Raw genomic sequence first — 119,624 nt, forward strand, 5'->3', positions numbered from 1 at the left:
TAGTCATGGCCGAGACGATGAAATGCCAGCAACGTCGTCTGCCAAGGCCGATGCCCAATGTCATAGTACAGAGCATGTCAAATCCAAAACACCAAATATCAGAAAAAAAAGGACTCCAAAACCTAAAATAAAATTGTCGGAGGAGAAGCGTAAACTTGCCAATATGCCATTTACCACACGGAGTGGCAAGGAACGGCTGAGGCCCTGGCCTATGTTCATGGCTAGTGGTTCAGCTTCACATGAGGATGGAAGCACTCAGCCTCTCGCTAGAAAACTGAAAAGACTCAAGCTGGCAAAAGCACCGCAAAGAACTGTGCGTTCTTCGAAATCCCAAATCCACAAGGAGAGTCCAATTGTGTCGGTTGCGATGCCTGACCTTCCCAACACTGGAGGTGAAGAGCATGCGCCTTCCACCATTTGCACGCCCCCTGCAAGTGCTGGAAGGAGCACCCGCAGTCCAGTTCCTGATAGTCAGATTGAAGATGTCAGTGTTGAAGTACACCAGGATGAGGAGGATATGGGTGTTGCTGGCGCTGGGGAGGAAATTGACCAGGAGGATTCTGATGGTGAGGTGGTTTGTTTAAGTCAGGCACCCGGGGAGACACCTGTTGTCCGTGGGAGGAATATGGCCGTTGACATGCCAGGTGAAAATACCAAAAAAATCAGCTCTTCGGTGTGGAGGTATTTCACCAGAAATGCGGACAACAGGTGTCAAGCCGTGTGTTCCCTTTGTCAAGCTGTAATAAGTAGGGGTAAGGACGTTAACCACCTCGGAACATCCTCCCTTATACGTCACCTGCAGCGCATTCATAATAAGTCAGTGACAAGTTAAAAAACTTTGGGTGACAGCGGAAGCAGTCCACTGACCAGTAAATCCCTTCCTCTTGTAACCAAGCTCACGCAAACCACCCCACCAACTCCCTCAGTGTCAATTTCCTCCTTCCCCAGGAATGCCAATAGTCCTGCAGGCCATGTCACTGGCAAGTCTGACGAGTCCTCTCCTGCCTGGGATTCCTCCGATGCATCCTTGCGTGTAACGCCTACTGCTGCTGGCGCTGCTGTTGTTGCCGCTGGGAGTCGATGGTCATCCCAGAGGGGAAGTCGTAAGCCCACTTGTACTACTTCCAGTAAGCAATTGACTGTTCAACAGTCCTTTGCGAGGAAGATGAAATATCACAGCAGTCATCCTACTGCAAAGCGGATAACTGAGGCCTTGGCATCCTGGGTGGTGAGAAACGTGGTTCCGGTATCCATCATTACTGCAGAGCCAACTAGAGACTTGTTGGAGGTACTGTGTCCCCGGTACCAAATACCATCTAGGTTCCATTTCTCTAGGCAGGCGATACCGAAAATGTACACAGACCTCAGAAAAAGAGTCACCAGTGTCCTAAAAAATGCAGCTGTACCCAATGTCCACTTAACCACGGACATGTGGACAAGTGGAGCAGGGCAGGGTCAGGACTATATGACTGTGACAGCCCACTGGGTAGATGTATGGACTCCCGCCGCAAGAACAGCAGCGGCGGCACCAGTAGCAGCATCTCGCAAACGCCAACTCTTTCCTAGGCAGGCTACGCTTTGTATCACCGCTTTCCAGAATACGCACACAGCTGAAAACCTCTTACGGCAACTGAGGAAGATCATCGCGGAATGGCTTACCCCAATTGGACTCTCCTGTGGATTTGTGGCATCGGACAACGCCAGCAATATTGTGTGTGCATTAAATCTGGGCCAATTCCAGCACGTCCCATGTTTTGCACATACCTTGAATTTGGTGGTGCAGAATTTTTTAAAAAACGACAGGGGCGTGCAAGAGATGCTGTCGGTGGCCAGAAGAATTGCGGGACACTTTCGGCGTACAGGCACCACGTACAGAAAACTGGAGCACCACCAAAAACTACTGAACCTGCCCTGCCATCATCTGAAGCAAGAAGTGGTAACGAGGTGGAATTCAACCCTCTATATGCTTCAGAGGTTGGAGGAGCAGCAAAAGGCCATTCAAGCCTATACAATTGAGCACGATATAGTAGGTGGAATGCACCTGTCTCAAGTGCAGTGGAGAATGATTTCAACGTTGTGCAAGGTTCTGATGCCCTTTGAACTTGCCACACGTGAAGTCAGTTCAGACACTGCCAGCCTGAGTCAGGTCATTCCCCTCATCAGGCTTTTGCAGAAGAAGCTGGAGGCATTGAAGAAGGAGCTAACACGGAGCGATTCCGCTAGGCATGTGGGACTTGTGGATGCAGCCCTTAATTCGCTTAACAAGGATTCACGGGTGGTCAATCTGTTGAAATCAGAGCACTACATTTTGGCCACCGTGCTCGATCCTAGATTTAAAGCCTACCTTGGATCTCTCTTTCCGGCAGACACAGGTCTGCTGGGGTTGAAAGACCTGCTGGTGACAAAATTGTCAAGTCAAGCGGAACGCGACCTGTCAACATCTCCTCCTTCACATTCTCCCGCAACTGGGGGTGCGAGGAAAAGGCTCAGAATTCCGAGCCCACCCGCTGGCGGTGATGCAGGGCAGTCTGGAGCGACTGCTGATGCTGACATCTGGTCCGGACTGAAGGACCTGACAACGATTACGGACATGTCGTCTACTGTCACTGCATATGATTCTCTCAACATTGATAGAATGGTGGAGGATTATATGAGTGACCGCATCCAAGTAGGCACGTCACACAGTCCGTACTTATACTGGCAGGAAAAAGAGGCAATTTGGAGGCCCTTGCACAAACTGGCTTTATTCTACCTAAGTTGCCCTCCCACAAGTGTGTACTCCGAAAGAGTGTTTAGTGCCGCCGCTCACCTTGTCAGCAATCGGCGTACGAGGTTACATCCAGAAAATGTGGAGAAGATGATGTTCATTAAAATGAATTATAATCAATTCCTCCGCGGAGACATTGACCAGCAGCAATTGCCTCCACAAAGTACACAGGGAGCTGAGATGGTGGATTCCAGTGGGGACGAATTGATAATCTGTGAGGAGGGGGATGTACACGGTGATATATCGGAGGGTGAAGATGAGGTGGACATCTTGCCTCTGTAGAGCCAGTTTGTGCAAGGAGAGATTAATTGCTTCTTTTTTGGGGGGGGTCCAAACCAACCCGTCATATCAGTCACAGTCGTGTGGCAGACCCTGTCACTGAAATGATGGGTTGGTTAAAGTGTGCATGTCCTGTTTTGTTTATACAACATAAGGGTGGGTGGGAGGGCCCAAGGATAATTCCATCTTGCACCTCTTTTTTCTTTTCTTTTTCTTTGCATCATGTGCTGATTGGGGAGGGTTTTTTGGAAGGGACATCCTGCGTGACACTGCAGTGCCACTCCTAGATGGGCCCGGTGTTTGTGTCGGCCACTAGGGTCGCTAATCTTACTCACACAGCTACCTCATTGCGCCTCTTTTTTTCTTTGCGTCATGTGCTGTTTGGGGAGGGTTTTTTGGAAGGGACATCCTGCGTGACACTGCAGTGCCACTCCTAGATGTGCCCGGTGTTTGTGTCGGCCACTAGGGTCGCTAATCTTACTCACACAGTCAGCTACCTCATTGCGCCTCTTTTTTTCTTTGCGTCATGTGCTGTTTGGGGAGGGTTTTTTGGAAGGGCCATCCTGCGTGACACTGCAGTGCCACTCCTAGATGGGCCCGGTGTTTGTGTCGGCCACTAGGGTCGCTTATCTTTCTCACACAGTCAGCTACCTCATTGCGCCTCTTTTTTTCTTTGCGTCATGTGCTGTTTGGGGAGGGTTTTTTGGAAGGGACATCCTGCGTGACACTGCAGTGCCACTCCTAGATGGGCCCGGTGTTTGTGTCGGCCACTAGGGTCGCTAATCTTACTCACACAGCTACCTCATTGCGCCTCTTTTTTTCTTTGCGTCATGTGCTGTTTGGGGAGGGTTTTTTGGAAGGGACAGCCTGCGTGACACTGCAGTGCCACTCCTAGATGGGCCCGGTGTTTGTGTCGGCCACTAGGGTCGCTTATCTTACTCACACAGCGACCTCGGTGCAAATTTTAGGACTAAAAATAATATTGTGAGGTGTGATGTGTTCAGAATAGGCTGAAAATGAGTGTAAATTATGTTTTTTGAGGTTAATAATACTTTGGGATCAAAATTACCCCCAAATTCTATGATTTAAGCTGTTTTTTAGGGTTTTTTGAAAAAAACACCCGAATCCAAAACACACCCGAATCCGACAAAAATAATTCGGTGAGGTTTTGCCAAAACACGTTCGAACCCAAAACACGGCCGCGGAACCGAACCCAAAACCAAAACACAAAACCCGAAAAATTTCAGGCGCTCATCTCTAGTAAATATACCATCTATGCCATGTGAGTGGGACCAGTAACGAATAAAAGAAACACCACCTGATTTAATTGGATTACACTATGTTCTGTGTCCTTTTATTATCTTTTTAGTGTCCATATGTATGGAAGGTGTATCGTTATCTACCGCACTTAAAACTACCAGTGTGTAAGCAATTCTTATTTACGTCTCTAGAAGTGTCTAGTTGCGCAACTTTCTCTCACACTTTCTGTGTTTTTGTGATATGTTGAAACCACGGTGAAGGTTTCTTTATGTGGGATTAAAGGCTGCTATCTAGTATAAGCGCAAGAAAGATCATCTGTTCTGTTTGAATTTTCACCAATTGTTTTAGATCAGATGGATACGGAGTGTTTGTTAGAGTTGGAAAATCTGTGGGAGGAGAATCATGAAACTATAGATCAGACTATGAAACTGTTTGATATAGGTAGTAGTTTGATCGAGAAAAAAGAAAGTACTCCCTTTAAGAGAAAATCTTCCTTTAACCCAGTAAATCATAAATCCAATGCAATTTTGTATTTTTATAAGAAAACCATGCATGATTTTCAGAAAATCTGTGCTAAAAAACCTCGACAACCTCAACCCTCTAATTTAAGTAGGAAAAAACATTTATCATTAAAGGAGTTGGAAAGCGACCAATCATTAGTTATTAGAAGTGCTGATAAAGGGGGGGGGGTTGTATTACTTAAAAGAGACATTTACTTATCTGAGGCCTATAACCAATTACAGAATATTAGATTTTATAAGAAAATTTAATAGGATCCCAATTTGGATTTTCAAATGCAATTTAAAGTGTTGCTGGATGATGTCCTCAGGGGAGAAGTCATTTCTGAAGAGGAATACACTTTTTTATTTATAGAGCACCCAGTTATTCCTATATTTTATCACATTCCCAAAATATACAAATCCCTCACAGCACCCCCTGGTCGTCCTATTATTTCTTGTATAGGTTCCCTCACGTCTAATTTATCACAGTATATTGATTATTATTTACAAAGATTTGTGGTTTCTCTGAGGTCCCACATCCGAGATACAACTGGATTATTGAATTCGATAAATGGCTAAGAATGGAAATCTAATTATGCTTTTTTATTGATGGATGTTCAAGCCCTGTATACAGATATACCCCATGAAAAGGGAGTAAGGTCTGTAGAAATGTCTTACTCGGGATCTCAAAAAACCTCAAAACATTTCTACTTCCTTATATCATGTTTTTTTGTAAAACACAATAATTTTTTGTTTGAGGGTGATTATTTTCTTCAAATATTGGGGACGGCCATGGGTACTAGGTTCAAAGCCGAGTTTTGCCAATTTGTATATGGGCATGTTTGGAGATCATTATTTTTGGGATTGACCATTTGGCACGAACCTAGTATTCGATGGCCGTTACATAGATGATTTGATTTTTTGTTTAGGATGGGGATGACAATTTTGCACTGAGATTTGTCACACACCTTAATAATAATGATTATAATTTAAAATTGACACATTTCTTTAGTAAAAGTACAGTTAACTATTTGGACTTGACTATCTCCTCTGAGGGAGGGCAGATTACCACTAATTTTGCATTATTCCAGCAATCACTATAAACCGTGGCTACGAAATGTACCATATAGTCAATTCGGTAGATTACCTAGGAATTTTTCCTCAATTAGGGATTTGTTAGGAATGTCTGTGTTTGTTTTGCCTTGCATTATCTCATTCCTGCCTCTAGGGGTCTCACTTGCTGCCTCAGGTCCGAATGGCAGTTGCACACTGTCTCTGCAGGGTAATTACCTGATTGTGAGCACCTGGGGCCCAACACCTGGTGCTGCTATTTAACTCCAGCTCACCAGCATCTAGGTGCAGATCATTGTGGTTCCGTCTGGAGTGTGACTGGGCTCTCTCCAGTAATCCTGTCCTGATTCTGCCTTATCTACATCTTGGAGACATTCCCTGCAGTTTGCCGCTACATATGCCTTGCTTCAAGACTTCTAATCCTGCCGGTTCAGCATCTGCATTTCTGGACTTTTATTTGCAGTCTGTTTCCACCCCTGCCTGATTACTACGTTTTGCCATTACTTTTATTTGGAAATATCCTGTTCGGTTCCATGTAAACCAAGGACCCAGTTTCTGTTTGTATATATTTTTGCTACTTTTTCCATAATAAACCTTACTTAATTTTTACCTGGCTTCAGCAGACCTCATTTCAAGTATGCACACACAGAGAACCCTAGTAATCGTTACAGGATTATAGAAACCAAGCAGATGTTATGGCTGAGTATTTTGTCAATAGGGGTTATCCAAAGGCTATAGTGAAGTTAGCCAATAAGAAGGTAGAAACCACTAAGAGGAGTCAATATATAAGAATTAAAAATAAAACACGGATGATTCCGATAGATGAAAGTGAAATGGTGACTCAAATGTGTTTTGTGTCAAAATTTAATAGTCAATCCCATGAGATTAAGAAAGTGGTGAAAATAATTTTAACATTTTACAACAGGACACAATATTACAATCTGCAATTACCATGACCCCTAAAATTATTTTTAAGAAAAACAAGAGTCTTAAAAATATATTAGCATCTAGTATGTTGAAGAAAGAAATTTGCACAACTGTTTGTGGTAAGACTAATATTTCATGGCTTGCAGCCCCTACGGTGGGATGCTTTAGATGTGGGAAGGTGCGTTGCATCACTTGTGGTTTTATAACCAATAGGACATTGAAAATTGAGTCATTTGTCACGAAAAAGAAATTGGAGATCTGTGAGTTTATAAATTGTGTATACGTGCTGCAGTGCCCATGTGGCCTGCAGTACATGGGCAGAACAACTCGTTCTTTAAAGAGTAGATTTAGGGAGCATAGATTGAATATCCTTAAGATATTTCCTAAACACAGTGTGTCTCAACACTTCTCAAATGTCCATCATGGAAAAATTGATGGATTATGTATGGTAGGGGCACATCATGTGAAAAGAACAAGTCATGGGGGGATAGATTCCGAAATTTATGTGCTAAAGAAGCATTATGGATATTCCAACTCAAAACTCTCTTTCCTTTAGGGTTAAATGATTAAATTGATTTTTAATCATTTGCATAAGAAGAATGGGGGTATTCGTCGTTAAATATATTTTATTTGCAATTGGATTTTTTAGGGGGAGGGTGTGTTTGCAGGGGGTGGTGATCCAGCAGCTACCGTCCATTCCCACTTAGTTTGGTAAGGGGAAGTGGTGGGTGGAGGTAAAAAGAGGGGGGAGTATGTGATTACTGAGTATATTGTATAAATGATACATTAATGTATCAATATATTTGTGATAAAAAAATATATATATAGAATATGAAAAGGTGTTATGGGTCTATCGGTTGTGAATGGAATCAGGTATAAATGAATGCATTGTTATATCTATAGAGAATCTGGACGCTAGAGTTTATATTATTAAAGTTTACTCTCTCTATATAGATATATATATATATGTAGTAAATATATTAGATTTAATGCGCAACATGTTATTGTGGAGTATTGTGCATTCGCATATGTTATAATGTGAGATCATTAAGGTGCCAATATATGAGAATAGTAAACGGAATAGAGTAATGGTAGAGATAGGTTAGAGGTAGAGCACCAGACTATGATAGTTAAGGCCGTGGGTTCGAATCCTGGAAAAGTACGTGACTGGCAGTGGTCCGCTCCGTTAATGTTTGTTTGTCTACAATTTAGTAGACCATCCTTTCTGGTAGGAGTCCAAGATTATTACCCTCCTGCACTTTAATATTTTAACAGTACCATCTACACTATATTTTGTATCTGTTTTATGTTTAAGGATATACGTTGTGATTAACAAAGGAACTACCAAGTACAACTGGTTTGTCAATAAGCGCCCATACATACAGTGGTATATTTTTTGTCTGAATAGAGTAATGGTAGAGATAGGTTAGAATTAGAGCACTGGACTATGATAGTTAGGGCCGTGGGTTCGGATCTTGGATCATAGAATTATTTATCGAATTGTAATATATTTTTATGTATATACATATATCTATATATTTTTTTATCTTTTTTGATATCATTGTGGCAGATTTTATGGTGAGGACCTTATCTAGAGATATGTGTACATAAAGGTATATGGTTAGATAGTCTGGACAAGCAAGCGCATTGTGGCCCTCAATCCGAGTCGTTCGCTCGTTCTTTTTCATCGCATCGCAATGAAAATCCGCTTAGTACGCATGCGCAATGTTCGCACTGCGACTGCACCAAGTAATTTTGCTATGCAGAAAGGATTTTTACTCACGGCTTTTTCTTCGCTCCGGCGATCGTAGTGTGATTGACAGGAAATGGGTGTTACTGGGCGGAAACACTGCGTTTTATGGGCGTGTGGATGAAAACGCTACCGTTTCCGGAAAAAACGCAGGAGTGGCCGGAGAAACGGGGGAGTGTCTGGGCGAACGCTGGGTGTGTTTATGACGTCAAACCAGGAACGACAAGCACTGAACTGATCGCACAGGCAGAGTAAGGTTGAAGTTACTCAGAAACTGCTAAGTAGTTTGTAATCGCAATATTGCGAATACATCGGTCGCAATTTTAAGAAGCTAAGATACACTCCCAGTAGGCGTAGGCTTAGCGTGTGTAACTCTGCTAAATTCGCCTTGCGACCGATCAACTCGGAATGAGGGCCTGTATATTAAGTGTTTATTTTAGAGTAATTATTTAACTATATGGGCATGTGTTGCAGGGAGGTGGATCAGGAGGTGGATCTAGGACAGGTGCATTTAATTTCTAAAAACTGTTGCACCAATGATTTATGATGCTGGTATTTAAAAGGACTATGGTTTGCACCTTTTTTTATTCTACGAGGAAGCTCCAGTTAGGAGCGAAATGCGTCAGTGGGAAGCTGCCCATTGGGAACTCAGTGGACCTTTACCTGCCGCTGTCATTCATTGCGAGGATGTGTGCACCTGTATTGAGAGGTTGATTGCAGGGATACAGAGGACGCTACATGTGCCTGCTTTGAGACGGGAGCACATTCTGCTACAGGCACCTGCGGTGTGTTGAGTGCCGGACTATATCCTCCGAGGTTGAAAGGATACCTCTCTTACACCCTCAGAACTAACTAACTTGCTGGTAACACACGTAAAATACCTGCACTGCTAAAAAGTAATTCATTTTTCATTGCACACTAGTGCTGGTTTCACTTACGGGACAATACCTAGAAAGGTATATGAGATCTTTATTTATAGGAACTTGGAAACTGTTTTTTTATTACAACTGGCAGAAACGTCCACTGTGGATAATGTTTTTTAGAATTGAATTATATGATTCACCTCTTTGCAATTATCGTATATTGTGTATGTATTTTGATTATATTTTATTGTTTTATATGACACTAGTCATCAGAAATGAAAATTAACTATAAATGTTATAGAGTTGTATATCAAGGTTATTCATGTCCTTTTGCTTCATTCTAATTAAATAGTGCAGGGAGAGAAAAAAGTTGCTATATCCAAGTATATCTAGTATAACTGGAATTGTTCTACACCCAAGTATATTCTGTCTTATTAAAACTGTTGTGCATTTTACTGTAAATTTCTAGTACTATTCTTTGTGACATCAGGTATCATATTCTTTACTATATATCTACCAGTCAGTGTATACATGAGAAGGAACTATATTGTACCTTCTCGTCTTACTCAAACCATTAGTGAATCTTCCAATGCTTCTCCCACCTCGTCGGTAACAGAAATTCAACAAGATCTGACAGGTTGTACTCCTTGAGGAAAAGCAACTATTAGTCACCATGGTAATTTACTCACAAGTAGTTTAAAGAGAGGATTTACAATAATGGTTGAATTTTTTTTTTTTTTACTTATTTCATATATACCCTCAGAATACATTTAGTTACGTATATTTTATTTGCGAAAAGAATAAAGCAATATGTATATGATAAAGATACTTTGTGTTTAATAAAGGTTTATGATTACTGAATAACCTTTCATTTTATGGTAGTAAAACAGTAACCACCTACTGTACTATTTATTGTTTTCTTCTGTAACCAAGTTCTGCCTCCTTTATAATATAAAACAACAGCAAACAGAATGGTCAAAATCACACTGGTTCTTATTTTGTTAGTGAAGCAATGCAAACATCTTGTACTTGAGTGTCATTATATTAGGGATGGTCAATGGTGGGTTATCTCCCATTGATAGCCACATCTTTAGCGATGGCGTAAAACCATTGATGAGAAACCACAGATGGTTTACACTCATCGATTGTTATGCACACCAGTGCCTGCAGGAATGTACTGGTGTCTGAACAGAGAGGGATGCAAAACAAATGAACTAACAGACAGACTGGGAAATATGACATCACGTACACAGAAAGTGATAGGGTAACAAAACCAACACAAAGTGAACAGATAAACCCAGAGGCTAAGAAACTGGGTGTCTCCCTAGTATTACAAATGCTCAGATGGAAAAAGCAAGATGTTGTGTTTTAATACGTAGAGAACACGAAATGCTGTTGCTAAGGGCAACAGCAAAACCCTAAAGGGTTACCAACGGGTGTGGCAGCAAACTCCTTGGTCAGAGATGGAATAGTAGACACAAGGAGAGTCTCCACAATCCTATTTCTCACTTGCAGGGCACAGGTTCAGCTTCCTGCCACTAAACTGACACATGGACGCCCTGCACAGTGAGAGAGGATTAAGCATGCAGGTCTGAAAGTACAGCCACAAACCTGCTGGGTTCACAGAATAGCAAAAGAACTTCAGCAGGCTAAACGACTGACTCCAGTCTTACTGCTAGGTCTGGATTGGCAGAGTGTAGTACCAAATCTCCAGGCCTATTTGCAGTAAGCAATAACAAATTTCAAAGCTACACAGTACTGGCTAATTTTCAGGAACTGACTAACCAACAAAGATTCAGCAGCATCTGCTTAATCTGAGAAGAGGCCTTATAAAGCAGGTGCTGTCCACGCCCCACTCAGACCTCACAGACTGTGAGCACAAAAACCAGCACCGGATCCCCTGCCTGTAACCACTGCACAGCAAAAGACCCGAACTGGAGTATCAGCTGCGCTCAGGTTACTCCGCTAGCACTTGTCTCCCGGTTGCCATGACGACGTGGCAGCACAGGGCAGGAGACCCTAACAGTACCCCCCCTCTGACGAGGGGTCAAAGAACCCCTACCACCGGGTTTATCGGGGAACTGCGAGAAGAAAGAGCGTATCAGTCTGGGGGCATGAAGATCACAACTGCGCACCCACGACCGCTCCTCCGGGCCATACCCCTTCCAGTGCACCAAAAATGACAGCCGTCCCCGAACCATCTTGGAGTCAAGAATCCTTTCAACAACAAACTCCCTCTGGCCACGTATCAGAAGAGGGGAAGGTCTTCCTCTGGAAGAAGGATTACTAATCGCCCGTTTTAAAAGGGAACAATGAAATGTTTTATTGATACCCAAAGAACGGGGCAGATCTAACTGAAATGCCACTGGATTGATAACCCTGGTGATCTTATAAGGGCCGATGAACCGGGGGCCTAACTTATGAGATGGCTGTCTCAACTTCAAATTCTTGGTAGACAACCAGACGAAGTCTCCTAATTTGAAGCTGCAGGGTCTTTTCCGCTTATCAAAAACCCTTTTGGTCACTAATGACACAGACACAAGGGCTTTCTTCACTTTCCTCCAAATACCTCTAAGGACCGAAACGACAGAGGAACCACCAGGCGTGGAGTCCAGGGGGTCAAAAGAATTGGCCTTAGGATGATGCCCATACACACAAAGGAAAGGAGAGATCCCTGTAGCAGAGTGAGCCGCGTTGTTATAGGCAAACTCCGCCATGGACAGATGAGCAACCCAGTCAGTCTGACACTTGGAGACATAACACCTGAGGAACTGCTCCAAGGACTGGTTCACCCTTTCAGTCTGCCCATTAGACTGCGGATGGTAGCCTGACGACAAGCTGACAGAAATCTGGAGATCGGAACAAAATGCCCTCCAGAATTTGGCCACAAACTGGGATCCGCGGTCAGAGACCACATCAAGTGGCAACCCGTGGAGACGCACAACATGCAGCATAAATAATTCAGACAGGCGTCTGGCCGATGGCAGCCCAACCAGTGGAACGAAGTGCGCCATCTTCGAAAACCTGTCAACGACAACCCAGATGGCTGTCATCCCCGAGGATTTGGGCAAGTCCACCACAAAATCCATTGAAATGTGGGTCCATGGCTTAGATGGAATAGAGAGTGGATGCAATGGGCCAACAGGAACCCCTCTAGGAGTCTTATTTCGGGCACAGATGTCACATGCCCGAACCCACTGATCCACATCCTTAGCCACCGAGGGCCACCACACCGCCCTAGATAGCAACTCCCGAGTTCTGGCAATACCCGGGTGACCTGCCGACTTCTTGGCATGGAATTCCAGGAACACTCGCTGTCTTAACCTAGGAGGCACAAACAAAAGACCTACCGGAAGGTCTGGAGGAGCCTGCTCCTGTGCTCTAAGGACTAATGACAAGAGGTCCTGGGTAATGCCCACTTTAATACATGAGGGGGACACAATGGGCAACGGCTCCTCGGTGGTCTCTTGGATTGGAGCAAAACTCCGCGAGAGCGCATCAGCCTTGATGTTTTTTGACCCAGGGCGATATGTTATCAAAAAATTAAAGCGAGCAAAAAACAAAGCCCATCGTGCCTGCCTGGCATTGAGACGCTTTGCTGACTCTAAATATGCCAAATTCTTATGATCGGTGAGAATTGAGACCACAAACTTAGCCCCCTCAAGCCAGTGTCTCCACTCCTCGAGTGCATCCTTAATAGCCAACAATTCCCGGTTACCCACGTCATAATTCATCTCGGCAGGCGAAAATTTACGGGAATAGTAAGCACAGGGATGAAGGCGATTATCAGACACTCCCATCTGAGAGAGCACTGCCCCAATACCCATCTCAGAGGCATCCACCTCCACCACAAAAGGACGCTCTGGATCTGGGTGTCGCAGCACTTTGGCCGAGACAAATGCCCTTTTGAGACGGGCAAAAGCCGATTTGGCCTCACGAGACCAGTGAGCAACATCCGCCCCTTTCTTAGTGAGTGCCACCAAGGGCGCCACTATAGACGAAAATCCAGCGATAAATCGTCTATAAAAATTTGCAAAGCCCAGGAAACGCTGAAGCGCCTTCAAACTAGTGGGCTGCACCCAATCCAGGACTGCCTGTACCTTGGAACCCTCCATTTGGAAACCTTCTGGGGAGATAATATATCCTAGAAATGCGATTTGCTGAACTTCAAATTCGCACTTCTCCAGCTTCGCCCCAAGCCGGTGGTCTCTGAGTTTCTGGAGGACTAAGCGTACATGCTTCCGATGTTCCTCCAGGGAATGGGAGAAGATTAGGATGTCATCTAAGTATACGACCAAGAATCTATCCAAATATTCCCTGAGCACATCGTTCATGAAATCCTGGAAGACTGCCGGGGCATTACAGAGCCCAAAAGGCATCACCAAATATTCATAATGCCCTGAGTGAGTATTAAAGGCAGTCTTCCATTCATCCCCCTCTCTTATTCGGATTAGATTGTACGCACCGCGTAGGTCAATCTTAGAAAAAATGGTGGCAGTACGAAGCTGGTCAAACAAGACCGAAATGAGAGGCAGTGGGTATGAGTTTTTAATCGTGATACGGTTCAATTCCCTGAAGTCGATGCAGGGTCGCAATGAACCATCCTTTTTACCCACGAAGAAGAACCCCGACCCAACTGGAGACTGTGAAGGTCTGATAAATCCTTTAGCCAAGTTCTCCTGAATGTACTCTGCCATAGCCTGAGCCTCAGGACGTGACAGGGAGTACAACCTGCTCTTGGGAAGCTTAGCATTCGGCAACAAATTAATGGCACAGTCATAGGGGCGATGGGGAGGTAGTACCTCTGCAACTTTTTTGGAGAACACGTCCGCAAAATCTGCATAACACCCTGGCAATCCTGGCAAACTTAGCTGCGAGAGCCTGACTGGAAGGCTCAAGCAACTCCTGAAACAATCAGTACCCCAACTAAGAATCTCCCCAGAGACCCAGTCAAATTGAGGATTGTGGGCCCTTAACCAGGGTAACCCCAACACCATTGGGGCAAAAGTACAGACAGTCACATAAAAGGACAATTTTTCAGAGTGTGTGGCTCCAATAAACAAAGAAATCTGGCTAGTGCAAGAGGTAATTTTACCCTGGGATAATGGTTCCCCGTTTAACCCACAAATTTCAATTTCCGACGCCAAGGGTACTAAGGAAACAGAGTGTTTCAGGGCGAATTGGCGGTCCATAAAAACCCCGTCGGCCCCACTGTCCACAAAGGCCTCAGTCTTGACAGTTTGACCGAGGATCTTCAAGGTCACCGGAATGATAAAAGTCTTCTTGGGAAATTCTGACTTCTGGCCTGACAGGATATTTCCCATCACCCTCAGGCCCTGAAGTTTTCCGGCTTTTCTGGGCATGATACTACCACATGACCCTTATTCCCACAGTACAAACACAACCCCTGCTGTCTCCTCCGCGTCTTCTCACGCGAGGAGAGGCGGGTAGCCCCAATCTGCATAGGCTCCTCGGAAAATTCCTCAGAGTCTGAGGCTCCCTTGGGAAAGAAGGAAACCTCGGTCTCCCTTTCAAGCCTACGCTCTCTCAGCCGTCTATCAACCCGGATGGATAACTGCATGAGCTGATCCAAGCTATCAGGCAAGGGATATTGTACCAGTTGGTCTTTTATCTGGTTAGAAAGACCTCTTCGGTACTGGTGTCTCAGGGCTGGGTCATTCCACTGGGTATCATGGGCCAACCTCCGAAACTCCGTACAGTAAACCTCAACTGGCCTTCGCCCTTGCTTAAGGATCGAAATCTGAGCCTCGGCTGAGGCCGTCTTGTCAGGGTCATCATACAACATGCCCATTGCCGTAAAAAAAGCATCAACACTATTAAGCGACGGACAGTCAGGCTGCAACCCATATGCCCAGACCTGTGGGTCTCCTTGTAGCAAGGAAATCACTATGCCCACCCGCTGAATTTCTGACCCAGAAGACTGAGGCCTAAGCTGGAAATATAGCTTGCAGCTCTCCTTGAAACAAAAGAACTGCGAGCGATCTCCAGAAAAACGATCCGGAAGATTTACTTTCGGCTCCTTAACCCCTGAAGGTGCTGCTGCTGCGGGAGCTCCGCCAGCGGCCTGGGAGGTGTGCATTTTAATGGACAAATCACTAAATTGACGAGTCAGGACCTGCACCTGATCGACCACCTGTTGCAACGTATTTTGAGGGGTATGCTCCATATTCCCACAAAATTTCAACAGGAGTATTGGGCTGCTGAATATGTTATGCACACCAGTGCCTGCAGGAATGTACTGGTGTCTGAACAGAGAGGGATGCAAAACAAATGAACTAACAGACAGACTGGGAAATATGACATCACGTACACAGAAAGTGATAGGGTAACAAAACCAACACAAAGTGAACAGATAAGCCCAGAGGCTAAGAAACTGGGTGTCTCCCTAGTATTACAAATGCTCAGATGGAAAAAGCAAGATGTTGTGTTTTAATACGTAGAGAACCCGAAATGCTGTTGCTAAGGGCAACAGCAAAACCCTAAAGGGTTACCAACGGGTGTGGCAGCAAACTCCTTGGTCAGAGATGGAATAGTAGACACAAGGAGAGTCTCCACAATCCTATTTCTCACTTGCAGGGCACAGGTTCAGCTTCCTGCCACTAAACTGACACATGGACGCCCTGCACAGTGAGAGAGGATTAAGCATGCAGGTCTGAAAGTACAGCCACAAACCTGCTGGGTTCACAGAATAGCAAAAGAACTTCAGCAGGCTAAACGACTGACTCCAGTCTTACTGCTAGGTCTGGATTGGCAGAGTGTAGTACCAAATCTCCAGGCCTATTTGCAGTAAGCAATAACAAATACAAAGCTACACAGTACTGGCTAATTTTCAGGAACTGACTAACCAACAAAGATTCAGCAGCATCTGCTTAATCTGAGAAGAGGCCTTATAAAGCAGGTGCTGTCCACGCCCCACTCAGACCTCACAGACTGTGAGCACAAAAACCAGCACCGGATCCCCTGCCTGTAACCACTGCACAGCAAAAGACCCGAACTGGAGTATCAGCTGCGCTCAGGTTACTCCGCTAGCACTTGTCTCCCGGTTGCCATGACGACGTGGCAGCACAGGGCAGGAGACCCTAACATCGATGGACATAACTGCTGCGGGTAATTGCTGGTGGCAGGCCAATCAGGGTAGAGGAAAGGGCTTACTGGCACTTTCAGGGTTGGGCTAAGCTTTGTGAAAAAGGACAAAAACATAACGGTATTTCAACTATTAAAGGTGGATAACAATTGGTCAATGCCATTAATAGCTAAATCATTGACCATTGGTCACCATCACTAGATTATATTTTAGAGTACAGTGTGTCTATTAGCAACCTTACTAATTTAATATATCAACTAGCACTTCCTTACATCCCTTTACATTGCTTTGCAAGATGCACCCAAACATCTTCTGAAATAATCAGTACTGCTTTAATTTTCAAATGAACAAATAGGTTTGATATTATTAGTTCCCATTAACACTTCATAAATATATAAATATGGAATAAAGATGTTCTACCCGTTATTCGCATGGGAGTTTCTGATTTTCATAGTTGGAAATATAAATGAGTGTTAAAAATTTGGTAAATCTATAAAGCTCCATGGTTCTTGGTGTTACCTGAGGAGCACCTGTAGCAGATACAGTAAAATGTGACAGGACCATTTTTGTTGTTTATTAAATTGTACACACTGGATGTGCAATCCAAATTTTGATCTGATTGTCCGTTTGGCCATTATCGTTCATGCAACTCAAGCCACGCATCGGTAATGATGTCATTACGACAATCCCTTTTTCATCCCCTCAGGGGAGGTTTATTAAAATTTGAATTACATAGGTTTCCTATTTCCCACCTGAAGACTTCCTATGTTAACTTTCAGCTTCCTAACATATTGGGAAGTAAGAGATTTAGTGATGAGTCATTGAGTGAGTGAGTGAGTGAGTGAGTGTGTAAGTGGGTGAGTGAGTAAGTGAGTGATGGCTTTCACATTTACATATATAGATAGGACAAGCAAGGGTTCCAATGATAATACCAATGTGCTGCAGCCCTAGTGAAAAACATACAATACAAATAGCAGCGCGAGTGTTTGATTGATTCTAAAAACGGATGGGATGAAAAAATGCTGAAATTTAATAAAAATGAGACATATTACAATGGTTAAAACAATATTTCCACCAACATAGGCTGCCTTAATTAGGTGTGTCCATTCCTTTAGAAAATTACTGGACTACAGATAGGTGTAGGAATCTGTATTAAAGGCTGATGGCACAGTCCAATCTTTGCAATACTGCACAAGCACCGCTGGAGGCAGAGTCCCTTGAAGGAATTCCGTGGAATATTGGTTGGTACCAGGGTCCTGAATCCTCAACAGAATGCGGAGCCTTGTTTGCGGAATAGGCATAGAAGATGGCCTAGAAGCGGATTTGTTCACCAAACAATGATACTGCAGTGGTTGGTCCAAGGTCCAGTATGGTCCGGGCTCACAATAGGCTGCACATGGTCGGTGGGGAATGTAAAAAAGTAGCAACTGACGCGTTTTGCTGCAGGTCCTGCAGCTTTTTCAAAGGTGATCTGTCTTCTGTGCAAGCAGGGTATTTATACCCTTAATGACACTCCCTTAGTCCACACCTGTTCATCCTATCCATCTCAATTAAACTAAATAGTAAGTAAAACCCATATAACTATATATGTTTCAAACCCCATGAAGGTACAGCACAGACTCAATAACAAAAAAAATAACTATTTGGTGTCTTATTTAGATTATAAACATTTATTTCATAGTAATAATACCGGAAATACTTCCAGGTTAGACAGAGTGACATGTTCATGTGACTTTTCTCCTTTCAATTTACTTATTGGCTTTATAACTACTTCCGGGTTAAGAAAACCACATATATCAGAATTTCTGAACAATAAAGTGCGGTCACGTGATTTAATCATATTGAACCGCTTCATCACCTTTATTTATACCTGTATATTACCTATTTCCAAAATGTATCTGAATCGAGGGATATGTATATGGCGGCGTTGCTTAGCAATGGGATGCGATCATGTGACAGTCTCATTGTGATGCGCATCCTTGTTTACTTCCGCCCAAAGCAGCGCATAGTAGTGCTGATGTTACATGGACTCCCCAGTATACAGTCACATGATCAAGTCTGAAATACGTGCAGAGGCATTGCTTAGCAACAAGACAAGGTCACTTGATAATCTAACCGTAACATGCATCAATGTTTATTTCCGCACTGTGGAACACATAATAGTACAGATATTTCATAACATATGAAATCGATAGTCACATAATTATACATACAGTTTTATGTCTATAATTGAAAAGATTTAACCCTTTGATTTAAAAGCCACATATAGCAAACAACATATACACAGAATACCAGGTCTCATCATGTAGAATAGTATCTATGAAAGTCCCAGCAGTACAACATCCTTATATTAAGTGGTACCCCCCGTAACCCCCCCTTAAGGACCACAAGAGTCCTGCCCACAATTATTTAATAATCAGTAGGTTTGATTAATCTGAGTACACAGACAAAATGTTTGCTGATCTGTTAACATTCCTATCCAATTCTAGGGTCCTAGTAGGAGAGTAAGGTGAAAGCAGTTTGGGAAAAGAAGTGAGAAGGTCCAGAAAAATCTCAAAGGGAACCTCCTTTTGCCCACGTAATTATATCAGGGAAAGGATGCCACAAAACTGTCATTTATCAATAAATGACAGGAAAAATGCTATTCATCCTAAATATCCATAGGACTTCTTGCTTACATAGTTTTCTGAACCTATCCCCCCCCCCCCCCCGTAGGGTCCTGGGGATAGACTCGAGGCCCACCAATTTGAGACACGTTGGGTCTCCTTGGTGGCACTCACTGTAATGTTTAGACACACTATGGGGGTGATTCAAATGTTTGAAAAGTCGGTTGGGTGTCTGTTTTTTCCTGTCTATTAGATAGGAAAAAACAGGCACCCAAATGACTTTTCAAACATTTGAATCTCCCCATATGTGTTTAAATGTTTTTAAGTATATTCCTGCGGTGTTCTAGAATCGTGTTTTTAGAGTTCCGTTGGTTCGACCTACAAACTTCTTTGAACATCCACATATCAAAAGATATATTACATATGTAGTTTCACAATTTATGAAACTTTTAATTTCATCTATCGTTTCATGAGAACCATCTATCGGGATTCTTTGAGTTTTGTTCTGAATGAAATTACACGCTATGCATCTACTTTTACCACATTTGTAGAGAAGGGGAGAGCTTTATTATGGGGCAATCTGGTCAAAGGGGAGAGCTGTATGGAATTTTATGTGAGTCCTTGTTAACTGTTAAGACTCAGACACGGAGAGCATTCACCAGTGTCGGTCTGGGGCATGAAGAGCCCACCGGGAGAATGCAGTGATAGGGGCCTATACTTAGGGGTGTGGCCAGCCTACAAAGGGGGTGTGGTCAGCTTCAACATAAATACACAATAGTTTAGTGCAGTTTAATGCAACATATCTACCATGTATAATACCAGTGCACAGTCTGGAACCTGATCCCTAGAGGAAGGAGTGGGCCCTCAGGCACTGGGGCCTACCGGTGGGTACCCTGGTACCCCTGTGGGCCAGTCCAACCCTGGCATTCACATTCCAACACTTTGGGTCAAGTCATAAATCAGATTTCAAATGTTCTAAGTCTGCTTAGAAATAGACTGAAATAGCTACTCATTATGTTTTGCTCTACATACATAATCTAGCAATTACTGTAATTTATTAGACCATACAGGTTAATACTTATTAGAGTATTACTGCCATCTACTGTAAAAAATTGGTATTAGACTCATAGGTGTGCGCAGGGGGGGTGCCTGGTGCGCACAGGCACCCCCTAATGTCTGGCACCCCGATCTCGCATGCCTGATACAGCAATCACCGAGCAGGCTGATTACTGTCCCCTCTGCGCTGCACCCTGTCAGGACTGCATTACTGACCAAACGCCTGGGTTAATCAAGGGTGCCACTGCCACCGGCTTTCAAACTCCCAGCTCTACCTCCACGTACAAAAACAGTTTGATGTGACGTGATTACGTCATGCTGCTCGCATGCCCACCCGTCACATGCCCACCTTTCTCTTTCTATGCTATGCCAATGCCAGCCACTGATGAGGAACAGCATGCAGCCAGCATTCCTCTTAGGAAGACAAGTTCAATACTGGCAGGCAGTCTGCAGCAGCATTGACACGTCACTCGTTTTTTCCAGCAGCAGCAGTAACTAGTCTGCGACTGTCATTGTCAGTTTAGTTACCGACTTGTAAGTAAGCTGCTGCAGCTTGCAGGGGAAAGAGAGGGGGAGCCAGACCAGGCTGAGGAGTCGAAGTGTAATTGCAGTGAGTGCCATCAGGGGTGTTTGTTTGGTGCACACCACAACATCTGACAATGTATCTGCTTTATTAGGATTGGTACAAGGGTGTATATTTTATATGCGTTGACCATCAATAGATGGTGCTTGACATGCCCAAAATGCGGTGCTAGACACACCCCTCAGACAGTGCACCCTATAATAAAATGTGCTGCACACGCTAGTGATTAGACTATGAGACAACACTGACCAATCATTTATTTCAACAGAAGAAAGTTTGCAAAGATAAAGGTTCAAAATACATTTTAATCTCTTTGGTGGGTGAAGAAAAGCTGTGTCAGTCACCTCCATCCACTTCCACGTCTAGAATATGTGATTGATCCTGAGGACAGTAAAATCTATGAAAAACACATGCTATATATACTGTATGCTACACTATACCTAGAGGGAATTATTTGTTTGTGTCAACATTATTATTTTTTTGTTAGGAGCGCCACATTTCTATTTCACCCTATTTTTGTTCCATATTGTATTGTTTTGTGGGGGTGAGGGAGACGCCCCTATTGTGTGATTTTAGATTGAGGCTGCACCTTTTGTTGCGCACCATTTAGAAATCAGTTCCTTTCTGTATTGATTATTATTTTTAAGTTAATACTTTTTTGCTTTATTATTTACTAGTATTTGTGCTAATATAACAGTCTTGTGATCAATAGCTTCCTTTTGGTCTCAGGTTCCTAGGCTGCAGATCTTTGATTAAGAAGCATTTGCAGCCTGAGTGGGGTCCACATTGCACAGGCATGGCCCTAAGAGGCAGCTGCACAGGGGCCCGACTGATGCTAGGCAACCGGGACTCTTGTCAGCCACGTTCATGTTGTTCCCGGCTGTTTCTAAACAGCCAGGATGCTTCAATAAGATGTGTGGCCGCTCAGCTGCACTGTGTTATTATTAGAGGGGGTTTGCCTTTGTTGAAGCCTGCGATTGGTCCCTCATCTTGGTAAAAAGCTGGTAGGGCTTAGCCTCCCTGTTGGTCATAGCGTCTGTCTGTCAGAAATCACCTGCCCTGCTGAGCTTCTGGTGGCTTTTCTGCCATTTACTGCAAGCACTCTGCCCTGAAACTTGCCTTGTTGGTTATTGCATCCCTGCCTGTCCCTAGTCTTTGCCTGGTCCTGGGTTTGTTTTCTTTGTCTCTATCAGTACCTCCCTAATAGTTGCCTCTCTCCTGATCTTGCTCCCTGTCTTTGCTTTCTGCAGCTTATTTATACACTTCTGTTCACTCCTATGTTCACCTAGTTCCATGCTATCTACTTGTTCCTGCATCAAGTCCTGGCGACAGCCTAGTACCTACCATCCTAGTACCTGGTGAATTTACAGTACTTCACCCAGGAAATGATTGCTTTTAAGAGTGAAGCCAAGGAGTAGTGTGGTTATTAGATGAATGTAACACTCAGAAGCTCTGTTGACATGTAAACTATGATTGACATTACACAGGCAGTGGTTTTCAATGACTATTTCCCCACAAAAGAATATTGTTAAACAGATTAAAAGCAGGCATGGTTTTGTTTAAATGTACACATTTCATCTACAGTAGGCATGTCCAAAGTCCGGTCAATTGCGGCCTGTGCTCACATTTCCACCAGCCCGCACCCGCTGTGCAGCCCTCAGGCACACTGTTTTTGCAGATCGCTAAACCCCGCCACACTGTCAGCCGCGTTACACGTTGACTAACAGCTACAGATGGAGCCTCCGTTATCATTGCCTCGCAGATGTGCACTCCCGGCGTGACTAGGTGATCCGTCCACCTACGTACGCCGGGAATGCACAGAGATGCTTCCCATTGTAAGCATCTCTGTTTGGGCGCACGCGCCCGCCCGGATGGAGACACTCTTTTTTGGGGGGGATTTGATTTTGATTTTTGGCTGTAACTAGTTTTGGTTTGGGATTTTTTTTTATCCAAAAAAACTAAAATCACATAATTTGGGCCTTTTTTGTTCCTACAGTATTCTTAACCTCAATTACATCGACTTCCACTAACTTCCAGTAAATTTTGACCACCTCACAGCTCCGAATGTTGTTTTTATCTGTTGAAGGCCAAAGGCTGCAGCAAGCTGGATGGCATGTCCAGATTAAAGGAAGGGTAACAGGGGCAGCCATCCTAGGGTCCCCACACATTGCATACCTCCCAGCTTTCCTGATGTCCCACCTGCGGGCTGCAGTGTCCCGTGGGCAGGGGGGAGGTTAGGGAACACTGCTATGAGCAAAAAATGGATGACTGGCGCATAAACCCAACACACCCAGAGATACACTTTAAACCTTTGATTAATAATGCAATACAGTGATATTATACTTTACACCTTATGCAGCGCTGACAGTACAAAGTACCCGCAGTGCGTACACACCTTATTAATACACTTTTGAACCTTACATAGTTAGGCAATGTAATACACTTTAAACCCTAGCAGGGAAAAGAGGATACAACACCGATTTGTAGTTAAACACTGGGTTCCGACACCACAGAGTAATATATCTGAAAAGGGGTTTAACAATACAAATTATGCACTACAATACAACCACATGGCTACAGTCAATGTACATACGTGAGAATATTCGCATGCGCTTCCTGGTCCAGTCCTCCGCTAATCAGGTAGATAGCGTTAAGAGTCTTGTCCCTGGCCGGCCTGCAGCAGGCTTTATTTATATAAGTCTTCCAAAAGCAATGCAATGGATATTGTAATCCCTTTGTCCATTGGACACAGGGATGCATCTTTACAGTACAGGAAAGGTCATAGGTTGATTTGAAAAGGTGGGCGATGTCTTTCTCAACTGCTTTTGTCAGTGGTCTTCTCTGGATTCACGCCGCATACATAATATACAGTAAATACAGTTTATATCTATATTCTGCTTCTGCACATAACTATCCACAGGAACATGAGATCTTCCGCAAACCAACACCGGAATGTTACCCTTAAAATACCCTACAGCAGGATACCAGACACCACCTTATAACCTTAGTCTGTCCCCTCCTATCATGCAAAGGTGAATCCCTTTGTTCTGAAATCATTTAAACTGTTGATACTTGCTGATGTGGTGCAGGGGGGCTATGTGTACAATGTGCACTATTTGGATTAAATATGTAATGTTTTGATAGCCCTCCATGCGCTCACAAACTCTGCCGTAAATACCCACACCACACGCAGGGCCGCGGGAGCGGCCATACGCAAATTGCGGATATGTGCACGCACGGTGGAACAAGTGCACGCGCAGCGGGCATGTGTGGGTTGTTAGTACGTATTGTGTGTACTGGAATATTTTTTGACTTTGACATCTCCTACGCTGTATTATTTTTAGGACAAATTTTGTCTGTAGCTAATGTCGGTCATTGTGTTTATTCCTCTTTTTTTTTAATAACTATAGTGCGTGACTATGCACCATAACCCTGCATATCCTTATCCATTAGGTACTTATCTATCCCATTCTTAAAGGTGTTGACCGAGTCCGCCATTACAACTCTCTCAGGCAGGGAATTCCAAACACGTATTGTCTTTACTGTGAAGAAACCTTTACATCTCTGTGTGCAAAATCTCCTCACCTCCAAACTAAGCAAAAACAGGTCCCCCGCAAGCTCTGTGTATTGTCCCCTTATATATTTGTAAATGTTGATCATATTCCCTCTTAGTTTCCTCTTTTCCAGTGTAAACATGCCTAGTCTTGCAAGCCTTTCCTCATATTCCAGTGTCTCCATCCCCTTAATCAGTTTGATCACCCGCCTCTAAACCTTTTCTAGTTCCATGATATCCGTTTTGTAGTATGGTGCCTAAAATTGTGCATAGTATTCAAGATGTTGCCTCACTAGGGATTTATGTAATGGGAGTATAACACTCTCATCCCTTGTGTCAATTCCCCGCTTTATACATGCTAATACCTTGTTAGCTTTCTTTGCTGCAACCTTACTTTGGGTACTGCTGCTTAGTTTGCTATCTATGTGAACATCTAAGTCTTTTTCTATTACAGAATCCCCTCAGGTTACCAAATTTAGTATGTAGGAGTTATTTTGGTTCTTGCTACCAAAGTGCATTACCTTCTGTATTGTAGCTCATTCTCCATTTTGCTGCCTATAATTCCAGTTTCACTAAGTCGTTCTGAAGAAACTCTGCATCTCCCTCCGTATTTATAACCTTACACAATTTGGTATGGTCTGCAAAAATTTACACTATGCTCTCTAGATCTACTGCTATATGGTTAATTAAAATGCTGAACAATATTGGTCCAAATACAGACCCTTCTGGCACACCACAGTCCAATTTGAAAAAATTCCATTTACTACAATGCGCTGCTCCCTATTATCTATCCAATTTCTGTCCCAAGTGCATATTGAGCTCGCTAGCCCTAGTTCTTCTAATTTATAGATAAGTCTCATGTGTGGTACTGTGTTGAAAGCTTTAGCAAAGTCTAAAAAGATTACATGTCCCTCCTTACCCTGATCAAGGTTCGCACTAACCATTTCATAAAAGCCTAGTAAGTTTTTTGACATGATCGGTCCTTCACAAATCCATTATGGTTCCTATTAATAACCTTATTGGCTTCAAGGAACTTCTGAATATTATCCCTTAGAATACCTTCCAGTACTTACCCCACTACAGATGTAAGACTAACTGGTCTATAATTACCCGGTTCAGGTTTACTTCCCTTTTTGAATATCAGCACTACTTATGCTATATGCCAGTATTTGAGATCCATGCCTGATGCAAGTGAGTCATTGAAGATCAAAAATAGTGGTCTTGCTAGTTCAGAGTGAAGCTCCATGAGAACCCTTAGGTTAATTCCGTTGGGACCAGGTGATTTATTAATCTAATTTTATTTTAATCTGTCACATACTACCTCCTCACTTAAATAAGCATTTAGCAGTAAGACATTATCTTTGTTGAGATTGTGTGTTAATCCCTGCATCTGGTCCTCTCTTGTGAATACCGATGATAAAAACTCATTTAATTTATCCGCAATGTCATTATTGTTTTTGATTAAAACTCCCAGCTTGTCCTTTAAAGGGCCTATACTCTCCTTCTTTAATCTTTTGCTGTTGATATATTTAAAAAAAAATTGGGGTTTGATTTTCTTTCCTTTGCTACTAGCTTCTCAGTTTCTACTTTATCCGCTCTAATTTCTTTTTTGCTTATTTTGTTACAATCCTTATAGTCCTGGAATGACTCTGCATTCCCGTCTGATGTGTATTTTTTTAATGATCACCTTTTTTTGACAATTAGTTCCCTAATCTTTTTGTTAAGCCACATTGGTTTGGTTTGGAATTTTTTGTCCTTTGTTTGCTGCCCATGGGAATACATTTGCAAGTATTACTAATGAGCAGTGATTTTAATACCTCCCATTTCTCTGTAGTATGTTTTCCTTGAAACAAAATTTCCCATTCAATGTCCCTTAAAGCTTCCCTCATCATGTCGAAGTTGGCTTTGCTAAAGTTTAGAGTCCTAGTTGAGCCAATATAGGACTGCCTATGAAAACTGATTTTAAATGTGACCATATTGTGGTCGTTGTTTCCTATGGGCTCCCCTACTATAATATTTTATATAAATTCCCCATTGTTAGTTAATATCAGGTCTAAGGTTGCATTGTACCTAGTTGGTTCCTTGGTTAATTAAAGTAAGTAGTTGTCATTTAGTGTGTTTAAAAACATTTTACCTCTGTCAGAATCACATGAATCATTTGTCCAATTTATCTCCCGATAGTTAAAACCTCCCATTACTATTACGTCACCTACTCCTGCTGCTTTTTCAATTTGCTTCAGTAACATTTTCTCATCAGACACATTAATACCATGTGGCATGTAGCACAGCCCCAATACTATCTTTTTTGTTCCCTTTTCCCCACATGTAGTTTCTACCCATAATGTCTCAGCAGTATTTCCAGTCTCCTCGTGGACATCTTCCCGTATAGCAGGTTCTAAAAATGGCTTTACATAAAGACATACCCCTCCACCACATTTACTTAATCTATCGCTCCTGAATAGCGTATAACCCTCTAGATTGACTGTCCAGTCAGGAGATTCATCCCACCAAGTATCAGTAATGCCTATAATATCATACTGTTTGCGTGCTGCAAGGACTTCTGGTTCCCCCTTTTTGCCTGTAAGTCTTCTAGCGTTTACATACATACAATTAAGATAAGTATTTCCCCTTGTGCTGGGGACATCACTTTCTATATGCAGTGATGATGACCCATAATCATCGTTAGTTAGTGTTTTGGCAATACCTTTAAGTAATACCCTTGTTAGCACCCATGTATATGCCCTTGCCGACTGCTCTTTCCCTCCCTCCTTCTCCAACCACATTTCGTTCACTACCTCCATCTTCACTATTCTCACCCATAGTTTCTAGCTAAACCTTCCCCTCAGGCATCTAGTTTAAAAACTCCTCCATCCTTCCAACCATCCTTCCCCCCAGCACTGCTGCCCCCTCCTCATTCAGCTGCAATCCATCGTGACAAAAAAATATGGCACCTGACTGAGAAGTCTGCCTGGTGTTCTAGGAACACAAACCCCACTCTTCAACACCAGTTTATAAGACACACATTTACCTCTCTAATCTCCCTCTGCCTCCCTGGGCCAGCAGGTGGCATGGTTAATATTTCAGAGAAAATTAGCTTAGATGTGCTTGCCTCTAGTTTCTGGCCTAAGTCCCTATAATCTTTCTTAAGGACATCCCACCTACCACTAACTTTGTCATTGGTGCCAACATGCACCAAGACTGCCGGGACTTGTCCAGCCCCTCCCAACAATCCTTCTACCTAGTCCGCGATGTGCCATACCTGAGCACACGGGAGACAACAGACTGTACGGCGATCATGGTCCCGGTTGCAGATTCCCCCATATGTCTTCCTGATAATAGAATCCCCTACCACACAGTCTGACTAGGTGCCTCGCTTTCTTTTCTCCCATATGTGCCAAAGGGACCGCTCCTCTGGTTGCTATAGGGAACAGTCTCCACCAGCTTCATCATTTCCTCACTACCATCCTCCGAATCTTGGTCCAAACGGGTGAATTTATTGGGATTTGTTAGTTCAGAGATGTCGTGCCTCCGCCTCTTTTTCTTCCTTCTAACTGTGATCCAGCTGGCTACCTGGTTGTCCTCGGCTACCGATGTCCCCCCCCCCTGCAACTCCTCAGCCGTTCTATCTAATCTCTGCTCGAGATTATGAAAATACCTCAGTCGTGTAGCGGTTTGCTCTAGATCAGTTACCTGGGCTTCCATGGCAGCTGTTTGCACACACCCCACGCAGATATATGCACACTGGCACGGTTGCTGAACAGAACAGTAATTGATAAAACAATACAATAAAGGACAAGTGGAGATACAGAAGGTCAGGGAAAAAAAAGCCACTTATACAGTAATATAGTTAAGTTTATACTTATCTATCCGTGTGCACCCCCGGATCTTTTTCTTTTTTGCAGCAGTCCCCGGCTCTCTGCATCAAGCTCCTCAAGTACTAGCAGCAGCAACGGCAGCAGTCTCTGGCCCACCCTGTCACGCTCCCCTGATAGTTGCCGCAGCAATCTCCGGCCCCCTTGTGCAGCTCCTTCTGACAGGAGCAGTAGGCTATGATCCCTCAAGCAGGCTGTGTGGACAGCAATTTCCAAACCAAGACTGGTGATTACTCCAGCAACAGTAGATATGTCAAAGGACAACTTCATGGTAACAGCTTAAAACTCTTTACTACTGTATTTTACACTAAAGGTAATTTTTATCTTTATACCAAATATATAATTTCACCAAACTGTTAAACAATGTTTTCCTAGGGTACATGAAGCAGAAATTACTTTTAAACACAGAGGACAGGAGCGTAGTGTACAGTAAGAGAAAGGCCAAGTTGTCAAAACCGTGGCCCTGATTCAGTATCAATTGCAGATATCCAAAATTAGCAAACGGGTAATTTTCGGACATCTGTGCATGCGCAGACTTTCACCTTGCCATCGCTTCCGGGTAGAATCCGATCAAAATTTGATTGACAGCAGTGGGCGGTGGAGGGGCAGCAACGCGGCATTAGGGGGTGTGTTCGCACCATTAAAGGGGCGTCCACGTGATGACACGCGTGGCCGCTGTGAGGTAAAACAGAGTGCTGGTGCGCCTGCATATGCCGCCATGTTGCATTTGCAGGGGTTCTACCGGTAATACGCTGCCTGTACTGCAATTACCTTTTTAAGTGCCGTCGTATGGCAGGGTGGCACTTCTACTTCTCAGTAGCATATTTTGCAATTTAGCAATGTCTGCTACTGATGCTAAATTAGCTCCAGTATTCATTGTAACATACTTAAGAAAACAAAGCAACACCACAATAATTTTATAGTGTTGTGTATTTTTATTTTTCAAGTTATTCCATTTTTAAGGTGATATGTGCTCATGAAAATGGGAACTGGAAATACATTTTGTTATTAAAATAAGAGCTTCACGCGAGAGGGATAGCAAGGCAGTTGTGTTGTGTCAATGGATCTAATATACATTAAGTACTTGATCAGCGAGGGACCACAAACATCTTATAGGGCATAGGTCGAGAACTATTGGTCTTTGGTTCTGGTGTTATTTTTATGTTGTTGTTGTCCAATGTAGTCTTCAGTGTAAACCTTTGCAGTATAGTGGTGAGGAAGAGGAAGAGTTCCATCCGAGCCAGACCCTCCCCCATACACATGCGTTTCCCTGGGGAGACAGAATGAAACATAAATTGTTCAGTAATACGGATTCAGATTATGTAAATGGTATTTACCTGAAACTATTTAAAAGATGACTTTTCGGATTATTTTTATGAAACTTAATAAATAATTGGTAATTCTGTACAAATGTATATATTTTATATAAATCACTTGCTTTTCTAAGGTAAACAGCAACAGTAAAACAATTTATAACAATTTATAACACTAAAAGAATGTCCCACTGGATACTAACTGCTAGTAAACATGCCTGTGTACTTGCCTATGATGCTCATAAATGTCCTGGGTCAAATATGCCAGTTGTAAACAGTTTTTTTAATTGCCTAACCATCGGTATGGGTGTAACTGCATTGCTCTAGGTGGCATATTTATCATCTGATACCTCCATGCACTATGCACACCCAGGGCTGCCATCAGAAGGTCACAGTCAGTTTCGGACTGGGTCATCTGGGGCCCACCGGGGTAATGCAGTGGTAGGGCCCCATGCTTACGGGTGTGGCCAGCCTCCGGGAGGGGGGGAGTGGCCAGCCAACAAAGAGGCTTGGCTAACCATTGGAGAATTTATGGTCTGGGCCCCTTTATAAATATATTTCATGCCTGATAAATTACCAGAATAATGCACTAAAGAAAATACACCACAGTGCTGCGCATTATAATGTAACATATGCAGTGCTATTCAGCAGGATCCAGCAGGAGCTCAGTTCCGGAACTTCTCATTAAATATGACCTAATCAGGAACCCTGGTCACAGTTGGTACTAATGTAAGGAACTCAGACTGACATGTGGATCCATTATCCCTGATGATCCAAGCCACAAACTGTTTCTTATTCTTAGGCAGACATCTGTATTTGGTTTATAATGCAGTTCACTGATAAGAACATTGATGCAGGCTGCTCCCTGTTAGATTATAATGAGCATCACCAGCAGAGCTGGATTGATATGGGGGCATGTGCTTCACCTGCCCTGGACTCCTCTATCTCAGAGGCTTCAGTCTAGCCCATATACATTCATCTTCCCTCTCTCTGTCCCCACCCCAAGCTCTCCTCCTTAATTTTTCTCCTCCCCCATTTCCATCTGGCTGGACAACTTACATAGTAATGTACAGTAATAGAGCTACTCTTAATTTCCGCAGTTGTGCTGATGTCACCTCAGGTATGCCTTTACCTACTTGATAGTTGTACCTGTGCCCCCTTATCTGTGCCTCTTCCCCTTTCCCCATTTGTCCCTCTGCCTTCTGTACAAGCATTGTACGCCAAATAATTTGTATATATTTTTTTAATTCTTAATAATCGGTGCACAATATATTTAATATAATATATTTGAACTGTCATGATACGTCAAAATCAGTAATTCCAAAATATAATCACAATTTCACTTTAACTAGTTATAACTCAAATAGTATAACATGTTTGTACCTGTAGAAAATGGCATGAATGCATCACTCTTCTTAAAGCCACCATTCTCATCAAGAAAGTGCCCAGGATCAAATTTTGTTGGGTTCTTGAACTGTTTGGGGTCTTTCAGGACAGAGGTCAGGATTGGAAACACCAAGGTACCCTGAAAAAAAAAATATTAATATTATTTTTCCACCTTAGTCATAGATACAACACATGAAATATGTAGGCATGCTAGGTCTTTGAAGGTTCAGGGCTTTGGTGGTGACCAGAAAAAAAAATATCAAAGAAAAACATGAAAATTGTTTAGATATGGGAAAAAAAGAACGAAGAGAAGATACATATTCTTATGGATAAAGTAAATATTATTATTAATATTATTATTATTATTACTTTTATTTATTTATTTATTTATTTGTGTATTTAGCACTTTCCTCCAATAGAACTGAAGGTGTTTAACAGATAGTGTGTGTAACATAATAGGTTTAGGTTTAAAATAAATAAATAAATACAGAAACCATGAACATAATACTAAGGTGTGACAATTATTTTGGGTCATCAATTCCAAGAATTATTTATCCTACACACAGGGCTGGCCTGAAGCTTTTGCGGGGTATGCGGCCCACATAGAGTGACAAACAGTAGAGGGCGCTGCTGCAGACAGTGAGTTACCGTTACTCACTGTCTGCAGCACCGCTCACCCCGGACACAGGCTGCTTTCTTACAAAGGCCCAGCTGTGTGGAAACAGGGAAAGGGAACAGTGCAGCATGTGGTGACAATGGAGAGCTGGAGCTGCCCTATGATAGAGGTGAGAAGGTACTGTATGTGCCTCTGCATGGCTGCCAGCTTTCCCTACCCAATATATGTGTGTGTGTGTGTGTGTGTGTGTGTGTGTGTGTGTGTGTGTGTCAGTGTCCCTCTGGTCCCTGTACAATGTCCCTGGTCACTATCTCCCTGTCACCCCTGCCTTACCAATCACCCACTAACTCCCCATCACCCCTGCCTCACCAGTTACCTACTATCTCCCTGTCACCCATTATTGCCCTGTACCGTTGGGGGTACAATTGTATGGCCATGTTTTCTTGAGGGACCACATCCCATTTTGTTGCACATGCCAAAAGTTTAACCAATCAAGGGGCGCCAAAATGTATTTCTGCTTACTAAAAAAATAAGCTTGGGCGGCTCTGCCTACACATGAAGGATCCAGGTGAGGCACACCACATAGAAATACACCAGGCAGAATAACCTGGAATTGAGACACATAATGGGGAGTTAAAAATGCTGAGTGCGATCCTTGCAAAATCATCAGAACCATTCATGTTCATTCTTTACAGCAGAGTACCAGACAGGGCAGAAACGTTGTGCGCACTATAATGGTTGCAAATTGTGATAATCAATACATGGAAATAACGCATACAATGATAAAATGAACAGTCACAGGGCCTAATTCAGATCTGATCGTAGATGTGTGAAAAAACGCACATCTATGATCTAGAACTTTGACATGTGGAGGGACGCCCAGCACAGGGCAATTCCGCCCCACATGCCGGGTCCTGTACACCCCCCCCTCCCCTTCACCCTACTCACAGACATGCAAAAGCATTGCACATCGGCGATGCTTTCACACCTGCCGATTAGCTACCCGCCATGTTTCTGGCCACGGTGGCTGCGTGATGTCACACACAGTCACTGCGGCAAACGGTCCAGACATGCCTGTGTATTCCAGACTGCACCCTGAAAACGCTGCCATAACACCATCGATATGCACAAGTAAGATGTCGTCACATCTCACTGTGTGCGCACGTGCAGTGTGGCTGCTGTGTGTGTGCAAACGTCACTGGGTTTCAGCCTGCGTACACTGCCACTGCAGCACCTAGGTCTGAATAAGGCCCACTAACAAGATTCCTTCTGCATAAATAGTTCAAAGGGTTGTTCATCCTGACCATGAAAGTTCTGGTAGAGGCAGCCATCTAGGGTGGCAGGATGATCAGTTCATAGAAGTTTAACACACAGTGGTAAATTACAGAGAAATTAGAAAGAACAGTAGGTTGAAGCAGTGCCGCAACTAGACATTCTAGCGCTGTGTGCAAAAAACGGCAGCGCCCCCCCCCCCCCCCCCATATATACAAAACAGGGCCAATGAACGCCGTAGACGTGTGACAAAAATAGAGTGGTGGGCTTCACGGGGAAGGAGCGTGGCCACAGAGCTCCCTTTTACACAGTATAGCAGGTAGAGTCCCCTTTAAACATTAGGCTGGTAGAGTCCCCCTTTCACACATTATGGCAGCAGAGTCCCCTTTTTACACATTACAGCAGCAGAGTCCCCCTTTTTTACACATTAGTTAGCCAGAGTCCCCCTTTTTTACACATTAGGCAGGGTCCCCTTTTTACACATTATGGAAGCAGGGTACCCCTTTTTACACATTACGGCAGCAGAGTCCCCCTTTTTACACATTACGGCAGCAGAGTCCCCTTTACACATTACGGCAGCAGAGTCCCCTCTACTCATTACGGCAGGCAGAGTGTGTGTATGTGTGTGTCAGTGCAGTGGCGTAACTTCATCCCAGTTGCCCGGAGGCAAGATCAATCTTGGTGTTCCCCCCAAGCACCATGATACATTTGAAGAACAAGATAAGCTGGGTACACACTAGACCCAGGGATGTCATCACGGCAGCAGGTCCTGGCGGCCGGGCAGGCATCAGCAAGTGCATACACACTTGTCAATGCTGCCAGTGACAAGCAATAGTGGGTTTGGTTCAGCGGGGATGGGGTTAAAGTAAGAATGTGGGGGATGGGGTTAGGGTAATACTGCAGGGGAGAGGTTAGGGAAAGGCTGCGAGGGATGGAGTTAGGGTGAGGGGTTAGGGTAAGGCACTGGGAGGGGCTAGGGTAAGGCTGTGGGTGAGGGGTTAGGTTAAGGCACTGGGAGGGTTTAGGCTGCGAGAGGAGAGGGTTAGTGTTAGGCTGCGGGATAGGAGGGTTAGGGTCAGATACTAGGGGAGGGTTAGGGTTAGTCTGCAGGATGTGAGGGTTAGGATTAGGCTGCAGGAGGGAGGGTTAAGCACTAAGAAGAGGGTTAGTGTTAGTATGTGGGACACGAGGGTTAGGCACTAAGGAGAGGGTTAGGCTGCAGGGAAGGGGAGGGTTAGGCTGCGGGACTGGGGGGTTAGGGAAAGACGTTAGGGGCAGGGTTAGAGTTTGGATGCGGGACGGGGGGGTTAGGGTTAGTATTATGGCTCTATATATTAATATGAGGACCAGGACTGTATATGTGAGAATTGGCAAGACATGTTTGCAGTCCTCAAATCCAGCTCTGTAGTCTAGTTCAGGCACAGCAGGTGGTGGGCTCCCTTCTCTGCTGACTGCCTTTGATCAGGCTTCTTCATGTTGCTGGGCACCACCCACTGGGAAGGATCACTGGCTCAGTCCAACTCCTAATCAGGATCCCGGTGCCTCATCAGATTTAGGTGTCAGCGCTGAGATCTCCCTCACTACAAACAGCCTCTCCCGACACCCTACGTCTGACTCAACAGCAGGCACCCTCACATGTGCCGCCGCTGCCCTCAAGATAGCACCGCTCCCTCTCCTCACCCTGGCCGCCACTGCATCCCCTAACAGACCAGAGGCACCTCTGTCTGTCCTCAAGCCGACTTTCTCCCGGCGAGGTCACGTGTTACTCAGCAGCCAGTGCCCTCTTCCGTTGTCTCACTCCTGCAGTTCCACCCATATCAGTCTCACCTGAACTGGGATGGGAGGCCATCCGGCATCCAGGGATTCCACAGACACTTATGTCCAGGAGCTACAGCCTGCCTCTCTCACTACCTTCCAAAGGCGGCGGCGGGTCTCAGTAACGGAATAACGGGACGGGACAGGGAGTGCTGCCACATAGCGGCTGCCACACTGCTCCCAATCCCTTGCAGAGGCAGCAGCTGGAGACAGGCGGTGGGGCTTTCAGTACTGACTCACTGGACATGATGGCAGTACACAGTGCATTTGCGATGTGGGCAAGACACCATCAGCACACACCTAGTTACGGCCCTGGGTTGAAGTAGGCAGAGATACCATGTAAGTGGGATTGGGAAGAAGGGGGAGAGGGGAACTATGGTGCATGAGAGGGAGTGCATTATGTAACAATATGGAGAAACATGCAAGGCAGTCATTATATTGCACATAGGAATACAATGGGTTAATAACATAGATGCCATTGAATTATCCAACCATTTCTTCACATTGTTTCTGACAAAACTACCTTTGGTAAATGATGTCCCCTGAAGGTTGTGTCTTTACTGGTTGCATGAGCCACTCCGGCAGGGACGATATCACCAAATCTCTGGAACTCATGTATGACAGCGTCTGTGTACGGCATTTTACTCCTGTCCTCCACTGATGGGCAGCGATCTCTGCCTATTACATTGTCTATTTCCTCATGGATCTTCTCTGAAATATACATTCACATTTATGGAACATTGATACTTTAAGTACAGTAAGACTTTTATGTCTTGTTATTTTGTGTTATTTTGTTTGGTCTCCTTCAGCATTTCTAGTGTTTTGTTCTTTAAAGCCATTTTATAGTTTTAGGCATTGCACCTGAAACAGTCAATGGATGTGAAGATGAAATAATTAATCTGAGCAAACTAAAAAATCTCTATATTTAAAAATGAAAACTTCTGTAAGCACTAACAGACTGGGTTGCCCTGGGCACATACCTACAATCTATATTCAAGAGAAAAAATTGTATAAATACTAGTAGTTCAATTATTGAATCTGAAATATTGGCAATATGCTCCACAAATATTACGTAGTAACATATGTATATAAAAAAGCATACATTTTAAGAGTCACAGCTCATTTAAGCCCTCAGGCTAACAAGCAGCAACGTAGCATGACTTTCGAAAGGCAAGACAGCGTGTTATAGCATGTATAAAATATTAGGTAGACCACTTAGAGAAAAGTACAGTACAATTACCAAAAGATCCATGCAATGTATTAGGCTTTCGGACAATTAAAAGATGGGAAATTCTATAAAAGAATACCCTTCAGTCCAAATGACAACTGCAGCATCATGGTCACCAGACTCACAGCGGGACGTACTGAGAGAAAAATGCAGTAAAAAAAACTGTTTTCAGGGTTTTTTCATGTACTAACCATGGTCCACCCACTTTTCGATGCAGAGGGTATCGCCCCCTTTTTATGGTGATACCTTATAGAAGTCTATGGACTACTTACCGCATTGCCCCACCCCCGCTGCCCAGCACCGCTGACACCGACCCCCTCATAACTGTATGCAGGCAGCTCCCGTCACAGTCCTGGATCACTGCCTCCTCCTCATATAACACAGACATCGCTTCTTCTGGCTGCAGGGAGGAAGAGGAGGAGCCCAGGACTGACTGCCAACGTCACCACCAGTGACTGGGAGGTGGCAGAGACCCCTGGAGACCATCGCACACCCTCTCCTCCAGGCCACCAGGTACGACCGGGGGTCTCTGGCATCGCATTGCGATACTACTCGTATATATTAGTACATATGTGATTAGCATTGTTGAGATGGCTGACGATGGCCCCCATTGCATATTAGTACACAGTGACATAAGTACGTAATGATTAAAATCCAAAAACCCTTACATTCAACCTACTAAGGTTTACAAGAACACTACAGATCCCCCAGGAATACCAATAGTCTTAAGCAGGGGCACTGAAATGTTGTGATGTTGGAGGGGGGGGGGGGTAGTGAAAATGACATTTTGGCGCTCCATCCCCTAACCTTCCACTCCTCCCCCCCCCCCACCCCCAGTATGGGTGAGTGGCGCTTACCTCCAAGCGACTCCTGCTGTAAAATCAATGTGCTGCCGCTTCCTGCTATGCCCCATGACCCCCTAGCCGGCTCTTCACTGATGCATTACTGGGAGGAGGCAGGGATGTCCCAGCAGGCTCAGCATGGCCACGCCTCCCTCCCAGTAATGCATCAGTGAAGAGCCGGCTAGGAGGACATGAGACACAGCAGGCAGTGGCAGCACATTGATTTTACAGAAGGAGTCGCCTGCGGGGATACGGGTTTAAGCACTCCATCTCACCCCCACCTGCGCCTCTATCTCATTGGGGGGGGGCATGCTGCCCCATTGCCCACCCCACTCCAACGCCTATGGTCTTAAGGATAGGAGGGTTGCAAGAATGAGCGGCACTTTCCATGGTTACACCTAGGCCATAACATCCTATGTCTACCGTACTACCTAAATGATACCTCAGTTATCTTGGGAGTTGCTTTAGATGGATGTAAAGAAAAAGAGGATTCCTTTGTGGGGGCACCTCTACTTATTAGCAGTGCCAGATTAAGGTCCACATGGGCCTGGAGCTGAAATTTATGAAGGGCCTATTGTGTGCCTTGTTAGGAGGTGTGACAAGTGATGTGGAGATGTGACCAGTGTGGTGTGGGTGTGGTTTACTTAGTGGGTGTTGCCTGTGCTGTGTGTGTCGATATTCCCATGGAGCTCATAGCTAGTGCCTACTTTCAACTACTTAAGTGAAGCTATAACAACAAAAAGTTTGTGACCATATATACAGAACCATCAATGACCGCCATATGATACAGATAGCATCAGAGTGACCACCATATAATACAGAGACCATTGCAGCGACCGCCACATGATACAGAAAGCATTGCAGTGAACACCATATAATACCGAGAGCATCGCAATGACTGCCACATAAAAAAGATAGAGTTACAGTGTCCAAATTAGAGAGCATCACAGTGACTAACATATAATACACAAAGTATCCAAATTACATCAATACACTAAAGAACATTGCAATAAATGCCACACTGAGAGCTCCAAACACCACCATAAAATACAAAGGACAACAAACCCAGGGGGTGTGACACAGGGCAATGTGGGGTAACACTGAGAGGAGATGACTCTGAGGAGACAGGAGTGTGAGGATAGGAATGGAGGTCTGAAGCATAGGTAGTCTAAGAGATTGCTAGACTGGGTGTTGTTATGGGTGTGAACAGGTCTCTGGATTAAAGGACACTGTGTAGAGGTGAGTGTCTCTGGATGAAAGGATAGAGTGTACCTGGATGCACGGACAGGGTGAAAGGGTAATGGTTTCTGTATGCAGGGACCGGGTGTAGGGGTGAGGGTACCTGGATGCAAGAACAGGGTATGGGTACTGGGATGCAGAGGGGGTGTATGGGTGAGGTTATCGGGATGCAGAGAGAGGGTGTAAGGGTGAGGGTATCGGGATACAGGGACAGGTTGTAGGGGTAATGGTACCTGGATTGAGGGACAAGGTGTAGGAGTTATGGTATCTGGATGCATGAACAGTGTGTAGGGGTGACGGTACCTAGATGCAGGGACAGGGTGTAGAGGTGACAGTACCTGGATGTAGGGAAAGGGTGTAGGTGTGAGGCTATCAGGACATAGGGACAGGGTGCAGGGGTGATGGGACCGGAATGCAGGGACTTGATGCAGGGGTGACGGTAGCTGGAAGCAGGGACAGGGTATAGGGGTGAAATAAATGGAGGGACAATACAAAGCTCCTATAGATCACCCTGATAAGTGCCATAGGCTGCATGTGCTCAGCTGCGTGTAGTGGTCTGAATCAGACCAGATTCATGTTAGAGGATCCCTGGACAAATGACATGGGGGGGGGGGGGGGGCTGAAGCACCTCCAATAATTGGGCTCTTACCCACTCTCCCGGCAGCAGGTGGTCTTTGCAAGAGCTCGGGATTTCCTTTCCTGGGAAGATATCTCAATTCTCAGGAGGCATATTGGGTTGCCCAGGGTTGCTCCAGGGTTATCCACAGAGGTCAGTGTAAGACTGTGGCATCAAGGGCCCAAAGAGGAATGCAATGGCAGGGGTCCACTGTAGGGACATAACCAGCCTTAGGTAAGTGTGGCCATCAATTGGAGGGGTGTGGTCAACCCACATTATAATATAAATAATCTGTTCCCCTTTATATTAGATTAGCATTAATCCATGTCCCTTTTACTAAAATATAATTAATCTGTTCCCCTTTAAAAAAAATACATCAATAATCGGTGCCCCTTTTAATAGATACACGAGGAAGGATGTAATGTAGTCCGAGTTCGCTGGACGTGCGAGTTGACGGCTGAACTCTGACATTTTTCTGAAGGGTCAATCACTTACAAGGCATGGCTTTGCCTTGTAAATGAATGCCCCTTTAAAAAAAGTCCAAGTTCGGCCGGCAACTCGCACGTCCAGCGAACTCGGACGGCATTACATCCCTCTCATAGTTTACACAAAAAGGGAAGAATACAATTGCAGGTGAAATTCTCATCCCCGCAAATTAGTACTATGTCAGCTCCGAGTTGTACAATTTTGTAAGCAGCTTTATGGGTCTGCGTACAAAATTGTTCAAATTCGCGTCACACCCAGCATTTTGGTTTTATGTGCCTAAACCTAGCCTGTCTGGGCGAGATTAGTGTGCTAAAAAAAGAAAACTATTTAATTGCGCCCTGCAATCTCCCATCACTTTAGACGGGAGAACGGGTGTGCAAAACACTTGAAACTCCTCCATAGTGTATATGTACAGTATACATACGTGCATATACACAGTATGGGATGCGGTCATGTGACCGGTGCTCGGGATCCCAGCAGCCAGTCACACAACCCCAACCCCACAGTATACATGTACAGTATATATACTGCAGGGATAGGCAATGTCCAGCACGCCAGATGTTGTGGAATTAAATATCTCAGCGTATCCTTCCACAGTTATAGTTTGCCCTAACAGCAAATCTATGGCAATGCATGCTGGGATTGTAAACTGTAGCTGGAGTGCTGAACATTGCCTACCCGATACACAGTGTACATATATATATATATATATATATATATATATACCTATATATTATGCATATGTATACATAGTAGTGTATGGGGATACGTTCAGCATGCCAGTGGTCGGGACGCCGCCAGTCAAAATCCTGGTGGCCGGAACTCTGACATGACTTAAAATGCTGACGCCGGAATCCCGATCGTAAGTATGCTGGGAACTCTTAGGGTTAGGTCATGGGTGGAGGGGTTAGGTTTAGGAGCCACTGGGGAGGGTTAGGTTCAGGCTGCGGGAAGGGGGGGTTACGTTTACGCACCACCGGGGAGGGTTAGGGTTAGGCTGTGGGGAGGGAGGGTTAGGGTTAGGGGGGTTGTTGGGAAAGGTAGGTATAGTTACCGAACCCCTGTCGGCATCTTCTCCATCGGGATACCGCTGTCAGTCTTATGACTGCCAGCATCCCAAACGCCGGTAAAATGTATCACACCCAGCATATGTATGCAGTGTACATAAACATACCTAGACCTACATACCAAGTATACATAGAATGCATGTTTACATTTACATAGCATAAATACCAATACAAAAAATACATATACATAGTACAGTATACATACACACATATAGTATACACACCTATAAATAGACTATATATACTGTACATACTGTAGTGTGCACGCAGATATAGTGTACATATATGTAGTATGTATATATGTGTGTATGTATATATATATATATATATTTCTATATGTGGCACTTGATATGCCGGCTGTCGGGATCCCGGTGCTCAGTATACCGGGTGTCCACGACATTCCTGGAGGGAGAATAAATCCACCGTGCCTGCAGCATGGCAAGCACAGCGAGCCCGCAAGGGGCTCTTTTGCGCTCGCCCCGCTGCGGGTATACCGTTGCTCGGTATCCCGGCGCCAGTATGCTGGGCGCCGGGATCACGAGTGCCGGCATACCATAGTACATATATATATAGATATATATATAGATATATAATCCCAGGGTCAGTATGCTGACCACCAGGATCCTGGCAGCCGGCTACACATCCCCAACCCATATGTTAAAAAATATATTTATGCATGAAAGTGTGGCGGCACTCAATTCCACAACTCTCCAATGTTGTCCATTTTTCCACAGCTCTCCCACATATTGCTCAATGAATAAAAACATATAAACCGGCTGACTTGTTTATATATACATTTACACATACAGTATAACTTACATATAAATAGCATACACGTACAATGAATACACATACAATACAAATATACATAGTATATATATATATATATATATATATATATATATATATATATACAGTAGAAAAGGCAGCTGGGAGGGAGGGAGGGGGTTACAGAAGAGGCTGCTACATCCATGGGGATAAGGATATAAGGAACATGTAGGCTTTGGGGGAAAAAGGGAGGGGGAGGGGCCAGGCTTATTACAGTGATTACTCTGTGCAGTGCTATACACATACAGTACATAGTATGTGACACACTGACACTACACTTACCATTTGTTCTGTGTAGTGTTGAACTGTTCAGCCTGCAATTTCATCACCATGAAGCCCCCTGTCTGGGAATGGTGTGGGGGTGTCTGTGCTCCGATTGGCTGACTGACAGTGAGTGATGTGTCACTCTGCCAATCGGAGCACAGCAGACACTGCTGGGGAGTTCCTGCCCTGAGCAGGAATCTTCTCAGCGTTACAGCAGGCAATCCACCATGTACACTGCACAGCAGATGAAGTAGTGAAGTGACTGCTCACTGCTGTATAAAGCTTCTCCCTGCCCGGTCACCAGCTGACCCTGCATTAGCCACGCCCCCCGATGATAGTGAGAGGGGTTACACAGCAGGGGAGTACACGGGGATTTACCACCCATCTGCACAGTCCGAGTCTGAGGTAAGCAGTAACTTCAGACGGCCGAGGGAGCGGGGATTCGGACGGGTCTGGGGGCGGACTTTCAGGTTGATTCATTTCGGGAGTCGGGGGAGACTTGGCAGAGTTACAGTTAGGCGTTCGGGTTAGGGTCCTGTGGGCCTATTTTCAATGGGGGGCCTGGAGCTGCAGCTCCATCCGCCCCATTGTTAATCCGGCCCTGCTTATTAGTATATTTTACATAATAGAATAATTGTTTAATATTTAATGTTTAATAATAAAAATACAATTTCAGAATACCGGTAGCTACAAATTATTTTCACCTAAAATCAAAATATGTGGTCACACTCCAAAATTGCATATGATCTATAAAGGAGTTAGATCCTGATATAATCTCTAAATATCCAGATTTGTTAGATCAAGGTGCAATATGTCAGTACGCCATGGGTGGTCTTCAGTATGCCGGCTCTTGGGATCCCGGCGCACAGTATACCGGCGCCGTAATCCCGACAGCCGGCATACCGACACTTATTCTCTCTCGTGGGGGTCCACGACCCTCCTGGAGGGAGAATAAAATAGCGTGGCGCACGTAGCGCGCCACTGTGCCCGCAGCGTGGCGAGCACAGCGACCCCGCAAGGGGCTCATTTGCGCTCACCACACTGTCGGTATGCCGGCGGTCGGCCTCCCGGTGCTGGTATGCTGGTCGCCGGGAGCTCGACCGCCGGCATACCATACTACACCCGTACGCCATTGCTATCGGTTGCATAGAGGGTGCAATACCTCCAGTTTGCTCAGAAACACAGGAATTCTATAGTAAATGATTGGAACTGAGTTATGTGTTCTGACACATTGGGGTCAATTTATTAAAATGGGAGTTCTATTTAAGATGGGATGTTGCCCATAGCAACCAATCAGATTCCAGGTATTATCTTCTACAAGGTGCTAGATAAGTAGAGATGAGCGCCTGAAATTTTTCGGGTTTTGTGTTTTGGTTTTGGGTTCGGTTCCGCGGCCGTGTTTTGGGTTCGAACGCGTTTTGGCAAAACCTCACCGAATTATTTTTGTCGGATTCGGGTGTGTTTTGGATTCGGGTGTTTTTTTCCAAAAACACTAAAAAACAGCTTAAATCATAGAATTTGGGGGTCATTTTGATCCCAAAGTATTATTAACCTCAAAAACCATAATTTACACTCATTTTCAGTCTATTCTGAATACCTCACACCTCACAATATTATTTTTAGTCCTAAAATTTGCACCGAGGTCGCTGTGTGAGTAAGATAAGCGACCCTAGTGGCCGACACAAACACCGGGCCCATCTAGGAGTAGCACTGCAGTGTCACGCAGGATGTCCCTTCCAAAAAACCCTCCCCAAACAGCACATGACGCAAAGAAAAAAAGAGGCGCAATGAGGTAGCTGTGTGAGTAAGATTAGCGACCCTAGTGGCCGACACAAACACCGGGCCCATCTAGGAGTGGCACTGCAGTGTCACGCAGGATGGCCCTTCCAAAAAACCCTCCCCAAACAGCACATGACGCAAAGAAAAAAAGAGGCGCAATGAGGTAGCTGACTGTGTGAGTAAGATTAGCGACCCTAGTGGCCGACACAAACACCGGGCCCATCTAGGAGTGGCACTGCAGTGTCACGCAGGATGGCCCTTCCAAAAAACCCTCCCCAAACAGCACATGACGCAAAGAAAAAAAGAGGCGCAATGAGGTAGCTGACTGTGTGAGTAAGATTAGTGACCCTAGTGGCTGACACAAACACCGGGCCCATCTAGGAGTGGCACTGCAGTGTCACGCAGGATGTCCCTTCCAAAAAACCCTCCCCAAACAGCACATGACGCAAAGAAAAAAAGAGGCGCAATGAGGTAGCTGTGTGAGTAAGATTAGCGACCCTAGTGGCCGACACAAACACCGGGCCCATCTAGGAGTGGCACTGCAGTGTCACGCAGGATGTCCCTTCCAAAAAACCCTCCCCAAACAGCACATGACGCAAAGAAAAAAAGAGGCGCAATGAGGTAGCTGTGTGAGTAAGATTAGCGACCCTAGTGGCCGACACAAACACCGGGCCCATCTAGGAGTGGCACTGCAGTGTCACGCAGGATGTCCCTTCCAAAAAACCCTCCCCAAACAGCACATGACGCAAAGAAAAAAAGAGGCGCAATGAGGTAGCTGACTGTGTGAGTAAGATTAGCGACCCTAGTGGCCGACACAAACACCGGGCCCATTTAGGAGTGGCACTGCAGTGTCACGCAGGATGTCCCTTCCAAAAAACCCTCCCCAATCAGCACATGATGCAAAGAAAAAGAAAAGAAAAAAGAGGTGCAAGATGGAATTATCCTTGGGCCCTCCCACCCACCCTTATGTTGTATAAACAAAACAGGACATGCACACTTTAACCAACCCATCATTTCAGTGACAGGGTCTGCCACACGACTGTGACTGATATGACGGGTTGGTTTGGACCCCCCCCAAAAAAGAAGCAATTAATCTCTCCTTGCACAAACTGGCTCTACAGAGGCAAGATGTCCACCTCATCTTCACCCTCCGATATATCACCGTGTACATCCCCCTCCTCACAGATTATCAATTCGTCCCCACTGGAATCCACCATCTCAGCTCCCTGTGTACTTTGTGGAGGCAATTGCTGCTGGTCAATGTCTCCGCGGAGGAATTGATTATAATTCATTTTAATGAACATCATCTTCTCCACATTTTCTGGATGTAACCTCGTACGCCGATTGCTGACAAGGTGAGCGGCGGCACTAAACACTCTTTCGGAGTACACACTTGTGGGAGGGCAACTTAGGTAGAATAAAGCCAGTTTGTGCAAGGGCCTCCAAATTGCCTCTTTTTCCTGCCAGTATAAGTACGGACTGTGTGACGTGCCTACTTGGATGCGGTCACTCATATAATCCTCCACCATTCTATCAATGTTGAGAGAATCATATGCAGTGACAGTAGACGACATGTCCGTAATCGTTGTCAGGTCCTTCAGTCCGGACCAGATGTCAGCATCAGCAGTCGCTCCAGACAGCCCTGCATCACCGCCAGCGGGTGGGCTCGGAATTCTGAGCCTTTTCCTCGCACCCCCAGTTGCGGGAGAATGTGAAGGAGGAGATGTTGACAGGTCGCGTTCCGCTTGACTTGACAATTTTGTCACCAGCAGGTCTTTCAACCCCAGCAGACCTGTGTCTGCCGGAAAGAGAGATCCAAGGTAGGCTTTAAATCTAGGATCGAGCACGGTGGCCAAAATGTAGTGCTCTGATTTCAACAGATTGACCACCCGTGAATCCTTGTTAAGCGAATTAAGGGCTGCATCCACAAGTCCCACATGCCTAGCGGAATCGCTCCCTTTTAGCTCCTTCTTCAATGCCTCCAGCTTCTTCTGCAAAAGCCTGATGAGGGGAATGACCTGACTCAGGCTGGCAGTGTCTGAACTGACTTCACGTGTGGCAAGTTCAAAGGGCATCAGAACCTTGCACAACGTTGAAATCATTCTCCACTGCACTTGAGACAGGTGCATTCCATCTCCTATATCGTGCTCAATTGTATAGGCTTGAATGGCCTTTTGCTGCTCCTCCAACCTCTGAAGCATATAGAGGGTTGAATTCCACCTCGTTACCACTTCTTGCTTCAGATGATGGCAGGGCAGGTTCAGTAGTTTTTGGTGGTGCTCCAGTCTTCTGTACGTGGTGCCTGTACGCCGAAAGTGTCCCGCAATTTTTCTGGCCACCGACAGCATCTCTTGCACGCCCCTGTCGTTTTTTAAAAAATTCTGCACCACCAAATTCAAGGTATGTGCAAAACATGGGACGTGCTGGAATTTGCCCATATTTAATGCACACACAATATTGCTGGCGTTGTCCGATGCCACAAATCCACAGGAGAGTCCAATTGGGGTAAGCTATTCCGCGATGATCTTCCTCAGTTGCCGTAAGAGGTTTTCAGCTGTGTGCGTATTCTGGAAAGCGGTGATACAAAGCGTAGCCTGCCTAGGAAAGAGTTGGCGTTTGCGAGATGCTGCTACTGGTGCCGCCGCTGCTGTTCTTGCGGCGGGAGTCCATACATCTACCCAGTGGGCTGTCACAGTCATATAGTCCTGACCCTGCCCTGCTCCACTTGTCCACATGTCCGTGGTTAAGTGGACATTGGGTACAACTGCATTTTTTAGGAGACTGGTGAGTCTTTTTCTGACGTCCGTGTACATTCTCGGTATCGCCTGCCTAGAGAAGTGGAACCTAGATGGTATTTGGTAACGGGGGCACACTGCCTCAATAAATTGTCTAGTTCCCTGTGAACTAACGGCGGATACCGGACGCACGTCTAACACCAACATAGTTGTCAAGGACTCAGTTATCTGCTTTGCAGTAGGATGACTGCTGTGATATTTCATCTTCCTCGCAAAGGACTGTTGAACAGTCAATTGCTTACTGGAAGTAGTACAAGTGGGCTTACGACTTCCCCTCTGGGATGACCATCGACTCCCAGCGGCAACAACAGCAGCGCCAGCAGCAGTAGGCGTTACACGCAAGGATGCATCGGAGGAATCCCAGGCAGGAGAGGACTCGTCAGACTTGCCAGTGACATGGCCTGCAGGACTATTGGCATTCCTGGGGAAGGAGGAAATTGACACTGAGGGAGTTGGTGGGGTGGTTTGCGTGAGCTTGGTTACAAGAGGAAGGGATTTACTGGTCAGTGGACTGCTTCCGCTGTCACCCAAAGTTTTTTAACTTGTCACTGACTTATTATGAATGCGCTGCAGGTGACGTATAAGGGAGGATGTTCCGAGGTGGTTAACGTCCTTACCCCTACTTATTACAGCTTGACAAAGGGAACACACGGCTTGACACCTGTTGTCCGCATTTCTGGTGAAATACCTCCACACCGAAGAGCTGATTTTTTTGGTATTTTCACCTGGCATGTCAACGGCCATATTCCTCCCACGGACAACAGGTGTCTCCCCGGGTGCCTGACTTAAACAAACCACCTCACCATCAGAATCCTCCTGGTCAATTTCCTCCCCAGCGCCAGCAACACCCATATCCTCCTCATCCTGGTGTACTTCAACACTGACATCTTCAATCTGACTATCAGGAACTGGACTGCGGGTGCTCCTTCCAGCACTTGCAGGGGGCGTGCAAATGGTGGAAGGCGCATGCTCTTCACGTCCAGTGTTGGGAAGGTCAGGCATCGCAACCGACACAATTGGACTCTCCTTGTGGATTTGGGATTTCAAAGAACGCACAGTTCTTTGCGGTGCTTTTGCCAGCTTGAGTCTTTTCAGTTTTCTAGCGAGAGGCTGAGTGCTTCCATCCTCATGTGAAGCTGAACCACTAGCCATGAACATAGGCCAGGGCCTCAGCCGTTCCTTGCCACTCCGTGTGGTAAATGGCATATTGGCAAGTTTACGCTTCTCCTCCGACAATTTTATTTTAGGTTTTGGAGTCCTTTTTTTACTGATATTTGGTGTTTTGGTTTTGACATGCTCTGTACTATGCCATTGGGCATCGGCCTTGGCAGACGACGTTGCTGGCATTTCATCGTCTCGGCCATGACTAGTGGCAGCAGCTTCAGCACGAGGTGGAAGTGGATCTTGATCTTTCCCTAATTTTGGAACCTCAACATTTTTGTTCTCCATATTTTAATAGGCACAACTAAAAGGCACCTCAGGTAAACAATGCAGATGGATGGATTGGATACTAGTATACAATTATGGACGGGCTGCCGAGTGCCGACACAGAGGTAGCCACAGCCGTGAACTACCGCACTGTACTGTGTCTGCTGCTAATATATAGACTGGTTGATAAAGAGATAGTATACTCGTAACTAGTATGTATGTATAAAGAAAGAAAAAAAAACCACGGTTAGGTCACTGGTATATACAATTATGGACGGGCTGCCGAGTGCCGACACAGAGGTAGCCACAGCCGTGAACTACCGCACTGTACTGTGTCTGCTGCTAATATATAGACTGGTTGATAAAGAGATAGTATACTCGTAACTAGTATGTATGTATAAAGAAAGAAAAAAAAACCACGGTTAGGTGGTATATACAATTATGGACGGGCTGCCGAGTGCCGACACAGAGGTAGCCACAGCCGTGAACTACCGCACTGTACTGTGTCTGCTGCTAATATATAGACTGGTTGATAAAGAGATAGTATACTCGTAACTAGTATGTATGTATAAAGAAAGAAAAAAAAACCACGGTTAGGTCACTGGTATATACAATTATGGACGGGCTGCCGAGTGCCGACACAGAGGTAGCCACAGCCGTGAACTACCGCACTGTACACTGGTTGATAAAGAGATAGTAGTATACTCGTAACAACTAGTATGACGACGGTATAAAGAATGAAAAAAAAAACACGGTTAGGTGGTATATAATACAATTATGGTTGGACGGACTGCCTGCCGAGTGCCGACACAGAGGTAGCCACAGCCGTGAACTACCGCACTGTACTGTGTCTGCTGCTAATATATAGACTGGTTGATAAAGAGATAGTATACTCGTAACTAGTATGTATGTATAAAGAAAGAAAAAAAAACCACAGTTAGGTCACTGGTATATACAATTATGGACGGGCTGCCGAGTGCCGACACAGAGGTAGCCACAGCCGTGAACTACCGCACTGTACTGTGTCTGCTGCTAATATATAGACTGGTTGATAAAGAGATAGTATACTCGTAACTAGTATGTATGTATAAAGAAAGAAAAAAAAACCACGGTTAGGTCACTGGTATATACAATTATGGACGGGCTGCGGAGTGCCGACACAGAGGTAGCCACAGCCGTGAACTACCGCACTGTACTGTGTCTGCTGCTAATATATAGACTGGTTGATAAAGAGATAGTATACTCGTAACTAGTATGTATGTATAAAGAAAGAAAAAAAAACCACGGTTAGGTGGTATATACAATTATGGACGGGCTGCCGAGTGCCGACACAGAGGTAGCCACAGCCGTGAACTACCGCACTGTACTGTGTTTGCTGCTAATATATAGACTGGTTGATAAAGAGATAGTATACTCGTAACTAGTATGTATGTATAAAGAAAGAAAAAAAAACCACGGTTAGGTCACTGGTATATACAATTATGGACGGGCTGCCGAGTGCCGACACAGAGGTAGCCACAGCCATGAACTACCGCACTGTACACTGGTTGATAAAGAGATAGTAGTATACTCGTAACAACTAGTATGACGACGGTATAAAGAATGAAAAAAAAACCACGGTTAGGTGGTATATAATACAATTATGGTTGGACGGACTGCCTGCCGAGTGCCGACACAGAGGTAGCCACAGCCGTGAACTACCGCACTGTACACTGGTTGATAAAGAGATAGTAGTATACTCGTAACAACTAGTATGACGACGGTATAAAGAATGAAAAAAAAACCACGGTTAGGTGGTATATAATACAATTATGGTTGGACGGACTGCCTGCCGAGTGCCGACACAGAGGTAGCCACAGCCGTGAACTACCGCACTGTACACTGGTTGATAAAGAGATAGTAGTATACTCGTAACAACTAGTATGACGACGGTATAAAGAACGAAAAAAAAACCACGGTTAGGTGGTATATATTATAATACAATTATGGATGGACGGACTGCCTGCCGAGTTCCGACACAGAGGTAGCCACAGCCGTGAACTACCGCACTGTACACTGGTTGATAAAGAGATAGTAGTATACTCGTAACAACTAGTATGACGACGGTATAAAGAACGAAAAAAAAACCACGGTTAGGTGGTATATATTATAATACAATTATGGATGGACGGACTGCCTGCCGAGTGCCGACACAGAGGTAGCCACAGCCGTGAACTACCGCACTGTACTGTGTCTGCTGCTAATATAGACTGGTTGATAAAGAGATAGTATACAATACTACTAATATACTGGTGGTCAGGCACTGGTCACCACTAGTCACACTGGCAGTGGCACTCCTGCAGCAAAAGTGTGCACTGTTTAATTTTAATATAATATTATTTATCATGTACTCCTGGCTCCTGCTATAACAACCTGCAGTGCTCCCCAGTCTCCCCCACAATTATAAGCTTTATATACAATACATTGATGTGCAGCACACTGGGCTGAGCAGTGCACACAGACTGAGTCACTGTGTGACTGTGTATCGTTTTTTTCAGGCAGAGAACGGATATATTAAATAAAACAAACAACTGCACTGTCTCTGGTGGTCACTGGTCACTGTGGTCGTCAGTCACTAAACTCTGTCTGCACTCTGCACTCTCTTCTAATCTACAGTATCACAGCAATCTCTCTCTCTCTCTCTCTTCTAAATCTAATCTAAATGGAGAGGACGCCAGCCACGTCCTCTCCCTATCAATCTCAATGCACGTGTGAAAATGGCGGCGACGCGCGGCTCCTTATATAGAATCCGAGTCTCGCGAGAATCCGACAGCGTCATGATGACGTTCGGGCGCGCTCGGGTTAACCGAGCAAGTCGGGAAGATCCGAGTCGCTCGGACCCGTGAAAAAAAAAGTGAAGTTCGTGCGGGTTCGGATTCATAGAAACCGAACCCGCTCATCTCTAGATAAATGAGAAGTAGAATCTGATTGATTGCTATGAGCAACATCCCATCTTAAATAGAACCTCCAACTTGGTAAATTTACCCCATTGGGTTTTCATTTACACCATGCGGATGGTAGTGTAGGATATGGAGATAGCGCCATGAAAGCATGGATCCTTCTAGCACAACTCTTCAGGGAGTCAGAGACAACATTATAGAGATGCAATTGATGTTATTTGGGATACCATTCCCCACAAAACATACCAATATCAGAAGCCATACCCAGAAAAATTCAAGCTGTATTAAGAGCAAAAGGTGGACCAACAAAGGCCCTAATTCCGAGTTGATCGCTCGCTAGCTGTACAAATGCATAGTCACCGCCCACGGGGGAGTGTATTTTCGCTTTGCAAGTGTGTGTGCGCTAGTGCAGCCAAGCTCTGCAAAAACAGTTTGTGTAGTTTCTGAGTAGATCTAGACTTACTCAGCCCTTGCGATCACTTCAGTCTTTTTGGTGTCGGAATTGACATCAGACACCCGCCCTCCAATCACCCGCACATGCCTGCGTTTTCCCTACCGCTCCCAGAAAACGATCAGTGACACGAATAAACTCCCTCTTTCTGTCAATCTTCTTGCGATCGGCTGTGCGTATGGATTCTTTGTTAAATCCATAGCTCAGCAACGATCCACATTGTACCCGTAGGATGCACGTGCGCATTGCAAGCATACGCATGCGTAGTAGAGACCTGATCGCAGCGCAGTGAAAATCGGCAGCATGCGATCAACTCAGAATGACCCCCAAAGTACTAACCTGATGGTGATAATAAATTGGTCACTCAGTGTACAATTTAGTACATGACAGATCTATGGCAGTAATTCCAAGTTGATCGCAGCAGGAAATTTTTTAGCAGTTGGGCAAAACCACGTGCACTGCAGGGGAGGCAGATATAACATTTGCAGAGAGAGTTAGATTTGGGTGGGTTATTTTGTTTCTGTGCAGGGTAAATACTGGCTGCTTTATTTTTACACTGCAAATTAGATTGCAGATTGAACACACCCCACCCAAATCTAACTCTCTCTGCACATGTTATATCTGACCCCCCTGCAGTGCACATGGTTTTGCCCAGTTGCTAACAGAATTCCTGCTGCGATCAACTTGGAATTACCCCCCATATGACTTCTTATGATTTTCTACACTATGGCCCTCATTCCGAGTTGATCGGTCGCAAGGCGAATTTAGCAGAGTTACACACGCTAAGCCGCCGCCTACTGGGAATGAATCTTAGCTTCTTAAAATTGCGACCGATGTATTCGCAATATTGCGATTACTAACTACTTAGCAGTTTCAGAGTAGCTCCAGACTTACTCTGCCTGTGCGATCAGTTCAGTGCTTGTCGTTCCTGGTTGACGTCACAAACACACCCAGCGTTCGCCCAGGCACTCCCACCGTTTCCCCGGCCACTCCTGCGTTTTTTCCGGAAACGGTAGCGTTTTCAGCCACACGCCCCTGAAACGCCGTGTTTCCGCCCAGTAACACCCATTTCCTGTCAATCACATTACGATCGCCGGAGCGAAGAAAAAGCCGTGAGTAAAAATACTTTCTTCATAGTAAAGTTACTTGGCACAGTCGCAGTGCGAACATTGCGCATGCGTACTAAGCGGATTTTCACTGCGATGCGATGAAAAATACCGAGCGAACAACTCGGAATGAGGGCCAATAGCACAAGTTTATCTTGCTGATATAAATAAATTATATAAAATCTCTTTCACATTTGTTACTTTGTTTTCTTCTAACTAATCACTGTTTGAAAATGAACAGTTTTGTTTAATCTGTTATTGATCTATCTGTGTTTTGTTTATACCTCATGCTACACCTAGCAATTATGGGGATTCTGACATTTTATGGGATTATACATAATACACTGCAGTAATAAACCTAAATAAATGAACAAATATTAATTAAAAGTTTTTAGGCTCTGCTTTTGTGCCCCAACCCAAGATGTTGACAAGGATTATAAGGCTTTCAACAATAAGTGCCAGTGTAGGTATTTTTTACACAGTAGCAAGTTTATTGTAGTGTATTATCCACATTGACCAATTTATTGGTTATTTCCCCATTTTTTGTCCATAACCAGTACACATTTCTACAGAATATCTGACTAATTTAGGAAACATGAAGAAATGTTACCTTGTATCTCAGGGTATTTAAGCAGAATCAGGAATCCATATCTCAATGTTAAACTTGTAGTTTCTGTCCCAGCAAAAAACAGGTCAGTTACTGCCGACTGCAAATTCTCATCATGAAATTCTGTGTTTGGGTTATTTTTTTCCTAGAAGATATTTAAATTATTTTGTTAGTTTAGTTAAACAAAACATAAAGGGTTTCCATTCTTTTCAGAAGCAGTGTGTTATTATACTTTATCCATTTCTAATACAAACAATTTCCCCAAATTCACCTCTTCCATCCTTATGAGGAAACAGTCTATGTAGTCCCGTGGGCAGTCCATATCCAGTGTGTTTTTGTGAGTCCTCACCATGTCTTTTACAAAGTCCTTCATTTTTTGGAAAGTTGGGAAAAGTTTCTGGTGAGGGCCAGGGACATATGTCATCAAGGTTGGGAAGATATTAAGAAGCTGAAATAAAAAGTAAAATTAGAAAATAAAATCTAACATTTATATTTTTCTAGGGTCCCAACTTAATACAGCCCATAGCTAAAAGTTTCCAAAAGCTCACTAGTTTTTTAATTATTCATGAATGTTGTACCCAACATCTTAGTTAACTAGTGCTCCCAGACACTTATCTATGACAGAATTGGACCCATTGAGCTTACTTTGTGGCAATATTAGATACTTTTATTATAAGGGTACCTTTAATACATTTATGGCTTGATGCTGCATTAAAAAAATGAAATAAAAATGTAATAGTGTAAATTTATGACCATAAGCTTTTTCAGATGGATCTCTTGATAGGTATTCAAACAGAAGGTCGACAGTAACATTGTCAACATTCATACTGTTGGCACCACAATGTTAACATTAGAATGATTTAAACTGTCATAGGCGCCAGGTCAACATACTCAAACTGTTTACATGTTCACAATGTGACCATGTAAAATGTTGACATTCTGAATATGCAGCATGAAGGGTCAGGCATGTAGTAAGGAGTGGGGGAGGGAGAGGAGTTTATGCATTAGGTGAAGTTTAGGGTTAGGGATTAGGAATAGGGGACAGTTTATAATCAGACCACCACCCCTCAATTGCTTGTGCCGTAACTGGTGCTCACATGATCACCACCAAAAAAAGATGCAAGAGACACTGTAGCCACTGGGACAATGTAAGACACATCTAGACTACAAGGGAATGTTTGGCAGCAGTTCATCACGTCAACATATTATCCATGAAAAATGCTGACATGGTGCTGTAATGGTCAACTATTTGTACCCAAACCCGCTAGGAACACCCATCTCTATATCAGTAGCATATGCATCAGGTTTCTGTCTGTCAATCATGTGTAACAGAGTGCCGAATCCCAGCACTCACTAACCAGGGCCGGTTCTACATCTTGTGGCGCCCAGTACAAAAGTTTCCACTGTTGCCCCCCCCCCCCCCCACATGCAGGAAAACTGTTAGTGCGTGCCGGAGGCGCGTGACAAAAAATAGGGGCATGGCTTCATAGGGGAGGGGCATGGCCACAGTTATGCCCCCAGTAGCTGTGCCCCCAGATTTTCCCCAAGTAGTTGTGCCCCCCAGTTGATTTGCCCCCAGTAGATTTGCCCCCTGTAGATGTGCCCCCTGTAGCTATGCATCCAGTAGATTTGCCTCTGTAGTTGTGCCCCGATAGCTATGCCCCCAGTAGATTTATCCCAGTAGTTGTGCCCTGTCGCTGTGCACCCTGTTGCTTTGCCCCCAGTAATTTTGCCCCTGTCGCTGTGCCCCCAGTAGTTGTGCCCCCTGTAACTATGCCCCCAGTAGATTTGCCCCAGTAGATGTGCCCCCTGTTGCTTTGCCCCCAGTAGTTGTGCCCTCTGTTGCTGTGCCCCCTGTTGCTTTGCCCCCAGTAGTTGTGCCCCTTAGTAGCCTCTTACAAACACACACAAAAATAAAAAAACAATACTTAACACTGCCCCGCTCCTGCTTGCCGACCGCTGCTGCTGCTGCTGCTGCTCCGTCTGGCCTCCCGCGACTCCTCTCTATAGGAGAGACGTCATGACATCTCTCTCATAGCAGCGCCGCACAGACACTAGAGGTGAATAATGACCTCTAGTGTCTGTCACTGGAGCCGGCTGCAGCGGACTCCCACACAGCCCACGGCGTCTGCTTCAGCCGGGGAACGGGGTGTGGATAGGTGGCAGTGCCTGTGGGGTGACTGTGGCCGTGCCCTCCAGGCTGCAGCGCTCTGGGCGCAGGCACTGCTTGCGCAGGCACTGGCAGCACAGGTTTCCGGCGGCTCCTGCACTTCTTCCCTTCCAGCTGTACATGCAGCTGTCGCTCTGTACTAGATTTAAAGGATCAGGTGCATCGAAACTGGCTTCCAAGTTTGAACTCAACCTTCTGTACAGTGTATAAGGAAGTTTCTGGCAATACTCCTGTACCAGAGTATAGGCCTCCAAACCCTACTCCAGCATCAGCCTTTGTGCTATTGAGTTCTTCATGATTATTACATTCCTGATTCCTTTTTCCTGGTGCTGTTCCGGATTCCAGTCTGTTGTGCTCCTTTACTGTTCCTGCTCTGCTTCTGGTATCTGTCTCTCCATGTTACTGCCAACCAGCTTACTGCAGTTTGTCCATCCAGTGTCTGCATGCCATTCAGTGTACTCCAGTGTTTGCTCCTGCATACCAGACTGTGACTGAGGGCCATGATCTACATGTCGGGTGCAGCTAAGTACAAACCTCCTTGTGGGGGTCCCTAGTGAATACTGTTAGACTCTATTCAGGGTCTCTGCCAATCCCACGGTATGGGTTTGCATCCACTATCCATCCATCACTTTGTTACATCATTTTTTTCCCCTATACAGTAGATTGTAGGCTTCTGAGCAGGGCCCTCTCAACAGTATTGTGCTAAAATACTTAGCGCATGCGCACTGCGTGCCATGCGCATGCACATTTTCGCATTAATTGCTCCGTTACGAAAATTGGCAACGAGCGAACAACTCGGAATGACCCCATATATGTATATATATATATAGATATATATAAGCCCACAAAGTAATGTAATGTAATCCATGCAGAAAGCACTGCCAGCTTCATGTGGTGAATCTGCAATCATCCAACCAGAAATGCCCTCTAATTCTGATAACTGTCATATCTTCTAGACCTCAGATAACCACTCCTTATTTGGCTACTAACAGGCGGTTCTCCCTCTGTCACAATTACACAAACATGCCCTTATTGTACTTGGTCTGGTTTCAGCCCCTCCCTCCCCTCTACGGTTACTCTACTCAAACCATAGAGGGGCACAAGTGGCAGATCTGCATATAGACGTAGGAAGGTATACACATTTGTTATGGGCATGCACAGTATAAATTCAGACAGGCTGCATACACCAAACTCTGTATCATCCCCTTAATGTGTACATGTTTTAATTACTCTACTATATTATTCATTACTAAAGGATGTTTTGTGAGACAAAAGTAAAGTGATTACAATTATTATCTGGTTTCTACCAAAATCTGTACACATTAGAAGTGATTCATTAAATTTGTGGAAATTTTTTTTAATTCTACGGGAATAATATTTGGGGATTAGTTGGTAATGTGACTTAAAAAATGGATGCCAACATTTTTTTTATAAATTCACAGGGGTATATTTACAAAGATTCGTGTTCTGGCCATTTTGAAGGGTGTTTGAACTCGAATGGTATCGGGTGCATTTTACTGCAACTTTTTGAATCCTGATACGATCATTCACTAAGCTGCCGAGTTTTGCACAATCGTTTTTTCCGATGTTGATGTGATTCGTAATATCAGGCAGTGTTTTACAGGAGTGATGAGTAAAACACTGCCTGACAAAACACAAGGAATCCCTGCCGGATCTGTGAGATCCGTGCAGGGCTTCATTGTGTACCTTAAAAAGTTGATTAAAGTCTTAAAAATTCTGAAAAAAATAGCGTGGGGTCCCCCCTCCTAAGCACAACCAGCCTCGGCTCTTTGAGCCGGTCCTGATAGAAAAAATATGGGGGGGAAAATGACAGGTTCCCCCATATTTAATCAACCAGCACTGGGCTCTGTGCCTGGTCCTGGTTCCAATAATATGGGGAACAAAAAGCGTAGGGGTCCCCCGTATCTTTGAAACCAGCACCGGGCTCCACTAGCCAGGTACATAATGCCACAGCCGGGGGGACACTTTTATACTGGTCCCTGCGGCACTGGCATTACATACCCAACTAGTCACCCCTGGCCGGGGTACCCTGGAGGAGTGGGAACCCCTTAAATCAAGGGGTCCCCCCCTCCAGCCACTCAAGGGACAGGGGTGAAGCCCGAGGCTGTCCCCTCCATCCAAGGGCGGCGGATGGGGGGCTGATAGCCTTGTGAAAAAATGAGAATATTGTATTTAGTAGCAGTACTACATGTCCCAGCAAGCATCCCCCGCAAGCTGGTACTTGGAGAACCACAAGTACCAGCATGCGGTGGAAAACCAGGCCCCCTGGTACCTGTAGTACTACTACTAAAAAAATACCCCCAAAAAAACAGGACACACACACCGTGAAAGTATAAGTTTATTACATACATACATACTTACCTACAGTATGTTCCCACGAGGCTCGGTCCTCTTCTCCATGTAGAATCCTTGGGGTACCTGTGAAAAAAATTATACTCATATAATCCAGTGTAGAATCAGACCTGTATAATCCACGTACTTGGCAAAATAATAAAACGGAAACCCGACCACGCACTGAAAGGGGCCCCATGTTTACACATGGGACCCCTTTCCCTGACTCCTGTCAAAGAGGGTCCCTTCAGCCAATCAGGGAAAGCCACGTCGTGGCACTCTCCTGATTGGCTTTGTGCTCCTGTAGTGTCTGTCAGGCAGCACACGGCACAGATACAATGTAGCTCCCATGCGCTCCGTTTTAGCCAATGGTGGGAACTTTGCGGTCAGCGGTTGACCGAAAGTAACCTCACCGCTGACAGCAAAGTTCCCACCATTGGCTACAAGTGTTGGTCCCCTAGATAAATAGATACAGTAAATACTGTAGTGCACACATGATAATGTACTAGATTAGTAACAGTACAGTCTGAAACCTGATCCCTAGAGGAGGGGGTGGGCCCCCAGGCAGTAGGGCCCACTGGTGGTTTCCCCTGTACCCCTGTAGGCAAGTCCAACCCTGAGCTCATTAAGAAACTTCTGGCTTAGGGGTGCCGTGAAAAAGCCACTGCACAAAACCCTTTAATCTCCATTTTAAAATACAACATCACACACATTACAGTACACCATTTTTTGTTGCTGCTCTTTTTATACTAGAATGTGCAAAATGTATTTATGTATTTTTATTCTTTTTAGTTCATGATGGCACACCATTTGTTAGGTTGGGACCCAGTCATAGATTTGGCACTTTTAGAAATAAGTATTTTCCTGCGTATACACTTGTTTTGATACATTATAACTTTGATGTGAAATTCTGTTGCATTGATCCAAACTACAGAAATGTAAATCTTGAATGTTCATTATCTAACACACAGTATGCTTCCATCAACTTCTCAATTGTTTCTTAATATTTACAGTACCTGACCCGAGGCAGTGTTTATTAGCTGGACAAAATCCATAATGTAAGACAGGAGGGTTATGAATTTCTTGTCCTCATAGTCAAATCTTTCACCAAATACAACGGAGCAAATAACATTGGATACAGCCTGTCTCAGTAGATATTCTGGGTCAAATGGGGTGCCTGTTTTATTGTAAAAGAAGACCAGTGTTTAATTTCACTCTAGAAAGTAATAGCAACATTATAAATAGCATAAAGAAATAAATGCTCATAACATTTCTTCCACATAGAAAGTGTTCCTTTCTGAATAGCAGTAATAGAAAATTTACACACAGTGCTGAATGTATATAGTCTATGCCAGAGGTTCTCAAACTCGGTCCTCAGGACCCCACATGGTTCATATTTTGCAGGTCACCTGTAGATTTTTAAAATGTGACAGTTGGTGATACACAGTGCTCCCGCTGGGTGACATGGAAAACATGAACTGAGTGGGGTCCTGAGGACTGAATTTGAGAACCACTGGCATAGACTATATACATTCAGCACTGTGTGTAATTTTTCTATTACTGCTTTTCAGACAAGGAACACGTAAAACTAAAAAGAAAAAATGTATGAGTGTATTACCGTTAAACTTGTATTAAGAAAAACACCTCTGTGTAAAACAACAAAGGTTTAAAAAGGTTTAAAATTGTGAAGACAATTCTTTCCAGAGATATACTGTACAATATATCCAAGAATCTGGCTACTGTATATAAATTGAATGCTCAATACAAAATATGAAGCCTTTCAGCATGTGTTTCTTCTTTCAGATATTTTACTGAACTAAATTCTCATTTTTCAGAGGCTTTTGATAAAGAAATAATATTGTCGAAATGCGTCAAGTCACGTGATGAGTGATGCTGCTGATGGGACTAGATTATGCTTTGTTAGTGATGTGCCTTCTGTTTCCTTTCTATGGTAGGTGATCAAAGCATGGGAATGTTTTATTTGTGATATGCAGTTCATTTGCATTTACTGGTGTGAGCTCATTCCAGGATCCTCATGATTAACGCTGAGGGACGGCACCCAAAAAACTCTAAAAAGTTTAATTCATATAGTTGGACTTTTTCAGGGGTACAACTCATAAAAACTATATGAGCTGATATATACAAATTCAGAAAGTTAGTTGTTCACTGGTTGTTCAAGGACGCTAATTAGCTTAATGTATATACTATTATGCTAATTTGATGGACTTTTGGATATTAAATTCTCTATTGGTATATATATCTATTTAGTGTTTCTGAACAACCAGTGGAAAAAGTAACCTTTCGAATTGGTGTATACCTACCAACATTTTTGGTATATACAAGAGATGTGCGCTGACCCGTGTTTTGGTTTTAGTGTTGGATCTGTATCTTCTTTGTGTTTTGGATCTGTATTTTTTTTTACCAAAACCGCCCTTATGTGTTTTGGTTTTGGATCTGTATTTTTTTATTATCATAAAAAAACAGCTAAAATCACATAAATCGTGCCTGTTTTTGTTCCTACTGTATTATTAACCTCAATAACATTAATATACAGTAATTTACAGTCACTTTTGACCACCTCGCATCTCACAATATTGTTTTCTTCCATTTTAGGCCAAAGGCCTACAGTGAGCTGACTGGTTACTAACCGACAGAGCAGTGGCACAAGCATGCGGCAGTTTATAGCACATCTATGAAACATTGCTGCACAACAGTGACAGACATGAAAAGTGGTGCAAGATGGAATTGTCATTGGGTCATATAACAAACCAAGCACATCAATGACAGTGAATTACACTTTTGTGGCTGAAGTGCTTGCTTTGTTTGGCCCCCACAAAACAATTTTTTGGAAGGACTTTCTCTGATCACTAATAAGAAGGTTGATGATGAGAGTGTTAATTACATTATAATCTTGTAAAATAAAGTTCATGAACTCACCGCAAATGATGTAACATGGAGTAGGTGTCTAGATGTCTAATGTCCCTACCTCTATTAACTTTGTCTTCACAAATGGAGCAGATGACTACACAAGCATTGTCATGATTTGGGTAAAAATAATCCCACACCCAACAGGTGACTTATTTGGTTTTATGCCCAGGCATCACAATGGTTTTCTTTTTATCACGGGCAAGAACTGCAGCCACTGGTGGCTGACTTACACAAACATCATAATAATCCAGATCTTCAGTGTCAGATAGTAGTAGTACACACATATCCTTCTCCTCATGTTCCACTTCCACGGAAGCACCCTTCATTTCTATTATGTCCTCATCATCATCTTTAATTATACTGCTCCCCACATGTGCAGATGGTGCAGAAATAGTGGAAGGAGGACAGTGTGAGAAATTTCAGACTCACACATAGCAATCGTGGACACCCCTAAATGTTCCTCAGGAATGTGAGACAGTTCTGAATGCACAGTTTGTTCTACTGCCTTAGTGGTTTTCATTCTTTTGACACCTGTTCTAGACTCTGAGTGAAAAATTCTTGCATCATCATGAGCTGAAGAAGATGCCTCACTGACAGTTGCAGAATCACCACTTGAGTCCTTCGTTTTCTTGTGTGGTGAATGGCATATTACCAATTTCATGTTTCTCTGCAGCTAACTTTCGTTTTTATGTTCTTTTCTTTACCAGTGTAAAATTAAATTGCTTCTTTGAATTTACATGCTATGACTTAACCCTCTATGCAGTTGGGAATCGGCCTTAGTAGATGATGTTTACGAACTTGTATCATCATGACTGGTGGAAGCACCTGCGCTGCTAGTATGTGTATCTCAATTATGGCAGATTAGTCAGTGCTGACCTATATTTTATTCTATATGCTTGTAAATGAACTGTACTGATATTCCCTTTGTCAGATATTTATATTGTTGTCATCGCACTGACTAATCTGCCATATTTGAGATCCACCTTTAAGCATAGAGGGATAGTTCCGCAACAGGTTGTAATATCAGACAGAACCTCTGATGGGTAATAGTCTGTTACCGACCATATATATAATCGTAGTCCAGGAGAGGCGCACCGTGGGTGACGTGCACTCCTGGCAACATTGCGGCTTCATTTGGACTGTCAATCCCTTGTTTACCCCTGTCATAACATACTAATAGCCGTTGGTGCGCATCACGGAAGACACGTACCTCTGGCAATGCGATAGCCCTGCTTGGGACACTCGTTATCAAGCATATACTATTACAATGCATTTTTGCCTACTATCTCGCTCCGGAAGTGACCTAACATCGGAAATGCACGTTAATGATGACGCGCACTCCTGGGAACCCTACAGTCCTCATCCGGCATGTCCATCAACGCATCCCTACCAAATGAGACATCTGGTAGTGCACATCATGGATGATGCACACCTCCGATCCAACATGAGCACTATACACACATCATGGTAACTTTCCATGCTTAGTTTGTAATTTTGAAAATGATTCAATACCGAAAGTGATGCAAAATATGTGTATCTTGCACTGTGGGGCATATGTAAAAAGATACATTTACTAAACATTGTCTTTATACCTAAATAATGTACACATAACATATTATTAACACACTAGGTCATTCATTGTACCCTGCATCTGCTCTTCACGCCAGTTGCAAGGGCCTATGCCCCCCTGACCATGGCACGCCCTTTGGCCGTAAAATATTTAACCACTAACAACATAATGCTTGAAGGTAATACTCCTTATAATACAAATACTGCCCGCCCAAAGGATGCACAGGGGTTAAGGGGGCATAGCCCCTTGTGATGGTGTGACGAGTGGGGCACGATAGATCACCTTATATATATATATATATATATTTTTTTTTTTTTTTTTTTTTTTGGTGACATGTATTAATTGCTTTATATACAGTATCTGCTTAATTCAGGTAGTGTAAAAGTGTAAGTGAAGATTGGGCTTATATGGCCCTCCAGGAAGCACTGCTCCTCAGCACTTTCCTGCACTCCTGATATTTGTGCTAATTGAGACATTGAAATTTGTACCACTCTGTACTTTATACATTTCCTGCCACCCATAGTAATGAGGCAATCCAGAAGGTGTGGCACAATATGATCTGTTAAGAATGCTTTGTGCCTTGCCAGGAATTGTGTCATACTGAAACGAGAGTAGATGTCAATCCAGGACAATGACAGGCTGGTCCACAGCCAGCTAAGGGACTATTCCTCTATTTACAGTACCGAGGAAGATGTTGACTTAACCCCTCTCATTCTCCCTATTTGTGTCTGTACTTACAGAGAGCTTTAGGCATGTACTGTAAGTCCCCCTCCCTTACCCTGATCCCCTAATCACACTGTTGATATGTTGTCCTACTTAAGCATATACAACATATATTATCTGTCTGTCAGTAAAGCTTGGGGCCTGTGATTCACCTGATTCTTCTTTTCCTCCATCACACTTATTGACCTTTGTTGTAAATGTTGTCTTGTTGAATATGACTCTGGAGTCTGGACTCCTCCAACAAGCACTACTCGCTATTTCCAGATATTGAACAATTCCTATTAACCTGGTCATGTTTACTAACTCTTTCACCATTCCCTGATTCTGGTCTGACTCTTGACTCTAAACTGCTAAACTAAATATCAAGTACCCTACTGCATTATTCTTGTTCCATATGAAATTGTGCAATATATACTATATATATATATATATATATATATATATATATATATATATATATAAGTGATGTGCACCGGACATTTTTCGTGTTTTGTGCTTTGGTTTTGGATTCGGTTCCGCGGCCGTGTTTTGGATTCGGACGCGTTTTGGCAAAACCTCCCTGAAATTTATTTGTCGGATTCGGGTGTGTTTTGGATTCGTTTTTTTTTTTTACAAAAAACCCTCAAAAACAGGTTAAATCATAGAATTTGGGGGTCATTTTGATCCCATAGTATTATTAACCTCAATAACCATAATTTCCACTCATTTCCAGTCTATTCTGAACACCTCACACCTCACAATATTATTTTTAGTACTAAAATTTGCACAGAGGTCGCTGGATGGCTAAGCTAAGCGACCCAAGTGGCCGACACAAACACCTGGCCCATCTAGGAGTGGCACTGCAGTGTCAGACAGGATGGCAGATTTAAAAAATAGTCCCCAAACAGCACATGATAAAGAAAAAAAGAGGTGCACCAAGGTCGCTGGATGGCTAAGCTAAGCGACACAAGTGGCCGACACAAACACCTGGCCCATCTAGGAGTGGCACTGCAGTGTCAGACAGGATGGCACTTCAAAAAAATAGTCCCCAAACAGCACATGATGCAAAGAAAAAAGAGGCACAATGAGGTAGCTGTGTGACTAAGCTAAGCGACCCAAGTGGCCGACACAAGCACCTGGCCCATCTAGGAGTGGCACTGCAGTTTTCTAGCGAGAGGATGAGTGCTTCCATCCTCATGTGAAGCTGAACGACTAGCAATGAACATCGGCCAGGCCCTCAGCCGTTCCTTGCCACTCCGTGTCGTAAATGGCATATTGGCAAGTTTACGCTTCTCCTCAGACGCTTTTAATTTAGATTGTTGGGTCATTTTACTGATCTTTAGTGTTTTGGTTTTTACATGCTCTCTACTATGACATTGGGCATCGGCCTTGGCAGACGACGTTGATGGCATTTCATCATCTCGGCCATGACTAGTGGCAGCAGCTTCAGCACGAGGTGGAAGTGGATCTTGATCTTTCCCTATTTTACCCTCCACATTTTTGTTCTCCATTTTTTAATGTGTGGAATTATATGCCAGTATCAATAGCAGTGGCCTACTACTATATATACTGTGCAAAACTGAAATGCACCACAGGTATGGATGGATAGTATACTTGACGACACAGAGGTAGGTAGAGCAGTGGCCTGCTGTACCGTACTGCTATATATTATATACTGGTGGTCAGCAAACTGTGCAAAACTGAAATCCACCACAGGTATGGATGGATAGTATACTTGACGACACAGAGGTAGGTAGAGCATTGGCCTACTGTACCGTACTGCTATAAATTATATACTGGTGGTCAGCAAAATTATGCACTGTACTCCTACTATATACTACAATGCAGCACAGATATGGAGCGTTTTTCAGGCAGAGAACGTATAATACTGGTGGTCACTGGTCACTGGTCAGCAAAACTCTGCACTGTACTCCTCCTATATAATACTGCTGGTCCCCAGTTCCCACAATAAAGCAGTGTGAGCACAGATATATGCAGCACACTGAGCACAGATATGGAGCGTTTTTCAGGCAGAGAACGTATAATACTGGTGGTCACTGGTCACTGGTCAGCAAAACTCTCCACTGTACTCCTCCTATATAATACTGGTGGTCCCCAGTCCCCACAATAAAGCAGTGTGAGCACAGATATATGCAGCACACTGAGCACAGATATGGAGCGTTTTTCAGGCAGAGAACGTATAATACTGGTGGTCACTGGTCAGCAAAACTCTGCACTGTACTCCTCCTATATAATACTGCTGGTCCCCAGTCCCCACAATAAAGCAGTGTGAGCACAGATATATGCAGCACACTGAGCACTGATATGGAGCGTTTTTCATGCAGAGAACGTATAATACTGGTGGTCACTGGTCAGCAAAACTCTGCACTGTACTCCTCCTATATAATACTGCTGGTCCCCAGTCCCCACAATAAAGCAGTGAGCACAGAAATTTGCAGCCACCTGAATAAAACTGAGAGGACGTCAGCCACGTCCTCTCACTATCATTTCCAATGCACGAGTTAAAAATGGCGGCGACACGCGGCTCCTTATATAGAATCCGAATCTCGCGAGAATCCGACAGCGGGATGATGACGTTTCGGGCGCGCTCGGGTTAACCGAGCAAGGCGGGAAGATTAGAATCTGCCTCGGAACCGTGTAAAATGGGTGAAGTTCGGGGGGGGTTTGGATTCCGAGGAACTGAACCCGCTCATCATTAATATATATATATATATATATAGCTGCTGCAAACGGATCGGCACTCACCTAGATGGTGATATCGTGCTCCGGTGCCATCTGGAAAACCATTTTTACCAACAACTCTGATACATACAGCGGCACTCGGAGGCTTGTTAAAATTGCAAAAGGTGCTTTTACTGGATCATGGTTACAATTTGCATTCCAACGTTTCGGGGCATAAACCACCCCTTTGTCAAGGTGAGCAAACAAAAGTTATTTGCTCACCTTGACAAAGGGGTGGTTTATGCCCCGAAACGTTGGAATGCAAATTGTAACCATGATCCAGTAAAAGCACCTTTTGCAATTTTAACAAGCCTCCGAGTGCCGCTGTATGTATCAGAGTTGTTGGTATATATATATATATATACATACATACACACACACACACACACACACACACACACACACACACACACAGATAGAGTGTGAGCACAGTTCCATCTTCCTGTGAGATGGATTGTAGCATAATGATTACAATAATTTGCATAGGGAGTTTAATCCAGTAGTTGTGCGGCTAGCTAGGTTGAAACAAGGCCAATATGATTTAGGAGTGTGGAATTGTCAAATAAAATATGTGGTTATAAGAATTATTAGTGTCGTTCAGATGTGGGGGTAACATATATTACACATGGCAGGGCTAACTTGGCAGGGTTTATCGACTGCAAATACCTCAGATATCACAAAATAACATAATAACGTAATATCTATGCAGTTGCCCGATATGACCATGTTTAAAGGAGGAATTCCTGATTGTGCCGTAACTTCTCCTATACAAAACTATTGCTCATTATATATGAATGATATGGATTTAATATAAGTTTAATAATACTTTCACCTTGTAGACAGTGGGTTATGAGGTGCTATAATACATCCATAGACAACATATTTTTTAGGAATACATTTTAAGTATTGTTAATAATAATAATATATAATATATTAAATCATACCCTTAGGGAATTTCTTATAGCCTCTTTCGAAATAATGAGTGTGGCTTGGGGGAAGTTTGAGAATTTAGAAAAAATTATGCTGAAATATTTTTTATGCATAATTTTGTTTCATCAGTCTATACAGTATATTTACCTACCTTTGTTCTTCATAAATGTCTCCCCAAGACATCGAGCCTCCTCCTGGATCCTCTCCTCAATGCTTCTCTTTCCCATTCCAAAATTCCTCATAGTCATGAGAGAGAAGCGACGCATTGTCTTCCACCTTTCCCCATTGCTCATGATGACCCCTAAAAATTCAAGCATTGTGTTCTGTTACTTCCAATGAAAGTATTTGCCAAGATTAATTGTATATCATAAGATAATCAAAAACAGGGCAAGTCCTTCTTTTAGATGTACATGAAAAGAAGCACTGTGTATTTGAATGTTGCCACTCTACTATAGATAATATCCATTGTATGATACAAATGCCTTTTCCTCAATGAAGAAATGAGTCAGATGACTACCACCTTTTGCCAGGATCACAGCTTTGTGAAAACTAAATGTATTACAATCATGGCTGAGTGATACTGAAAGCTCCACTTATGCCAGGATAAAGGAACACATGTATGTGTAATGAATGCAACTGACGTTCTTTGCCGGACTGCATGAATACAACTGAGGTTCCTTGCAGGAGTTGAGATTGTTGATCGTCTTCTGGGCAATGACCCCTGTACACCCGGGGTTGAGACTCATAGAACGCATCAGCATGTCTTCTAGCCTATAAGAGCTGCTTTTTCCATAAGGCTTTATGCACCATGGGTACTGGGATGCCCACCAGGACTTATACCACTGGCGGTTGTATGAGCTTAACCCTCAAGTGACCTAAATCAATGCCGGTAGAAAAGACAACAAAGACAATACCAAGAATAGAAGAAGACAAGAACAAGACAAGAGAAGGGTGAATTAATAACAAATAATAGTAACGAGATACCTGGGTATTGAGAGATGTCAATAACCAACTGGCAGGTTAATCTAACTAAAGAGACAGGCAAGGAACATAAATCTACTGGTATATACAGTAAATAACAAGAAATGCTCTGAACCAGCAGTAGTAGCTACTGGCAACAACAGAAGTTCATGACAATAGAGTTCAGACAGGGAAAGCAGAACAGATACACTAATAACACAGATTGTTCCAAGCCAGTAAATGTTAATCCTGGCAACCGCAGTAATCAACACATAGGAACAATACTACAGCTAGGAGATGATTAGACAAGGACAGACAGAGAAAGACTGAGACCAGGAATTGGTCTAAGGACAGACTAATAGGGCTGTGACTATGTACACAGTTAATGAGGCCTGAGAGAAAGACTGTAGTGGAATGGGACTGTGGTAAGAGACAAATGTTGTGGTTATGTGTGAAGCAGCTGTATGCAATTAAAATGATAATGTTTAGCAAGCAGAAAGACCGAAGATATGGACAAGACAAAGAAACAAGTATTGTGTGGAAGAATCCACACTGCACCTGATGCTAAGGCAAACAGGATCTAGACAGGACTGGGTCTGGCAAAGATATTTTAGCATGAGAGCTCACTGGACTGGCAGTTTCTCACAAGAAGCAGGGACTATACCATGAACTCCTACAAACAGCACATAAAACAGGGACACAAAAGAAGGATTGGTAGCAGGGACAAACAAACAGGGATACTGCAGAGCTATAGCTATGAAAGAGAGGAAGCACTGTTCCAACAGGACGGGGATTTGACACAGAGAGACAAAGGCTTCCGCTGCAACCCGACTCTATGACCAGCAAGCAGTGCAAGGCAGTTTCAGGAGCCAATCAACAGCCTCCTGCAGCCAAGCCCCCAAAGATCACTAATCCCATGCAGCTGCTACAGCAATTAAGCAGACAGAACAGAGCTGCAGCAGCACATGTACATGTAACAGTATGACAACAAGCACACTATAGGAGAGCTATCACTATCATTGCAGGAACCCTGATTAATCAAGGACTCTTTAAGTGTTAACTATAATCAAGTCAGCTTATATCACTTGGATAAACTCCAAATAAGTAGTAGATACGCGTGGACTCTAAACTTTGGCCACACTAATACAGTGTGTTCACTTATTATAACCTATGTTCCCATTTAACTTGAATCATTTGTGCTATATCTGGTAATTGGACCCTAATTAGCTTGAACTAATATCATGAGATACTGTTAGGGCTATTTTATACAATCTGTTTATGTTTCATTTTAAAAGTGTTGTTATTTAAGTGTTATACAGTAAAGCAATTGTGATCATGGTGTACATTTATTATATTAAAATATATATTATTTTGTTTAAATACATAGCCAAAACAAACTACAGTAACTTCAGCCGCAGAAATTGAATTGGCAAAAATAGTGATGACATGTAGTTTCAGGGAAAGACCTTGGAGGTACTCCCTTTTAAGGGAGACATCTTGTTTGGGGTAGACTTAAATAAAATTGTGTTTGAACTGGTGGCTGCTAAAACTGCCTTTCTCCCAAATACTAATCCATCTGTATAGATGGCAAAAGGTACCACTTTTCTTTCCTTTCGACCTCAAGGGAAAGCAAAAGGTCAGGTATACCCGAGACAATCTCGTGCTTCCAAAACCAATAAGCCCAAGACCCCGACTGGGTCCTGCTGACTATGGATGCCAGTCTGCGGGGATGGGGTGCAGTGATGGAGCAACACTCTTTCCCGGGGCGTTGGACCAAGTAGGAGTCCCTCCTCCTGATAAACATTCTGGAACTGCGGGCGGTTCAATGCATTAACTCTCACCCTGCCTCTAGTACAGAACAGGCATGTTCAGTTATGGTCAGACAATGCGACCATGGTGGCATACATCAACCATCAAGGTGGCACTTGAAGCCGCGTGGCAATGTTGGAAGTGTCAAAAATCCTTCAATGGGCAACGCCATCTGCCAGCAATATCGGCAGTGTTCATTTCGGGGGTCCTAAACTGGGAAGCGGACATCCTCAGTTGCCAGGACGTACACGCCGGAGAGTGGAGCCTTCATCCGGAAGGCTTTCAACTCCTAGTGGACATGTGTGGCCTACCAGATGTAGAACTGATGGCATCTCGACACAATCACAAAGATCCGGTCTTCAGATCAAGACTTCAAGCAAATCTTCAATCAGCATTCGTGGATGCACTAGCCATTCCATGGAACTTTCGGCTGCCTTATGTGTTCCCTCCAGTGTCATTCCTGCCCAGGGGCCTGCGGAAGTTCAATCATGAAGGAGGAATACTACTTCTAGTCGCTCCCACGTGGCCCAGATGGCATTGGTTCTCAGACCTGCAGGGTTTATCGACAGAGCGCCCTCTTCCACTTCCTCAATGACCAGACCTCCTCGTAGAGGGCCCTTGTCTCTATCCAGACTTGGCCAGAATGGCTTTGATGACATGGCTCTTGAAGCATCACTCCTAAGAGACAAAGGATTCTCTGAGGCAGTCATTCAAACTATGTTGAAAGGCCGTAAGCCGACGTCTGCTCGGATCTATTATAGGGTCTGGAATTCTTACATCACCTTATGTCCTGATAAGAACTATGATGCGTACATCCAAAATCCTGGCTTTCCTGCAACAAGGCCTGGATTTAGGCCTTTCGTCTGGCCTTCCTCAAGGTTCACTTATCTGCCTTGTCGGTGTGGTTTCAGAAAAAAATTGCATCTATGCCTGATGTTCATACATTCACTCAGAGTGTGTTACGGATTCAGCCTCCCTATGTCCCTCCTGTGGCTCCATGGGATCTATCTGTTTTCCTGATTGCCCTCCAAAAGTCTCCATTTGAACCTCTTGAGTCAGTGGACCTTAAATGGCTCACAGCCATGGTCCTGTTTCAGCTGGCTATTGCCTCTGCTAGAAGGGTGTCGGACTTAGGCGCTTTGTCCTGTTGTCTTCCCTTTCTAATATTCCACCGTGACTGGTCAGTTCTGAGAACTCTCCCTGGTTACTTATCTAAAGTGGTGTCATCTTTTCACCTTAACCAAGAGATTGTGGTTACAACCTTTATCTCTTCTGACTTGTCACCCAAAGAACAGTCTTTGGATGTGGTAAGGGCTCTCCGTATATATATGTGGAGAGGACTACCTCTATCAGGAGTACTGTCTGGTTTCCACAATGTGGCTGCGAATAAGCAAACCTTGGCCAGATGGTGATTGCACAAGCATATGCGCAGGCTGGACTCCCAGCTCCTGCTGCTAATAAAGCCCATTCTACTCAGTCTGTTGGACCTTTTTGGGTTGCCTGCCGTGGCGCGTCCGCAGAACAATTGTGCAAGGCGGATACGTGGTCCTCAGTGAACACGTTCATTAGGTTCTATGCCTTTGATACTTCCGCCTCCCAGGATGCTTCCTTTGGATGTCAGGTTCTCATACCCGCTAAGACGCGTCCCCTTCCTTGAGGAACTGCTTTAGGACATCACCCGATGTTTTCCCTGTGGAACACAGTATACCCTGCTGCAGAAAAGGAGCGTTATGGTAAACTTACCATGGTTAACTCTTTCTGTGAGGTACACTGGGTTCCACAGGGTGCCCACTCTGATGCACCTAGCTTCTGTGGGTTTGTATGGAATTAGCCACTGGTCCCTTCTCCTGTGAGGAGAATGTGGTTCTATGTGACTAACATCTGCCTTCTCTCTGACCTGCTCCTACATTGGACTGGTTAACGAAACTGAGCTCACAGTGCCTGGAGGCAGAGTTACAGAGGAGGCCCCAATGCATCCTGGGACAGCCTAAAGCTTTAGCCTGTTGGTGCCTCTGGATCAAGATCCACTCTACACCTGATGTTTGCCCTGTGGAACCCATTGTACCTTGCAGAAAGAGTGTTAACCATGGTAAGTCTACCAGAACTCTACTAATTGTCTCTTGCTGTGGAACTACACGTCCCAGCAAGCCATCCCCGCTTGCTGGTACTTGGAGAACCACAAGTACAAGAATGCGGTGAATAATGGGCCCGCTGGTACCTGTAGTTCTGCAGCAAAAGAAATACATGTACACGTACACACTCATACATACTGACCTACATCCCATGTTGCCATTCACGTCCCCTTCTCCAGTAGAATCCAATAGGGGTACGTGTAAAAAAATAATAAATATACTTACAAACAGTCCAGTGAAGCTCGGTTCTCTTCATTCCATGTAGTAATACACGGGTTAAAAAATAAAAAAATGTAAGACTCAGTCCAACGAACTAAAGGGGTTCCCTGTTTACACAAGGAACCCCTTTCCCCGAATGCTGGGATCCCCCGTGACTCCTGTCACTAGGGGACCCGGCAGCCAATTAGGGAGCGCCACTGTCAATCAGGCGGAGCGCATGGCTAGAATGGAGCTTCGCGATGCTCCATTTTAGCCTATGATGGGAAAATTGCCGTCCGCGGCTAACCACGAGGTTAATTGGGGTCACTCTTGTGGGTGTTTTGTGCTTGCTGTGTACTTTAATAATATTAGTTTTAGGGATCTATTCATGAAGCAGTGAAAAGTGAAGAGAAGTGAGCCAGTAGAGAAGTTGGCCATGGAAACCAGTCAGCTGCTACGTATAATTTTATAGCATGCACTTTATAAATGTTACCTCAACACTGATTGGTTGCCATGGGAAACTTCTCCACTGGCTCACTTCTCCACTCGTTTCACTGCTTCATGAATAGACCCCTAAATGTGGCCTAGACTAATCAATAGAAACAGTCAGTGATTTACAAGATACATAATATTGAACAAGGGACAGTTGTTAATATGTGGCAGACCATATTAATACATTATGAGAATTTTTATTAACGGATTCTGTTAATTCTCAAATAATATGGTCTGCCACATATTAACTGACTGTCCAAACATACTACATTTGCCACTGTCCAAACATACTACATTTGCCTCCCCTCTCGTACAAGCCCTACACAGGCTCCACTTCCTCTTCAGAACCAAATTCAAGTTTTTCACACTCACTCCCAAAAGCCCTCACCGAATCCTCTCCCATTTATATCTCTGATCTCATCCCCCTTCATACTCCCACCCATTACCACAAATGAATGGCAACTGATTTCTACCTCTAATTACCACATCCAAGATTTTGCCTGTGCTGCTCCTTACCTCTGGATTTCACTCATTCTCCCTATCAGACTATCCACCTTTTTACAAAACTTCAAAAAAGGCTCTCAAAACCCAATTATTCATAAAACCCATCAATCTCTCATCCTAACCCTCTGTGCCATGTTCACCATTTATCCCATCTGTGTCACCTGTTTCTCCCTCCCCTTAAGAAAGTAACCTCTCATGAGCTCTTATGTGCTTTGGCTTCCTTTGCTTACAGTATATTACAGTATCTTCTACTCCATAATCCCTCCAGCTGCACCTCACCCTTGGTTTCCACTGCTGTGCTGTATATTTAAGTGCTACGACAAGTTATGCAGAAATGTTTATTTCCCATGTACTTGCCTTGTATTATAAGGCACTGTGGGGCAGATGTATTAAGCCTGGAGAAGTGGTAAAGCAGTTATAAAGCAGTGATAAGTGCAAGGTGATAATGCACCAGCCAATCAGCTCCAATTTGTGAAATTACTGTTAGGAGCTGATTGGCTGGTGCATTATCACCTTGTACTTATCATTGCTTTATCACTTCTCCAGGCTTAATATATCTGCTAGAGATGTGCACTGGAAATTTTTTGGGTTTTGTGTTTTGGTTTTGGATTCGGTTCCGCAGCCGTGTTTTGGATTCGGACGCATTTTAGCAAAACCTCCCTGAAAAATATTTGTCGGATTCGGGTGTGTTTTGGATTCGGGTGTTTTTTTTCCAAGAACCCCTCAAAAACATCTTAAATCATAGAATTTGGGGGTAATTTTGATCCCATAGTATTATTAACCTCAATAACCATAATTTCCACTCATTTCCAGTCTATTCTGAACACCTCACACCTCACAATATTATTTTTAGTCCTAAAATTTGCACCGAGGTCGCTGGATGACTAAGCTAAGCGACCCAAGTGGGCGGCACAAACACCTGGCCCATCTAGGAGTGGCATTGCAGTGTCAGACAGGATGGCACTTAAAAAAATAGTCCCCAAACAGCACATGATGCAGAGATAAATAGATAAAAAAAAGAGGTGCAAGATGGAATTGTCCTTGGGCCCTCCCACCCACCCTTACGTTGTATAAACAGGACTTGCACACTTTAACAAACCTATCATTTCAGCCACAGGGTCTGCCACACGACTTTGGCTGAAATTACTAGTTGGTTTGGGCCCCCACCAAAAAAGAAGCAATCAATCTCTCCTTGCACAAACTGGCTCTACAAAAGCAAGATGTCCACCTCCTCCTCATCGTTCGATTCATCACCCCTTTCACTGTGTACATCCACCTCCTCACAGAGTATTAATTCGTCCCCACTGGAATCCACCATCTCAGGTCCCTGTGTACTTTCTGGAGGCAATTGCTGGTGAATGTCTCCACGGAGGAATTGATTATAATTCATTTTGATGAACATCATCTTTACCACATTTTCTGGAAGTAACCTTGTATGCCAATTGCTGACAAGGTGACCGGCTGCACTAAACACTCTTTCGGAGTACACACTGGAGGGGGGGCAACTTAGGTAAAATAAAGCCAGTTTGTGCAAGGGCCTCCAAATTGCCTCTTTTTCCTGCCAGTATATGTACGGACTGTCTAACGTGCCTCCACCATTCTTTCAATGGTGACAGAATCATATGCAGTGACAGTAGACGACATGTCAGTAATCAATGGCATGTCCTTCAGTCCGGACCAGATGTCTGCACTCGCTCCAGACTGCCTTGCATCACCGCCAGCGGATGGGCTCGGAATTCTTATCCTTTTCCTTGCAGCCCCAGTGGCGGAAGAATGTGAAGAAGAAGCTGTTGATGGGTCACGTTCCGCTTGACTTGACAAGTGTCTCACCAGCAGGTGTTTGAATATGTGCAGACTTGTGTCTGCCGGAAAGAGAGATACAACGTAGGGTATAAACCTTGGATCGAGCACGGTGGCCAAAATGTAGTGCTTTGATTTCAACAGATTGACCACCCGTGAATCCTGGTTAAGCGAATTAAGGGCTCCATCCACAATTCCAACATGCCTAGCGGAATCGCTCCATTTTAGCTCCTCCTTCAATCTCTCCAGCTGCTTCTGCAAAAGCCTGATGAGGGGAATGACCTGACTCAGGCTGGCAGTATCTGAACTGACTTCACGTATGGAAAGTTCAAAGGGTTGCAGAACCTTGCACAACATTGAAATCATTCTCCACTGCGCTTGAGTCAGGTGCATTCCCCCTCCTTTGCCTATATTGTAGGCAGATGTATAGGCTTGAATGGCCTTTTGCTGCTCCTCCATCCTCTGAAGCATATAGAGGGTTGAAATCCACCTCATTACCACCTCATGCTTCAGATGATGGCGGGGCAGGTTCCGGTGTATTTGCTGGTGCTCCAGTCTTCAGCACGCGGTGGCTGAATGCCGAAAGTGGCCCGCAATTTTTCAGGACACCAACAGCATCTCTTTCACACCCCTGTCGTTTTAAAAAAAATTCTGCACCACCAAATTCAATGTATGTGCAAAACATGGGACGTGCTGGAATTTTCCCACATGTAATGCACGCACAAAATTGTTGGCGTTGTCCGATGTCACAAATCCCCAGGAGAGTCCAATTGGGGTAAGCCATTCTGTGATGATGTTCCTCAGTTTCCGTAAGAGATTGTCAGCTGTGTGCCTCTTATGGAAAGCAGTGATACAAAGCGTAGCCTGCCTAGGAATGAGTTTGCGAGATGCTGCTGCTGGTGCCGCTGCTGCTGTTGTTGCTGCGGGAGGCAATACATCTACCCAGTGGGCTGTTACAGTCATATAGTCCTGAGTCTGCTCTGCTCCACTTGTCCACATGTCCGTGGTTAAGTGAACATTGGATACAACTGCATTTTTTAAGACACTGGTGATTCTTTTTCTGACGTCTGTGTACATTAACGTATCGCCTGCCTAGAAAAGTGGAACCTAGATGGTATTTGGTACCAGGGACACAGTACCTTAAGCAATTCTCTAATTCGCTGTGAATTAACGGTGGATACCGGACACACGTTTAACATCAATACAGCTGCCAAGCCCTGAGTTATCCGCTTTGCAGCAGGATGACTGCTGTGATATTTCATCTTCCTCGCAAAGGACTGTTGGACAGTCAATTGCTAACTGGAAGTAGTACAAGTGGTCTTCCGACTTCCCCTCTGGGATGACAATCGACTCCCAGCAGCAACAACAGCAGTGCCAGCAGCAGTAGGCGTAACACTCAAGTATCCATCGGAGGAATCCCAGATAGAAGAGGACTCGTCAGACTTGCCAGTGACATGGCCTGCAGGACTATTGGCATTCGTGTCTAAGGAGGAAATTGGCACTGAGGGAGTTGGTGGTGTGGTTTGCAGGAGCTTGGGTACAAGAGGAAGGGATTTAGTTGTCAGTGGACTGATTCGGCTGTCACCCAAAGTTTTTGAACTTGTCAATGACTTCTGAGGAATGCGCTCCAGGTGACGTATAAGGGAGGATGTTCCTAGGTGGTTAACATCCTTACCCCTACTTATTACAGCTTGACAAAGGCAACACACGGCTTGACACATGTTGTTCGCATTTCTGTTAAAATAATTCCCCACCGAAGAGGTGATTTTTTTTGTAATTTGACCAGGCATGTCAATGGCCATATTCATCCCACGGACAACAGGTGTCTCCTCGGGTGCCTTACTTAAACAAACCACCTCAACATCAGAATCCTCCTTATCAATTTCCTCCTCAGCACCAGCAACACCCATATCCTCATCCTGGTGTACTTCAACAGTGACATCTTCAATTTGACTATCAGGAACTGGACTGTGGGTGCTCCTTCCAGCACTTGCAGGGGGCGTGCAAATGGTGGAAGGCGCCACCTCTTCCCGTCCAGTGTTGGGAAGGTCAGGCATCGCAACCGTCACAATTGGACTTTCCTTGGGGATTTGTGATTTAGAAGAACGCACAGTTCTTTGCTGTGCTTTTGCCAGCTTAAGTCTTTTCATTTTTCTAGCAGGAGGATGAGTGCTTCCATCCTCATGTGAAGCTGAACCACTAGCCATGAACATAGGCCAGGGCCTCAGCCGTTCCTTGCCACTCTGTGTCGTAAATGGCATATTGGCAAGTTTACGCTTCTCCTCAGACGCTTTTAATTTAGATTTTTGGGTCATTTTACTGAACTTTTGTTTTTTGGATTTTACATGCTCTCTACTATGACATTAGGCATTGGCCTTGGCAGACGACGTTGATGGCATTTCATTGTCTCGGCCATGACTAGTGGCAGCAGCTTCAGCACAAGGTGGAAGTGGATCTTGATCTTTCCCTATTTTACCCTCCACATTTTTGTTCTCCATTTTTAAATTTGTGGAATTATATGCCAGTAATATATCAATAGCAATGGCCTACTGTACTGTACTATATATGTATACTGCTGGTCACCAAAATGCTGCACTGTCCTACTATCTACTGCTCACAATAATGAAACACAGAGATAGCATATTTGACACGGAGCTTCAAGATACAGCAATGGCCTACTGTACTGTACTGTACTGTACTATAAATATGTATATTGCTGGTCACCAAAATGTTGCACTGTCCTACTATTTACTGCTCCCAATAATGCAGCACAGAGATAGTATACTTGACACAGAGCTGCAAGATACAGCAATGGCTTACTATACTGTATTATATATATGTATACTGCTGGTCACCAAAATGCTGCACTGTCCTACTATATACTGCTCAAAATAATGCAGCACAGAGATAGTATACTTGACACAGAGCTGCAAGATACAGCAATGGCCTACTGTACTGTACTATATATGTATACTGCTGGTCACCAAAATGCTGCACTGTCCTACTATATACTGCTCACAATAATGCAGCACAGAGATAGTATACTTGACACAGAGCTGCAAGATACAGCAATGGCCTACTATACTGTAATATATATGTATACTGCTGGTCACCAAAATGCTGCACTGTCCTACTATATACTGCTCACAATAATGCAGCACAGAGACAGTATACTTGACACAGAGCTGCAAGATACAGCAATAGCCTACTGTATTGTACTGTATGTGTATACTGCTGGTTACCAAAATGCTGCACTGTCCTACTATATACTGCTCACAATAATGCAGCACAGAGATAGTATACTTAACACAGAGCTGCAAGATACAGCAATGGGCTACTGTACTGAACTACTATAATTATATACTGGTGGTCCCCAGTCCCCACAATGCAGTACACTGAGCACAGATATTTGCAGCACACTGAGCACAGATATGGAGCGTTTTCAGGCAGAGAACGTAGATATTTTCAGCACACTGAGCACAAATATTTGCAGCACAGTGAGCACAGATATTTGCAGCACACTGAGGGGACAGAACACAGCCACGTCCTCTCCATTCAATCTCTAATGCACGAGTGAAGATGGCGGCGACGCGCGGCTCTTTATATAGAATATGAATCTTGCGATAATCCGACAGCGGGATGATGACGTTCGGCCAAGTTCGTGTTAACCGAGCAAGGCGGGAAGATCAGAGGCTGCCTCGGAATCGTGTAAAATAGGTGAAGTTTGGGGGGGTTCGGATCTCGGAGAACCGAACCCGCTTATCTCTAATATCTGCCCTAATATTCTTGTGTGCTAATTGTTTATGTACTTTGTTAGGGGCTGCGGATCCCTTGTGGCACCATATAAAGCAGGGATGGAGAACCTTCGGCCCTCCAGCTGTTGTTGAACTACACATCCCAGCATGCCCTGCAACAGTTTTAGCATGGCCAAATAGCAAAACTGTAGCAAGGCATACTGATATGTGTAGCTCAACAACAGCTGGAGGGCCAAAGGTTCCAGTGGCGGAAGTCTGGAAGGCAATAGAGTCGGATGCCGTCGGGCTCCAGCAATGAAGGGGGCACCTTCTTCATTGCCTCCGACAGTGTGGTTATCCAGTTGTGGCTCCCGTCTCCCGAATGACACCCCGGCTCCCGCCCCCTGAGAAGTGCGGTTGCCCGGCTCCAGGATGATGATACAGCGATGCTTCAGCTCCTGCCGCCCATAGCGCAGCTACCCAGCTCCAGGTTCAGCCTGATGACATCACGGCTGGCCAGCTCCACAGTGCCGATACCCGGCTTCGGCTCCTGCACCACCACAGCACAGCTTCCCGGCTTCAGCTCCTGCCGCACAACGCCGCTGCCCAGCTCCTGCATGCTTACACTGAGGCAGGTGAGAAGAGGTATCTTATGGAGGAAAGTGTCAGGGTGGGGGACAGTGTGTGTGTGTGTCAATGTGTGTGTTTATATATGTATGTGTGTATTTGTATAGATGTGTATGTGACTGAGTATGTATATATGTGGCTATGTGTGTGTATATATATGTGTGGTATAGTGTGTGTGTGTGTGTGTGTGTGTGTGTGTGTGTGTGTGTGTGTAAATATGCTGTGTGTATACTGTGTGTATATGTATATATGTGAGTGCGTGTATGTGTGTACATGTGGCTGTGAGTTTATACCTTAACTGGGCTGCAGCAGGCAATATAAACTTTTTCGCCTTATAATAACTTATGCCCCTGAAAGGTTCCCCACCCCTGATATGAAGGATAATAATAATAATAATAATAATAATAATAAAAATAATAATAATAATAATATTTTACAGCACAGTTCATGATATGTTATTAAATGATATCTTATATGAATAAAACATAACCTTAAAACTGTGTTACTCTTTGTGAATGACTAGGTCTTTTCCTTTCCAAGATCTCTGGGGCTGCTCAGTGTAATAACCAGGGGGCAGATGTATAAACCTTGAGAAGTGATAAAGCAGTGATAAGTGGAAGGTCATAATGCACCAGCCAATCAGCTCCTAACTGCAATTTACATATTGGAGCTGATTGGCTGGTGCGTTATACCTTGCACTTATCACTGCTTTATCACTGCTTTATCACTTCTCCAGGCTTAATACATCTGCCCCCAGATGACTCAGTTGCAGCTATTGCAGCATCTAAGTGGCCTAATCATTCTCATCTTCACACCTCCCAACTGTCCCGATTTTCGCCGGACAGTCCCGTTTTTTGTGACTGTCACGCTGTCCCACCAGCGGGCCACAGTGTCCTGCGTGGGGGTAGGGGCAGTTGGGAGGGTCCTGCTTGCGCACAGCGTCTATTCAGGAGACAGGAGGAAAGGGGCATGCCAGCAGCTCACAGAACGCTGGGCATGCCCCCTTGGTGATGAAAATGGGGGCATGGCTCACGATAGCGTGCCCTCCCGTGAAGATGTAATTTTATGGACCCTACATTCTAATTAGATTTGAAAATTACGAATGAATGTATTTCTCTTGTACCTTTTAAAAATAAAAAATTAACTGTGTACAATGGGGGTCATTCCGAGTTGATCACTAGCTGCCGTTGTTCACAGCGCAGCGATCAGGCTTAAAATTGGCATTTCTGCGCATGCATATGCACCGCAATGTGCATGCGCGACGTTCGGGGACAAAGGCATTTGTTGTTTTGCACAGGTTCTAGCAAAGTTTTCAGTTGCACTGACGGCCGCAAGAAGATTGACATGAAGGGGGCGTTTCTGGGTGTCAACTGACCATTTTCAGGGAGTGTTTGCAAAAACGCAGGCGTGTCTGGGCGTTCGCTGGGCTGGTTTATGACGTTAAATCCGGACATGAATAGCCTGAAGTGATTGCAAGCGCTGAGTAGGTTCAGAGCTACTCTGAAACGACACAAACTGTTTTTGCAGAACTCGGCTGCACAAGCGGCTGCACAAGCTAAGCTAAAATACACTCCCCAGTGGGCGGCGGCATAGCGTTTGCATGGCTGCTAAAACTAGCTAGCGAGCGATCAACTCGGAATGACCCCCAATATTCTTATATGTAAAGGATTTGACAGAATACTATCAGATGATATTTATACCTGTATAAGCCCTTTATTAATTTTAGCACCAATATATTACGTGATAAGAAGCGCTGGGAGGTCTTTCCCCTTTCTACCATTTACATCTCCTCTCTGTAGCAGTTTAAAACTTTGGACTTAATGTTCAGCCGCTTAGGTAGTAGTTCAGCAATAAGTACTATTGTTATATTTTTAATACCATACCGTAAGGCTTAAAGAACAGATCTGCGGATTCCAATTCCCCTCTGTCACTAAACGCATCACTGCAATCAACAAGCGCCTCCTTCACAGCATCGTAGCCAGTCAGCATGACTACAGGATTGTTGGCGATGTAGAGGGTGTACACAGGTCCGTACTTCTCACTTAGCTTTAGAGAGACAGATACAATGCATTATAGTGGTTGAACTGTATGTTGCTTGGATACTGTTTTATAGCTAAACATTTTGAAAAAAATATCTACATTATATACCATTCACATAGGCAAATGCAGTGGGGCGGGGGTTCCAGTTGCCTGGAAACCCCCCTTCTGTTGGAAAGTGGTTCAAATTATGACAACAATAGTAATTATTTAATCCGAATTCTAGAGCTGCTGCCACATTATGCAGTTTAAGGGACAGAGCAGAGCTGCTGCACATGGCCAGTGGTATCAGCTTCTTCTACCATGTTTGCCGTGTGTGTGGATCTGAGACCTCACACTGTGCACTGGACCAGAGAGTAGCTACTAGGAAGAAGAGACAGGAGCCTTACCATGATGTGGAAGAAGGTGTGCTTGGACAGTACAGTACTGGTTCTATTTTGTTTGTGTATTTATTTATTATGGTATGTTTAACATTTTCCTGACCACGTATTTATATTATTTTAATTATTTACATGTTTGATACAGCCTACACTAGAGACCATCTATAGTTAAGGACCATAGATAGTTATATATTAATACTGTGTTCCATACAGTATCCAGTGCATAAAAAGACGAATGTTCACATTAATGTTCATAGTCATACTAGGTTCTTCTACCGCTCCTCCAGACTCCCGCACTAATGTTCTGCAAAGTGGGAGATTGTGGACTTCATTTGGAAACCCCCCTCTAGAAAACCTGCGTTTGCCACTGATTTACAGTTTTATATAGGCTTACTAAAATTCTATTTTTTATTTGACTAAATACTGTATGATGTATCTGGTCATTATATCTTTAATGAGCAGTTATAGTGAATATCTAATACTACAGTATCTACCGATGAAGTTTGTTTTAGACACTCCAGCGCTTGTCTACTTATCATAAATGCACTGACACTTCAACCATTTCTCTCTGTCTATGACTGTATTTAAATCACACTGCACATACTGTACTTTTAGAACATATTGGAATGTTGAGAGATATCTGTTGTATTATAAAAATAGTGAAGCTACTGTACACGGTTGAGGCACATTATAATGAACACCAGCTGATAGCCAGAGTAACCGCTGTGTGCAGCACAGACACCGGCTAAATGGGCTAAACTGTCATTTTAGACATACGTCTGTAAGCCACGAGGCTCATTTTGACTGCTCCACTATACGTGTCGGTCCTCACGCACCTTCGTTGCCGATGTTCAAATCTCACATCAATGGATCATGGTGCTCCGCAGTTTCCACGCTGGTTATTCGCAATGGTGCCACTTGTTCAGTCACAATACACCTTCGCCACAGCAGGTCACAAACTGCGTTGTTTCAGAAATACTGCCACCCTTGGCCTGAAAGCCGATAATCATCCCTTTTTGCAACTCTGATAAATGACCCCTTTTACGCATGACTGCAACGAGTGATATGTGTGCAAACAGCTAATTTTACATCTTATACAGTATACCCCCCGGGATGCAGTCAAGATCCCGCCGGACGGGATCCCGGCAGTCGGAATACCAACACCGGGATCCCGACCGGCACAATCTCAACATATTCTCCCTCCGTGGGTGTCCACGACACCCATAGAGGGAGAATAAACTAGTTTGCCCGCAAGGGGCTGCGTTGCGTCCGCCCCCCTGTCGGGATTGTGCCAGTCGGGATCCCGGTGTCGGTATTCCGACCGCCGGGATACCTTCTGGCGGGATCTCGTACTGATCCCTACCCACCAAGCCAGAGCACGGCATGTGACATACTTCATGGGCTACGCAAAGCCAACGTCAAATGTAGGAGGTGGTCATAATAATGTGACTCCACCGTGTATAAATGCCACAGCTTACCTTAACCAAAGATCTTGGAAATTCTGTGGTGCTGATCTGCATGATATTCCCCAGCAGGGGCAGAGGTGTGGGCCCCGGGGGCAGGTTCTTCCGAGTTATCCTATTCCACCATTTAGCAAGGTAAATCAGGAGAGTGACCCCAGTAGCCAGGAGAAGGGTCCCTGCTATATTTAGTGCCATTATGGGCACAGCAGAATTACAGCAGGTTCTCTGAGCTATGTCCCACTTTGCTTCTGATAAGAAAAAGCTTTGACACTGAACTATATTCCAAACAGCATGTAATCATTAATGACAGGTTAGGTGAGATTAAGACTGGTGCAGAGTTACATTTATATTGCATAAGGAATTGTATATGCTGAATAACCCTAATACGGTTTTAAATGCCCTTTGAGGTACACAAGGTATTTTCTGTATAGAATTTACTTTAAAAGCAATATGGGAAAGGAAAGTTATCAAGAAGACCTTGGGGAAGACTTTAGTATGTTCTTAAGGGGTATAATATGTTCCTGCAATGACGTTGAGTGGCAGACACAAACAGGTCACCCTAAACCAAGCCCAACTATTGTCTTGCTCTGTTTTGTGACAGACAGTTTACATTTAATATTAAAATAGCTAAAGGTTTTTGTTTATTTGTTAGTTGTAAAATCTCCAAGGGAACCAAATACAGGGGCGGGGAGGGGGGAGGGGGGGGGGTCACACTGCCTCACCTGCCATAGACTTTTCACCCCAGCGTTTTGATTATAACATTTATTACAATAATACAAAGAAGGTAGTTCTAATATATTTTTGTATTTTTCATATACTTTATAGAGACAGGAAAGGCTCTGCCTCACCTCACCACATGTCACTGGTTGACTGCTATAGTACCTTACCCTCACTTATGGACCCACATGGGGTTACAAAAGTGAAATTGGCAATGTTGTAGAATTAGTAATTGATAACCGATATACAGCTGTGTCTTCATACACCATGGCCATACTTGTGCCAGACAGTGTTTCCTAGAATACACTGAACTGTAGCATTTCGTATGCAGATTCAGCAACAGTAGCACACACACTATAGGTATGCCACCTATTATTTTATCAGCAGAGTCTGCTTGTGCATCTTATTCACATAGCGATGGCAGATATAACATGTGCAGAGAGAGTTAGATTTGGGTGTGGTGTGTTCAAACTGAAATCTAAATTGCAGTGTAAAAATAAAGCAGCCAGTATTTACACTGCACAGAAACAAAATAACCCACCCAAATCTAACTCTCTCTGCACGTGTCATATCTGCCCTACCTGCACTGCACATGGTTTTGCCCATTAGAGAAAGATTTTACTTTTGCAGTCAGGTCTGAATTAGGCCCTATATTCCCAGTACCATCAGATTTAGTTCCATTTTCAGTTCAGAGACCGTCAATCACTTGGGTGTCTCAAATTCAAGAACTAAAATAAATTGTCAACTAAGATATTCACAAAATCATCTGACAAGACTACTACTACTACTACTACTACTACTAATAATAATAATAATAATAATAATAATTTTATCTATAGCGCACTTTTCTACAGCAGGACTCAAAGTTGCTCTACAGATATAAAAAAAATATATAGTACAATGGGTTTAGTGTTACAGAAAGTAGAAAAGCAAACAGAAAAGGGGGGAAAAATAAGTATAATACAGCTTTGGTGCAGTCGTTTTGGGCTATAAATTCCACAGGTTATATATTCCACCCAAGAAAGGTACCAGGTCATGCAACCATCTTGGGTGCGCTACGTTGGATTACCCTGAGTGGAATAGATCATGCTTAGAAGAGATGACACAAAATGGGGTAGTTGCAGCATCCTAACACTTGGAGTAGGGTCCTAACATAGCCACTAGCTTCATGTATTCTCATTCCATCTACGAGCGGACCAGGTGAAACATCCATGCTGGATGACCTACAAAGGTTACACTGTGGGAGATAAGCCTTACAAAAACCCAAGGCATATACACTATGGGAAAACTGATATATGTGTGCAATATACAATATAACCTGTATGACTAGATCAACATGTACAGTAGGACATCCTGCCCATAGAGGAACCATCCTGGCAGTCATCTAAGGTGCACTGTGTAGGTTGCTGCAGGCAAGGTGTGCAAATAGTAGAGGTATAGCATACATTAAAGATTACATTAAGAAAATAAATGAGAAGAGAAAAAACAGTGGCATAAAAGGCAGTAGTAAAACAGTGGTGAGGTCAATATAAAAGTAATGGTCTGAGATTTCACAAGTTTAAGGGAGCAGAAGATGTTATTCACAGCAGTAAGAGAGCAAGGTGGTTCAGTCACGTGTGTAGAGAATACTGTCAGGAGGGCGAACGAAGGAGTGGAGGTCCAGAAGTAGACACAATCCAGAAGCAGCAAGAGAAGCGAGAGATGGGTTCCAGGCAGTATAAAGTGGAGCAGTGCGGCAGGAGAGTTGGAAATGAAGAGATCATGGATAGTGAGCAGTTTGTTACGGCTGAATACTGTCCAGGCACAGAGTTCAGAAAGGTTTGTCCGTGCCATGGAGACAGCAGGTATTTGAAGTGGGGAGTTACAGCTCTAGATCACTTGAAGCAGTTAGATTGAAGCAGTCCTGAAGAGTAGAGATGGCTGATAGATTGTTCTCCTTCCATTTAACTCCTTAATAACTCCAGCTTAAATGTAAAAATTCTGCAAAACCTTTGAACTGAGCACTTAGAATCTGAGCAGCCTCAGCTATGCAGCCTAAGAGTAACTATTGCACACCTCTGATTTCTACCCGTTTACTCTTAAAATAGGATTGACTTATTCTCAACTCCTCAGAGTAGCTTTAGATTCAAGAGCTGTCCTAAAGGCCTTTGAAATGATGAACAACATTTCTTGGATAGGGAGTATAGTAAGTCAGAAGTCTCAGATATCATCCATAGGGTAAGTTTAGTGAAACGTGAATCACTACTTTCACAGAACAATGAAACTGATTTGAAAGAGTATGATAAATTTAACCTCTGCAGTACCTTTACAGAGGTCTAGAATATTATAAACGAGAGGGGGCACTGTTACTGACATAGTTTCACTTTTTATTTAATGTTTCCAATAAATATCTACCTTGTTTCAACAGAACAGAGATTACAGTTCCTTTTTATCTTTATTGCTGCAATTATGAAGTGTATATACAAGTTTTATGGATCATGCACTGCACATCATTTTATTTTTTACAGTCACACTGATTATAAATTGTTGTTATTGAAGCAATGCAAGCCTCCTTTACTTGTGTGTGATTGTTTTAAGGATGGCCAATGGTGGGTTAACCATAGATGGTCCCAATTAATGGCAACATCCATGCTTAACATCAATGGTATGAAACCATTTATTAGAAACCATTGGTAGTTTACACTCATCGATGGACATCCCTGCTATGGGGAGTTGCTGATGAGGGGCCAATCAGGGAAGGGGGAAGGGCTTACTGCCACCTCCGGGGATTGGGACTAAGCTCTGTGCCCTTGCATGAATGGAAAGAAAAAAGATTGCTGCATTTCAACTATCACTGGTGGACATACATAGGATCTCTTCCATGGATGACAAAATTATTGACCATCGGTAGCCATCATTAGATTATATTTTGCAGTACAGCGTGTATTAGCAACCTTACTAGTTTTAAATATCAACTGGTGCTTCCTTTCATGCCTTTGTATTGCTTTGCACAGTGCTCCACACATCTCCTGAAATAATTAGTGCTCCTTTAACTTTTCAGATGGCTTGATGTTATTTGTGCCCATAACACATCATAAAACCAAATTAATGCACTTATTTATCAATGAGTGATAAATGTCACTGTGAGTGATAAATTGCACCAGCCAATCAGCTCCTAATTTCCATGTCACAGGCTGGGTTTGAAAAATGACAGTTAGGAGCGGATTGGTTGGTACAATTTATCACTCACAGTAAAATTTATAACTCGTTGATAAATAAGGGGAATAAAACTCTACATAGAAAATGCTAAATGACTCAACTTACTTGAAAATATTAGTATCCAGACCCATAAAACATATACTCCTTTCAGACATGCATGCGCATCAACCTGGGACTTTGGTATGCCTGAAAGCAAACTACCTGGGATGAAGTCTCAGGTTCCTGACCCTGCTCTTTAGCAGGTTCTGGCTGAGACCCAGGAATTTCCCAGCTTGCTAGACCCGGCAATTTACCGCGTCACAAGTCTGAAAGCGGTATAAGTGTATACACTTTGTTTATCATTGTTTTTATGTTTTACTTATTTTGTATAGCAATAATCAATTTCCAGTACTATATTGTAAACATATATTATATTACATAACATCTACCATGGGCTCAGTTTGGGCTGAACTGTTTCCATTTATTTATTTTCTATGCATAAGCTATGGTCCACCAGATAGAACTCATTGTTAGTAGAGATGAGCGAGTTCGGTTCTCAGAGAATCGAACCCTACCGAACTTTGCCTTCCGAGCCCAGATCTGAGTCCGGTTCAGGATTTCCCGCCTGACTCGGAAACCCGAACGCTGCAAAATGTCATCATCCCACTGTCGGATTCTCATGGGATTTGGATTCCATATAAGGAGCCGCACGTCGTGGTCATTTTCACGCCAGTCTCAGAGAGTGTATAGAGAGGACGTGTCCTCAGTGTTCAGTGTCTGTGTGTTGGGGCGGGAAAGTGAGGTGGCAAGTGTTGTGCTGCTCAGTCCAGTCCAGTGTAGTCACTCAGTGTATTGTGCTGCATCAGTCCAGGCAGTCACAGTGTTGGTGTTCTCTGCTGCCATATATCCAGTGTAGCTGTATAAAGTGGTGCGGTGTTGTGCAGACCAGTCCAGTGTAGTCAGTGTATTGTGCTGCATCAGTCCAGCCATTCACAGTGTTGGTGTTCTCTGCTGCCATATATCCAGTGTAGTTGTATAAAGTGGTGCTGTGTTGTGCAGACTAGTGATGAGCGAGGTTCGGTTTTACTCGGTTTTACTCGGTTCTCAAAACGGCATCTTATTGGCTATCCAAAACACGTGACATCCGTGAGCCAATAAGATGCCGTTTTGAGAACCGAGTAAAACCGAGTAAAACCGAGTAAAACCGAATCCGCTCATCACTAGTGCAGACCAGTGGTAGTGTCCTGTGTCATCAGTAATTCCAGAGACGATATACGCTGCTGCTATATGTCCACTGCTGCAGTATAACAATTATAACAACAACCTGTTGTGCTGCATCAGACCAGTGATAGTGTCCTGTCTCATCAGTAATTCCAGTAATTCCAGTGACGATATACACTGCTGCTATATGTCCACTGCTGCAGTATAATAATTATAACAACAACGGGGTAAATTTACTAAGGTGGGAGATTTTTAGAACTGGTGATGTTGCCCATAGCAACCAATCAGATTATATCTATTATCTGTTAGAAGCAGCTAGATAAATGGTAAGTAGAATCTGATTGGTTGCCATGGGCAACATCACCAGTTCTAAAAATCTCCCACCTTTGTAAATTTACCCCAACCTGTTGTGCTGCATCAGACCAGTGGTAGAGTCCTGCATCATCAGTAATTCCAGTGACGATATACGCTGCTGCTATATGTCAACTGCTGTAGTATAATAATTATAACAAGAACCTTTTGCGCTGCATCAGACCATTGGTAGTGTCCAGTGATGATATACGCCACTGCTATATGTCGACTGGTACCCGGACTCCAGGTCGACAACAAAAAGGTCGACACAACTTAGGTCGACGTCAATTGGTTGATACACCGTAGGTCGACATGGACAAAAGGTCAACAGGAACAAGGTCGACATGGAAAAAGGTCGACATGAATATTTTATGTTTTTTCTCTTTTTTTGAACCTTTTCATACTTAACGATCCACGTGGACTACGATTGGAACGGTAATCTGTGCCGAGCGAAGCGAGCCATGCGAGGGGACGCGGTGCACTAATTGGGGTTCCCGGTCACTCTATGAAGAAAACGACACCAAAAAAACATAAAAAAACTCAAGTCGACCTTTTTCAAAGTCGACCTTGTTCCTGTCTACCTTTTGTCCATGTTGACCTTTTGTCCATGTCGACCTAAGGTGTGTCGACCAATTGGCGTCGACCTAAGGTGTGTTGACCTTTTTGTTGTCGACCCTCAGTCCCAGACCTATGTCCACTGCTGCAGTATAATAATTATAACAACAACCTGTTGTGCTGCATCAGACCAGTGGTAGTGTCCTGTCACATCATTCATTCCAGTCATTCCTGTGCTACATATTGTCTCATATAACTCCCAAAAAATAATGGAGAACAAAAATTTTGAGGAGAAAATAGGGAAAGATCAAGAAGAACCACTTCCTCCTAGTGCTGAAGCTGCTGCCACTAGCCATGACATAGACGATGAAATGCCATCAACGTCGTCTGCCAAGGCCGATGCATAATGTGATAGTAGAAGGCGTGTAAAATTCAAAATGCCAAAGTTCCGTATAAAGAGCCAAAAAAATAAATTTAAATGGTCTGAGGAGAAACGTAAAGTTGCCAATATGCCATTTACGAAACGGAGTGGCAAGGAACGGCTGAGGCCCTGGCCTATGTTCATGGCTAGTGGTTCAGCTTCACATGACGATGGAAGCCCTCATCCTCCCGCTAGAAAAATTAAAATAGTTAAGCTGGAAAGAGCACAGAAAAGAACTGTGCACTCTGAGAAGGTATCGCAAATCCCCAAGGAGAGTCCAAGTGTGTCGGCGGTTGCGATGCCTGACCTTTCCAACACTGGACGGGAAAAAGTTGGCTCCTTCCACCATTTGCACGCCCCCTGCAAATGCTGGAAGGAGCACCCACAGTCCAGTTCCTGATATTCAAGTTGAAGGTGTCACTGTTGAAGCACACCAGGATGAGGATATGGGTGTTGCTGGTGCTGAGGAGGAAGTCGATGATGAGGATTCTGATGGTGATGTGGTTTGTTTAAGTCAAGCAACGGGGGAGACACCTGTTGTACTTGAGACGAAGAAACCTATTGTGATACCAGGGCAAACTACCAAAAAAGTAACCTCTTTGGTGTGGAATTATTTCTCCACAAATCCGGACAACAAGTGTCAAGCCATCTGTTGCCTCTGTCAATCTGTAATAAGTAGGGGTAAGGATGTTAACTACCTAGGAACATACTCCCTTATACGTCACCTGCTGCGCATTCATCAGAAGTCAGTGTCAAGTTGTGAAACTTTGGGTAAGCAGTAAGAAGTCCACTGGCACCTAAATCCCTTCTTCCTTCTGTACCCAAGCTCCTGCAAGCCACACTAACAACTCCCTTAACGTCAACTTCCTACTCAGTCAGGAACGTCCGTAGTACTGCAGGCCATGTCACTGTCAAGACTGAGGAGTCCTCTCCTAACCGGGAGTGGTACGCCTGCTGTTGCAGCCGCTGCTCTTGTTGCTGCTGGGAGTCGATCTTCATCACAGAGGGGAAGTCGGAAGACCACTTGTACTACTTCCAGTAAGCAATTGACTATCCAACAGTCCTTTGTGAGGAAGATGAAATATGACAGCAGTCATCCTTTTTTGCAAAGTGGATAACTCAGGCCTTGACAGCTATGTTGGTGTTAGAGGTGCGTCCGGTATCCACCATTAGTTCATTGGTACTTAGAGATTTGATGGAGATTGTGTGTCCAGGGTATCAAATCCTATCTAGGTTCTACTTCTCTAGTCAGGCCATACCATGAATGTACACAGACGTCAGAAAAAAAGTCACCAGTGTCCTACAAAATGCGGTTGTATCCAGTGTCCACTTAATCACGGACATGTGGACAAGTGGAACAGGGCAGACTAAGGACTATATGACTGTAACAGCCCACTGTGTAGATGTATGGCCTCCCGCACCGGCACCAGTAGCAGCATCTTGCAAATGCCAACTCGTTCCTAGGCAGGCTATGCTATGTATCACCGCTTTCCATAAGAGGCACACAGCTGACAACCTCTTACGGAAACTGAGGCACATCATCGCAGAATGGCTTACCCCAATTGGACTCTCCTGGTTATTTGAAATATTGGACAACACCACCAATATTGTGCGTGCATTACATCCGGGCAAATTCCAGCATGTCCCATGTTTTGCACATACATTTAATGTAGTGGTGCAGATTTTTTTGAAAAATGAGGGGTGTGCAGGTGATGCTGGCAGTGGCCCCAAAAATTGCGGGCCACTTCGGCAATCTGTCACTGCCTGCCGAAGACTGGAGCGCCAGCAAACACTCCTAAACCTGCCTCGCCATTAACTGTAGCAAGAGGTGGTAACGAGGTGGAATTCAACACTCTATATGCTTCAGAGGATGGAGGAGCAGCAAAAGGCCATTCAAGCCTATACATCCACCTACAATATAGGCAAAGGAGCGGTAACGCACCTGACTCAAGAGCAATGGAGAATGATTTCCGGCTTGTGCAAGGTTCTCCAACCCTTCGAACTTGCCACATGTGAAGTCAGTTCCGGCACTGCCAGCCTCATCAGGCTTTTGCAGAAGCAGCTGGATAAATTGAAGGAGGATCTAAGACGGAGCGATTCTGCAAAGTATGTAGGACTTGTGGATGGAGCCCTTCATTCGCTTTGCCAGGATTCAAGGGTGGTCAATCTGTTGAAATCAGAGCACTACATTTTGGCCACCGTGCTCTATCTTGGGTTTAAAGCCTACGTTGTATCTCTCTTTCCAGCAGACACAAGTGTGCAGAGGTGCAAAGACCTGCTGGTTAGTAAATTTTCAACTCAAGCGGAACGTGACCCATCAACAGCTCCTCCTTCAATTTCTCCTGCCACTGGGGCTGCAAGGAAAATGATAAGATTTCCTAACCCACCCACTGGCAGTGATGCAGGGCAGTCAGGAGCAAAAACTGACATCTGGTCCGGACTGAAGGACCTGCCAATGATTACTGACATGTCTATTGTCGCTGCATATGATACTGTCACCATTGAAAGAATGGTGGAGGATTACAGTATATGAGTGACAGCATTCAAGTAGGCATGTCAGATAGTCCGTACGTATACTGACAGGAAAAAGAGGCAATTTGGAGGCCCTTGCACAAACTGGCTTTATTTTACCTAAGTTGCCCCCCCTCCAGTGTTTACTCCGAAAGACTGTTTAGTGCAGCCGCTCACCTTGTCAGCGATAAGCATAGGAGGTTACTTCCAGTAAATGTGGAGAAGATTATGTTCATCAAAATGAATTATAAAGTCCTCCGGGAAGACCTTTACCAACAATTGCCTCATGAAAGTACACAGGAACGTGTGATGGTGGATTCCAGTGGGGACGAATTAATACTCAGTGAGGAGAATGTACACGGTGAAAGCGGTGAGGAATCGGAGGATGATGATGAGGTGGACATCTTGCCTCTGTAGAGCCAGTTTGTGCAAGGAGAGATTGATTGCTTATTTTTTGATGGGGTCCCAAACAAACCAGTTATTTCAGCCACAGTCGGGTGGCAGACCATGTCGCTGAAATGATTGGTTTGTTAATGCATGTCCTGTTTATACTAGAGATGAGCGGGTTCAGTTCTCCAAGAACCGAACCCCCCCCGAACTCCACGTGATTTACACGGGTCCGAGGCAGGCTCAGTTGTTCCCGCCTGACTCGGAAAACCCGAACGAGGGAAAACATCATAATCCCGCTGTTGGATTCTAGCGAGGTTCGGATTTCATATAAAGAGCCGCGCGTCGCGGCCATTTTTACTCGTGCACTGTAGAGAGAGCAGAGAGGACGTGGCTACGTTCTCTCAGTGGAAAATCTCAATATCAGTGCTCAGTATCAGTGCTTACTTATTGCTGCTCAGTAATACTAGTAGTGTGTCTCTCTTGTGCTGCATCTTGCTGTTCAGTGTCAGTTCTCAATAGTATCCTCATCAGTGCTCAGTATCACTGCTCATTGTCTTCTGCTGCATTGTGGTGCTCAGTATACTACAGTACATTACTAATAGTCCAGTGTCTTGTGCTGCATCTTGCTGCTCAGTGTCAGTTCTCAATAGTGATGTGCACCGGAAATTTTTCGGGTTTTGTGTTTTGGTTTTGGATTCGGTTCCGCGGATGTGTTTTGGATTCGGACGCATTTTGGCAAAACCTCATGAAAATTTTTTGTCGGATTCGGGTGTGTTTTGGATTTGGCTGTTTTTTTTTACAAAAAAAACCTCAAAAACCGCTTAAATCATAGAATGTGGGAGTCATTTTGATCCCATAGTATTGTTAACCTCAATAACCATAATTTCCACTCATTTCCAGTCTATTCTGAACACCTTACACCTCACAATATTATTTTTAGTCCTAAAATATGCACTGAGGTTGCTGGATGGCTAAGCTAAGTGACCCAAGTGGCCGACACAAACACCTGGCCCATCTAGGAGTGGCACTGCAGTGTCAGACAGGATGGCAGATTTAAAAATAGTCCCCAAACAGCACATGATGCAAAGAAAAAAAGAGGTGCAATGAGGTAGCTGTGTGACTAAGCTAAGCAACCCAAGTGGCCGACACAAACACCTGGCCCATCTAGGAGTGGCACTGCAGTGTCAGACAGGATGGCAGATTTAAAAAATAGTCCCCAAACAGCACATGATGCAAAGAAAAAAAGAGGTGCAATGAGGTAGCTGTGTGACTAAGCTAAGTGACCCAAGTGGCCGACACAAACACCTGGCCCATCTAGGAGTGGCACTGCAGTGTCAGACAGGATAACAGATTTAAAAAAAATGGTCCCCAAACAGCACATGATGCAAAGAAAAAAGAGGTGCAATTAGGTAGCTGTGTGACTAAGCTAAGCGACCCAAATGGCCGACACAAACACCTGGCCCATCTAGGAGTGGCACTGCAGTGTCAGGCAGGATGGCAGATTTAAAAAAATAGTCCCCAAACAGCACATGATGCAAAGAAAAAACGAGGTGCACCAAGGTCGCTGGATGGCCAAGCTAAGCGACCCAAGTAGCCGACACAAACACCTGGCCCATCTAGGAGTGGCACTGCCATTTTCTAGCCAGAGGATGAGTGGTTCCATCCTCATGTGAAGCTGAACCACTAGCCATGAACATAGGCCAGGGCCTCAGCCATTCCTTGCCACTCCATGTCGTAAATGGCATATTGGCAAGTTTATGCTTCTCATCAAACACTTTTAATTTTGATTTTTGGGTTATTTTACTGAACTTTTGTAGTATACTTGACGACACAGAGATAGAGCTGTACTGCTATATAATATATACTGGTGGTTAGCAAAATTCTGCACTGTCCTCCTACTATATATACTGCGCACAACTAAAATGCACCACAGGTATGGATGGATAGTATACTTGACGACACAGAGGTAGGTAGAGCAGTGGACTACTGTACCATCCTGCTATATATTATATACTGGTGGTCAGCAAAATTCTGCACTGTCCTCCTACTATATATACTGCGCACAACTAAAATGCACCACAGGTATGGATGGATAGTATACTTGACGACACAGAGGTAGGTAGAGCAGTGGACTACTGTACCGTACTGCTATATATTATATACTGGTGGTCAGCAAAATTCTGCACTGTCCTCCTACTATATATACTGTGCACAACTAAAATACACCACAGGTATGGATGGATAGTATACTTGATGACACAGAGGTAGGTAGAGCAGTGGACTACTGTACCGTACTGCTATATATTATATACTGGTGGTCAGCAAAATTCTGCACTGTCCTCCTTCTATATATACTACGCACAACTAAAATACACCACAGGAATGGATGGATAGTATACTTGACGACACAGAGGTAAGTAGAGCAGTGGACTACTGTACCGTACTGCTATATATTATATACTGGTGGTCAGCAAAATTCTGCACTGTCCTCCTACTATATATACTGTGCACAACTAAAATACACCACAGGAATGGATGGATAGTATACTTGACGACACAGAGGTAAGTAGAGCAGTGGACTACTGTACCGTACTACTATATAATACTGGTGGTCACTGGTCAGCAAAATTCTGCACTGTCCTCCTACTATATACTAGAATGCAGCACAGATATGGAGCGTTTTTCAGGCAGAGAACGTATATATTTTCAGCACACTGAGCACAGATATTTCCAGCACACTGAGCACAGATATTTGCAGCACACTGAACACAACTGAGAGAACGCTGCACATCCTCTCCCTATCATTTCCAATGCACGAGTGAAAATGGCGGCGACGCGCGGCTCCTTATATAGAATACGAATCTCGCGAGAATCCGACAGTGGGATGATGACGTTCGGACGCGCTCGGGTTATCCGAGCAAGGCGGGAGGATCCGAGGCTGCCTCGAACCGTGTAAAATGGGTGAAGTTCGGGGGGGTTCGGATTCCGAGGAACCGAACCCGCTCATTACTAGTTCTCAGTATTATCCTCATCAGTGCTCAGTATCACTGCTCATTGTCTTGTGCTGCAGTGTGGTGCGCAGTATACTACAGTACATTACTAATAGTCCAGTGTCTTGTGCTGCATCTTGCTGCTCAGTGTCAGTTCTCAGTATTATCCACATCAGTGCTCAGTATCACTGCTCATTGTCTTGTGCGCGCATTGTAGTGCTCAGTAATACTTCAGTACATAACTAATACTAGTCCAGTGTCTTGTGCTGCATCTTGCTGCTGTATGGTGCTGAGGTAGTTTCCTGTCACTGTGCATAGGTCTTCATCATTCCAGTCACAGTGGTATCTGGTATCTATCTAGTGGTATCTAATTCCAGACATTACTGTTGTCTAATTCCAGATATATTACTGGCATATTATTATAATCCCATACATTAAAAAATGGGGAACAAAAAGGAGGGTAAAATAGGGAAAGATCAAGATCCACTTCCACCTAGTGCTGAAGCTGCTTCCATTAGTTATGGCAGAGACAATGAAATGCCATCAATGTTTTCTGCCAAGGCCGATGCCCAATGTCATAGTAGAGAGCATGTCGTATCCAAAAATAGGATTTTAATACCTACCGGTAAATCCTTTCCTCTTAGTCTGTAGAGGATGCTGGGGATGCTTCAAGAACCATGGGGTATAGACGGGATCCGCATGAGACATAGGCACACTTTAAGACTTTGATTGGGTGTGAACTGGCTCCTCCCTCTATGCCCCTCCTCCAGACCCCAGTTTAAGTAACTGTGCCCAGGGAGACGGACATTTCGAGGAAATAATTTATTGTTAAACCACGGTGAGCCCTTCACTAGCTCACACCTCAGTATGCAGCAGAATGTGGCATTCAATAGAACACCAGCCGACGGCATGAAGAATATGCAGCAATACGCTGACATAAAGCGTAACACAACCTGTATGTATAAACACGACCAATAACAGCATAATGCATGCCATGGCATGAAGATCATCAGCCACATGCTGACTTAAACACAACACACCATGGGGTATATTTACAAAGATTCGTGTTTTAGACGTTTTGAAGGGTGTTTGAACTCGAATGGTATCGGGTGCATTTTTCTGCAACTTTTTGAATCCTGATACGATCATTCACTAAGCTGCAGAGTTTTGCACATTCGTTTTTTCCGATTTCGATGTGATTCGTAATATCAGGAAGTGTTTTACGGGAGTGATGAGTAAAACACTGCCTGACAAAACACAAGGAATGCCGGCCGGATCTGTGAGATCCGTACAGGACTTCATTGTGTACCTTAAAAAGGTTTTTAAAGTCTTTAAAATTCTGAAAAAAAATGCGTGGGGTCCCCCCTCCTAAGTACAACCAGCCTCAGGCTCTTTGAGCCGGTCCTAGTTGTCAAAATATGAGGGGAAAAATGACAGGGGTTCCCCCATACTTCATCAACCAGCACCGGGCTCTGCGCCTGGTCCTGGTTTAAAAAATATGGGGGACAAAAATCGTAGGGGTCCCCCGTATTTTTGAAACCAGCACCAGGCTCCACTAGCCAGGTACATAATGCCACAGCTGGGGGACACTTTTATAGTGGTCCCTGCGGCCCTGGCATTACATACCCAACTAGTCACCCCTGGCCGGGGTACCCTGGAGGAGTGGGAACCCCTTAAATCAAGGGGTCCCCCTCCAGCCACCCAAGGGCCAGGGGTGAAGCCCGAGGCTGTCCCCCCAATCCAAGGGCGGCAGATGGGGGGCTGATAGCCTTGTGTACAAAAATGTGAATATTGTTTTTAGTAGCAGTACTACAAGTCCCAGCAAGCCTCCCCCGCAAGCTGGTACTTGGAGAACCACAAGTACCAGCATGCGTTGGAAAACCTGGGCCACTGTTACCTGTAGTACTACTACTAAAAAAATACCCCCAAAAAAACAGGACACACACACCGTGAAAGTATAAGTTTATTACATACATGCACACCTCCATACATACATACATACATACATACATACATACATACATACATACATACTTACCTATGTTCCCACGAGGTTCGGTCGTCTTCTCCTTGAAGAATCCTTGGGGTACCTGTGAAAAAAATTATACTCACATAATCCAGTGCAGATTCTGTCCTTTGTATAATCCACGTACTTGGCAAAACAAAAAAACGGAAACCCGACCACGCACTAAAAGGGGTCCCATGTTTACACATGGGACCCCTTTCCCCGACTGCCAGGATCCCCCCTGACTTCTGTCAAAGAGGGTCCCTTCAGCCAATCAGGGATTGGCTGTGTGCTCCTGTAGTGTCTGTAAGGCAGCACAGGGCAGAGATACAATGTAGCGCCTATGCGCTCCATTGTATCCAATGGTGGGAACTTTGCGGTCAGCGGTGAGGTTACTTTCGGTCAACCGCTGACCGCAAAGTTCCCACCATTGGCTACAATGGAGCGCATAGGCGCTACATTGTATCTCTGCCGAAAAAGCCAGAATAACAGCTGCTTTCCTATTTTTTTTCTGTGACCGGGACAGCAGGACAATGACCTGATACTGACTCAACTCTTGTATGGCGTTGCATACTACCTTCACGTCCAGAGGAGAATTGGAAAAACTCTATTTGAAAAATCAGTGAAGGGAATCATCTGGAAACTCCAGTATGTCCCCCTTGGGACTCTATTCTTAAACTCACAGGTCCATGTCCGTTCCAGGACTGACTAAAGAGTATTAGACATGGCCCCACCGGCGTGGGTTCCCGCAAGATAGACCCAGCTACATGCGGTGGATGTGGTAGAAACCGAGGATGATTTCTGCTCTGCAAACTTGGAAAGTCTGCTGACCTCTTACCTTTTCACCTTCCTCTACCTGCAAAGAAAGGGAATTCCGTATCCATTCGGTCGAAATGACTGCACCCTACAAAAATGCGTCACCAACCGTTGTGGGGGACATAGGTCAAGAAGGTAGACTTACCCGTGGTATCTGCCGAGATCAACTTAACAAACCATCCAGAAACCAGGTTTTGCCTTCATATGGAAGATACTCTGCCTCAGCATTCCATTGGTGAATCCACAGCGCCCATCTAGTCGAGACCGCCATGGAAGTGGCCCGCGAAAACAACAGTCCTATATCCCTTGTAGATGCACAGCAGTAGGCTGCAATGATATAGACATGACTTAACTTAAGTTGCATCAGTGGCGTAACTACTGCCCCCGCAGTCCTCGCGGTGGCTTGGGGGCGAGGGGCTGCGGGGCACCACTGATTTACAGCAGACTGACATGCCGCTTGTTGGAGGGACACGGAGGGCACAGCGTGCCTCCTGTGTCCCTCCTGCATCATCTCCGGCGGCCGCGGGTCTAATAGGGGGAAGTGCCATCCGTGAGCTCTAATTGGCTCACGAACCGGCACTTCCGCCTATTAGACCCGCGGCCGCCGGAGATGATGCAGCAGGAGGGACACAGGAGAGGCGAGCTGTGCCCTCCGTGTCCCTCCAAAAAGCAGCGGCTGGCGGTGGGGGGGGGGGGGAAAGAAATATCTGGCACTGGGAGCATATATGGCACTGGGGGGGGGAGAATATCTGGCACTGGGGCAAATATGGCACTGGGGGGAATATCTGGCACTGGGGGGGATATCTGGCACTGGGGCATATATGGCACTTGGGGGGAATATCTGGCACTGGGGCATATATGGCACTGGGGGAGAATATCTGGCACTGGGGGCATATATGGCACTGGGGAGGAATATCTGGCACTGGGGGCATATAGTGCACGGGGGGAATATCTGGCACTGGGGGCATATATGGCACTGGAGGGGGGAGAATATCTGGCACTGGGGCATATATGGCACTGGGGGGAATATCTGGCACTGGGGGGAATATCTGGCACTGGGGCATATATGGCACTGGGGGGAATATCTGGCACTGGGGCATATGTGGCACTGGGGGCATATCTGGCACTGAGGGCATATCTGGCACTGGGGGCATATGTGGCACTGGGGGGGAATATCTGGCACTGGGGGCATATGTGGCACTGGGGGGGTATATGTGTACCTGGCACATGGGGGGGGGCTATATTTGGCACTGGGGCATGTGAGAACCTGGCACCGTGGGGGAATATCTGGCACTGGGGACATATGTGGCACTGGGAGCACAGCCCTAGCAACAAGGATTACCTCCTAGCAACGAGCATGACACCCAGTGCATGAAACACCTGGCAACGAGCATGACACCCAGTGCATGAAACACCTGGCAACGAGCATGACACCCAGTGCATGAAACCCCTGGCAACGAGCATGGCACCCTGAGCATGAAAACCCCTGGCACCGTGCATGGAACCAAGAGCATGAAACCCCTGGCATCGAGCATGACACCCAGTGCATGAATCCCCTGACAACGAGCAGGTAATTGAAAAGTAATTAGAAGCCTTACTGTAGGACTTAATGTGTAATGGGCATTACGGTGTGTGGCATAATGTATCACGGACATTGCGGTGTGTGTCATAATGTTTCACAGGCATTACGGTGTATGGTATACTATATCGCGGGCATTGTGATATGTGGTATAATGTCTCAGGGTTATTGCAGTGTGTGGCATAATGAATCACGGACATTGCGGTGTGTGTCATAATGTGTCAGGCATTACAGTGTGTGGTATACTATATCACGGGCATTGTGGTATGTGGTTTAATGTCTCAGGGTCATTGCAGTGTGGCATAATACATAACGGGCATTGCGGTGTGTGGCATAGGGTATAACGGGCAGGGCATTGCGGTATGTGTCACAGGCATTATGGTGTATGGTATACTATATAACGGACATTGTGGTATAATGTCTCAAGGTCATTGCAGTGTGTGGCATAATGTGTCACAGGCATTGTATGTGCTATAATGTATCGGCATTGCAGTGTGTGGCATAATGTGTCACGGACATTGCGGTGTGTGTCATAATGTGTCACAGACATTGTATGTACTATAATGTATCAGGGGCATTGCAGTGTGTAGCATAATGTATAACGGGCATTGTGATTCCTGTCATAATGTGTCACAGGCATTACGGTGTGTGGCATAATGTGTCACAGGCATTACGGTGTGTGGCATAATGTGTCGGGGGCATTACAGTGTGTGCATATTGTGTCATGTGCATTATTGTGTGCGGCATAATGTCTAAGGGCCATTGCAGTATGTGGCATAATGTATACTGGGCATTACTATAAGGAGGAAAAATGACAAATAATGTAAGGGGCATGAATCAGGATTATTTTTCTTACCTGTGGTGGCCAACGTATGGGCGTGCAGGTTGCAAAACTGGGGTATAAGGTAGTCTTTTCCTGCAATGCCACGCCCCTTTATGTGAAACCACGCCCATTCCAATGAAACCACGCCCCTTTTTTGCTGCGCATATTTATCCCTTTTCATGATCATGATCCCAATTATGGAGCATGAAGGGAAGGGGGGGTTGCCGAAGACTTTTTTGGCTTGGGGGAGAACATTTTCTAGTTACGCCACTGAGTTGCATACAACTACTCCCCCATGCGCATGTAATGCAAGTATAATCAACGTACAAGCGGACACATAATTAGAGCATCGCATATCTTCCTGCCTACGATCCTTTGTGACAGGGCCCCGTGCAGAACAGGGGGTGACTCTCACCTTCTATCCAATGAGAAGGACAAACTTTACCTCAGCATTCATTATAAATATCTTTATATACATATATACATACATATATACCTTCCAACGCACCTACACACACATATATCTATATATACATATACAACTTGTGGAAATGAGAGGCGTCACTCAGAGGCTTTAAAGTCAGTGAAAAACTTGTATTCGTGAGGTCAACATTTCGGGGACCACCTCCCCGTCTTCAGGACAAACAAACAGTGCAACAGTGAAACTTAAATACACACTTACCCCCCTCCTCCTTTCGGTCTCACCGCCAGCGCCCCCCGCAGCCATGCCAGCCGCACTTCCTGTCCGGCATTCTGTGGTGGGGAGGTGGTCCCCGAAACGTTGACCTCACAAATACCAATTTTTCACTGACTTTAAAGCCTCTGAGTGCCGCCTCTAATTTCCACAAGTTGTACATGCAAGGGACTGGTTCCCTGGGGAAGGCACCTGAGCAAGGTACACCCTGAGGGGGAGGACTGGAGTGCCTGAGTTTATCTATTGCATATATATACATATATATATATGTATATATATATACATATATACATATTTTTTGTCAGGAACAGCAAGGTCCCTAGTGACGTTAATACGTTCTAATGTGTATGAACAGGTACTGAATGCCAATTTTTGAGGATCTGATCAGGAGAGTTTATGGTCGACCTAAGAAAGTTTTTCGAGTCGAACTCAGAGAGTAGTAACTGGGCAAAATAAAATTTTTGCCACCCTGCGGGGTCTAAGAGAAATCTGTTCTATGAATTTGACTCCCTCCATAACTATTATCACGTCTGTGATTGTGCCACAGACCTATATAATCATACTATACATATATATTACATATAGGTATAGTTCTGTCCATATCCACCCAGTCAGATATTGTTGGTGCCGACAGGGACACCCCCCACGTCTGTTTCTCATATAGTTTTCTCTCTGGGAAAAAAATACCTCTACTGACATGTTGACATATTTACATGTACCAAGTACCATTAGAAGTCGACAGCACCAACCGAGTCATTCCCTTTGTGGCAGAGCCCTGAGCCTCAAATATGCCAACTCACGTGTACCAAACACCCACCAACATTACACTGGCTATAAGGGATAGACCCCAGTACATTCTGTCATGGAAACACAGACGGAGTTTACCAGCTCATTTCCTCCAGCGCCCATAATATAGTGTTTTTATTTCAATTTATATTACACCAATCCACTGTGCCCCCCCCCCCCTCGTTTTCCACTCTGATCAATGCAGCAGTGTTTAGGCATCTCTGTGAGGAGAAAATGGTGCTGGATAGAGCTTTGAGGGCTAAGCCGCGCCCCCTCACCGACGCGCTTCAGTCCCGCTCAAATCTACATATTTATACTGGCGGGGGTCTATATTTAGTGCCTAGGCACTTAAAATAAACTTATTTGCCAGTGTAAAAACCTCAGTGTTCATTCTTCCCAGGGCGCCTCCCCTGCGCCCTGCACTCTGCCAGCGCGCAGCACGACTGCTGTGCGGTACCTCAACACTGAAGTCTTCTGCCCTCACTGAAGTCTTCTTTTCTTCTTTTACGCACCCGGCTTCTATCTTCTGGCTCTGCAAGGTGGGTGACGGTGCTGCTCTGGGAACGACAGCTAGGTGTACCAAGTGATCAGACCCTCTGGAGCTAATGGTGTCAAGTAGCCTAAGAAGCAGAGCCTTTGAACTCAGAGAAGTAGGTCTGCTTCTCTTCCCTCAGTCCCACGAAGCAGGGAGCCTGTTGCCAGCAAGTCTCCCTGAAAATAATAAACCTAACATAAAGTATTTTCAGAGAAACTCAGTAGAGCTCCCCTGTGTGTGACCAGTCACACTGAGCACAGAATCTAAACTGGGGTGTGGTGGAGGGGCATAGAGGGAGGAGCCAGTTCACACCCAATCAAAGTCTTAGTGTGCCTATGTCTCCTGTGGATCCCATCTATACCCCGTGGTTCTTGAAGTATCCCCAGCATCCTCTAGGACGTATGAGAAAAACAAAAGTTCAGTAAAATGACCCAAAAATCTTAATTAAAATTGTCTGAGGAGAAGCGTAAACTTGCCAATATGGCATTTACGACACGTAGTGGCAAGGAACGGCTAAGGCCCTCTCCTATGTTACTCATGATTAGTGGTTCAGCTTCAAATGACGATGGAAGCACTCATCCTCATGCTAGAAAAATGAAAAGACTTAAGCTGGCAAAAGCACAGCAAAGAATTGTGCATTCTAAATCACAAATCCCCAAGGAGAGGCCAAATGTGTCGGTGGGTGCGAAGCCTGACCTTCCCAACACTGTACGGGAAGAGGTGGCTCCTTCCACCATTTGCACGCCCTCTGCAAGTGCTGGGAGGAGCAACCACAGTCCAGTTCCTGGTATTCAAATTGAAGATGTCATTGTTGAAGTACACCAGTATGAGGATATGGGTGTTGCTGGCGCTGAGGAGGAAGTTGACGATGAGGATTCTGATGGTGATGTGGTTTGTTTAAGTCAGGCACCAGGGGAGACACCTGTTGTCCTTGGGACAAAGAAGCCCATTGTGATGCCTGGGTAAACTACCAAAAAAAACACCTCTTTGGTGTGGAATTATTTCTCCACAAATCTGGACAACAGGTGTCAAGCCATATGTTGCCTCTGTCAATCTGTAATAAGTAGGGGTAAGGATGTTAACTACCTAGGAACATCCTCCCTTATACGTCACCTGCTGCGCATTCATCAGAAGTCACTGTCAAGTTCAAAAACTTTGGGTAAGAGCATAAGCAGTCCACTGACACCTAAATCCCTTCTTCCTCCTGTACCCACGCTCCTGCAAACCACACCACCAACTCCCTCAATGTCAATTTCCTCCTTAGACAGAAATGCCAATAGTCCTGCAGGCCATGTCACTGGCAAGTCTGATGAGTCCTCCGATGGATCTTTGAGTGTAACGCCTACTGCTGCTGGCACTGCTGCTGTTGCTGCTGGGAGTCGATTGTCATCTCAGAGGGAAAGTCGGAAGACCACTTGTACTACTTCCAGTAAGCAATTGACTGTCCAACAGTCCTTTGTGAGGAAGATGAAATATCCCAGCAGTCATCCTGTAGCAAAGCGGATAACTCAGGCCTTGACAACTATATTGGTGTTAGACGTGCTTACGGTATCCACCGTTAGTTCACAGGGACTTAGAGAATTGCTTGAGGTAGCGTGTCCCCGGGTACCAAATACCATCTAGGTTCCACTTCTCTACGCAGGCGATACCGAGAATGTACACAGACGCCAGAAAAAGAGTAATCAGTTTCCTAAAAAATGCAGCTGTACCGACTGTCCACTTAACCATGGACATGTTGACAAGTGGAGCAGGGCAGACTAAGGACTATATCACTGTGACAGCCCACTGGGTAGATGTATTGCCTCCCGCAGCAACAACAGCGGCGGCACCAGTAGCAGCATCTCGCAAACGCCAACTCGTTCCTAGGCAGGCTACGCTTTGTATCACCGCTTTCTATAAGAGGCACACAGCTGACAAACTCTTATGGAAACTGAGGAAAATCATCACAGATTGGCTTACCCCAATTGGACTCTCCTGGGGATTTGTGATATCGGACAACGCCACCAATATTGTGCGTGCATTACATGTGGGCAAATTCCAGCACGTCCCATGTTTTGCACATACAATTAATTTGGTGGTGCATTATTTAAAAAAAACGACAGGAGATGCTGTCGGTGGCCCGAAGTATTGCGGGCCACTACTGGCATTCAGCCACTGCGTGCCGAAGACTGGAGCACCAGCAAACACTCACTAACATGCCCTGCCATCAGCTGAAGCAAGAGGTGGTAACAAGGTGGAATTCAACCCTCTATATGCTTCAGAGGATGGAGGAGCAGCAAAAGGCCATTCAAGCCTATACATCTGTCTATGATATAGGCAAAGGAGGGGGAATGCACCTGACTCAAGTGCAGTGGAGAATGATTTCCTTGTTGTCCAAGGTTCTCCAACCCTTTAAACTTGCCACACGTGAAGTCAGTTCAGACACTGCCAGCCTAAATCAGGTCATTCCCCTCATCAGGCTTTAGCAGATGCAGCTGGAGAGATTGAAGGAGGAGCTAAAATGGAGTGATTCCGCTAGGCATGTGGGACTTGTGGGTGGAGCCTTTAATTCGCTTAACCAGGATTCACGGGTGGTCAATCTGTTGAAATCAGAGCACTACATTTTGGCTACCGTGCTTGATCCTAGGTTTAAAACCTACGTTGTATCTTTCTTTTCGGCAGACGAAAGTCTGCAGATGTTCAGTTGTCAAGTCAAGCGGAAAAGTCTGCAGATGTTCAGTTGTCAAGTCAAGCGGAACGTGACCTGCCAACAGCTCCTCCTTCATTTTCTACCACCACTGGAGCTGCCAGTAAAAGGATAAAATTTCCAAAACCATCCGCTGGCGGTGATGAAGGGCAGTCAGGAGCAATTGCTGAGCTACCTCATTGCACCTATTTTTCTTCTTTGCATCATGTGCTGTTTAGGGCTTATTTTTTAAATCTGCCATCCCGTCTCTAACTGCAGTTCTACTCCTAGATGGGCCAGGTGTTTGTGCCGCACACTTGTGTTGCTTAACTTGGCCATCCAGCTACCTAATTGCACCTCTTTTTTTCTTTGCATCATGTGCTGTTTGCGGACTAGTTTTTGAATAGTGCCATCTTGTCTGCAACTGCAGTGCCACTCCTAGATGGGCTAGGTGTTTGTGCCGCACACTTGTGTCGCTTAGCTTAGTCATACAGCCACCTCTGTGCAACTTTTAGGCCTAAAAACAATAGTGTGAGGTGTGAACTGTTCAGAATAGACTGGAAATGAGTGGAAATGATTGTTATTGAGGTTCATAATACTGTAGGAGCTAAATTACCCCCAAATTCTGTGATTTTAGCTGTTTTTATGTTGTTGTTTTTCAAAAATCATCCAGATAGAAAATCAAAACATGAAAGAGTGGTTTTGGCAAAACCAAGCCAAAACCAAAACATGAAAATGGAATTAGAACCAAAACTAAAATACGAAAAGTGCCCGCCGCACATCTCTAATTGTAAGCACAGCTCTCCTAGCACCCTTGCATGGCAATTTAGATTATTAAATCTATGAATAAAATATACTTGATCATTTCAATTTAATATCATTGGTTGACAAATCACAAACAATTCTGACTATTATAATGTGTTTAATTTACAGTTTGATTTTGAAAACACTTAAGCAAAACCTCTCAATCATATCATTACTGGGTACAATGGGGTCATTCTGAGTTGATCGCTCGCTAGCAGTTTTTAGCAGCCGTGCAAACGCTATGCCGCCTCCCCTGGGAGTGTATTTTAGCTTTAGCAGAAGTGCGAACAAAAGGATTTCAGAATGGCTACAAAAAAAATTGTTCAGTTTCAGAGTAGCTTCAGACCTACTCAGCGCTTTCAATGACTTCAGACTGTTCAGTTCCTGTTTTGATGACACAAACACGCCCTGCGTTCGCCCAGTCACACCTGCATTTTTCCTGGCATGCCTGCTTTTTTCCGAACACTCCCTGAAAACGGTCAGTTGACACCCAGAAACGCCCACTTCATGTCAATCACTCTGCAGTCACCAGTGCGACTGAAAAGCTTCGCTAGACCTTGTGTAAAACTACATCGGCCGTTATGAAAGTATGTCGCGCGTGCGGCGCAATGCCGCATATGCATACGCAGAAATGCCATTTTTTTGCATCATCGCTGCACAGCGAACATTTTCAGCTAGCGATCAACTCGGAATGACCCTCAATGTGTCACCGTTTGTACAAATATCAAAATCCAATCAGAACTTTGTTTCATATGTTCACAGCAACGAGGGCACCAAGAAGGGTGGGTACTGATTACCCGTGCCCATGCCTATTAGAGGGGCCTGGCAGCAGACTTGGTCAAGTGCTGAAGAAGACAAATGCCTCTTTTTGCAGCATGCAACAGTGCAGCACATATTATTTTCCAGGTCCTTTCTTTTTTCCAAGGGGCTGTCTACTCAGCCAAACAGCATACTAGTTTCCTAACTATTATCACCACTTAATGTCTATCAGCCCAGAGGTCAAAATCCCAGTCCTTAGAGTGTCATTATTGTCTGAAGAAAACAGTTGATGAACATGGATGGCCTCTGTTATTTAGTCGACATTCATTATTTTTTTTTATTTTTTTTTTAATAGATAGAAAATATACTAGTATTGCAGTTTGAGCCTGTAGCTTTATACAGCATGGTAAAGTGATTTGGGAAAATCAACTTCATGTAAACAAAGCAAATGTATATTTGTTTTCTCTTGACACCATTCAAGGTAGTCCATCTGATCTCTCGTCTTCATCTCAGTGGCTGAATTTGAATTTAAAAGGCTATGATGTTACCTGAAGTCTGAAATGTTGACAGAAAGCTGAGTAAGGACTTACAGCTCTAATATATTTAAGACAAATCTATATTCTTCTATAGTTCAGAGCATGGGCGTATTAAGAGGGCAATCTCCATCTGCGGACCTCCTCTCTAGGCGGTGGCGCAAGTATGTAGACTTTGGCGCTATACCAGAGTCTACAGTGCATGGGTAGATCACTTTGAAAATGGCATTGAGGATATTTTCCCAGCAAGTATTCTACTGTGCATGTGGGCATGTGTGCATGTGGGCATGTGTGCATGTGGGCATGCACACATTTTCAGGAAGGTGGCTGACACTTTATTTTGATGGAGATTTGTGCAGTGCTTCCATTGCTATTGCGGGACTCCATAGAGGTACATATTGAATAAAATAGGTGCAGGGTGTGTATCCATTATAGATACTTTATGCCACTGGTCCAGAGATGGACCAACACTAGCATATCAGGGAGATTCAAGATGGGCCCCACTTGAGCCCCACTAGCACAGTTTTGCTATGATCTGCTTCAGCACCATATATCTTCAACTGGGGAAGGGGTCAAGTGTCAATTTGCCTAATTCCACTTCTTTTCTTCTCCTCATTCACTGGGCCCCAGCACATAGGAGCATTTTCCCCTTCAGCAGCAAATGGTGCAGGAACTGCAAGCAAATATAGTAAGTATAGTAATATTGGGCACATAGGCGTGCGCAGCACATTTTATTAGGGGGTGCACTGTTGGAGGGGTGTGTCTAGCACCGCCTTTTGGGCGTGTAGCACCATCTATTGACGGTCAACGTAATATAAAATATCTACCCTTGTACCAATCCTAATAAAGCAGATGCATTGTCAGATGTTGTGGTGTGCACCAAACAAACACCTCTGATGGCACTCACTGCAATTACACTGCTCCTCCTCAGCCTGGTCTGGCTCTCCCTCTCTTTCCCCTGCAAGCTGCAGTCACTCACTGACACTGACAGTCGCAGACTAGTTACTGCTGCTGCTGGAAAAACGTGTTACGTGTCAATGTTGCTGCCGACTGCCTGCCAGTATTGAATTTGTCTACCTAAGAAGAACGCTGGCTGCATGCTGCTCCTCATCAGTGGCTGGCGTTGGCATAGAATAGAAGAAGAGAGGTGGGCGTGTGAAGGGTGGGTTTGCGAGCAGCATGATGTCATCACGTCACATCATGCTGTTTTTGTACACTGAGGTGGAGCCAGGAGTTTGAAAGCTGGTGGCAGCGGCACCCTTGATTTACCCAGGCGTCCGGTCAGTAATGCAGTCCTGAGAGGGTGCAACGCAGAGGGGACAGTAATCAGCCTGCTCGCTGATCGCCACATCAGGCATGTGAGATCGGATTGCCAGACATTAGGGGGTGCCTGTGCGCACCAGGCACCCCCCCTGCGCACGCCTATGATTGGGCACCACGGATGGTGTAATGGTTAGCATAACTGCCTCATAGCACTGAGGTCATGGGTTCAATTCCCACCATGGCCCTAACTGTGTGGAGTCTGTTTATTCTCCCCGTACTTCCTCCCACAATCCAAAAATATACTGGCAGGTTAATTAGCTTCCAACAAAAATTAACCCTAGTGTGTATGTGTATATGTGATAGGGAATATAGATTACAAGCTCCACTGGGGCAGGTACTGATGTGAATGGCCAAATATTCTCTGTAAAGTGCTGTGGAATATGTGTGCGCTATATAAATAACTGGTAATAAATAATAATAATAATAAGTATATCTCCAAGTCCCTTTTTATGACTGTCCTAAAGTATCTGTGTTGATTTGTTTTTCCTCCATTCCTGTATTTGCCATAATTTCTACCCTTCCTTGACTTACTGTCCACACCAACATTGGTGCCCACCCCTGTGCGCACCATGCTATCTCTCTCTCTCTGTACCCTGTCTGATCCAGACTTATTCCCTCTGTCCTTTATTTCCTCTCTTGTCTTTACGTTTATATTAATGTACCATTTGTGTTCATACAGTATGTGAAAAAGAGAATGGAAGGGAAAAGGGAAGGGAATGGAAAAGGGATGGAAAAGGGAAAAGGGGAAAGGTAAGTTTAACATTTCATCTATGCTTGGAAACATTTAAGGCTACACCTCTTCCTAAGCTTCTCTATTATTGTAGTTAAGAAATGCAGAAATGTAGGGTTCACACATGACTTCAACTTTTTTATGTCTACAAGTTAACAGATTTACTTTATTAAAACACAAATGCATTGTTCAAGGCTTTTTTTTCTCCAGATACTGTCTTGTTTACAAATGTTGTTTTATTAGTAAGAGCTGCTACGCAGCACATATATTATTTAAGCTATAAATATTAATAGTTTGTTAATTCTTGCTTCTTTTCATAATTGTTAGATAAGAGCATGTACTATTGTCTTGGTGACATCCAGGGAGAAAACAATATTGTTAAAGAGGAAGAAAAAGGGTTCTATAAGGGTTCAGATGGGGGAAGAGCAGTCATTGATGACCCCTAGGCAGTGTGCATTGGGAAGGAGTGACAATGGCCCTCATTCCGAGTTGTTCGCTCGCAAGCTGCTTTTAGCAGCTTTGCACACGCTAAGCCGCCGCCTACTGGGAGTGAATCTTAGCTTCTTAAAATTGCGACCGACGGATTCGCAATATTGCGATTAGATCTCTCGTAGCAGTTTCTGAGTAGCTCCAGACTTACTCAGCATCTGCGATCAGTTCAGTGCTTGTCGTTCCTGGTTTGACGTCACAAACACACCCAGCGTTCGCCCAGACACTCCCCCATTTCTCCAGCCACTCCCGCGTTTTTCCCAGAAACTGTAGCGTTTTTTCGCACACACCCATAAAACGGCCAGTTTCCGCCCAGAAACACCCACTTCCTGTCAATCACATTACGATCACCAGAACGAAGAAAAAGCCGTGAGTAAAATACCTAACTTCATAGCAAATTTACTTGGCGCAGTCGCAGTGCGAACATTGCGCATGCGGAGTTAGCGGAAAATCGCTGCGATGCGAAGAAAAATACAGAGCGAACAACTCGAAATAACCACCAATGAGAGATGTAGGGAATATGTGTGCAGTTTTGGTGTTAAGTAGAGTACAGTACACACCAGTGGTTTGCAATTCAGGCCAGAACTAGTCCAGTGGCTTAACCAATCAATGTGGTACAAGTAACGGTATAGCCGTACTTATTGTTACTTTGCTTAGGTGGATGAAGGGAAGCCTGTAGAGGAGCGGAATGTAGACCGCTCACCAGCGGGTGACTGTCTCTTAGTTTTAGTTAGTAGTGCAGTGTTCTGGAACAGTGAAATATTTGGGTGAAACCACAGGTCTCTGGTGCTAAGATGAGGACAGACGTCCTACACCATGTCACACATACACAGTGAAAAAGATGGCACCACGCATTCACTGATACACTATTGGTGGTCATCTTGGTAAGGGAATGAATCATCCTTTGAGGAGACATTTTGTTGGAGATTGCACTGTGGCGCAGACCACTTCTTGCAGTAGTAACAAGAGGATGGGATATAACATTGGGTCTTTAATAAACATACAGAACAAGACCTCCTCTCAACAAAATTCTGTTTCCTTATATTTTTGTGCAAATGGAACCAATTTTAAGCAAAGCACATTGTTATGCACACCAGTGCCTGCAGGAATTGTACTGGTGTCTGAACTGTTATGCACACCAGTGCCTGCAGGAATGTACTGGTGTCTGAACTGTTATGCACACCAGTGCCTGCAGGAATGTACTGGTGTCTGAACGGATAGGGATGCAAAACAAATTAACTCACAGACAAACTGGGGAATATGACATTACGTACACAGAAGTTGATAGGGTAACAAAATAAACACAAAGTGAACAGAGAAGACCAGAGGCTAAGAAACTGGGTGTCTCCCTATTATTAGGAATGCTCAGATGAAAAAAGCAAGATGTTGTGTTTTAATACGTAGAGAACCTGAAATGCTGTTGCTAAGGGCAACAGCAAAACCCTAAAAGGTTACCAACGGGTGTGGCAGTAAACTCCTTGGTCAGAGATGGAATGATAGACACAAGGAGAGTCTCCACAATCCTAATCCTCACTTGCAGTGCACAGGTTCAGCTTACTGCCACTAAACTGAATACCTGAACACCTTGCATAGTGAGACAGGATTTAGGCAGGCAGTCTGAGAATACAGCCGCAAACCTGCTAAGTTCACAGAGTAGCAAAAGAACCCCAGCAGGTTAAACGACTGACTCCAGTCTTACTGCTAGGTCTGGATTGGCAGAGTGTAGTACCAAATCCCCAGGCCTATTTGCAGTAAGCAACAACAAATACAAAGCTACACAGTACTGGCTAACTTTCAGGAACTGACTAACCAACAAAGATTCAGCAGCATCTGCTTAACCTGAGAAGAGGCCTTATAAAGCAGGTGCTGTCCACGCCCCACTCAGACCTCACAGACTGTGAGCACAAAAACCAGCACCAGATACCCTGCCGTGCACAGAGCCTGTAACCACTGCACAGCAAAAGACCCGAACCGGAGTATCAGCTGCGCTCAGGTTACTCCGCTAGCACTTGTCTCCCGGTTGCCATGACGACGTGGCAGCACAGGGCAGGAGACCCTAACACACATTGAGTTTTCATAGAAAAAATAGGCAAGCTATCTTTGAGGGTGCACTTTCTCATGGCTGATGCAGGATGTACTGTATCAGACTGTTGCTGAGTGTAAACTTGGCATGTGACTTGCCAAGTTATACACCCACATTTGAAAATTATGTTTAAAACCGGATGTAATAGCACCCAAGTTTGGCGGCCGTGTAGGATGTCCGACGAACTAGGACATTTTTTTTTGAAAGGGGCAATCATGTACAAGGCTAAACCATGCCTAAACCCAGTTCGTCCAACATCCCGTATGGTTGCCGAACTTGGGCGCTAGTACTTTTGGCCCCTAATGTCCAATGAAATACTGTAGCAAACCATGTTCTCTGTATTTAAGAATTTACTTTTTTAAATTGTTTTTGTGAAACTAGTACAAAAGAATCTCAACAATGTTAGGTTTATTGTGCTTACCTATGAAATATTAATGTGACATAGTAGAAATTACTGGGACACCTAATAGAATGTATCCCTGTGCTGCATTATAGAAACATATGAAGCATTAAAACATTGTTGAAACCTACTTTTCCAACATTAATTAATTTATATCACTATTTTTTTTTTATTCAGTGCCCACAGAATTATAATTTTTTTCCAGAAGATTTGGATTTTTCATAAAATACCTTTTATTATTTTGCTCATTCTAGTTTATATTAAATGTAAACAAACAGCTGCTGTTCTTGCTTTGGCATTAATCCACCTATGTAAAATAGCAACAAAAAAACAACAGGATTCTATATACTGTAGGTTTTTTTTTTTTATATAAATCTGTTTTATTGAGATTTTACAGATTAACAGAGTAATAAGACATCAGGTGTAAAATGTACAACAGGCAGGAAAGGCAGGTGGCATGCGAACGAAATGAGTAGCAGTAACAATAATGACAAGCAATAAAATTGCATACAGTGTGGAGGCGACTAAGACAGGCCCAAGGTCAAAAAACAGAGATAAACGAAAGGTCATATTTTAAGACTCCGAGGGTGAGGCCTTTCATAGTTGCCTTGAAAAAAACAGATAGTGCATTTCAGTATAATAATAAACCTGCTATATCAATTAAACTAAACTAAACGAAACCTGGGGGGGGGGGGGACATAAGGGGTAGGAAGGGGGAGGGAGGATGGGGTATTGCTAGTTCAGGTGTTCAACTATGATGATGGAGACTGTAGCGAGAGCTGTCGGAGCAGGTACCAATTACTCGACTCAAATACCGTGAATATGTGAGCTTGCGTGGAAAGAGGGAGTGAGTCAATATATTTTTCCCATCTAGCACAGAATTTGATGACATCAGTTTCTATATTCACCAGTGCAGATCTACGGTCAAAATATAATATTTGTAACATTTTCCTGTGTACTTCCGATAGTAAAGGCTTAGACTTGGAGAACCAGGGGGTGAGAATTATCTTTTTTGACACTGTGACCAGTATGGTCAGCAACGGTATGTACCTATTACCTTGAGTACCCAAGTCCCATTGAGAGAAATTTGCACATAAACAAGCCAAAGGGTCGGGTGTGACTCGGGTGTAGAGCAGAGTGTTGATAAAGGAGAGTACCTTTCCCCAGAATTTCCTAATGTGACCACATTCCCAGAAGTTGTGGTAGAAAGTTGCTGAGTGGTAGCCGCATTTAGGGCATTCCCCTGATATCAGTGGGTTGTATCGGGCATGGTGGATTTGAGGGACATAGGCCCTTTGTAGGGTCCGGAGATGGACTTCCTGTAAATAAGATGAGGACAGGGCCTTCATAGTGGAGCAATAATATGTGCTTAGAGCTGTAGAGTCAGTAAGGGAGGGAATGTCTTTCTGCCACTGTTACAGTAACATGGACCATCTAGGGGACGAGGTTATGTCAGTGAGGAGGTTGTACAGCATCCTAGTGCAAAAAGGTACACATTCACACAAGGATATCACTGATTGTAGTGGATCTGGGGGGCTAGAGGGAGGTGAGGTGTGACCCATGGACTGGAGAATGGAGGTAAGATAGTGGTGAGCTTGCAAATAAATATAGAAATGTGATTGTGGGATGTCATACTTATCCTGAAGGTGAGAGAACAAGACACAATTTCCTCCCGGGTCATAGACCTTGGAGGAACATGACAGTCCTTTAGCCCTCCAGAGTTTGAAGGTAGAGTTTGTGAGAGAAGGAGGGAACGCAGGATTACTCCAGAGAGGAATTTGCAGTGTGAACATGTGACTCCTGTGGAACAATTTGTTTATTTTAAGCCATGCATAGTAGATATCATGGAATTATGGGGAGCAAAGAATGTGAGGAGGGATAGATTTCGGGGTAGAATGAAGGAGTGCACTGGGGAAAATGGAGAAAACATGGCCTCATCTAGAGCGGGGTCTGTGAAAGCGTGGCCATCCGTCAGCCAGTCAGCAGCCCAATGAAAAAGGGCAGACAAGGAGTATGAGAGGAAGTCAGGCAGGCCAACTCCCCCCGCAGTGCGGGGGGGCAGTCAGTTTTTTGAAGGCTATGAGGGGTCTCTTGCCTTTCCAGAGAAATTTGGTAAGGATCTTGCGAATGTAGGCCAGGTCTTTCGTGGAAAGGTGGATGGGTAACATCTGCATTAGATAGTTTAGACGTGGGAAAAACACACTTTGTAGAACCGCCACCCGGCCCAAAAGTGAGAGGGGCAAAAGTTTCCAGGAATCAAGGGTAGTGGTAAGTTTATGTAGCATGGGTGTGAAGTTGGTCTCGTATAAGGTGGATAAGTCTGATGGGATTTGTATTCCTAAGTAAGTGATCTTATCTAGAACAGTTTTAAACGTCAGCGTCAAGGTAGAGGCAGGTTGGGTGGTGGATGCATCGGGGGTTCCCAGGGGTAGCAGCTCAGATTTGGAAACATTGATACGATAGCCCGAAGTTTTCCCAAAAGACGATATTAGGTGGAGAATCTCTGGCATGGAGACGTCAGGGTTAGAAATGAAAAGAAGCATGTCGTCTGTGAATAATGCCACCTTGAGTTCCACGTCTCCAATCCGGACTCCCTGGAAACTCCTTGATGCTCGCAAGGCTATCGCCAGAGGTTCCAGAGCTATATCGAACAATAATGGAGACAGTGGGCATCCCTGCCGTGTACCTCTACCAATTGGGAAGGGAGCAGACAAAACACCGTTGCAGGATACCTGGGTTTGGGGATGTGTGTATAGGAGTTTACTCCATTCTATAAAAGCCGACGAGAAGCCAAAGCATGCTAAGGAGTGGTATAGGTGGGGCCATTCAACCAGATCAAACACCTTCTCCGCGTTGAGGGTAAGGATATAAGCGGGGTCAGAGGAGGCGGAGGATGCCTGGACCGCTGACAACACACGTCTAACATTAACTTCCGAGTGTCTACCCCAGATAAAGCTCATTTGATCTGGATGAATGATGTGGGGAAGGAGCAATTTTAAACGATCAGCCAGAATTTTGGTCAGTAACTTATAGTCAAGATTAAGTAGGGAAATGGGACGGTAGGATCCCGGGAGGGAAAGGTCCCTGCCAGGTTTCGGTAAAACTTTAAGGATGGCCGAGTTGAAATGTAGGGGGAGAGTTTGTGATGTAAGCATAGAATTAAGCGCATGCATCAATGGGGTCTCAAGTTTTGGCAAAAGCAGCTTGTAAAAATCGGCAGAGAAACCATCGGGTCCCGGGGCTTTGTCTCGTTTGAAATGACCTATAGTCTGGCGGATCTCCGCCAGGGTAATCGGGGAAGTTAATGATTGACTAAGCTCTGAAGATAATTTAGGTGCTGGCAAGGAGTCCCAGGTATCGGGAGAAGTAGGATTGCCGAAGGAGTCCGGGGGTGGAGGACATGGAACCGTGGGAGAGTAGAGATCTGTGTAAAAGGAGCGCATGACTGCAGAGATCTCCGCATTGGTGGCAGTCAATCTGCCCGAGTCTGTCATCAGTGGTCGTGTAGTCGGGGGGGGGGGGGGGGGTAAGAGCCAAGCAAGAGGTTAGAAAGCAACTTACCCGTTTTGTTTCCAAATTTGTGGAACCGATAATTAACATTGAACATATATTTATCTCCAAGTGTCAACAAGAATTCGTCAAAGTGTGTTTTTTCCAAGAGATAATTATGTTTAGTGGTATCATTTGACGTGGACTTGAACTGCTGAAAGGCTGAGGTCAGGGCAGTCTGGAACTTCAAGTAGTGCTCAGTGTGTTTTCTGCGTGAACTGGCCACATAAGATATTATCTCCCCCCGTAATACGGATTTGGCGGATAACCAAAAGAGCATGGGGTCAGAGTCTGCATGTAATGCATTATCAGAGGCAAATGTTTCCGAGGCAGCTTCAAGTTCGGAATTTCAGTGATTTGGATAAGTAGGAGGGGAATTTCCACAGTCTGGGGGAATCCTGCTGTTCCGAAATTTGGATAGAGGACGTCACAAGGGCATGATCGGAGAGGGATATTGGAGCAATGAGAGCGTCCACTATGTTAGGAAAGAGGGTGTGAGATGTGAATATGTAATCAATTCGGGATAGGGTGTGGTGAGCTGAGGATAGGCAGGTATACTCCCTATCAGTGGGATGGAGAGCCCTCCAAACATCCACCAATGAGAGTCTATCTGCGAGGAAAGGCATTCCCAGTTTTGGGAAGGTCAGGCCTCTAGGAGGAGTGGAAGATTTATCTAACAAAAGGGACGTCACCAGATTAAAGTCTCCGCACAGTATGATAGAGGAGGAAAGGTGTGGGGTTAGCAAGGCAATAAGTGATTGGAGAAATCTCTTGTTATAGGTAGATGGTGCGTACACATTACAGAGTGTCAGAGGCTGTCCATAAATCTTAAGAATGAGCAACACTGTTCTACCCGATGTGTCAGAACGAGTCATCAAATCATCATAGGGAATTGTTATGCACACCAGTGCCTGCAGGAATGTACTGGTGTCTGAACTGTTATGCACACCAGTGCCTGCAGGAATGTACTGGTGTTTGAACTGTTATGCACACCAGTGCCTGCAGGAATGTACTGGTGTCTGAACGGATAGGGATGCAAAACAAATGAACTTACAGACAGACTGGGGAATATGACATTACGTACACAGAAGGTGATAGGGTAACAAAATAAACACAAAGTGAACAGAGAAGCCCAGAGGCTAAGAAACTGGGTGTCTCCCTAGTATTAGTAATGCTCAGATGGAAAAAGCAAGATGTTGTGTTTTAATACGTAGAGAACCCAAAATGCTGTTGCTAAGGGCAACAGCAAAACCCTAAAGGGTTACCAACGGGTGTGGCAGTAAACTCCTTGGTCAGAGATGGAATGATAGACACAAGGAGAGTCTCCACAATCCTAATCCTCACTTGCAGTGCACAGGTTCAGCTTACTGCCACTAAACTGACACCTGAACTCCTTGCACAGTGAGACAGGATTTAGGCATGCAAATCTGAGAATACAGCTGCAAACTTGCTAAGTTCACAGAGTAGCAAAAGAACCCCAGCAAGTTAAACGACTGACTCCAGTCTTACTGCTAGGTCTGGATTGGCAGAGTGTAGTACCAAATCCCCAGGCCTATTTGCAGTAAGCAACAACAAATACAAAGCTACACAGTACTGGCTAACTTTCAGGAACTGACTAACCAACAAAGATTCAGCAGCATCTGCTTAACCTGAGAAGAGGCCTTATATAGCAGGTGCTGTCCACGCCCCACTCAGACCTCACAGACTGTGAGCACAAAAACCAGCACCGGATCCCCTGCCGTGCACAGAGCCTGTAACCACTGCACAGCAAAAGACCCGAACCGGAGTATCTGCTGCGCTCAGGTTACTCCGCTAGCACTTGTCTCCCGGTTGCCATGACGACGTGGCAGCACAGGGCAGGAGACCCTAACAGTAACCCCCTCTGACGAGGGGTCAAAGAACCCCTACCACCGGGTTTATCGGGGAACTGCGAGAAGAAAGAGCGTATCAGTCTGGGGGCATGAAGATCACAACTGCGCACCCATGACCGCTCCTCCGGGCCATACCCCTTCCAGTGCACCAAAAATGACAGCCGACCCCGAACCATCTTGGAGTCAAGAATCCTTTCAACAACAAACTCCCTCTGGCCACGTATCAGAAGAGGGGAAGGTCTTCCACTGGAAGAAGGATTACTAATCGCCCGTTTTAAAAGGGAACAATGAAATGTTTTATTGATACCCAAAGAACGGGGCAGATCTAACTGAAATGCCACCGGATTGATAACCCTGGTGATCTTATAAGGGCCGATGAACCGGGGGCCTAACTTATGAGATGGCTGTCTCAACTTCAAATTCTTGGTAGACAACCAGACGAAGTCTCCTAATTTGAAGCTGCAGGGTCTTTTCCGCTTATCAAAAACCCTTTTGGTCACTAATGACACAGACACAAGGGCTTTCTTCACTTTCCTCCAAATACCTCTAAGGACCGAAACCACAGAGGAACCACCAGGCGTGGAGTCCAGGGGGTCAAAAGAATTGGCCTTAGGATGATGCCCATACACACAAAGGAAGGGAGAGATCCCTGTAGCAAAGTGAGCCGCGTTGTTATAGGCAAACTCCGCCATGGACAGATGAGCAACCCAGTCAGTCTGACACTTGGAGACATAACACCTGAGGAACGGCTCCAAGGACTGGTTCACCCTCTCAGTCTGCCCATTAGACTGCGGATGGTAGCTTGACGACAAGCTGACAGAAATCTGGAGATCGGAACAAAATGCCCTCCAGAATTTGGCCGCAAACTGGGATCCGCGGTCAGAGACCACATCAAGTGGCAACCGGTGGAGACGCACAACATGCAGCATAAATAATTCAGACAGGCGTCTGGCCGATGGCAGCCCAACCAGTGGAACGAAGTGCGCCATCTTCGAAAACCTGTCAACGACAACCCAGATGGCTGTCATCCCCGAGGATTTGGGCAAGTCCACCACAAAATCCATTGAAATGTGGGTCCATGGCTTAGATGGGATAGAGAGTGGATGTAATGGGCCAACAGGAGCCCCTCTAGGAGTCTTATTTCGGGCACAGATGTCACATGCCCGAACCCACTGATCCACATCCTTAGCCACCGAGGGCCACCACACCGCCCTAGATAGCAACTCCCGAGTTCTGGCAATACCCGGGTGACCTGCCGACTTCTTGGCATGGAATTCCAGGAACACTCGCTGTCTTAACCTAGGAGGCACAAACAAAAGACCTACCGGAAGGTCTGGAGGAGCCTGCTCCTGTGCTCTAAGGACTAATGATAAGAGGTCCTGGGTAATGCCCACTTTAATACATGATGGGGACACAATGGGCAACGGCTCCTCGGTGGTCTCCTGGATTGGAGCAAAACTCAGCGAGAGCGCATCAGCCTTGATGTTTTTTGACCAAGGGCGATATGTTATCAAAAAATTAAAGCGAGCAAAAAACAAAGCCCATCGTGCCTGCCTGGCATTGAGACGCTTCGCTGACTCTAAATATGCCAGATTCTTATGGTCGGTGAGAATTGAGACCACAAACTTAGCCCCCTCAAGCCAGTGTCTCCACTCCTCGAGTGCATCCTTAATAGCCAACAATTCCCGGTTACCCACGTCATAATTCATCTCGGCAGGCGAAAATTTACGGGAAAAGTAAGCACAGGGATGAAGGCGATTATCAAACACTCCCATCTGAGAGAGCACTGCCCCAATACCCATCTCAGAGGCATCCACCTCCACCACAAAAGGACGCTCTGGATCTGGGTGTCGCAGCACCTTGGCCGAGACAAATGCACTTTTGAGACGGGCAAAAGCCGCTTTGGCCTCACAAGACCAGTGAGCAACATCCGCCCCTTTCTTAGTGAGTGCCACCAAGGGCGCCACTATAGACCAAAATCCAGCGATAAATCGTCTATAAAAATTTGCAAAGCCCAGGAAACGCTGAAGCGCCTTCAAACTAGTGGGCTGCACCCAATCCAGGACTGCCTGTACCTTGGAACCCTCCATTTGGAAACCTTCTGGGGAGATAAAATATCCTAGAAATGCGATTTGCTGAACTTCAAATTCGCACTTCTCCAGCTTTGCCCCAAGCCGGTGGTCTCTGAGTTTCTGGAGGACTAAGCGTACATGCTTCCGATGTTCCTCCAGGGAATGGGAGAAGATTAGGATGTCATCTAAGTATACAACTAAGAATCTATCCAAATATTCCCTGAGTACATCATTCATGAAATCCTGGAAGACTGCCGGGGCATTACAGAGCCCAAAAGGCATCACCAAATATTCATAATGCCCTGAGTGGGTATTAAAGGCAGTCTTCCATTCATCCCCCTCTCTTATTCGGATTAGATTGTACGCACCGCGTAGGTCAATCTTAGAAAAAATGGTGGCAGTACGAAGCTGGTCAAACAAGACCGAAATGAGAGGCAGTGGGTATGAGTTTTTAATCGTGATACGGTTCAATTCCCTGAAGTCGATGCAGGGTCGCAACGAACCGTCCTTTTTACCCACGAAGAAGAACCCCGACCCAACTGGAGACTGTGAAGGTCTGATAAATCCCTTAGCCAAGTTCTCCTGAATGTACTCTGCCATAGCCTGAGTCTCAGGACGTGACAAGGAGTACAACCTGCTCTTGGGAAGCTTAGCATTTGGCAACAAATCAATGGCACAGTCATAGGGGCGATGGGGAGGTAGTACCTCTGCAACTTTTTTGGAGAACACGTCCGCAAAATCTGCATAACACCCTGGCAATCCTGGCAAACTTAGCTGCGAGAGCCTGACTGGAAGGCTCAAGCAACTCTTGAAACAATCAGTACCCCAACTAAGAATCTCCCCAGAGACCCAGTCAAATTGAGGATTGTGGGCCCTTAACCAGGGTAACCCCAACACCAACGGGGCAAAAGTACAGACAGTCACATAAAAGGACAATTTTTCAGAGTGTGTGGCTCCAATAAACAAAGAAATCTGG

General features: G+C 44.6%; 1 protein-coding gene and 1 long non-coding RNA gene across 2 annotated transcripts; one reads left to right on the forward strand and one right to left on the reverse strand.

Moving 5' to 3' along the window:
* Window positions 1–29,104: 29,104 nt before the first annotated feature.
* On the reverse strand, window positions 29,105–82,055 carry LOC134949326 (cytochrome P450 2C23-like). Its single transcript, XM_063937824.1, has 9 exons — window positions 81,815–82,055; window positions 79,803–79,965; window positions 65,815–65,964; window positions 57,808–57,968; window positions 52,541–52,717; window positions 52,273–52,414; window positions 35,118–35,305; window positions 30,889–31,030; window positions 29,105–29,462 (listed from the first exon to the last, which is right to left on the reverse strand). The coding sequence occupies exons 1-9, from the start codon at window positions 81,992–81,994 to the stop codon at window positions 29,281–29,283; spliced, it is 1,485 nt and encodes a 494-aa protein (XP_063793894.1). The 5' UTR covers window positions 81,995–82,055; the 3' UTR covers window positions 29,105–29,280.
* On the forward strand, window positions 41,333–60,420 carry LOC134949328 (uncharacterized). The gene is made up of 3 exons (XR_010183141.1): window positions 41,333–41,569; window positions 58,627–58,742; window positions 59,405–60,420. It is a non-coding gene; the product is annotated as an uncharacterized LOC134949328 (long non-coding RNA).
* Window positions 82,056–119,624: the final 37,569 nt, after the last annotated feature.

Source organism: Pseudophryne corroboree, chromosome 8 (genome assembly GCF_028390025.1).
Source record: "Pseudophryne corroboree isolate aPseCor3 chromosome 8, aPseCor3.hap2, whole genome shotgun sequence".
In the NCBI taxonomy this organism is placed as follows: Eukaryota; Metazoa; Chordata; class Amphibia; order Anura; family Myobatrachidae; genus Pseudophryne; species Pseudophryne corroboree.

What these genes read in the sequence shown, in the direction of transcription:
- LOC134949326 (XM_063937824.1), bottom strand. Translation starts at nt 81,994, where the DNA reads ATGGCACTAAATATAGCAGGGACCCTTCTCCTGGCTACTGGGGTCACT. An exon ending in GACATTTATGAAGAACAAAG is followed by an intron (nt 57,969 to 65,814) that starts GTAGGTAAATAT and finishes ACAATAAAACAG; the next exon opens with GCACCCCATTTGACCCAGAA. An exon ending in TCCTCATAAGGATGGAAGAG is followed by an intron (nt 52,415 to 52,540) that starts GTGAATTTGGGG and finishes AATATCTTCTAG; the next exon opens with GAAAAAAATAACCCAAACAC.